Source organism: Diadema antillarum, unplaced genomic scaffold (assembly GCF_040938485.1).
Source record: "Diadema antillarum isolate AM-2024a unplaced genomic scaffold, OU_Dant_1.0 seq00000343_RagTag, whole genome shotgun sequence".
Taxonomy (NCBI): domain Eukaryota; kingdom Metazoa; phylum Echinodermata; class Echinoidea; order Diadematoida; family Diadematidae; genus Diadema; species Diadema antillarum.
Genome location: NW_027271355.1, coordinates 560,001 through 682,491, shown reverse-complemented (window position 1 = coordinate 682,491; position 122,491 = coordinate 560,001). Strand labels below are relative to the sequence as shown.

The 122,491-nt window shown below is 37.9% G+C and overlaps 5 protein-coding genes across 7 annotated transcripts; 2 read left to right on the top strand and 3 right to left on the bottom strand.

Moving 5' to 3' along the window:
• The first annotated feature begins 4,316 nt into the window (after positions 1-4,316).
• LOC139730918 (protein phosphatase 1B-like) lies at positions 4,317-35,418 on the top strand. 2 transcript variants are annotated; one of them, XM_071641798.1, is made up of 6 exons: positions 4,317-4,339; positions 11,000-12,151; positions 25,514-25,631; positions 28,856-28,961; positions 31,440-31,497; positions 34,116-35,418. In XM_071641798.1, the coding sequence occupies exons 2-6, from the start codon at positions 11,303-11,305 to the stop codon at positions 34,137-34,139; spliced, it is 1,155 nt and encodes a 384-aa protein (XP_071497899.1). In that variant the 5' UTR covers positions 4,317-4,339; positions 11,000-11,302; the 3' UTR covers positions 34,140-35,418. The 2 variants fall into 2 exon arrangements, with proteins under 2 accessions (XP_071497899.1, XP_071497900.1); XM_071641799.1 differs by lacking the exon at positions 28,856-28,961.
• A 10,965-nt stretch (positions 35,419-46,383) lies between these two features.
• Positions 46,384-55,889, bottom strand: LOC139730905 (alpha-ketoglutarate-dependent dioxygenase alkB homolog 6-like). Its single transcript, XM_071641782.1, has 7 exons — positions 55,785-55,889; positions 52,058-52,126; positions 51,145-51,205; positions 50,256-50,302; positions 49,618-49,722; positions 48,098-48,208; positions 46,384-46,841 (listed from the first exon to the last, which is right to left on the bottom strand). The coding sequence occupies exons 1-7, from the start codon at positions 55,860-55,862 to the stop codon at positions 46,551-46,553; spliced, it is 762 nt and encodes a 253-aa protein (XP_071497883.1). The 5' UTR covers positions 55,863-55,889; the 3' UTR covers positions 46,384-46,550.
• Positions 55,890-59,251: 3,362 nt separating this feature from the next.
• Positions 59,252-62,383, bottom strand: LOC139730904 (cytochrome c oxidase assembly factor 6 homolog). Its single transcript, XM_071641781.1, has 3 exons — positions 62,340-62,383; positions 61,681-61,864; positions 59,252-60,728 (listed from the first exon to the last, which is right to left on the bottom strand). Exons 2-3 carry the CDS (start codon positions 61,831-61,833, stop codon positions 60,636-60,638), a joined length of 246 nt encoding a protein of 81 aa, XP_071497882.1. The 5' UTR covers positions 61,834-61,864; positions 62,340-62,383; the 3' UTR covers positions 59,252-60,635.
• A 294-nt stretch (positions 62,384-62,677) lies between these two features.
• Positions 62,678-79,644, top strand: LOC139730902 (uncharacterized). Of its 2 annotated transcripts, none has more exons than XM_071641780.1 (5): positions 62,678-62,886; positions 65,837-66,658; positions 75,115-75,238; positions 76,486-76,541; positions 77,446-79,644. In XM_071641780.1, exons 2-5 carry the CDS (start codon positions 65,864-65,866, stop codon positions 77,581-77,583), a joined length of 1,113 nt encoding a protein of 370 aa, XP_071497881.1. In that variant the 5' UTR covers positions 62,678-62,886; positions 65,837-65,863; the 3' UTR covers positions 77,584-79,644. The 2 variants fall into 2 exon arrangements, with proteins under 2 accessions (XP_071497881.1, XP_071497880.1); XM_071641779.1 differs by having other exon boundaries at positions 65,834-66,658.
• Positions 79,645-90,326: 10,682 nt separating this feature from the next.
• LOC139730901 (N-acetylgalactosaminyltransferase 7-like) lies at positions 90,327-111,867 on the bottom strand. The gene is made up of 11 exons (XM_071641778.1): positions 111,441-111,867; positions 106,539-107,322; positions 98,677-98,993; positions 96,438-96,604; positions 95,731-95,944; positions 95,019-95,192; positions 94,079-94,196; positions 93,289-93,411; positions 92,192-92,410; positions 91,354-91,605; positions 90,327-91,112 (listed from the first exon to the last, which is right to left on the bottom strand). The coding sequence occupies exons 2-11, from the start codon at positions 106,848-106,850 to the stop codon at positions 90,975-90,977; spliced, it is 2,034 nt and encodes a 677-aa protein (XP_071497879.1). The 5' UTR covers positions 106,851-107,322; positions 111,441-111,867; the 3' UTR covers positions 90,327-90,974.
• Between the last annotated feature and the right edge of the window lie 10,624 nt (positions 111,868-122,491).

Below are 122,491 nucleotides of genomic sequence, written 5' to 3'. Positions count from 1 at the left end.
GATATTTTCCAATTTCCCAAGTCAGAAAATAGCGCGCTATTTCGAAACATCGGGCTGATGTGAAAACGCCTATTATGAATATACTGCGCTGTGGAATGCATCACATTCCGTTATGTATTGTAGTCCCCATTAAGTTTCCAGACTGACAGCGCACGCACACACGCGCACACACACATACACTTTTTTTTTGTAATATTCTTTTATTTGAGTTTCATTCAATGTGAAATCCATATTAACAATAAAATTGATACGTCCACCAACAAAAAAAAGAAAGCAGCTGTATTCTTCTTTCTTGTGCTGCTAAATCATTTTTCAAACATACAGTACAATGTATTTGATTCTTTTTACCAAATCATACCCTGTTTTTATAAGAGAAATGACATAAAAATCTGCATAATTCTCAGAAAAAGCTATTTTGATCAGCCTAATCAAGCCAATCCGAATGTGCCTTATCACTCACACACCGACTAAGAGATGTGTGCTACTCAATCACTTTTTCACTTAACTTCCTTCTTGTTTTTTTTTCTTGTTTTTTTTTGGCAGAGCACACACTATATACATAAATGTATCACATAAAGTATAACTCTTCAAAGGGAAAAAAAAATCTTGATCAACTTGATCAGATTGCTCAATATCCACTTCATTATATAAATTCTCTTACACTCTCTTGAGACTGAATACAGCAGTTCCTAAAACATATTTAAAAAATGCATTCTTTACTTAACCGAACAAAACTCATCATTTTTTTTTCTATCTAACCTATCAACCACCCCTCTCCCCCGTACAGCACAAAATAACCATATGTGTATCATCAAAACAAATCATATTCCTGCCTGACCCCTTAACCATTATTCTACCATTGCCTAACTACATCTACCTAACCCTAACCATCCCCACCTATTTCCCCGCTAACCATTACTCTACTCTAACCTAACTACATCTACCTACGACCCTAACCATCCCCACCTATTTCCCCACTAACATACCCCCCCCCCCCGTAGCCTTCCCTCAACACACACACACACCCATGCACTAGACATCAACCAAAACAACAACAACATACCCACCAATGCGCACTCACAAACACCAACATTTACACGCCAAATCATACTACATTTTGTGGTATCTTGGTTACCTGTTTCACGCACGCACGCACGCACAAGCATACACACCCTCAAAATTACTTTTCCACGAGGTGCCCCCCAATGTCTTGACCCAAGGTATACGTATACGCCACTGGGCCTATAATATTGCTTCATTTTTGCACTTCAAAACTCAGTTCCTCCGAGGGGCTCCAGGCGGTATACTTTGTTGTAGTTCAGCAGTTCCTTGGGTCAGTTCAGTTCAGTTCAGTTCAGTTCAGTTCAGTTCAGTTCAGATTATAAATTATGATTATTTTCATTGAATTGCATTTTCAATGAAAATCATATGTTTTAACGGTAAATGCATATTGAACAAAAAATGTACATAATGAATCTATGTGCTCGGTATGATAAAACAAGTCAGTTTCGGTTGAGATGGGTATCCAGGTTTGTTAGTTTTTGAGAGATAGTTAAAATCCACATAAATGTGAAATATAAAAGAGCATATGGATTCGAAGAGGAATTGCAAGTTTATTTGATGAAAATCAGTTTTAAAATGGCTGAGATATAAAAAGACAAAACGCCAAAACAAAGCTAAACAAAGTGGTCGTAATAAAGGGTGGTCATTAATACCTTAATCAGGGGCGGATCCATGCAGGAATTCTGTAAAGGGGGACGCAACTAATATTTCTGGTGCCACTTCCGGGTTTCATTTCATTGTTTTTTTTAAATGAAAAATAAAGGGGGCGTGCGCCGGTTGCGCCCCCCTCTGGATCCGCCACTGTTAATTTGTTTTACTTTGTTTCAATGGATATCTCAGCCATTTCAAACCGATTCTGCATGGAAAGATTATGGCCATGGGGTCAAAGGTCAATGGAATGTTAAAATCTCACAATTTTCCTATATTTTGAAAAAAAGAGAGGTCATAGAATTGTCATGAAAATGGATGTTTTATAGTTAGTAATATTATTTGAAGAATCCAAATTGTGATTGGTCGTACAGGTGTCAAAGGGGCAAGATCAAAAGTCAACTTAGATATCCTCGAATATCTGCTCCCTTTAAGCAATATTAACCATCCATCCAGGAACCTTATTTCGAGGTATATAATGTAAACACTCAACACATTTGTGAAAAACATGTCATTCTAGTGTTTGGCCAGTTTTTAAACTGTCGTCTCACATTGTAAGTACTCGGGGGTGAACTATGCATTTGGCGGAGGCATACCAGTCGCCATATTATAGCGACATTTCTATGACAAAAGTAAAGTTCTGGGAGGAGAGGTATATAGCTATATAGATTTTATGCGAGAGAAAATACCGGCCGTGCACAGCTATAGGGTGGGATAAACCAGGGAGGTGAGTCACCTCCCTGGATAAACTCAAGCGTGAGAGCGGAGAGTTTCAGAAAACCGACTGAAAGTGGGAGCCTAAGTTGGAGCAATTATAAGTGCCGAGCCTCTGCCAAACTAAATAGTAAACAAACAAACATGCAAATCTGGCGATATGAATAAAAGATTATTTGATATTTCAGTCTTCTAACAATCTTCCCGCCTCACTATAGAGGTTACAGTTCGTTATTCCGAAGGCTCGTTAATCCGAAAATGAATTGCCGTTATTCGTAAGTTTCGTTATTCCTATATAAGATTCGAAATTCCGAAGATGAAAAAAGGTTCGTTATTCCGCTGGTTTGTTGATCCGAAAATGAAATAAGGTAATCCGAAAATGATGTGAGGTTCATCATTTCGAAAATGAAATGAGGTTTGTGATTCCGAATATCAAAGGACAAGTCCACCTTCACTCAGTGATACATAAGGACTGAGAGAGTGCAGCAATATTATATTAGAACACATCAGTGAAAGGTTGAGGAAAATTGGACGATCCGTTCAAAAGTTACGAATATTTCAAGTATCTGCGCAGTCACTGCTGGAAGAGAAGACTACTATACAGTGTATATGATGTCACATGCGTACAAATATATAATAAGGAAAATAAAAAGATAATTTCACGAAACTTTACTTTTTGAATAAAGTGCACAGTTCTTCGACTTGCTACTGACGTATGCTAAGGGTGATATTATTCCCCCTGCCTCTGAAAGAGAGAAGTCGAGTGTTCTTTTGTTGTGCGAGAAAAATGGAAATATGTTGAATTTTCTGTATTCTTTCTTTAGATTTTTGTACTCATGTGACATCACAAGCTATAGTAGTCTTTTCATCCAGCCGTGACTGAGCAGAAACTTCAAAAATGCATAACTTTTTAACGGATTGTCCGATTTTGCTCAAACTCTCACTGGTGGATGTGTTCTACTAATATTGCGGCATTCACTCAACCCAGATGTCTATGAAGGTGAACTTGTCCTTTAAATAAACTTCATTTAGTAACAAATGCGATGTTACAAAATGGTCACGGGATAAAAGCAAGCACACTCACACGTACACACACACACACACACACACACACACACAACACACACACATACACACAGGCACACTCAGACACCCAGTGCAGACATGTAGGCCTATTTAATAAATGGAGTATATAGGTCCTACATACAAACACCGCACGATACATGTGTATCTTGATTAAATACACAGGTCTATACTTATTGATGAACTGATGGAACATAATATCGTAAGTGCATATAATTGTGTTATATGGGGGAAAATGAGAAATCCTTCTCCTCCGTATGCACCCTTCCTCCTCTTATACGTCATCATCGGATCCGATCATTCAATTTTCGGAATAACGAATGTTAGTTCATTTTCGGATTAACGAAACTTCGAAATAACGAACCTTATTTCATTTTCGGATCCACAAACCTTCGAAATAACACCACAAATGTTCGGGTTATCAAGCCTTTATAGGACTACATTAGGCATTATAAGGGAATTTGTGATCTTCGGAAAAACGGACCTTATTTCATTTTCGAATCATAGGCCTACGCAATGTAATTATAAAGTACTGTTGAAGCCAGGAGTTGAATGTTGACGATAAATGACAATGATATTTTCGAGAAATGATGCTGATTAATTTTTGGATCGCACCAAGTTTATCATTTTTTATGCTTTATCTTTGAGATAATTTTGCAAGCCTAGAAACAGCTTTGACACAGCACATCTCATGAACCCTGGACCGAAGCTGTCCCTACAACGTCTAAATATAGCGGCTATAGATGATGTAATTTATCACGTGACATGAATCGCCAATCAAATTTCAAAAGCAACGCTTATCCGGTGTAATGGCAACCTTCATCGACCAGAGGTGAGCGAGTATTTTCATTGCCGAAAATGCATGTATGTCTGATATTGCTTAGAGTATAAGGGGATGTATTATTCAAGCAGCTTCCCAATATGCTCATATAGAACATGTTTTGAAGGTCTCAGATTAGATGCCGTAAATTTGTGTGCTAGCTAGTGCAGAACGGGACTCGATTACGAACCGGGTAGTTCTGACGCTGAAGCCGACCGTGCGTAGTGCCTGTTGGGTAGACGGTAGTGTTTCGCTAATCCGCTCCTGAAATGGGTACGGTAGATCCGTAGACTCTCGTTCTGGTGCTACCATTTATTGGCATGGCATATTAGTTCTTGACGTCTGTTTGACGCGCTAAACTCATCTGTCTCTCGCACTTTTGTGCTGGGGTGGTTGAAGTCTAACTCCTACTGCTGTTGGTCACGATACCTGTTCATTCACTAGACTAATTGATGAAAGTGTGCATGTGATGCAGGGAGTGGAAAGTGAAGTGCCCAAAATATGGGCCAAATTTGGTGCGTGTGCTATGACAAATTCATCAGAGAAGTCTAGATCTAACGTTAGTCTGTCGATACTGACACGTGAGCTAGTAAAGCTAAAGTAGTAAGGTTGTGTACTGTTGGGTGTCCTATATATATGGACATCGACACCCTAATGATGCATAAAAACCTGAAATATCTCACTATTTGCCTGCGCTAGTGAGTGTACTTTTGGCTTTTGCACCTGTTTGTCAATTGACCTCCAAACATGCACAAACTCATTCTAAATATATCCAATTCCAACAACAGCCTCCCTCGAATATGTTTTGCATCTGAGTGAGATTCAAGTCCAGGAGGAATGGAATTTTCACCGTATTGACACTTCTCTACTTCTCGGAAAAATGTAGATGGCAGCTACAATTGTATATAGATCTACAGTAGTTATGCTTTATGGGTAAACTCGGCCTAGCGGGTAAAGTCAGCCGCCAGCGCGCACAGTACATAAAATTGTACTGTGCGCGCTGGCGGCCGACTTTACCCGCTAGGCCGAGTTTACCCATAACTACGGTATGTACTCGCTGTATACTCGCTCTGCGATAACTGCATTGCAGAGGAGCAGACAACGCAGCACGGTGTACAATTATACAAAACACGTTCACGGCAACACGGCAACGAGCAAAGCGATTGATCTGAATACGTAGCTATCTCATACTATATAATAGTAACCAGAGCAAGTTCTTCTATGGTGTCTTTAAAAATATAATACTTCTTACGGCTTTCTCTCAGCTCAGCTTGTATCGAGTTGCGGTAGTGATTGATTTGAGGATTGGTTGTGTGTGTTGTAGTGTGTGTGTGTGTGTGAGGGTCTTGTGTGTTTTGTTTTATATGCAAAATTCTTTTTCTCATTCGTAATATTGACAATGTGAAAATTTATGTTGTCTTGATGAAATTTATATTATTTTGCAATCAAATGATTTATATATTATTGTTTATATGAAAAAGAAAGGAAAATAAAAGATTGACAAAACAAAACGTGTGTGTGAATAAAAGAAGATTGTGAAAAATGTGATAAGACAAGGGTGAAAGAATACAAAGGGAAAGGCTAGGAAAAGGGGGAAAAGAAATGAAGAAAAGATACATTGTATTACAAAGTTATCATGGTACTAGAAAAAATGAAACAAAAGGTTTACAAAATAGAGGACACTAAAAGATGATGAACTCTGAATTCTCGCTATCGCCAATGACGTAAAAAGTACCCGGATGTTGATTAAAGCGTCATTTACGGTGCATTATGGGATAGTCCGGTAGCAAAGTCACTTCCGTTCGTACGCGCGTGATACGTGACTAATGCTATTTACACACACAACCGACTGTATTCTACGTGTACTTCCGGTTTTCTCGACTTGAATTACAGCTTTAATATGATTTGAAAATTCTCCATTCTTAAGAAATTGCTGTTAATACGACTATTGGTTGTTGCTGCGAAGCTGCCATGTGTTGTTCGCACGACAATAAATGAAAAAAATCTGCAGAAATAGGACCCTTACTGGCATGCGAGACGTGACGTGGCCGCGTGGGTGAAGTTTGCGGGTGACTCCACAGCGCAGTACATGCACGCGCGACTTACTATAGTGGTAGTATTAGTAACACTAGGTAGTAGGCCTAGTGCCTACGTACATTGTACGTACTTACTTGGAAGAAATTGCTTCGGAGCCGGGATAAGTTCGAGATCACTGTTCGTTCCCGATTGTGTTCGCGACATTTCGACAGAGAACAAATTAAAAAAAAGATGGGCATTCCATGACGATATACTGTATATCCAGGTGGGTGAATATTTTCCAGCATATTTTCAGGGCATGCAGAGATGACTGATCTGTGATGTACGCCGTACCGGTATGTGTTAGCTTATGCGCTGCGTGCAGCATCGCAGTGGTGCGTTTATGCTAATGCAAGGCCGGCTGCCGGCGGCGGGGACTACAGTGTACGAGTATGACAGGCCTGGCCACTCGCTGGCTCGGGCGGTACAACGGCCTACTGTACTAGTATCCGTGGTCGGCGTTGCGCTATAGGTAAGGTACACGTACGCGCACGCTAGCGTTGTGCAAATTATGACCCGCGCCGGAAGTGCCCTTGCTACCAAGTGCATTAAATCTTGACGAAAAAGCCACATCCGGGTACTTTTTACGTCATTGGCGATAGCGAGAATTCACTAGTGTGTAGTGAAAATGCGATTTGAGGTACATGCTCTTCTAAGATAACTGCTTCAAACGAGTGGAGAGTTATTTTCCCGCACTCTTGTGTGTCATACTTTGAAACACCCTACCCTCTATTGCCAATAAGTGTGAAGTGCTTGTAATAATACATTGTACTTTTCCAGAATGTGTTTATAATCTATGGTATCTTTGTTTCACTGTTGCTATTTATTTTCAGGTTTTTCAGTAATATTTGGATAGACCCTTCTATTTTTCGTATCCCCAGTGAAGCCACCACTGGCACTGCGCATAATCTCATGTGTGCATTTTCGTTCTTTACGCATTAATACTAAAAATAGAGGGGTGTCAGTTTCAATGTAATAAGGTCGGACCGACTTACTATTCATCTACCGCTTTTTTATTTAAATACCTTGTATCTCAGAAAATATCCCTCAGTTTCGTGGCTTCACTTTGCCATTTCATATCACTACATGACAGAAAATACCGCAGATTCAAATCCCGGGCTCAGAATGTTGACTCATACCGTAGGCGCGGAATTCTTGCCGACAAACGCGAGTGATGTTTTTTACTTTGCACAGTTGCAAGCTCATTATTTTAACCGACACAGGCACATTTTTATTACAGGAAAATTCACTGGTAATGTGATGTGACCAGGGCCCTGTTTTATCAAAAGATATCTGTAAAATCAATTTTAAATTTCCTTACCACACAGGCTGCCATAGACTTACAGTTGAAATCAACCATATGATCAATTTCAACTCTTCATAAAACAGGGCCCAGATTACATTATGGAAAAAGGATATCAATCCACCCTTATCATAGCTTGCCGTGTGTGCAAATTTATAGACATGCGCGCGATCTCCAGATAGTGCTGCTGACTATGACAAGTGTAGACTGAAAAATCTCTCTGTCTGGAGGAGTTTCATAATATTTGTTGACTTTGATTATTCTCCTCCAAGACAGACAGAAGCCTCTCATAGGCACCGCTGTGGGGGATGCTTAACCACTGTCCCTGTCGACATTTTGGGTGAGGTACCTCACTTGCCTCGATTACGTCTAATTCACAGTCGTAGATCAACAAATTTAACTTAAATAGTAAAAATTGATATCTCATACATACACTGTACTCACCAGCTGTTTGAAATAGCAAAGATTTGGGTAGAATTTTAATCAAAAAAAGACACAGCTACCGGCTTGTTGGCACGCTAATTACATGCTAACACGTGGTGATAACCAAAGAGTGTGAAAGCACCCGCACTGCGATGGCCCAAAGTGCATTGTCCTTTTTTTTCCCGTAAAGTACCCTGCAATGCCCTCTCAATATTTATCTATGTGTGGACACATGGAACAAAAAGCACGCCTTGGTCATGAGTTTTGAAAAAGCCATGAATGCCATTCATTTGACAAGCATTTGTCTCATGCTGTCAATTGGTACTAATCTTTATGAATACTTCGCATGCTTCATGGCAATTGACGTAATTGGGTGGTGCAACAGAGTATCAGAAGACTTAAAGGAAAAAAAAAACACACACACACACACAAGCCAGTTAACTTCTCTACTGCTTGAATAGAGTGCTGTAGAACCAGAAATTTTTGTGTGCATGAAATTTTCGTGAATTATGCACGGAGCCAAGATTCACAAAATTAAAATGGACATGAAAGTTCTATACTGTCTATTCTGTTCTGATGCAGTGATGCACTGAATGCCAATGGCATTTCGCGAAAGTTTCATGCTGCAAAAAAAGCTGTTGACTCCAATATGCGGAAATTTCATGTCGCTATAAATATTTCAATGAACAGTAATCGTGAAGTTTTGCAACATCCTGACATGAAAGTATGTGCTGCCACAAATGTTTTTATTAGCGGATCTGTGGGGGGGGGGGGGAGGGGGGTGTACAGGGTTTAAACCCTCCCTCCATCTTGGGCTGCCAAGTGAAAATGGGATGTGCATAGAAAAAGACCATCATGTAGTTCAGACCCAAACATTATGTTCTTTATAGCACTCAGTGTCATGCTCAGCCCAACATTGCCAACCAGAGTTGGCATAATTATGCTTTCTGCCATAATTTTTGATGCTTCAGCATGTAGCATTCTGCTAATGTACTGTAGGCATAATTTGGCCTATTTTTAAGCGTAATTACTTTTTTTTTTTTTTTTTTTGATTGTCAGTCAATTGGTCGACAGAATTGATGTTCAGAAATTGCAATCATGTATTTTTGTTGTTGTTACTTGTCAGCTGATTTGTCGCTAGCATTGGCAGCAAAAAATGTGAAGCCTTTTTTTATTTTTATTTTTTCACAGCTTATCAGCCAAATTGGTGAGAGAATTATCATTGGGTCAACCCCCATGAGCAAAAAGCTAGATCTGCCTGTGATTTTCAGCTAATATCTGATTAGGGTATGTGACACAAAGGTAACACATTGATACATCTATGTACAACTGTATAGGTGTACACACATGAAGCTCAATACTATTGTTTGTCATCAGCAATATATTGGTAACCGCCCCTTGCGAAGTGCTTCCAGTCTGATGATAATATCACGGTGTAGGAGTGATTGCGCATGTACAGGCATGTATTTAGACACTTGCTGTACCACACAGGATGTGAGAAATTTTCAGTAATTTTTGCATTATATTGAATTTGTGAATGAGAAGGAACTGGGAAATTTGCAAAAGTGAACTCCTTGCCAAAATGACAGCTTATTATTAAGTCATTATTTTGGACAATTACTCCTCTCCCCCCCCCCCCCCCCCCCCCCCCTCCCGGAAAAAAAAAAAAAAGGTGGGGGAGCAATCATGTCTTTACTCATAAAAAAGAAGGCTCTTTTCATATTACTTGTGATGATCTACTCGGAAGATGAAAAAATCCTAGCAATTTGATAAGTGTTTTTTTAATATTTGTTAGAAAGTGAGTTTGTGGACTGATTTTTTTTCTTTTATTGTATTGAGGAAAAGAAATACTTGTTTTTAATGGCAGCAGCCATCAAGCTGTTGGGTTCTAGTTCAGAATTGACTTCACTGTCATTTTAAGTATACCACTCATCTTATAGGACACTTCAATATGATGCATGATTCCAGTGCGTCATGAAGCTGATATTTAATTTTGTAGATCTTTACCTGACTCACAATTTAAAAATATCATGAGCAAGCAATCAAAAAATGAATAGAACACTTTTCATTTGTCACAGCTAAACAAAATGGTAGTTTTCATTGTAAGTGGAAATATGCTATTCCAACATCAAATGCCATTTTTTAGTAGAACTTTAAGTTTGTTCAGAGGCATGGTACATCTAAGGACTGATCAAATATTGCGAGTAATGGCTGCAACAGTTGCAATGTATTCAATAATGAATTCATAGCTGTTCAGGAGAAATAAAAGGTATGGAACTGCCGTACCTCAGATGCATTTGTCTTGAAAGCTATTGAGTAAAGGAGCATTTCCTCTGTATGTTAGAGATCAATCACCAGTAGTCAACATGTGCAGAAGGAAACGATGGATGGCCCAGGATTTCTGCAAGGTTCAATTGAATGGGGAGGAACCCAAGCTACTTAGCTCACAGGATCATGTGTAATTGGACGTGTACGGGTGTGGCGAGATCTGGAGTATGCGTTTTGTTTTTAAGATAAAGTACGCATGGCAGTCTAAGCTCAGTTCAGATTTAGGTGTGGCATGCATGCAGGAGATTAACCATGGATATGTTCGTTTTGCCATCTCTGTAATACAGAGCTGATATGATGGCTGGATGGCAGTTCTGTTGTGTCTATATCACTGGGGACATAGACGTCTGGTATCCTGGCATGCTTGCATGGAATTACGCTTGTGGCATAGTTTGGAATTAAAGTATTTAGACTGAATCCTCTATGCAGTACATAAATCTCTGCCTTGTGTTATGTATTGTGCAAAAACCCAGGAAGCTATACCAATTATTCCTAATGATCATAATCTTGTATACCCTATCTCTCTTTATTGAACTACTTAGGTATTGCATAGCTACAATGGTGGGCTGAACTGCAAGTGATCTCATCACTGTATTGTTGTGATTCGTGCATCGTGTGGGCTAAGCTGCTACGTGCCTTGTGGAATGAGTAATGGATATGTATGTCAGAAGTACAGCCCTATGATGACCACAGGAAATGCATCCCAGTGATGACTACTACAGAAACACCAGGATATGTGCAACAGATGTAGAACTGTTCTTTTCTCTGATAAGGTAACTGCCATCATTATTACACTTAAGGAAATTTTATACAACGGTTGGAACCACAAGCATTGAGTTTCAATCATGGGGGCTTTTTTGGAGAAACCCAATACAGAAAAGGAAAACGAACATGGCTCTGGTAACGGACTCCGCTATGGTCTCAGCAGTATGCAGGGTTGGCGAGTGGAAATGGAAGATGCGCACTCGGCAGTCATAGGCCTGCCTCAGACTGGTCTGAAAGACTGGTCTTTCTTTGCTGTGTTTGATGGGCATGCAGGCTCCAAGGTGGCAAAACACTGTGCAGTCCACTTGCTACCTGAAATTTCTTCCAGTCCAGATTTCCTCAATAGTTGTAAATCAAATGGGAAGGATGCATCTGAATGTATAAAAGAGAGCATAAGGACTGGATTCCTATCAATAGACTCAAAGATGAGAACTGATTTTGCACGGACAGATGGATCAGATAAAAGTGGTTCCACCGCTGTGGCAGTTCTCATTTCCCCAACCCAGATGTTCTTTGCCAACTGTGGAGATTCACGAGCTGTGCTATCAAGGAGTGGCCGAGAGAAGCCAGCCTTTAGTACAGAGGATCACAAGCCAGGAAAGCCAAATGAGATGAAGAGGATAGAAGGAGCAGGAGGGAGCGTGATGATCGAGCGTGTAAACGGTTCGCTAGCTGTGTCAAGAGCACTTGGGGATTACGATTACAAGAACAATCGCGACAAGCTCCCAACAGAGCAGCTTGTGTCACCAGAGCCCGAGGTGACAATCATAGATAGAACAGACGAAGACGAGTTCATTATATTGGCCTGCGATGGAGTATGGGATGTCATGACAAACGAGGAACTTTGCCAGTTTGTTCGCTCTCGGTTAGCTCTCACTGATAATCTGGAGGAGATCTGCAATCAGGTTGTGGAAACCTGCCTTCAAAAGGTAAGTAACGTTTTATATTAATTGATTTATTCATTTATTCTGGTTTCTTTCAGTGGGGTAGCCCTTCCAGCTCACTCGGAACTGCTCTACCGAGGGGCCCTGCATTACATACAAAATACAATTTGAGTAAAAAACACGAATGTACTGACATGGTAACAAAGAGGAGACACGAACACAAAATTATACAATACGAAAACTGTACTATGAGAATGAAACTTTTTTTAATATCTTTTCAGCGTACATGAGAAAAAAGTGTTTTTGCAGCATAGGTTTGCACAAGATTTTCCTAATACTTTTAGAGATGTTTGCTTTACTAAGACTGCGTAATAAACTACAGTGTAAATGAACATGAAAATGAATTGGTCTCATTCAGAAATTGGCACAGGTACAGTAGGCTACAGCTTAAAAGCAAGCAAATCTACACTTGCTTGTCAAGAGAATTACAATTTGTACATGTATCATGCAAGTTGACTTTTGGAGTAGAAATGCTGTCTATTTGAAAACTGTAGCGCCCAGAACCAAAAGTGTGTTGATGTTGATGTTCGTTTGTCATAGCAGCTTTCTACTGTGCCATGGCACTTGAAAAATGCTTGCCAACGTATCATAAGCCAGCTACTGAAGTATTTACTTATGTTAGCTTCTTCTTTTTTTTTTCTTCTTAATCTGGGTGCTGAACCAGTTGTTGGCCTTCAATGTATAATCCATTGTATGTTGATATCTTGCCAGGCAGACTTGATGCTTGCTTTCATGAAGCCATCACGATGAAAGTGCGGGAGAAGCTACAATTGTAATTTTGTTTTACCCTTTGAGGTAATTTTCAATTGTGAAACAGACAGGAAAGTTACTTTAAGAAATGATCTTGCAAGTTAAAGTCTGTACTGATGAACAATGACAATATGAAAGAAAATGATGTGTTTCCATTGTGACATACATATGTGTACATGTACATTGTACATGTTAATATGCCCCTACAAAACATTTGAGTCATGTAATTCAACTTATGCAACACACTGGGACTTTGCTTAGTGCTATACATTTCCTCATACAGTAGATTCATGCTTGTCCAGACTCCAATATCACCTAATCACAGTTTTTCCAGACATCCTGTGACTAATAGGCAGTACAGTCACACCTGCATATCGCATGTAACACAATATATTCTCTTCTGTAAAAATCCTGAACAAACACTAACATTACTAATATGGTGCAGAGACAAGATTTTTGGCTATTCCTTGTGTGTGCAAACAAATTTACAAATGTATGCAATGTTAGGGTCATTAGCTGAATAGATTTCCACTGGTATAACCCCCCCCCCCCCTCGTTTTCAAAAAAAAAAGAAAAGAAGAAAAAGATTAATTGTTGCTGCCGAAGCTCAAGAAATGGTAAAATTCAATTAACATTTTGTAGACGTGTCAGTTGTTGCCATTGATACAGTGTACATGCACAATTAGAATTTCATACACATTCATGAGCTTTCTAAACTGTTGGTTTGCGTGTACACTGTACACATGTAAGTAGGATGTTGAACTAGATATATTTTTCTCCAAGAAGAGTAACAGATTTACACAGCTGAGGTAACAAACCCATTCATCTCTTGGTGATCTTGCTGTTCGTATGTATTAGCTATTGTTGGAAACCTAAATATTGAGTGATTATCTGCCATTTACAGTTTTCACCCTTCATTTTTAGGAACTATTAGGTACATGTACATGTCTCTTCCCTCTATGTTTTTTGTGACATATTTACAACTTTTTACCCTTTCTTTGAAGTGATTACATGTGTATTCATACATGATTCTTGTGTTATTGTGAAGGTTGCTTTCAAATTCATTATGCTTTTTTTTCTTCAATTTCTATATTTAAAGAAGCATTGATGAAATTATCACTAACATACACTTTGTACATGTAGCACAGGGATAAGTTTTGATACAGTAAGGCCATTGCATGCATAATGTGTCAGTAGATCTAGTTAAACTCATGGATCAAAGACAATTTAAAAAAAAAAAAGATTTGCTATACGAGAAATATGTGACATACTATGTACAAAAGATTTAGTGCAATCAATTGATATCTATGTACAACAATAGTTGTGTGGAAGATCTGGTGCTGCTATGATCCCACACAAAATGTGCAGTGAAACATCAATTTAACTCTACAGATATGAAATAGAAACACTGGTAAAGCAGGTCATTGTTATCTAAGAAAAAAAAAAATCTGAACACTAACTCAGTATTTAGTTTTGGAAATTTATATGGATACTACATTGTACTAGAAGTTAAACAGTGGAAGGAAGTTGACTCAGGGCAAGAAATTATCACTTTTGTGTATCTGAACTGGCAGAAATTATTACAGCTGTAGGTCCAAGTAGACCATTTACGTAGTCAAACTTCATTTCCCACAAAGAGAAAATAGAACACGGACATGTCACACAGACCAGAATGAGTGCATTAAAGGGAAGAAGCATCCTGCTTCCACAAAATTCACTTCAATGTAAATTTATTAACACAATGATGATAACTCTTGCTACATGTACTTTTCCGTAGAACATCATCTTACAACATATTTAACTACTGTACATAATTGGCATTCCCACTGTCTGAATTTAGCTCATACATTCATGTGATCTTGACAGGAAACAGTGGTATAAAAGTAGCAGGTGGGTGAAAGTCTCAACCGAAATATAGACAAGTGATACATATTGTACCAAGCCTACAATTTAAAGTCAGTAAATCATGTGACCCTGTAAAGCCAAATCAAAGAGCTGTCTTGGTCACATGACTGTTGACAACCTGTTAGTTGTACTTTTAATTTACTTTATAGAAAAAGAGACCAGAATTTTGATGTTGGTCTTACTTTCCACTAAAGTAGTACAATCTGTACTTTCAAGTTCTATCTGTGAATGTATGACAAACTATGCAGTACATGTACATGTGTCTAGAACAGTCACAGAGAAAGTGTTCTGCAGAGGAAAAGTAAAATACATACAAATGGAGTTACTTGTAAGATTTCAAATTTATATTTAAAAAAAAAGTATTCTTTGTCTTTAAGAGCTGATAATTTCGCTGTGATTTTTTTCCCTGCAAATTTGCCTTAAAAATAATGATGCATGAAAATATGGTTTCTGGAAGAAAAACAAAATCATACCATATCACCCTGGATCATTTGCAACTACACATACATCTGTACAGTATACAAAAATGTACATGTAGTTTTGTAACTACTGTAGCTCTACAGCTGTACAGCATTCTGCATGGGCCATGAGATGTATCTGGGGCATAACAACATTGTAGTACAGTACTGTAAATGCAGAACACACTGCACTATTGTTTATGTTCATGGAATCAAAGAGAAAAAAAATTCAGTACCAGTATTGTCGTATACTGTGTTACTCGCTCTTCTTTTTGTGTGTGTGAAGGATATCCATATTTTTGAACTTGATGCTGTCATGTCATATTCTTAAGCAACCCCCCCCCCAAAAAAAAAAAAAAAAAATGCTTACTCTTCAGATTTTTATATGTACAGTAGCTTAGATTTTACAATGAGCATCAACACATTTTACTGGTATGAAGTATATACTGTATTTTACTATTCAATTCCAGTCATCAACCAGAAATGCAGTCTTGATACAGAACCAAGTCTTCATTCTGACTGTGTGTGTGTGTGTGTGTGTGTGTGTGTGTGTTTGTGTGTAGAATCAGAGTTCATTATAAAAATCCACTTATGACATGGCTGTCATGACAGATCACATTGTACCTTCCGAATTTGTTTCAAGGGCTTTCGCACATTCTGATATTGCATGCAGTGTAGGGTGAGGGAAGTGGGGGGGGGGGGGGGAGGGAGAAAAAGAGAGATACAAAGCATTGCTACAGTAGACAGATACACAGGGAAAGGAAATCTACATTTCAACAGGATATTGTAGGGACTGAAGTGATGGCTATATTGCATCATAAACAGCTTAAGATTAATGGAACTTACAGTGACTGTTCGTATTCCGCACAATAAATAGCTGAGATTCATCATGGGTTTGATCGTTAGGCATTCAGCTAGCAAAAGAAAATTTCTGCAAACTTATCAGTACTGAAACTGATGATTTACCTTTTGTTCATCCTTGTAAAGTGTCACAATACAGGATCCCCACCCATAGAGTACAACAAACCTGCCGGGATGCTTGCCTACAAATGTACGTAGGGCAACTAAAACTCAATTTTGGGCAAGTAAATGTAATTGCAACTTTTCTGATTAAAGTACCTACTGTGTGTTTTCTGTGCCTAAATGGTATAACAATTTTACTGACAATTTTAGCAAGATTTGGGAATGCAGACCACTTCTGAACATGCTCGTGACACTACATGTACCTTACCATAGATGTGCATATTAACATACAATTGTGGGCATACAGTTGTACAGTGTACATGTACATAATAGGTTGTTAGAACTTTTTTTGAGTCAATGGAGCTTTTCCTGCCTTAGCAATCAACCAGTCAGAGGCCATTATGCTGACAGTAAGGTTTGCTGTACATCGTACGTTGATGTGCTGTGCAGAACCAGAAGGGTGCACTTACGTTCACAGATTTCAGCATAAATAAAAACTTAGCAATTTTATGAAATCAAAATTTATTTAATGAGAAGTGGGTGGATTTATAAGTATTTTACCAAATATGGGGTAAAATAGCACCCATGTGTAATTTGTGTAATTTTGACATTTTACTAAAAATGCCCTCCTGGTTCTCAGACAATATGACGTTATCATGGGCTCCAGTGCACCTTCATGCAGTTGAGATGAGCTGATGTACGTGCAAAGCTGACAACGTTCGATCGGACCGCATGCACTTCGTCCTACTGTGTTAACGGCAAATGTTTAGGCTTTGCAATCAGCGTTTATAATCTATCTGGAATTGGTTACAAAATCATCTTGGTAAGAAATGGAATCCCTGTGATTATTTCTAAGGATTTACTTATTATTTTGAGACATTAATCATTAAAATTTCTTATTCATTTCATATACAGAAATAACAAAACTCTCATATTTCAGCTGTTTATAAATATAAAACTTATCTTAAAGGGTGTGATCTTAAAGGGTGTGTACAGTTCTGGTCGAGGTGAAGATTTAGCTTTTAACGTTTTGTGAGATATTCAGAAACCGCTCTATAAGATGTCAAAGAGCATGCAGTTCTGAGGGGGTATCAAAAGTTTATTCGATGAAAATCGGTTTTGAAATGGCTGAGATATCCAAAAACAAGGTGAAACAAAGAGATCCTAATAAAGTTGTGCCATGTCGCCTTTTATCATTAGCACTTTTTTTATTATCTCAGCCATTTGAAAACCAATTTTCATCAAATGAATGTTTAATCCTTCTTAAGATTACATGCTCTTTCGTATTTCATAAGAGGCTTTTCATTATCTCACTTAGGGATGTTCAAAACATGAATCCCTACCTCAACCAGTACTGTACAGTCCCTTTAAAACCACGCAAAATAAAAAGAACATACATTGTATGTTAACTCTGATATAAAATTGGTATAGGAACATGCTTTTTTCCAAATTTCATATGACATTCATGAAAAATTGTGAGGGTATGACATTATCAACTCACTCATTTGAATATTCATAAGGATTGGTCAAGAAATGTTTTCTGAAAAAAATTTGAAATTTCAAAATCTCTGTCATATCTTCCCTATTTCTTATCAGATTTTGTCTATTTAGTATCATTCTGTAAGGAATATTTTTCTCTTTTGAAGTTTAGTAGTTTTGGGGGGTGTATTTCTTTTTTAAATGGGGTTCTTTCCGAAGCGGTTTCCAATTAATGGGTGAGCACTGTACTTCAAACGAAATGTTGCATTAATTTCAATTACAGCATCATAAAAAATGTTCCAGCAAATATTTCTAGCACTTTGACCCATAATTTTTCAGCTAGACCCCCAAAGCATGGTTAGTATTGTAGTGATGCTATGGTTTATAATGTTACAGTGTAGTAACATTACCTTTGTCCAGAGTACAATGTATAGATCCACAGGTCATTTCACCCCTGTGTAATTGATTAGATATCACATGACCTTCAGAATGCTTAGTTGTGTATATTCTTCCATCTTTTACAAGCAAAATGTGTAGGGAAGAACATTAGATGAATCTACTATAACATGCATTAAAGTGAATTCAATTGTCTCCAGTCCCACATGTATACATATTGTACAATTGTACATATTGTACAAGTGTATGTTTTGAGATCTCATTGAAATCAATGAAAAGGAAAAAAAATTGTACTAAATTTGAAAGACCGTCATGATTTTTGAACATCCATGGCAATTTGGTGATTCCTAAATCAAAGATAAACATAAAAAGGGACATTTGTATTATTGATGTCACCAGGCTTCCTAATTATGGAATTGCCCTGAAGCTCCCTAGTAAAAATCTACACAATAGACAGGTCCATTTTTCAATGGCCATGCCTGAGAGAGAGAGAGAGGGTGTGTGCAGACATACAATGTACCATGTATAGAGTATGTGCATTGTGTATATTTGGTGGGTTCTGGCTCAAGAGTGTGCATGGTGATTTGTCAACATTGGCTGCTTATAGCCATAGCACTATAGGTATTATACTGGAATTTCCCTAAGTAATATTAAGTTGCTCCACTAAGTGTCGGGAGACACTTTGCTGGATCAAGGAGGCCTCTATGCGCCTTTAGTGATGTGCCTGAGTTGCTGACATCCCTGCACCTTCGCCAAGGCTTATGCTGCTAAAGTGCGGCTTGACTTGGCTCGTTTCTCCTGCCCAGCTCTCCTGCTTTCCCTCCCTCCCTGTCTCACAGGCTCAGCCGGCAGATGGCTATGTGAGCATATTAAAACCGATTGGCATAATGGTTAGGGTGAGTCATGGTTTATAAATAGGACAGTGGGCTGTCAAGCAAACACTGGCCTCAACATCTCCTTGGAGAGAGGCAAAACATGGGCTATCATGTACAGGGTCCTCACATTAACCTTTGGGGAATTTGTGGTGTTAAAGGCATGTGTTAAAATTTTATTTGGTCACTGTTTACAACCCAACAAATGGATCATATCAGTTATATGTAGTACACTTCATTCATCGCATACCAAAAAAAAAATGTTCTCCCCACTGATTCAGTAAGAATTAGTTTTTCTTGTGGTGATTATAGTATGATTAGGAGATGTACTTTTAATCATTTGTACACTTCATAGTGATTTAAAGTAATTGTTGATGAGCCAACTTAACTTTTGTTTGCAACTGGGCAAGTCCAAGATAAGGTCCCCTCAGAAGGCAAAATTTCATCTTTGCTCAATATTGACATGTTTGGTATCATTTAAAAGCTTATGAGTTGAAGTTTTGATTTCCATGGAGGAAAAAATTATATTACGTAAATTTATGCAAATTTCAAGGGCTTCATTTGCATAAATGTGAAACACAGCGTTACGTATGGGACATTTATAAAAATTCATATTAATTCAAAGGAAAGCAAATGATATTTGATTGATATGTGGACATAAGAAGTTCATCAAATAGTTTAACTTGGTATGAAAATTTAGGGATTATGCAAATGATTATGCAAATTAGCTCGTGTCCTATCATGAGATGTCCCATACGTAACAAAATGAGGTCATTTTTTTAGGTTTTTTCTGAAATTGCTAAGGTTATATTAATGCCCTTTTGGAAAGTTCTAATTTATTGTTTAGAGAAATTAAATACCACAGAAAAAAGAAAAAACAGTAAAAGGAATATTTTTTATAAGGCATTGAAATAATGTTACGTATGGGACAAATGCGTTACGTATGGGACATCCTCATACATAATGCATGTGAATGCATGTAGCTAGCTGGGAAGGTCTCTCAGTACACAAACGGTCAATCATCCTGAAGAAAGCATCCCAACATTGTCGCTACTTTTTGAGTTATAGACACTTTAAACAATACATGTACGTACTTGACTGAACAATTTTCAGAAAGGGGGAGGGGAAAATGGCAAAATACACAATGAAAAAACAGCATTAAAGGGATGGTATAGTTTTTTGTAGAAATGGGGATTCAGTTTTCAACATTTAATGAGATGATTGGAAATCAATTATATGAATTACTAAAGAGCATACAATCCTAAGACTAGAGGAATTCAAAGTTTAGTGATGGAGATCCAATTTGAAATGGTTGTGATATAAATATTTAAAAAGAATATAAAGTAAAATGATTTTTTTTTTATTGCAAGTGATACACAAATTGTCCTTATTCAGGTTTCAATAATAGCCACGACAAAATTCATGGGTATACATACTGAGGTGTGACTCGAATCAATGACCTGACTGCTAGACAGACATCATATATCTACTCGATCACTGGGGTTCCACGCAGCAGGTATTGCTTATTTATAAAAATTAATATTTCTTGTGTCAAGGTATTTTTTATTGAAACGAAATGGCAAACTGCCCTTCATCAATGGAAGTAAACACTTTAAACTATTCAATTTTTCAGTAGTAACTATCCTGATAAAAATAGGGCATACCCCATACTCAGGTTGGTCATGAAAATATAGAATATAAATGTGATTATGATGGTAAATATTTGGGGAATATTGTTCCCTTGTCAATCTGGATCAGTATTTGAGTAGTTTCAACTGATTCCATTTCAATAATTATGCAAAAATTTGTTTATGGGTATTTTACAAAATTATTTTGCAAAATACCCATAAATGTGTCTCTCCACACACTAAACGAATGGGGGACAAAGGGCATGCATACTCAGGTTGGTCATAAAAATATAAAGATATGATTGAATATGATTAGGATGGTGAATATTTGGGGAATATTGTTTCCTTGACAATCTGGATCAGTATGTGAGTAGTTTCAACTGATTTTACTTCAATAATTATGCAAAATACCCATAAACATGGTTCTTCACACACTAAATGAATGGGGGACAAACTGTCCCATACGTAACTGTCCCATACGTAACACGTCATGTCTGTCTTTAATTAGAACCTGTAATTAGAGCTTTTTACCTAATGACACGAAACTTACCTATGATAATCTTGAGTGTTGTGACTTTCATCACAGTGAGTTACAAGTTGTAGAATGAAATACTTTCAGAGAGTTTTGAGGTTGAAAAAAATGTTCAAAAAAACAAAATTTTTCTGGTCCCATACGTAACGGCACATATTTTCTCTTCTAGAATATAATTGTGAAGGTCATTTTTCTCCATTTTTTGCATGATTATACTTCTCCTAGATATCAATCACCATGATAAAGTTTGATATGATCAAAAGCCATTAACACTATTTTTCAGGTCATAAAAGTCTCTGAATGTCCCATACGTAACGCGCGTGTTATCTTGGACTTGCCCAACTAGAAAAAATTGGGCATTTGGGCATTAGGCCTACACATCAATTTTTATGCCGCCTTCCTAAAGAGTGCCTGAGGCATTCGAAAAGAGTTCACCACATTTGGTCAATGTAAATGTATGTTTACAAGTGAGATAGTGCATATTACCATCCAAGCTATCAAAGGAAGCAACTGAAAGCCAGGAATATGTACACGTACAAATACAGTGTATATTGTGTGTGCAAATGAGGCATTTGTAATATGAGTGTAACAATATACAATAATGTACATGTAGATATGCTAGTCAATAGTTTAAGTAGCAATTGAAGCCTCTAAAATTGCCTTACGCGATCAAGCCATGCTAATATGTTTGTAATATTACAGTATACAATGTACATGTACAATTGTACAGTACTACAAAGAGGAGTGATGATTCTCCAGGTGTACATGTTCAGTCTCCCAGATAAGATTTGGGTGTCAATTAATGGCATTTTTTGAAATATTTTTCCCCCTCATAGAATTCCACAAACTACATGTAGGACTACAATATGTATGAGCCTTGCGCCAAGATGTAAAAAATGAATTGAGGGCTATACTGTACATGTAGTGACTGATTGTACCCTCCGGCCAATACAATGCAGTGCACTCTGCAATCCTGGATGTGGCTGTACAATTGTGCGGTACAAACATAATACATGTATGTACAGTGCACTCTGTTTGTGCGTTAACTTGTGTGTGGGGGTGCATTTCTGTGTGTGAGAATATACGCTTGGCTGTTGAGACACAATGCTAGAATTTTAAACTGTGTACCGGTATTTTAAATAAATGAAATGTATAGTAGGAAACAAAATAAGATTTGCATGCTTTTAAGTTTTTACACTGATCAGTAGGGCCTATCATATGGTGCAAAAGGAATTCATTTTTTTTTTTTTAGTGCTATTCTTCTTTAGGAGGAGTATCTAAAAGTGCAACATTGAAATCTCCAGAAGGCCAAGCTGAAGATCTATGTAATGGACCCTATCGCATGTAAATGTATACATTTCATCACTAGCGATTACACATGTAGGTCCGTGCATTGGCTGTACGCTACGATGTACGTGCAAATGAATGAGGTGATCTTACGCGCCCATGTGCAATATGAGGAGGTCAAACAGGGTCACATTTTTTAGCAAGTTACTTGTGCATTTGCAGTAATGTGAAGTTACACAGTACAGCAGACATGTGCAAAACATCCATGCATGCATGATGCATGATAGTGATTAGTTTTTCCCTAATGATATTCTGTCTTCCACTTTTCTACCAAATTTCATCATGACTTTGGTTTCAGCAAATTATAATTTGGCTAGTTGTTGCAGTAGAAAGTCTAAACCTCTTAAACTCCTTGGCCCGAATTCACGAAGGTGGTACAAATGAAACCATGGTTTAAACCATGGACAAAAACCATGGAACGCCAAGTGTCGCACGGAATATTTCGTTACGAAACCAGTCATTTCGTCGGTAACATGATTATTTTGAAACAAAATTACAAAATGACCAATTTCGTAACGAAATATTGCGTGCGACACTTGGTGCTCCATGGTTTTTGTCCATGGTTTAAACCATGGTTTCATTTGTACCACCTTCGTGAATTCGGGCCCTTAGGTGCAGGCAGCTATAATGTACAACGTTATGATAGAGTCGTGCAACTATGCTGAGCAGAGTCTCCGCAAAAGGCGTCAAGTAATTGCATCTAATTTTTCCCTTTCATCATGACTAAGTTTCAATTTCAATTCATTCTTAAACTTTTTTGTGTGAATTTGGACATTCCTTTTTTTTTTTTCATGTCTAACACATAAAACATAACACAAAAATATCACAAATCACAAGCTATTCATCATGAATACAATTTTGACATACACTGTACAACATACATCAGATTTGTTCAAAATCCAGCCTCTACAGAAACCAACAATCTGACACTTCATTGAACTATTGATTTGAATAATTGCACTTGTCAGAACACAATTAAACATCACTACAAATGTACAACTCATCATGATTAATCAAACAAAACAAAATTGTTAAACAATTTGTGAAATACATCAATGTAGAATATCACATGTGCATAAATATGGGATACATGAGGCTGGCACCACCGAAAATTTCCATACAATGTAGCCAAACTTCAAATGATACACTTCCTTAACCAATTGAATTTAAAATCAGATAAAGATATCGGTCAATAAGCCTAGCCTATAGGCCAAGCACAAGAAATCAACAAAATCTAAAATATCCAAGTGTCATCTGTTACATGTACATGAACTGGCAATGCATCTACTTGTATGATTACAATTGCATACTACATTGTACATATTCCATTTATTACATTGTATGCAAACATTAACATACATGTAACATATTAGCTACAAAAAGCGTGTACCTTTACCGTGTCAAAGGCTGAACATTGATGGCAGAATCACTAAAAAATTATGAGAATTCAAATTTAATTATGATGATGATAAACTTCTGTCAAAAAAGAGAATAATTGTCACTTCATAATGATAGAGCTTACAGTCAATATTTCTTTTCCCAGCACATCACAATTGCTGAGAAAATCTACAAAACTACGGTATGGTATTTTGAAGATCAAGATACGCATAGTGCTCAATGTATTTCATGTATGTATATAAAGCACATGCTGTGTGCCAGCTCAGCGTTGTCAACACATTATGGAAATTAAGTAGCGCTGCGGCTGTTGTAGTGTTTGCATTACCTGCAATAGGGAGAATTCCTGCACAATCTAGAATTGTGCAGTTGTTCTTCATGTGCAATTACGTTTTGAACACAAGTTTTTATTTAACTCTGTGTTCTTTTAAGGGGGAAAGAGGAATTTAGATCTATGGCAATCCAGATTTTACCAGATCCACATTTTTAATTTGATGTGTATACACTAGATGGACTGTGTTAAATCTCTTGTTTTGTGATAGTTTTCCCACGCAAATGTCACAAAGTTTTGCACGGTTGATGAATAATGTCTCACAACATCATGTATAAAATCCTATGACAATACACCTCAAAGTTGTTGGGGGTTTTTTTAAATTGAAATTGAAAACACACCCCATGTCACTCAAGAATATGCACCCCCTTTATACCGAGAATAACAGTGTTGGAAATCTTTCATGGTTGGAATAAATTCACTAGAAATCTAAAGTATTGTATTTAATGAGCAAGATATTTTCACAGCTTGAAATTGTTGTGATTGGACCCAGCAGTCTTTTACGCAGCATGAAATTTTCGCGAAATTCAATGCATATATTGTAGAAAAATGTTGGCATGCATTTTATTTTGGCAAATTTCAGATTAATTTCGTTAAATTCAAATTAAATACACTCTTTTTTTTAACGCTCTTGTTTCCCTCTCCATCATAAAGAAGGTTCCAGTTTCATTATTCTGAGGTCTGAATTATGTGTAATCTCTATGATATGCAGATTGTACAGTTGGCTTATGAAAGGAATCTTAGTTTAAGGGTTGCAAAAAGGCACACCCACTTTAAATTTAGTACACAACAAGCCCATAACTTTGGGGTGTCAGCAGTTTTCTCTCCCTTTCAAACAGTGCAATACTGTAAAAGACAATATATTCGCAGCATCAAATTTTAGCAAATTTGAGCCAGTGGCCTTTTTCGCAGCATGACATTTTTGCAAATTGCCTCTGGCATTCATTGCATACTTTTGTATGGTGTAGACAAGAACTTTCCCTTGCATTTTGATTTTTTAAATTTTGGCTCTCAAGAAATTTGCGATATTAAAATGCACACAAACATTCCTCTTTTTACAGTAGGTAAAAAAAGAAATTGAGCCTTCTTTGAAAGGTTCTTGTGACCATGAAAGGGAGTCATTTGAACACTGTTCAGTGTGTTGCTACAATGTATGAAACATAATATACACATGATAAATATTTTGTAAACATGTTGCTTTTTTGTTTTCATGAAAATCTTTTTGATTGCAACTTGTAATTGCAACCTTCATGACTGTTTGTTTGTACATTTCTCTTTCTCATGTACTCAGGGAAGCCGAGATAATATGAGCATCGTGATAGTCACCTTTCAGAATGCACCAGAGATATCGCAGGACGCACTCACTAAAGAGAAGGAATTGGACATTCTCCTGGAGGAGAAGATAAAAGGTACTCCGCACGTTCACGCCACCAGAGCACACCCTCTCCAGTGCTCAGAAACATGGTTTGAAGTGCTTTAGTTTTGATGCAATGCTTAGAAACTACCATGTGCACAGTGAGTACATGTAGGACTATGCATAGAGTTGTCGTTGGACAAGCAGACCTGTGTGCCAGTGGACATAACCAAATGAGTGAAGAGCAAACTTAGCACGTCAGTAATGTGAGGCTAGCTTTGACTCCCTGCCTCTAATGCACTCCCCACTTTCTGTCATACTGCAAGTCGTAGAACATCTGTGTATATGATTGAGGGAGCTTTCTCCAAACAGTTTTGGTTTCAAAGAGAAGTTGAGTGCATCCAGATGTGCGCTAAGTGTTGCATGTGCATTCCAAGCATGTAAATTTGTATATAATTATCAATGAATGTCCTGTCATGTGTTTGTTTGGGTATGCACCTTTGTAGCACAAGGCATGCACATTGTGATTGGATTATCACATCTTTACCATCTTTTTTTTTCTTGCACAAGGTGAAAGCCTTTTATCTCTCTCTCTATGAATTCATTTGCCCTTTGATGTGACACTGTACTTACATGTATATTGATGATATTGCACAAAAATGCCTACACACTGTGTGTTGTTTTTCACTTACAGCATTTGTAACTATTCCATACAGTTATTTCTCTACAATATCATTAACAGAACAAGAAGCGTTACTTATCTTTTTCACACATTTCAATTTGAACAAGGTAGTAAGAAACCAGAATGATGTTGTCTTTTCACACGATCATGACATTCGTCATTCCTTTCAAGGCAAAATGCAAATGCCTACAAGTATATGGTATTTTACGCAGGGAAAGGGGGCTTGTGGCAACCAAATGTCCTTGACTTTATTTTAATGTGTATTGCGGTAACATCTGCAGCCCAAGTACAGTTGCCACTGCTTAATCGGAATTGCCCAGGAGTATAATCTGTATCCCAATTGAGGGATGATCCCAACTGGAAGAAGTTTATTATAGAAGTTTAATTATAAATGCACTACACATAATTCTAAACATCAGCCTACTTACACATCCCACTTTAACATACACACTTTTGAATATTGCTAATAAGATCAGACAACATGTACTTGTACTGTATGCATTCCTCTATTAGTACCAAGATGAAGTTTTTGCATCTGTTTTGACAACAAAGTTTGGCTTACAATAAATTAAACACGATTACCTTTCGCAAATGTGAATAGCATCATACTGGTATTTCATTAACCAAAGTTAGGACTAGGCTTGGGTCAGCATGCCAATGGAGTTTGTGATGCATTGTTCGGCAATAAATCCCAAGCCACTCAAATTATCCTTCATACACGTTTAGCTTCAGTGACTGGTAGATTTGTCTTTTTATACCTATGGCCACATTTTATCATGCAGTTAATTAATGAATGTTCTTCATTAAATAGGAATGCTATTTTTTGACATACTGTATTTTATTGAATTTTCTTCTGTGTTAAGTGAGAACACTTCATATAAAGTTTGTATTTGTAATTGATACCTGATGAGGGGGAAAAAACCCTGTTACCCAATGTCCTATCCCATTTAGAATGCAGTCCAAACGAAGTGCTTTAGAAACTTTGCTGTGATACCCCTTGAAATCAGTATTCCTGTTTATATGAATTTCAATTAAATGGTGGCGACTGTATCTCTCAATCAAATGAGAGACCTTTTAGTGGGGGGAATGTGCTAGAAGCCAGAGTGCAATACATAAATCAGAATTGTTCCATTCCATCTCATGGACAGTTTTCCTACCAATCGTGCTGATGAGAATATTCATGATAGATATGAAAAAGTACATTGTTCTAAGTCTTTCGAAATGTTAACAGTCTCATCTTTAAATCTATTTGAGAGGTTTAGCAAATGCATGTATATGTACATGTACTAAAATTTATGCTGGTCTTCATCTATGCCGTTATGAACCTTTTCGGCATTTCGATGCGGATTAATAAACTTTTATGATTGTACAATATACAGTCACAGTTGTCAGTGCAAAGTGCAGCTGTACTCCCTTGATCCCTCCAGTACTCTGAAAAAAAAGGGCTCCTTAACTTTGCCAATAAGCAAAAATGAGTAAAGCTATTATTTATTTTTTAGCCAGAAAATCAAAATAGCAGAACAGTTGTATTATTCATGAAGAGATTTTGTGATGGTGTAAGGTATTTGTTGTATTTAAATGTAAAAGGAATCTTTTTAAACCTAAAAGAAAAATATGACAATGAATAGATCATGCCAGAAATATAAGGTAATCAAGAGCTCTATGAGTTTGGTGGATGATGCGGTCACTGGTCAGAACTCATGATCCAGATAATATGTATGAGGGTTGAAGTTATTTTTTAAAGGTTTATCGGAGAAGAAAGGAGAGAGATACAAAATAATTTATTGATTTGATTTAAGGCTTGATCCCAAACACACCAGGGAGAATAATTAAGTTTGAGCATTAATTTGGCAGAAACTCACTGCCAAGTTAAGAATATGGAACACATACAGGATGGAATGAGCTGATTGTAATATAGAGAGACTGATGGAAACATCATTTAGTTATTGATAAATGAGTGGGCTTGAACATGGGGGCGGAAAGCTTGGGATGGCATGGTAGGGTGCCATTACAAGGCAAACAATTTTTCTCTGGATTTTTTTTTTTAATACAAATGTTGCAGGATAAAAGCATCTGGATCTCTTTAGTTCTTGCCTTTATAATTTGTTCATATTCTCACTTTTTTTCCTTCCCCTCATGTCTGCATATGTTTCACTTGGCTGTTGGCATCAGTTGTCCATTATGTGTGCTCACAAGCAATAGCATTGTCATTACTGTACCCACCTATCGTCAGGCAGGTATATGTTAGACAGTAAAAAAAGTCCCTCTCCTAGCCATTTTCAACAATTTAGTGCAAAAGCATATTTGCATTCACACTTTCCAGCATTCTACATGGTGCTGTGTCCATGTTTCTTGCATTCTCTCATACATTCTTTCTCTCTATACACATGTTTAAATTCCACTTTTCGTGGCCCAAATCTCTCTGTGTGTGGAGTGTGTTCATCATGTACTTCATATCTCTCAACAGATTTGTGTGCAGTGATTGTTTGTCTTTTTTTCTTTCATTTCTCTTCTATTTCACCCTTGTGTGAACTCTGTCTGTTCATTTGCATAGTCATGATAATGCAATACCTCATTCCCTGGGTCTCTTTCTGCAGAGGTAATGGAAAACTTTGGTGACCAGACCCAGCTGGATCTAGTGATGCATGTCCTTAGAATGGCAGATATACCAGGTCTCCCTCCCGGAGGAGGCATCTCAGCCAAGTGAGTTCAGGTTCAGGGTCGAATCCTCCATTATACAGCCCCACCTGCAATGTACCTCAGGCTGTAGACCTATTCCAGGCCCAACCAACCCAATGCAAGGCCCTGCCCCTCTGTCCTTCCCCCATCCTGCCCCCCCCCCCCCACATCCCCCATCTCGTTGAAGCCCTGACCCATTTATTTGGCGAATTAGGGGGAAGATAAACATTGTGGGAGAAATATGACTGGAATGAAGGAAAACATGATAGCACATGCCCTCATTTTCTCATGCACAAACATAATACACACTCAACAATTCAATTCCAGAGGACATACATTCTCTCATACACATACATGATTTACATAATGACTTTTTTAAAGGATAATCATTGTTCATCGACCTCAGATGTCTCATAACTGAGGGGGGGAAAAACCTCCTGGGAGTCCCGAGATAATAGACAGAACTCATTCATTTCAGCGTCAGTTGTCCCCAGACTTTAGTATCAGTCCACTTGAAAATTTGCTCATGAACAGATACATTTTGCGCAAGCTGTTCCCCTTCAAACAAAACAAAAAAAGAAAATAGGAGGATGATCTACCCTAATTGTGAATGTACAAGAAAAGTGAAAAGATGGAAAATAACACCCAACCTTCAGAGATGTAAACAGAATGTCATGATGGCAAGAGGATATTAACGACTCTGATAAAGAGCAATTCTCATGTGAACACCTGGGCCTTGCTGATTTCTCACTCTTGTTTTTATTTTGAAATGTTTAGTCTGGTCCAACATCAGACACCAATGGCTTTGGTGCCAAAGGGTGTCATCTGTTAATGTCTCCTTGTATCAGCTGCCTCTGATCTGCCGTTTTTATTTCTTGTTTAGTTCTGTTTGTCTATTGTTTTGGCCTCACAGTATCTCTCTTTACTATCTATGTGCTGTTGTAGAGTCCACACCCGATACCTGCCTCCCCAAACTCCCCCTCTTTGATTGTCATTGCTGCTCGTTCTTGTCAGAGACTCACAAATGTAACTTAGCTTTCACTGCCTAATTTTAACGATGTTTCAGTAGTGTTTTTATTTACCCTGATATATATTGTTTTTTCCCTGTCTGTCAGCACTGCAGTCAAATTACAAGTATCCTTCTTGTGATATAACACTCACTAATCTGATAGCTGCTAGGCTTGCATTAGTCACTGCCTTTGCAGCTAAAATGTACATGTAGCTGCGGATTTTCCAGCTGTGAACCGGTATCTAGGGAGAGGTTGTCATAGGTATGATGTAGGACAACTGACTTGGCATTGACAACAACTTGTGGTGAAATGACTCATTAGGCAGCAGACACTGTAGTGAAAGTGAGTAAACAAACAGTGGAGACGATGCACTACACATCTTTGGACGTAAATAATGCAGACATCTGTACCTCTGTATTCTGCAGTGTCATACCTGAATGTGTGAAAAACTGTTGTTGTTTGTTTGTTTTTTTTTTTTTTGGGGGGGGGGTTGTGGTAGGGATCAGAGTGTCTAGGGGTAGTCGTTCTATGTTACATACTTCCATTAGTCCCAAAATACGAGAAAAAATTACTGTTCTAAAGGGAACAAGTTAAGATAGCTCTTCATTCAACAGGTCACTGCCAGCAATCTATTTATTCATCATATCTTTAATGCAAACTGCACATCATATGAATTATAAAGTTGTGCCATTTACCAGATCTCAAGCAAACATCACTTCATACAGTCATGTATCGGGCAGTTTGGTTCAGTAGCCTCTCTTTTGTCTCTAATCTTTATCAAGTCCAACCTAATCCATACTTCATTATTTTATGTCTTTCCCAGAGCACTGTATCATTCAAATCAACTGTACATTATATCTGAAATTCATGTGTTTACACACCATCCACAAATCATTTGCAGTAGGATTTTACAGTTGGCAATGAGCATGAATGCATTAAACATGAAGCATGAAAGTTGCAAGCAGACTACCATGATAAATAGTATTATTTGGGAAAATGGAACATTCCCATGAAACTCTCTGCAGCATGCCCATCTAAGTGAATGACTTTTTAGAATTAACAATTTGATAGTCTGTAGCTCTTTTTATGATCTTAACAAGATGTATGGTCATATGATTTCATCAAGTCTTTGATCATACTTGCAACTGTACTTTCGTGAGTGTGTGAACAGAGAAAAGAAGAAGAATCTATTCTGCCCTGCATTTTTGCAGCTAATTGCATGTTATTGTCTACTCTTTCAGTGTTCCTGGTGATGCTCATCTCTGAGCGAAGTTAGAAGTTGTTGACTGACAAGATATCACTCGCTGCCAGAAAATGAGCATGCAGATGAAATTCTTTAGTACTAATTTATTAACTTCTTATTTTCTAGGTAATAGATTTGTGTGGTTTAATTCTCATGTCATAGTCCCTTGTGGATATATTCTGTATGCAGTGTGATGTATAAAGTCATCATTTGTTTTTGTCTTTTTGTTTTAACAATTGCACCACACAGGAAAGGAACCATTGAAGAAATTCTGAATAGACTCAATCCGAACAGACCGAAGGACAAGGTAAAGCATGCAGAGGACTCACAAAGCCAGAGCAGTAGTAATACTGTGTACCATAGTAATGCATTTGATTGCCTCTCAGATGAAGCAGAAGGGATTTGAATACACAGAACATTCTTAAAGCTCATATATCCTGTGTGTGTTTTGGTCATGAGAAATATTTGTATTAGCGCTACTAGTCTCTTGTAGTCTAACTTGCATTCAGTGAGATCTGTTTACCAGGAGAACAAAGAAAAAACTTTTTAATTTGCATTGTTGTGTTCACTCGAGCATCATTGAAGACTGCAGTTTGGAATTCATAAAACCTAACTTAGCCAAGTAGCCAAAAATTACAAAATAAGTTAATAACTTACCCAAACTTGTGGCTTTTTCAAAGTCGACTTCATTGGTCACAGTTTCCATTGGTTGAGGAATATGTTTGATCTTTAAAAACAATAACTGAACATGTAATTACAAATTTTGAACAAAACCCATTTTGTTCATTTTGAGTAAAACCTGTTTTGTCAAGAGATTCTGCCTGTCCCTTCCCCACTAAAATATGTTCCATGGCCCCTGTATTTTATGGCTACATGAAAAAAATGCATTATTTTCATATTTTCCCAAATGGTATGCACCCAGACATAGAGATAAGTATTCAAGGAGAACAATTTTACTGGTATGGAAACTTAGATTGTGATAGCCTAAGGTGCAGGCAAAATGAAGTGTATTGGATGTTATACAAACCTTTTTTAAATTCTTGTCACTTTCTCACTGAAAGAAATGATCGGGAAAGAGGTGGTGGAAACTACGGTACACAATTTCAAGATGTTAATCTGTAGATATCAAGTGTATGGCCTCCTCCATTCACGTTTCCGCTCTTAACCCGTTGAGGACTTTTTGATTTTGCTACAACACGCACTTCCCATAGACCCTTGCCCGAGTATACTCGGGACTCGTCCTCAATGGGTTAATGTGCCAAAAGTGTTTTTTGTTGTTTTTTTCTTAGTAGGGGATTGTGCTAGGAACTGTTAATTTAAAAGTGTGTAGAAGATGCAGTCATACTGTGGTCAGTTCACAGCAATTGTCCTCCAATTCCAATTTTAGATTTCTTAGAACCGAACTTCACTTGGAAGGGAATGAAATCTGGGTACTGTAAAAGTGGTTTCTTTCGCGTACAGATACTTTCGCGGTTTCCATCGGTGCCAACTTTTTCGCGTGTGTTTAAATTCGCGGTCGGCAAGATCTGTGAATTCACAGTCGACCAAATCTTTTATTTTGCACATGAAAACCCAAATTATAATCCAATTATTCTTTTATTTATCAAATAGAAATCAAAATTCAATGCAGGCTTACCTTAAATCCCATCTCTCGAGTACTTTATAACATGCTTGTAAAGTTGTGATATCCATGTACTAGTATCGCTGTGTGTGTGTGTGTTGACCATCAATACACTCAATGCGCAGAATCTTCGTGTGTGCATGTGCGCAATAGCGTTGTAACAAGCAGCGAGTTCAAAACATTTCCTTGCGTGGTTAATTTCGCGCGACTTTTCAAATCATTTTCGCGTGATGTTAAATTCGCGGTTCAACCTCAAAGCTCGGAAAGCGCGAAAATAAAACCACCGCGAAAGAAACCACTTTTACAGTAACCCGTAGAAATCAGATGTGAGATATTTCTCACAAATGTTAGCAGAAATTTATACACTGGGGAAGGATTGCAAATCAAACCTACCATATACAGAAAGTGATGAGTAAATTATCATATCACAAATTATATTTCCCAATGGTGACATGAAGTGATATTTTATCACAAGAGTACAATGTAGCTTCTCTTCCATGAAGTTTTTACAGATTTAGTCAGAAAAACTCAATTGGTATTGCCAAATAGATGTCTGCTGATTCTCTTTGACCAAACAAGTAGATACACCTGTACAGATTGGCCATGTTATTCCATATTGACTGTATCTGAGCATATTGAAAACTAGAAATTTGAAAGACGTACAAAATGAGATTGTGACCTGGTACAATTTAGGAAAAGACAGAAATAATAGGTACTGTGAATATCCAGTACTTGTTGCATTCACAGTAGTCTACATGTGGGGTTTGTGCAGAAAATTCATCACAAAAATATGTTGTGCAAGCAATTTAAAAGCAGTGCTTTGCTTGTAAGTGTATGCACTAGTACTTGGAAGTTTGTGTTTTCTTTCACTTAATGCAGAATTACCTTATGCATAGTATTTTCACAAGTGCTAGAATAGAAGTTATCTCTCTTAATCATGAATTTTGCTGCGTGTGTATTTTCTGTTATCTGTACTGTAGGCATGAGTAAACGTGAGTTGGCATTATTGTGTAGATTAGTACAAGTAAATGGGATCATCCAAAATTAAATCAGTCACTGTGAGTAACATCCATGCATTTTTTCTTTTTGTTTTCTCCCCCTTCCTCTGACATGTGTGGTAATTGTTACTAATCCATGCAGTAGTCACAGTGTCTGTTGATGGTATTTGTCTCTACTATCCTGTCATGACCATGAATGAGCCCCTGGTGCTGTGCATGGTCGATGTCTGTGTTGAATTCTTTCATACATCCGTGTCCCTCTCTATCTCTGCACTACCCTTCTCTTCTTTTGCACTGTCCCACTAGGACTCGGAAGACGACAAGTGGTAGCTGCTGACAGGGCACCGGTGTTGTTGGCATGTGTTCCTCCTTCGTTAGACGACTTTTGTTGCAGTGCTGTGGTAGATAGTACTGCTACATGTGGCAGTGCTTTGCAGGTATCATGCGTTAACGTGAATAGGTGTAAAGGAGAATTGACGAATCAGCAACCATTGTGTTTTTATGCTGGTCATGAAAAAAAAAAATTATATAGTGACTGATAGGAACATATTTATGTAGTCTTTGGAAAGAGGAGAGCTGAATGAGCACTATTCAGACATACAGGAAAAAGAAAAGTGGACAATTTGACATTGCCAGACAAGATGGCATCAAATGCAGCGATTTGTGGTGAGATTTAGCAACGAAAATACCCCAGACTGTTAGTGCGACTCAATTTGCATGGAATGCCAAGCAGTGCCAGTGTAAAGCCATTTCAAGTAGGCTGGCACGTCGGGACCTTGCTTGCTACTGGCAGGCAGCAATATTGAAGCATATGTGGCGTACCTAGATGGAAAGATGGCTCCCAGCATCCAGGGAGGAATGATGGACCTCAATGGCACACTGAAACGGAGCCACCTGTGATGACATTCCGTGATGTATGCGCTGAGATAAGATTGGCATGTTGTTAGAGGTCAGTTGTGCCAGTGGGGAGCCCGCAGAGAATGCGCTGGACGAGACTTGAGAGCCAGCCCAATGAGAAGATGGCTGTTGATTGATGCAGGATAGTTATAGTGAGTGGAAGTTTGTTGTGAGACCTGTAATGCAGTCTCAATTTGTGCTTCTTTCCAAAGAGATCAGATTGCAACACTCTTCGCCATCTCTGATTGAAATGGGGTTTTAAATTTGCTGAAATTTGGTAGATATCTTTAAATGCCAAGAGCATCTTGACCTTTATAATGATGTGATGGATTACATAGCAATGCATTATATATTATGTATAAATATATATTCAGTAATTTGAGTATATAAATGTTTGTGTATAGTCAACATGCTACTAATTGCATTGTAATGTATGGGGATGATTTGTCCATACACTTGTGTTTTTCCTGAATACTAAGCAATACGTTCAGCATTGGACTGTCGTTGAGGGTAATGGCTTTTAAAGTACATTTTTGAACAGAAGTATATTCATGTATGTGCTGCTGTCAAGGCTTGGAATGTATTGACCACATGGCAGTTGAGACTGTAATCTCACACCATTGGCCTAACTTATTGCCAATTTAGGGGAGTGGAGTACATAATTATGGAGTAGCATATGCATATTGATGTCGGCGAATGCATGGGAGGTTTGATAGATCATTCTTATTTCCTGTATTGTCAAAAGGTAATACGGGGTAAATGATATGAATTATCTTCTTTGATGCATTCAGTCTATTCAGATTAAAGTTATAGGTGTTATCTTATCTTGAAGATGTAATGTAAACTCTAACACTTTTTATGTAGTGAAAGTTTGAAATAAAGATGAAGATAAGTTGTCAGTGTGTAATATATGTATTTAAGAACAGTGCATGACTTCATAGGACAAGACCTGTCATTTCACTGCTATGCCTCCCCATCTTTTGTGAGGAAAAAATTTGAAAGCCCTGTAGAAAGTCTTTTTAGAGCATTATATCTCATAGTTAAACATGTGAGTCATGGTAGTTTTCAGCATGTTTTAAGGAAGCAGTCTTAATGTCAGGGGGCTCATGGAGAGCTTCATGTGAAATCACTTGTTCAAAATTGTTTTGTATTTCCAAGGTAACATTTTCTGTATGGAGTTAAGCAGTAAGGCTGTTTTCCCTATTTTTTGTATAACTTTATGGTGTAGGAAGAAATATATGACCCACAATCCATCTTTCAAAGAATTGTGTTGAGAGTGTATGGTTTCAAGAAATTCTGTAAATGCTTCTCAAATATGGCATTTACTTTCATCACAGTTACCACCTTAATATCATGAATGTTTTGAAGTTCAGTGAAATAAAGGTAAAACTCAAATTTCTGGAAATTATGTGGTATAGGGACATTGATATACATCTGTAGCACTGCACTTAACCATACATTGCTATAGAGTAAGAGAAAACTTGCAAAATGAACACAACAAGCTTTTTGGACTCACCTATGAGTGCAACTGGTTGTGTAGATCTTAACTTAAAGAAGTATGGATCACATAACCAAGATGAAATAGATGCAGATAACTATACATCACAGATTGATTAAATATTTTGTTTGTTTATTTCATGTGTAAATGGAAGGTAAAATATGTAGAATTTGGATGTATCCCCATGATGTACAAATCCTACAAAGTATGTGTTATCAGTTTGCACCTAAGACTGTAGGACTTGGGACTCACTTTCAGATGTGTACAAATGTATGCTTCTTTGCAGTGAGCATATTGATAATTTGTGTTATGCAAGTGATTGCATATTATTTGTCCATGTAGAACTATAACCATTTTAAATGATTGTATGGTTTATGAACTCCACCAGATCACCTTTTTGAGGTGTGTTTAGATGCGGTTGATGCCATTATCAATAGATTCATTAGACTTTTGCAGGATTTACTCTAAATGTCTGTTATTATATTCTAAGTGTTGAGGTAGAACTTGATAATATTTGTTGGATCATATACATGGTATTTAACATGTATGCATGCAATTATTTATTTCAGAAATGTAAAGACTCAGGCATTTTATGTGTAGTATATGGTATCATTTCTCCCACAAATGTCTCCATATTTAATCTTAATTTCTAATTGAACTCTTACCCGGAACCTGAAGTGATGAATTTCTAATATGACTGTAATTTTGATGACATTATTGTACATAATTTTGAGAGTGTTAAGCTTTAACATTTTGCCATACTTCATTGAAGATGAACTAGTCTAGACTTTATTGTTTATGATGTATATTGATGAATGACATATTTTGAATCTGAGTCTGATGAATGTATGGTGTATTCTAGCTGGTTACATTAGGTAATCCATTAGTGAGATTTTTTGTAACTTTTTTTTTCCCCTCTTGGTTTACCCTTATGAATAAAATGTACAAAGTTAGTGTATAGCTGTGAATGTATTTTGTTTCAGTGTTTTGTGTCTCACGTTCACGGAAAGTTATTTTTATACAGTGTCTACAAAGCAATGTCTCACAGAGGATGAATTATTGAATTTAAATACTCTGCCTCATGCATATGACATGTGTATTCATGATATTTCGCTCTGTACAAGACAGCTGTGTTTATAGTTGAAACAGAAATGGAATGCATGCTATGAAATATCCTTTAGTGATTGCTCTGCTGTGAAATTTATCCTTGATGGTTCATCGTATTGCAATCAAGTTTCTCTCCTACTCCCCTCTTGTTTCCCCAAGTATGAAACAAAACTAAAAACAAGGTTTGGTAATATGTAGAGTGGATCGTGAATGATCCCTTATTCCTCTTGCCTGAACTCATTTCTTCTTTCTAGTGCTGAATCCTCTCAGAGTGGCATACTATCTGAAATGAAGGGTGTGATTTTTCTGCCAGAAAATGAACGAAGAAAGTAATGAGTTTGTGTATACCATACGCTGTGGTTTGGTTATAAGTGGCGAGGGGAGAGGGAACATTGACACAGCACAAGACTCAGAGCAGGTTACCCACCAGTAAAATTCTGTAGCTTTCGTCACTGTGTATGTGGTGCAAAACATGTTCACCAGACCAGCCACTTTAACCGGCTTCTGCCTTTGTAACTTTTGCATCATTATAATATATGTACTTCCTTTCCAGTCAGACAACTTGTGCACTGTTTTGCAGTGGTTTCAAAAGGCAGTTGAGACATTAAAAGTGGAAATGATTAGACAGATGACTCTTTGTAGACAGATGATTCTTAAAGGGATTAAAAGAAAAAGAAAATGTATGCTGTTTGTCTCTGCAATACTAACTGTGTAAGTTCACTGTGTTTAATGTGGAGTGGAATGTTGCGAGTCAGCAGATAATGTCTATTGCCTGTCTGTACACTATTAGGTTTTTATTTTGTCAATTGGTTCAAATATCTCAATGTCTGGGCATTGCATGCTGATCAGGTATGTAGACAGCAGTGTCAAACTTCTTGTAAAAGGCACAGGAAATAACAGCAATGCGTTGTATTCAAAAATACAAGCTAAAACTCACTGAAGATCAGTTTTCTTTTTCTATAATAAGATTGTAGATTGCTGTATTAATGGGTGTACATCAAGAGCAGTGCAATGAAAAAAAAAAAATCTTATAAACTTGTAAGTGGATTAGGTGTAGTGTCAGTATATGCACTAGAAGAAAAGCTTTTACAAACCTTAGGAGATCATTCTATTTATTGTGTGGTACTTAGGAGAAGAGTTATTGCGTGGGTTTTTGACAGGATTTAGGTTGAATAAACCCAATCCACTTTCATAGGGAATGCCTCATCAGCAGATTAGCAAGTATGGTGTACTTCTACTAAAAGAGTTGCTTATGACATAATATTAAATAAAACATGTCCACTCTGTTCATTCCATAACCTTGCTATACCATCTTCATTTATATAACATTTGCATTTTTTAGTCCAGCCTGCTGCTAAATGTGGGACCACCTACGTGGGTATTTCTACTATTCAATAGTGAAACTGAAAGTCCGATGTGTCAAAGTACACTTCCTGTCACTGGTTGTGATATATTTCTGTTAAACACGAAGAGTACAACCTTTTAAAGAGCAGAATGGCAAGTAGACAAAGGAAAAAGATGTGTGAGTTCTGCTGTTGGGGACTAAATAAGTTGAGGTTTTGTGAAGAGTGTTCTGGGCTTCCAGTCTACCCATAGTTGACACTTGCAAGTAATATTGGCGGAAGAAAGATGATGTGATATGAGTGAGAGTCTTGATTTGGACATGAACTGGTGTGCTGTTCATTTGGTAGTCTTTCAGTGTGTGAGCTCAAATGTCATCTTTTTGATATTTCTTTTCTTCTTTTTTTTTCTTTTTTTTTTGAAGTACTGTAGTAGGTATACAACCTTCAGCTATGAATTAGTTAGCATAAGCATCTTTCAGCCCAGACTGACTGAAGCCTTGTTTTCTTTCTTCATGTAGATTGCTGCTTACATCTGGTCCAGGAGGATATCGCAAGTTTGGTTGTTGTTTTTTGTGTCTTTGTGTCCCCCTAAGCTATTTGCCTCACATCCCTAAAAAGAAAGAGATCACTTGTGTCGATGCTATGAGGGACCGTAACATTTGACGCCTGACACCCGCACCGCATTATCCACATTAGCATATTTAATGTTCTGTCTTCTCGAATCTTTGTGTTTCTTACTACAGTGTACCAAACACCTTGAAGGTAGTAGTGACCCAGTATCACTTGTGCTATGTCACATGTGGAAGCCACTTACCCTACCAATCAAACTACCGTACCAATATGAAGCTCAAGTTGCTCTTTGGTATTTGGGTGTCATACCATACTGAGGTATCAAAGCATTTCCTACTATTTCAAATTCCTTTTCATTTTAATAATCCTCTGGACATCTTCCTACTGTTCATAGTGGAGAGTTCACATTAGAAAGTGAGAGACAGAGAGAAAAGAAAAAGAGGTTGCATTTCTAAACTGAAGATTTCACTTCGTGAACCTTATGAACATGAATTCATATGATTGGATTGGTGGGATATGATCTAAGGAATATCTCAAGCTGCAGTCATTTGGTTTTGGTTCATAAACACTGATACCCCCATTGCTCCGAGTGATAGCTACAGCATTCACATACAGATGAAAGTAAAGACATGTTTTAGAAAATACTTCTACATATACATGACAACGATATTAGACTCTGCCAGCATTTGTCCGTCTACTCAGAGCAGTAGGGTGGCCACTTAATACATTACTGCGCTGTTGGCGTTGAAAATCATCAGAATTCAAATGAAACTTGATGTACTCTTAGGGTGCATTTATGCTCAATTTGCGAAGGTAGAACCAGCATTTTGAAATGCCAATCCAAAATGCCGTTCACACAAGGAAAAACTATATGCTAATTTTTTTCAAGCTCGAGATAGAGCCGATTTCGCAAACATGCACTGCACATTGTTGAAAAACTAATAACCCCTACTTCAGTGATCTGTTCAACATATGTGAGAATCGCCGATGGTAAATGTGATTAGAAAGAATTGCCAAGCATAGATGCATCACTTTGAGCGTTTTGAGTGGGCATTTATATCAAAGTGAGATGAGACTCGACCATGTTATGAACTAATCGTCTTTCAAAATGCAAATTGTGGCCCCCAAAAAGTCGAGCATAAATGCACCCTTACTCTGACATGCAAAACATGATGAGACTTACTGGAGTGTTATGCAGAAAAAGTTTTTCTTTGTGTAGTTAAAAATAGCTTCATCCCCCAATGCACAAGAGGAATGTGTACCAAATTACTTTGTAGATTTCCAAACAGTCCACAAGGCTATGTTTGATCACTGATGTTGTTGTAAAAGTGATAGGATCATTCTACTTTTCTGTAACCTGTGAAGAGAAGGAAACAAAAGTTTCTCAAAGTTGTCTTTATGCAGAGGTGAACAGAACATGTGAAAGGATTTAATTTAATATTTCTTGTCAGTGCTAGACGATTGGTAACATCCAATTTGACAGAGTCTGCAAGCAAGGGGGCATTCCTGGGTGTGAAGTAACGTCGGATGGGCAGATGCATTTAACGTGAAATGATTTGTCGGAACATTTGGTTGTGTGGCTGATTCATGCAACACGCCCCTGCTGCATATCTTGTGTGTGTGTGTGTGTGTGGTCCAGAAGTGTGACAAAGTTCTGATTGCTTCAGATCTTTGTAATGTGTTTTGACCTCAGGTGTACCACCTAAACTCCCATATGGTTTTCTGGAATTTGCTACACCATACTTTCAGTTTTCTATTTTTCATCTAAACATGGGGAGTGTGTGTATGAAAAATACACAGTATACCATACTCAAAAGGATGTTCAGGTTCTTATAAAGCAGACAGGTGGTGTAAGGAGTTGGCAAAGTGACAATGCATTATGATGCAAATTGCAAGCAAAATACGTACATAAGCAAAATTACTGTAATTTTTTTTTTTTTTTTTTTTTTTTTTTTGCCTGGAGGAAGAAGGATGCAAAATTAGTCTCTTCAATTTCATCTTGTGGTGTTTCTAGTGTGAGTTTGGAGTATCAGTGTTGGAATTGTATGATTGAGATTATGAAATATGACTGGAACACAATAGTCTAAAATGTGTATGAAAAATCCTCTCTGCATTAGCTGTACCCAATGGACATGACGTACTGTACATGAAACATCAATTAGGATTTTCCCATTTGTGGTACACTCTGGAAAATTTTAAAATCTGAGACATTTTAGCAAGCTCCATTTCAGGTTAATTTTTGACATGGGGCATTCACAATGGATGGTCCTTTGTACAGCTGTATAAAATACATGTATTTTGTTCTATACTATGTCTGTATAAAAGACATAACAAAGACACACACTGCCCCCCTTTAGAAATTTTCCAAATGACTATCCCAACAAGGCAATGAATAGTACAGCTAGCTTTTTAATTGATGATGGTTCATTTCTGTTGTAAAAGACATCCCGGTAGGAGGTAGGAAGCCAACCTGTAATATGTAAAGGAAATACTGTGTTTTGCTTGTGGATACTGTACAAGTGGAAATTTTGGCGGAGTTGAAATTTTTGCGCATTTCGCGCAACCACAAACTAGTGCAAAAATAAAAGCAAGCAAATATTTTGCTTGCCATATGCTCCTGTGTGGGATGTCTTGATTCCGTGGAATTAAGAACACGCGAAACTCTTCTTCCCGACAAGGCGCGAAAATATCCACTTCTACAGTAACCAAGAGATACATCTACAAGATCCAATACTAGTGAGTGACAGTAAAGTGGCTTCTTTGACCTCTTCTCATACTTCTAGCTAAGAAATCTCCCTAGATAATTTGGGCATTATCTGCTTTTTCTTTAGTCCTTTAAACATTCATCTCTATGTGGCAAATACATGTAATTAAAAAGTGTGAAGTCTAAAATGGCCAATCATTTGCTTGCCAGTATTTTCTTTTTTGCAAGAGTGTTTGTGGATGGACAGGATTTTGAGACCTTTCAGTGTATGCATTCAATGATCCGTGTTTATGAGCATTTTATTTATTTATTTTTAAATGCTTGTCCTTTGACTTTCCTCTGACATTTGTAAAGCATCACAGATGGAGTGGTCACTTTACTCCGCATTTGTGCCTTTCATAGTACACGTTGGGCTTCTCTGCAAGCAAGATAATTTGAGTTGCTGTGGTATTTAGATATACATGTATAACCCATGAAGCATGATTTATGCAATGTGTGATTCAAATGTACTTAACAGTTTGGGGTTTTTTGTTTTTTGTTTTTTGTTTTGTTTTTTATTTGGGAGGGAGGATCTTGTCAATTACAGTGTACTCCAGGTGTTGGGTACATTGCTGTGGCATGTGTTTAATTAAGCTGAGTGAGGGGCAATGTATATATAGATTTGTTAATGTATAATCTGAGTAAAGTTTGCATGGTGTAAAGTATGATTGGATGCTATCAGAATTGAAGATGTTAAAAAAAAAATAGGATGATGTATCTGTTATGGTATTGGAGTCAATTTAGAAGTCTGAGTGTGTATAACTGACATTTGTATAAAATCCTAGCATAAATTTAAAAAAAAAAAAGGAGGAAAAAAAAAGACCTTTAATAGATTACAGCTGTTTGTCGAAAATCAACAAGAAGACGCCAAAAGGTTTGCAGAGTTCAAGGTGATGGAAAAAAAATATGAGCTCGTTAAGTAATGTGATGAAAGTATTCATGGTTCATGTCTTAATGTTTGCTGATGTAGACCCTCTCCTGATGTATAAAGGATTACAAGATATCCCAAGCAAACCACATATGCTTAGTGAAAATATGAAAAGTTATACATGCATTCTTTTGATATTTTCTGCAAACTAATATCCAGTTAATTGTGCAGAAGAATTGGCATATTCTAGTGTGTATGTTTCCGTGAATGATTGTAATAGCTTATGAATAAAGACACATGAAGACTTCTGTGGACTCAATGACTTTCTTGTCTTTCGTTCATTTTCCTATTTTTTACTGACTTGGTGAAATATTGTAAAATGTTACTTGATAAGGTCATAATAACACTAAAAACAATCAATAATGCTGCTTTCTCCAAATTACTTACGGGCATTTGCCCCAGAGATTAGCTGCCAACCTCAGAAGACTTGCATAAGTCTGAAGTACAAAAAAGTTCCAACTGAAACATCTCCCCGAAATTATGCAATTTGAATCATAGGGAGTCGCACATATAACAGTTACAGAGAAAATACAGTGAACTCCCGTTATAAGAAACACCATTATAATGGAACTCTACCTACAACAAAGTAAAAATTCAAGTCCCCTAATTTTTATTGTATCTACATGTATATAGCTTCACATGTTCAGCCATGACAGAATTTTGATATAATGAAAGAAAACTGCCAGTTCTAAGAATTCCATTATAACAGGGTTGCCTTCACACTTGATACATGACATGGTCACTTCATTGTCAGAAAGCAATGAACAGAAATAGAAGACCAAATTTTGCCACCACAATGAGATACACATTTAATGCAGTAGAATTAAAATTCAGTGACAAAACATTGTACGATGACAGAAACACACAATCAGTTTTAGGGCAGCATCCTAAGAAAGTGCTCTACAGGGAAGACGATTTATGGTCATGTCAAACAAAAAACAAAAATTCTTCGGACAAGTTCAGGGCACGCAGCATACACAGTCATTACTATTGGCACATAAGTGACCATGTCAAGGGCATTCAAGGCATATACAATGCCAAATAAGGGACTGCTGTTGTTTCCTCTTTGCTCACTTTGAAAAAAAGAAAAGAGCAAAGATGAGCTCACAACGCTGAACAGTGGCACTCGTCCGACGGTCCATGACCAGTAAAAATCACGTTAGTCCAGAAACTTTTCCAGGAATGGACAAGTACAAAATGGGTGCCAACTGGTCCAACAGACAGGTCTGACCAGTAGGAAAAATGGGTTACTGTGCAGCCCTGCATTTATACACTGTACCGGTATACTAATTGTATATACCCCTCGATTCAAAGCCATCTATTTCTGCATCATAAGTCAACATTTTGATATACAATGTACATGTATTCTGATTTTTTAACTTTCATGACACTGATATTCATTCAGCAAAAGTATGTTGGCAAGACATTAGTACAGTGTAACAAAGAAGCTTTATTTAGTTTGTAAAATCATCTCAATTGCACTTTGTTGTTTACACACAAAGGTAGACATTTCAGTTTATGAGAGAGTTGCTCATGAGATCAATGCAAAAGGTTCAAATCAACTCTAGATGATTTTAACACGTTAAGAACCTCCTCTCTGAAAACCTAACAGCAATGTATCTACAGTATTGCAAGCCCGAAAGCACTCAAAACTGTAAGAGACCAATGCAAGGTCAACATATTTGTGTCATTTGCTGCAGGATGAATATTTAGCAAATAATCATCGACTGCGAGGGTGATGGTACAATCTAACATTGCCCAGATGATCAGCGAGGTGTGTGTCAGGCCGAGCCGAAGGCGAGGGCTGATAGCACCTCAAGGATCACCGAGGCAATGTTACAATTGTATCCATTGCTCGAGAAATAAGAGATGATTATTTGCTTTATATCCCACATCGATTAACAAACTTCAGATTCAATAAAAATGTATTCCATCAACAAAGCAGATTTTCAGGCTGAATGTTACAACACAGGTGGTTGTACTGTGCAACCATGGTCCGCGGCACGGCGGTAGTCAAATGAACGAGACTGACGTTAGATCTGAGACAGTAACAAGCAATAATAATGTATCGATAATTGTGCAATGTGCACGGATGCATACCACTAGAACTTACTTGCTACTCGCATGACCGATAGATGTGAGCAATACCTCTATCGATTCCCATCGAGGGTATGTAAAAAGTGCTAATAACGAAAAAGACCATCACATATGTGAAAGTACCACAACATCCAATAGTACCACAACATGGATGTTGGGAGAAAAACATCTCTCAGTCACGTGTTACAAATTCAAGTAATCCTATTGGTCAAGCATACCTATGTGGGATATAATCCTTCATATCACTAACATCACTGTATTATTCACTCCAGAAACATTGTACAGTGGACTCCCCTTCTAACAAAGTCCTCGGGATCGGCAGTTTTCTTTTATTATATCGAAATTTCGTTTCAACCGAACAAATAAACAATAAAAGACATAGAACCGAGGAATGTTGCGGCCTGAATTTTTATTTCTCTGTAGCTGAAATTTCGTTATAACCGTGTTCACTGTAATGGGAGTGCACTGTACAGTGTATCACTGATTGTGAGTAGAGCTCAAGAAGAATATTCCTTCTAGAAGCTCTTAGTGACCAGCATGTCCATCAGTACACAACTCACTGTACACTCTATTAGAGTGAAACACAATAGCCAAGCACTGACAGAAAAGTAAGAACATGCCTCAAGTCTTCAATCCTACTTTACTGCTGAGCCATAACTAGGTAATCTGAAAATATATTACACTGGATTTGCTGATAAGGAAGTCTGCAGTACAAGCATTTTACGTACACCTATTAACTGTAACGAGAGAAATCTTTTGCCATGAAATTCTGAGTTGATACTCATGATAGCCTAAAAGAGTTGTGGTAATACTGACATCAACTGACACTATAAGGCCAATTATGTATCAGACAAACTTGGAATCAATTGCAAATCTCCATAATATACAGTGGACTCCCGCCATAATGAAGCCCTTGGGACCGGCATTTTTCTTTCGTTATATCGTAATTTTGTAGTTATAACTGAAAAAAATAAACAATAAAAAACAGAGAGCGGGTAATGTTGCAGCCTGGATTCTTACTTCCTTGTATTAAACCGGAATTTTGTAATAACCATGTTCGTTATAACGGGAGTGCACTGAACAGCCCTGGTATCAACATGTATTAAAGAGAAGAAAATCTCACACCTTTGGCACAAGAAGATAGCCAGCATTGACACATACAAAAAAGAAAGAGAGAAAGATGCATCTGTGATACAGTTTCAAACAGATCAACCACTATTTTGTATTTTCACTCTTATGCTATTCAATCATTGATCCATTTTTTTTCTTATAAGGAGAACCAGTGTTTCTTTTCTCATGGCTTTCTGAAAAGAGAACAAGTCTCTTCACACATATTGTGTAAAAATCCTCCATACAATGTGAGCTTGCTGCACCTTCATTCCACTCTTTGTTTATGGACTGAGCATCCAATCATGTATGACATTGATGGCCAGTGATCACCTGTCTTTTATCTTCCTACCCAGGGATAGAAACTGTGCTGATTATCTTTCTCCAGTCCAGGCAGAGATACTGCCACCATCTCTTGTTCGTGTCTGGCAGTGTCCTTTATCCACATCCGTCATCTCTTCCCAAACAGTAACTTCATCTTGAGCGTCCTTGGAACGAATCTGATGGTGAGAGAGACGCGACAGGTTCTCATCAGCTCTTCACCCATGCCATGCCTAGTCGCGCTCAGGTTGGCCACTCTGTCTGTTATGCTGTCTGTCGCCCTCTCTGTGATGCCGTGGAGATGGGAGGTGTACATGGATCCCTGGAGCACAAGGAGGCTCCTTGGCTCCAGCAGGAGTGACATGAATGGCTCCGTGTCTGGTGGAGGGTCACTGCCACTAGAGGCATCCCTGTCTCCTTCCTGTAAAAATATGACGTAGGTCAATAGCTTGCACTTATCATCATCAGTGAGTAACAGGAGTTTCTGAAGTCATTTCACAACACAAAGCATTTTTCAGCAGTTCTTGACATTTGGCCTTTAAAAGAAGCTGTTGAAACTCCACACTAGATTGTATGAACCATGTCATCTTCTGTCTGAGCTGTTGAAGTTTTTATGAATAACAGATCCCGTTAGGATAAAAGCAAACAAATATACAGGATTATTCAGTCCTTGGAGTGAAGGGGGTCCATTTGATACAATTACAACTTTGTGCATGCATCATCATCATCATCACCATCATCATCATCATCACATCTTACAGAGCTACTAAAGGCCACCACACACTACACGATCAGACTGGTCTTAAAGTCTTAAGCAAAGCTGGGTCTTAAGACCAGTCGTACGACTGGACATCGCACACTATACGACCCGACTGCAAAGCGCGCGCAGTGCGCACTGCGTGCGCTTGCATTTTACTGCATTGTGAATGGCTGAAAGCCTACGACCAGTCGTAGAAATTCAACATGTCAAAACTCTACGACTGGCGCTAAGACCCAGTCGTACGACCAGAAAAGGGCAAGACTGTGACGTCACACTTCTAGTCTTAAGGTCTTAAGACCGATGAATCGGGGCAAAATCGTGTAGTGTGCGGCGGGCTTAAGTCTCCCTGACTCTGATGGACACTTCCTGAAATCTTAAATACTTGTCATGTCCAGATCACAGAATATAAAAATCTTCCTGATTCAGAACTTATTTCAGCCCATCGAGATGCATGTAACAGACAGGTTTCTCCCTGATTGCTATTTGGAATTTCCCTCATTTTGATGGACGAGTGTTGGCAGCCCCACATCTTAATTAATGTTAACTTGACTGTCTCAAGCAATTAATACTCATTAACAAAGCCCTATCAATGCATTAGCTGCCTCTGTAAATTGTTTAACTCAAAGAGATGGCTACAATATGAAGAACTCATAAAGATGGGTAAATGATAGTTATCAAAAGGTAACATGGCTCTTATTCAAATGACTGGCTGAGAGCTATCACATGACCAGTCTTTTACTTTGCCTACAAACCCAACTGTACTTTTCACCGGGCATTGGTGCAATGACTAACTTGTGACTCTGTCCAGTAATTAGCAAAACATGTGAAAGCCCATGTAGAACAAAAAAGGCATTGCATAATATGGACAACACAATTCCTGTTGCAGGGAAACGGGTATCAAGGTATCCACAGCTTACCCCATTGTGCTCACGGCTCTCATTTCTCCTGTGGTAGAAATCCAAGAAGGTGTGGGAGCCGAGACTAATAGTTGTCACTGTTGGGTAGAACAGTGGCCCATCTTCATGAGGCTGTGAGCGAGTGAAGATGAAAGAAAGAGGGAGGGAGAGTGGGTGGGGGGGGGGGGGGAGACAGTTGATTATAGTGCAGCATTATTACAGGCATGTACATCATGTACTATAATATATACTATACATTTGAGGGTGATTTTATTTTTATGAATTTCAGAAGTCAACTGATATTCCTTTCCTGGGTACCAAAATACTGCCCTCATAACACATATTTCCATCAGGTATACCAGAATGTGACATGTCGATCTCTCCATATTTAATGTCTCATCATGTTTAACAAGTCTAAGCAACTAGAATTACCAGGTACACATGGCATTTCCCCCCTTTTTTGATCAACACAGGATGTGTTGTGGCTATTCCACTGCAATTATGACATCATCTTGGAAGTTGAGCTCCATGTAATGCTTCCTGCAAGGTTGAGCAGGAATTTCACTAGGTTAAACACTTTACCATGACCCCATCTGCTACTGCACCCCTTAGACCATGGGACTTCCCCTCAACTTCCACTTGTGTTCCACATTATCAATGCTAGGTGGCATTGTGCTACATTATTATGGTAATTGTGGGAGAAAGATTTAAAGATACTGATAAGCAGACTGTGAAAGGGATTTTCACAACAGACTGCCCTATGCAGTCCATCCACACCAGACACTCCGAAGCAAATTTGAATGCATGTTTTAGCTTGTGTTCTTCTTCGTCATTAGGGTAAAAGAATTCGGAGACAGCTGCAACAGCTGCAGCAGCTGTGGAAATAAGCCAGATCAGAGTTCTACTTTCCTCATAGGCAGAAAAATTCATTTGTACCAACAGGCATGTTGGTTTCTAAATTCACTGAGATAAGCATCACAAAGATTATGAATGAAACTACAAACTGGCTTATTAGCATCCACACAAAGTTTTTGGGAAGGGAGTAGAGGCAGATGAGTTTTGATGCTCCTTCCGAATGCCTGAGAAATATGTTTCTAAACCTTCCTGCATTACATCCTTACACCAGGGAGGTGAGAAGAGATCTCTTCCTACTTCCTTGCTTATACCTAGACTTTCAGTTACAGTGTGTCTGTAGCTTAACAGAAGGAACACATTGTGGGACAATGAGAAACCTATGGTTATTTTATCTACATCAAGTACATGACTGTATTTTATCAACTGAGCAATGTAAGTGCTTTCTCTTCACATTACAAATCAGAGGCCACAGAATGTTTTCTTTTTAGTGTGCATGGGTGATGTCAGGGTGTGAGAGGGGTGTCCGCTGCCCCTGCACTTTAAAGAAAGCATGAAGATATATTTGCTCTAGTATATCCACAAATTCTTTAAATTACAGGATTATATTTTAATATCAAACTTCACAAACAAATGAAATATACAGTACTCTCAATTTTGAAGCTTTCGACTAATAAAGTACAACATACCATGATCCCTTGTCCTGGTTGATACTCATTGACGAGAACATGATTGGGTACATGATCTTCAAATACCCCCAAACTGGCAACTTTCTGGGTGTACAGCTCAAGCCACTGTTAAATGAGAAGCACGAAACAAAGACACACTGAATATGTAACAGGGCGAGTATTACACTGTAATTTTAAAAAAGTTCTTTAAGTTTAAGTTCAGTACAGATAGGCCAGGCACATGAGTCATTCTAATGTTTCAGCTGTGAAATTTATCTGACCATTTCAATGATTGTAGAAAATATAAGCAGACTTAGTTACTTATGGTTGTCTGAAGTGTCTCACACACCATACACATAATTTGTCATAGCTTCTAAGGCACTAAAATCATCAACTAATAAAGGTGAGTGGATGGAAATGATTATCATTCATATTGGAAGATCAGCTTCTTTAAAGCTGTCTGGCGCCAATGTACTTTCGTATCCATGTCAATATCTCAAAACATGCAAACCCAACAAGCACGAAAATCACAGGATATACTTACTCGCCTCGCTTATATATGATCAGATACCTGTACTTCAAAAAACATGATACCAGTAGGTCCTACCCTTCATAAGTCTATGACCTTAGACTACACAGGAGATCATCACACACCATACCTTTGGTAATCCTTCTGCAATCATCCCTTTTGGATGAGGCAGGCCTCCTGTAACAAGAAATGAGAATTCATAACATTACAATAAATACTTGTCCGCACATAACAGTCAAGGAATTCAAGGGAACCATGCAATTACATTAAGTTTTCCTTATTAGGTTGCATGGTATTGTTTGTCAGAAAACATGTAAAAATATAATTGTGTGTGCCAGACAGCCTTCAGAGAAGGCATCTTAACACTTTATATGTTCTTTTAAAGAAGAGATTGCATGCTACATGATGTAGACCATACAAACAAGAATCTCCTGTGGTTTAAGGGTGTGTACAGTTCTGGTTGAGGTGAGGATTTAGCTTTTAACATTTTGCGAGATATTCAGAAACCACTCAATGAGATGTCAAAGAGCATGCAATTCTAAGGGGTATCAAAAGTTTATTTGATGAAAATCGGTTTTGAAATGGCTGAGATATCCAAAAATAAGGTGAAACATAGAGATCATAATAAAGTTGTGGCCTGTCGCCTTTTATTATTTTCACTTTTTTTTGGATATCTCAGCCATTTGAAAACCAATTTTCATAAAACAAACGTTGAATCCTTCTTAAAATTACATGCTCTTTCATATTTTCATAAGAGGTTTCTCATTATCTCACTTAAGAATGTTCAAAACATGAATCCCCACCTCAACCAGTACTGTACAGTCCCTTTAAGCTGTATTAGCAGGACATGGAGTGAGAAAAATAAGGTAGACAAGGAGTGAGAAAAAAAAGTTAATTATTATTTTTTTCTTACTCAGGGTACAAGATCATAAGATTGATGTCCTTGAAATCTTGTTTCTTGGAATAAGAGATCAGTCTTAATTCAGATTTGTTTTCTCCTGAAACATAATGAAACATACCCCAGTTCTGAAGGCGTCTGTGTGACAGCTGTTTCCATTTTGGTTTTGGTGCTGCATAAACCTAAGAAAAAATAAAAAAAGAAGAAGAAAAAATAAATATAAACATTATGTCCTGAATTCAAGAAGGTGGTACAAATGAAACTATGGTTTAAACCATGGACAAAAACCATGGAGCGCCAAGTGTCACATGGAATATTTCGTTACGAAATCAGTCATTTTGTCGACAAAATGACAGATTCGTTAACAAAATTATAATTTTGTGGACGAATGTCCATTTAGTTACAAAATGCTGTAATTTTGTTACAAAATAATCATTTCATCAACGAAATGACTGATTTCGTAACGAAATATTCCATGCGACACTTGGCGCTCCATGGTTTTTGTCCATGGTTTCATTTGTACCACCTTCGTGAATTCGGGCCAAAATGTCAACATATCCAACTACTGAATTCCAATGCCACTTCATGCTGAAGTTGACTTGAATAAGCAACAAATCAAACAAACAGAATTATAGTATATTAACTGAAATCAAAAAATGACAAGACAATTATACAACATCTAAAAGTTTTCAAAATTTCATGGAACAGGTGATGAGGTGATGTCATTCCCTCACAAGTCTCCCATTGACCTGCATACAAATCTTCAGTAAATAGTCCTAGAATGTCCCAATTACTGTTCTCAGTCTGTATCATGGTATAGATCAAGTGAGCCAATCATCATATAATTTCAACTACTGAGATATGAGGATTGCCGGAATGGATCTTGAGAGAATAACAGTACGTTTTGCATCAGCCATGAGGCCAACTAGACAGACATCACACATACAGAATAGGACAAAATACCCTCCAGAGTACAACAAAGTGTGTCATAGAATAATCAGAAATAATTAGAGGGCAGTGTGGTGTTTACATACCTGACTCAGGAGATATTTTTCTTCCTCTTCTGAAATGAAATTTGGAATGTAATATACAACATCTGGAACCTGCAGAGGGAAAAAAATGTAATTACAAAAAAAAAACAATGAAATAGATGTTAGTTACTTCGGTGGGTCCATTTGATAGGCATTGAAGCATCACTATCATTGGCACACATGACTTTTTTAAAGTAAAATTCAATAAATTTGTGGATTGCTCAGGATGATAACTTAGTATCTGCTTTCAATATGGAAATAAGGCTGGACACATGAAATGTTGTGCACCTAAAGAGGATATATATTCACCTGACATGGGACAAATGATCAATTCTGAGGTAGCCTCTGGTCTATAAGTGCCCAAAACTATAAATCCCAACTGTGCCAGAAAAAGCATGAAGCAATTTATGTTCAACGCATGATATTAACTAGAAGTGTCACTATGGCGACAGGTATGCCTCTGCCATAATGCATGATTCTCTTAATAGGTCTATATTACATGTGGACAATGTGTGATTACATTTTCACAAAATTGGCAAAATATTAAAACGACATGTTTGTCACAAATGTGTTGAATGTTCACTTTCCTTGACCTAGGTTTTGGATGAATAGGAGAGCATGTATTTGGAGATTTAAGGACTTTTACTTGACTTTGACCCCTTCATAAGTTTATGCATTGAGTAATTTTCAAGGTATGGAGAAAAAGTGCAATTTCTGTATTAAATAGAGAATTGTTACCATTTTCATCTGGCCTTTGACCCTAAAATTCATAAGAGAATCACTGGCAGGCAGAACATGAATAAATATGTACTAAGTTTCAAGATAACTTGAGCCACTTCCGAGATATGGAGGACAAAGTAAGTTCAGCACTTTCACTTGATCTTTTGACCTTTGACCTTTTTGGCAAAAAACTAAAACAAACTTCCCACAGAATCTCTATTGGGTTATACATGCATACACCAAGTTTAAAAAAAAATAATCCTGCTGGCATTGCATAAATATGAGGGAAAAAGTAAAATTTTGAAGTGTTGCCCTTGACCTCTGACCCCGGATCTTTGACCCAATGAACCCCAAATTCCCTAGATAATCACTGCCAGTCAGTACATGCATATACACTGTATACTATGTTCCATGAAGATACCTACAACAATTTCCAAGATATGGAGAAAAAAGTGTTAAATTTTAACATTTTACTTGACCTTTTGACCTTTGATCTCATGACCCCAAACTTTACCAGAGAATCTTAATTGGGTAATACGTGTATATACTAAGTTTCAAGATAATATCTTCAGGCATTGCATAGATATGGGGGAAATAGTGAAATTTTAAGCATTTGACCTTGACCTTTTGACCTTTGACCTCGAGCATGAGCACCCGAGAGTTGATAAGCATAACTTCACTCCCTAATACACATACGTGCCAAGTCTCATTAGGATACCTCAAAAGGTTTTATAGTTACGCTGTCCACAAAATTCATTACGGACGGACGGAAGGACGGACAACCCGAAAACATGCCTCCGGCACCACTTCGTGGCGGAGGCATAAAAAACACAAAACAAAACAATAAAAACAAAAATTATGAAACTCTACACACCTTATCTAGTGTCTGTATCTACTTGTAAAATGTAGCATCTCAATCTTATGCTGTTTCTCTCTTTATCTTTATCTGTGTCTCTCTACACCTGTATCACTTTCTCCTTGATCAACACTCACAGTTTTGTTATGTTCGCAAACTCTCTGAAAGTCTGATTTGCGAGCCTCTGATTGTTGGGGAGTGTCTGGTATAAGATTCTAACTCTATGTGCACTCATCTTTCATCGTCGGTTACCTTCACTCAACTATGCATAGCACCAACAAACTAGCTGGTGATGCAGCTTTCTCCTCTACTGCACCCAGGCTGTGAAATAGCCTCCCTCCTCTTCTAAATCATCACCAACACTGGATCACTTCAAACAAAATTTGAAGACCTGCAATCCCTATGTATGCATTGGACTTGTACTGTCACTGCCTGGTAATTTGTATATGTTATCTCCTATGGTGGGCATCTGGAAAGATGATAGTCTTTTAATGCCCTCCCAATTAAATTAAAAAAAAAAAACTTCCACTGTATGTCAACTTAGATACCTTTGACTTACTTTATTGCAGTAATTGACTGCTGCTGTTTGAGAAAACTAGAGTATGTGAATCTGTTGTACTTCTTTGACAGGAATACATCAAGCTTCCACTGCTGACTTTGGGAGATACTACCCCGTGGGTGAAATTATTTTTCCAGATGTTCAATCGTGCATTTTGCTTCTGGATCTTGAGATTGTGACCACGAAGATAAACTCTCTCATCTTTTGTCTTGAAAAGCTTGGAACAGTTGGTGTCAGTAAAGCCATTCATAATTTTGAAGACTTGAATCATGTCACCTCAATTGTCATAATAGTGCTTAATTTGTATCCAGTGGAAAAGGCGCTCTAAAAACTATCAACTATCATTATTGTGAATATATCTGCTCAAGGTTTAAAGGGAATCTCTCCCCTAAAATCTAAATTTGAGAGGTGTGAGAGAATGTCCAAAGAAATCTAGAGAAAATTCTATCCCATCACAAAAAATGCCCCAAACTGTGAAATATTAATTTTGATAAATCAGCACGCACTAGTGCGCGCAGCAATAGTAGCCAGATCTGAAAATAGTAGCCACGCGTAGATCATCGGTGTGTGCACGTTTCCTTCGTTCGCCTCCGTCTGCACACAGCTATATCGAATACTGTCTATCGGTATCGGCTCATCGAGCCATATATGCATCCGCATGATCAATGAGTAGATGCTGCCACGGCTGCCTGCTCAGTGGCCCGGCGCGGCCAGTGTGGCAGCACCAACCTAGCTGCATACGTGGACATTTGCGTGCGTTTGCGTGTTTTAAGAGTATCGTAGTAGTATAGTACACTGATCGTACAGAAAATTATCGAAGTACGCGATTGAATGCAGTCGATAACGCCAGACGACTACTCTTAGATCAAGGCACATGTAATTTTTGGCATTTTAGAGATTGCTCATAGATGTCTCTTTATATATTGCTATATCTCTGTATGTGAGTAACGTTGCACTCTTAAATTTCATAGGGATATTGCCAGTACAATAGCCTACAATGTCAGAAAACTAAATTTCTGTGTACAGATATCAGATACACTTTAAGCCATTCTTGGTATTCAAAATAACTTGAGACAAACGGAAAAGACAGTGCCTCTCACTAATTTACTTTGGGTTGTCGAATGTCATCTCTTCTCCGCTTAACTTTTGTATGATTGATGGCATTGATGCTACCACAAACCTGATTCATCATGTTCATAAACAGCCACTGTGCATTGAAGCAAAGGAGTGAAATTAATTGCACTTGCAGTGCCAGTGGTTTAACCATGGAGCTACTTCTGTTACTGTTAGTACTAGTAGCTCCGACCATGGTTTAACTTTGAGTCTTAGTAATTTGCCCCCTTTTCGACTGACAAGAACACTCCTTTCTCGAATCAAGTGCATCTCTGTAAGTCTGCCAGATCTAAATAAGGCTAATGAGTTTGCCTCACCTCTGGTGCACAACAGCATTAGAGCCATTATTACCCATCAACACAACAAAAGTCAAAACATCGCTCAAAACTGTGTATGTGGGGGACACGAAAATAAATGAATGGGACTTATAAATGCACGGCTAACATTGAAAGCGGGTTTGTTTTTGTTTTTTTCAATCTTACGTTTTTAACTTGGAAGTCTGCAATACGAATGTCGTTATCACCCTGTGACTTTGTCGTTCCTTGCGACACTTGTTCCATCCTCTTCGACTTTTGACACCACTGAAACACAGTCGGTCGAGTTTTATACCTAGATCCAGTCGATCGGAGACGAGCCGGTAAAGGAAGAAGAAAATCTGTCTGCTACGGCACATACTACAGCTCGCGGCGCCGGGGCCGGCCGGCCGCGGAGCCCGCCACGTACTAGTATGCGTAGCGGTAGCAGAGTTCGGACTGCACGAGTCGCCATCTGTTGTTCAACTACCAGGTACGGATTCATTACCACCAAAAACAAACAAACAAATAAATAAAACAAAACAAAACATAGCAAAAACAAAAACAAACAAAATAAAATCAAAATAAAAAACAACTACAAATAAACAAACAAACAAAAAGGGGGTGTGGCCATTCACCTTCTTGTCAACTTCTCTAAACCAATTATAGTAACCCATTTTGTCCCTTCCTCTCTCCCTCTTCCTCCCTCCTGCTCACTATCTGTCTGCCTATCTATTTGTATGTTTGTCAGATATACATGTATAGGCCTACTGACTGTTGTTGGTCTACTCCTAATTAGTATTTAGAAGTATCTGTAATGGGAATGTTTCACAAAGGCTAATTTTGATTAAGTTTGGCTTGGTTTAAGGGTGGCCATTCGTGTCCCTTTGCTTGACCTGTGTACCACTCACCAATGGTACCACTCATAATTATTTAAGGCATTTGTTTGTTTTTTTCAATTCAATGTGGGCAGTGATATAAGTTAACTTATATTAAAGTACATCCTTGTGAAACACCCCTAAGGTCCTTCTTGTAAGTTTGGAGACAGATCGAGCAAAGAAATGACAGGTGTTGAAAGGTATCGGCATTTATCAGGTTCTTAGTTGCATTTCATCTCAGTAATTTCCTTTTACACAGTTGCGCAATGTGCAAAAGATCACAAGAAAAAACACTCAAATGGAAGATAGTGCTTATCTTTTTTTAAAATCAAATGACAATGTTTGTTTTTTCAACCCAACATTGACACCTACTTTTATGTGCACTAGTGTGGAGAAACAGCGAAAATAAAGTATATAGACAAATTAAAGGTCAAGTTCACCTTCATAAACATAAGGATTGAGAGAATGTACCAATATTAGTAGAACACATCATTGAAAGTTTGAGGAAAATCAGACGATCCGTTCAAAAGTTATGAATTTTTGAAGTTTTTGTGCAGTACCCGCTGGATGAGAAGACTACTGCAGTGTATGAATAACTTAGATGTCACATGCGTACAACAATATAAGGAAAATATAAAGAGAATTTCACAAAATTCCATCTTTTGAAAAAAGTACACATTCCCCTGACTCGTTACCGACAAATGTTATGGGTAATATTATTCCCCCTGCCTTTAGAAAGAGGCAAGTCAAGTGCTCTTTTATTATGCGAAAAAAGTGAAAATATGTTGAATTTTCTTTTACGTTTTCTTTATACTGTTGTACGCATATGACTCACAAGCTGCAGTAGTCTCCTAATCCAGCGGCTCCAACACAAAAATTAAAAAAGTTCATAACTTTTGCATCGATTGTCCAATTTTCCTCAAACTTTCACTGATGTGTTCTACTAATATTGTTGCATTTTCTCAATCCTTATGTTTATGAAGGTGAACTTGTCCTTTAAAGAAAACTTTGACAGTCAACCCCTTAGGGAATATAAAAAAGAAAGCAAACATACATAAAAGTAGGGAAATAATGACATCACTGGTCATTACAAATCATTCAGAATGGAAGTTCAAGAGAAAATGATTAACAACCAACAATGAAAGATACTTTGTACAATTGTCATGAGCTCATATACAGATTGCCATCAAGAGTCAGATAAGGAAAATGAATGAACAAACAAAAACAGACAAAGATACAGAGGATTGGGGAAAGAGTAATACAGGGACAAAGCAGGAAAGAGACAGTAGCAAAGGACAGAAGCTACATCAGAAAACAGTTCACATTGTAGTTGAGACCTTAAAACAAAGGTAAGTGAACCTAAACAAGAGATTTGTTTTCTTTTTAATCATTATGATAACAAGTTTAGATAGGAGAATCAGTTTATTTGAATTCTTACAATAGGGTGGTTGTTTTTTGTTTTATTTTGTTTTTGGTTAAATAACTTCCATTAATGACAACCAATCAGACTAAATTAGATGCTTATTATTTGTTTCAGGAGTAAATCCACCCAAAAACTAAATTCTAAAAGAAAGAAAAAAAGATTCCCTACCGAATGTTCCAAAAATGACAAAAATCTTATAAGATATAAGGAAGACATGAGAATTAGATGTTTCATATCATTGGAAAACATTTCTTGACCAACCCTTATGAATATTTGATAAGCAAGTTGATGATGTCATGCCCTCACACTTTTTCATGTATGCTACATATGAAATTTGGAAAAATTGTTATATTTAGCTAATTCAGGTAAAAGCATATTCTTGTACCAAAATAAATCAGAGTTAACATTTGCTACTTTTTTTGTGTTATTTTGGGTGATTTTCAGGTAAGTTTTATATCTAAACAGCTGAAATATGGGATTTTTGTCATTTCTGTATATGAAACAAATAAGAAGTTATGAGAGCATGACATCATCAACTTGCTGTCTTAAATATTCATATTGACTGGTCAAGAAGTGTTTTGCGACAAATTTGGAAATTTCAAATTGTCATAACTTTCTTATTCATTATCTGATTTTGGTCATTTTTGCATTGTTCTGCAGTGAATTTTTCTCTTTTTGTTATGAATTGATACAACTTTGGAGTGGATTTCTTCTTTAAGGTATGGTGTAAGTGGTACATGCTATAAGAGGTTGTTTGTTCGTTCGTTTGTTTGTTTGTTTGTTCTTTGATTGTTTGTTTGTTCTTTGATTGTTTGTTTGTTTTTGTTTTTTTGCTGTTGCTGATTGAAGTTGTTCAAGTGGTACTTGCCTATACTCATGTCTCTAGAAGGCTCTGCATATTGGCAATTTAGGGAAAGAGAATACCACATTTCTTGCAAAATACACAATTTGTTGGCTTCATGAACATTTGTAGGTGACATATTTCTGAAGTTGTGTTTACCACCTATGCATAGGCTATTGGACTCCCAAGTTGACCAAGCACGGCACATCATCAATAATAATGCCACTCAAACGGACATTAAAAGCACATAGATAAATGCATCATTTCCAAAAACCCCAACCTTGCAAGTTGCAATAATTGATAATTACTTTTTACAACATAGTGTCACACCACAAAAGACATAGCAAGCTAAAATTAAATATCAGCAATCTGTCTCTCCCTGTAGACATCACACATTTGACTGGTGTATAATAAAAGTTACACTTGACCAAAAGATATTGATTCACAGTCATATTCACAGTCTTTATTTTCAATTTCATCGTGATAATAGCAATCAGGTGAAAAGTTGGTACTCAATAGTGCAAGCTTTTGTGACTCTACAAAAATAATGTTCAATGATGCATACAGCACATATACACATACATATTGGCTGCAAAGAAATTTTGCAGTATGACCTGTAAGCATGACAAGGGAAACAACAAATGTTTCCTCATCATATGTATATGACTTGGTCACTATGAATTCTGTATATCAAAGGAAGTATAATGACCATTGTGCACATATCAAAGTAATGCTGTATTCTGAATATGCAATTGTCTTATCTGAAATGTTGTAGCTGTTTCTTTAGACGGTAATGTTTAAATGACAGAGTCAACCAAATACCAGGGATACTTGATAATATGAATTTCTTTATCATCAATGTCTCTCTTACACAATTAAGTAATGCACCTGCTCAATTTTCATATCATGGTTGGATACAAACAGACAATTTTCATTAACCACACACCCAAACAAGCTCAATTCTCAGCTGTCAACTATACTTTTGCTTGCATATTGTTACTGTAGCATAGACAAACTGTAGACAAACAATGTGCGGCAAACCTTTCTGGGTGGTTTAAATCCTTGATCAACATCACTGCCATGACTTTTGACTTTGTCATAAATATTGTATGTAAATTTAAATGGTGGATGAATATCCTATGCCAAATTCATGGTCTACATTCAAAATTGTAATCAATGCTGTACCTTTCTACAGTGCACTCCCGTTATAACGAAAACGGTTATAATGAAATTCCGGTTATAACAAAGTAAACATTCGGGCTGGAACATTATCCAGTCGATGTACAAATTGTACTTTTATTGTTTATTTGTTCGGTTGTATCGAAATTTCGATATAACTAAAGAAAACTGCCGGTCCCGAGGACTTCGTTAGTCCACTGTACTGTACCTTGAATTACCCACTAAAATTTTGAAGAAAACAAACAAACAAATAAACTAATGAACATTTGGGGTGACTTCAATTATTTGCATTTCACTGACTCAAGTGCTGAAATTTCATTACTCAATGCTCACAGTATCCTGGGGTATACAAAAAGCAGTATTTTTTCATACCCCTGACTGGCCTGCACAATAGAATAAAAGACAAGGGTCTGAAACCAAAACTACTTATAGGTGTATGTTATGTGCAATATTATCACATTTCAGTTCACATTGAGTAAAGTCCAGATCAATTTATGGGGTATTCATCCTCACAGAAAAACAAGTGTTTCATACCCGTCATTTTATTTCAATGATTCTATTCATATACATGTACAATAAAATCTAACAAACTCCTACACTACATCCACATGGCAGACCTACTTTCTGAATGCAAAGTCAGGCACTGATAATAAATGAAATAATGTCCATCTCCATGATTTTCTGATACTTCTTGTACTCATTTCAGCAATATCTTTGTGCTAGGAGTCCTCATTTTCTGTTGGTATGAAGCCTCCTGCTGCTAGTTCATCTTGATACTTTAGGTACCGACGTCTCCGTAGAAAATATTTTGCCTGCCACAAGAAAGAAGAAAGTAACATCAGATTCAGATTTGCATGAAAAATACAGTGTATTACTAAAAAATTCTCTAACAGTACTTAAAATATATACAAGAGACAATTTTAGACAATCTTAAACACGGTCACCTGGATTTTGATGTATGCTCCTCCTCCCCCCCCCCCCCCCCAAAAAAAATGTACATTTCCTCCTTTAGTATTTTGAGCACATACTATGTATAATTTACAACACAATAAATCTTGCATAAGTTGGCACCACTTACGACAACAAATCACACCAGTCGGTGAAATAAAAGAGTCCTCGATTTTTCTTTTTAAAAATGTTATTAATTTGATGTCTTCCCCTTAAGTCAACATTTGCATAGTCAACAGATTTTTCTCCAGTCCCGTGTGTGTCAACTATACACGTGTAGACCCTATGGGTTTTTAGCAATGAACACATCATACTATAGGCTTATGAAAAAAGAAGAAGAATAGATCTGATCCTTAAGGCAGAGCTCAACATTAAGGGCAGCCTGGTGGCCTGGGGCCACTAAAAATTGGTATCAGGTCACCTATCTTTTGGTGGCCTGAGTAATCAGGCAACTAAGACTGAAAATGGATCATTCAGTTTCTGTTTATTTTGAGCCACTACTTTTTTTTTATTTTGGCCACCAAATTTCAGATTTAAAGATTTTACTTTGTGGCCTGAACAGGCCCGCAGAGAAAAATAGTTTAATGTCGAGCCTAGACAGAAAGATCTGTCTGTCCGGAGGAGTCTTTTATTTATTTTTGTTTTTTGACGTTATCGCTCTCCTCCATCGACATTGTACATTGTATAGGAGGGGATCTGTGACGCCAGACACAGTATATACATATCCCTGACGACCAGATACAGACCGATCTTTCGGTCAATGTCGAGCCCTGCTTTAGTAGACTCTACATGGTTTATTTTCGCCAGTACACTCACCCAGGCTTTAGAGCAGTTGGCTTCAAATGCTTCTTTGAATTCCTGACATTTGCTTTCATCATCATTCTTCGCTGTGAGGCATTCAAAGTAAGAATCCCTGGCTGCCCAGCAGCGCTTCCTGGAATTGGCATCTGGAAATGACGGTTTTGACATGCTGCTAGCTGCTGTCTCAGTTAGGTTTAATCTGTAATAAAGCAGCGAAAAGAGAAGTACATTGTAGTTTAACCGACAGCGCGCCTTGCTCAAATGGGAAGACTTGGGTTGGGCAAGACTTGCATAGGAATCTAGTACTAGTAATTAAGCCCTACTTGTTCGGTGTTTTGCTTTATCCCTGTCCCCATCCCTATGACTCAGTAGAATTCTACAGACAGCTGTAAAACCCGGGGCGCTCCGTAACACAGTTATACTTCGCATTCGGCCTCGGGCTGGTCGCAGTTATATAGTTGTAGACACTACACTACCACTGCACTGGACACAACAACTTTCGCAACGTGTTGGACTACATGCATAGACAACCTATGTCTACCTATTTCGTGTTGTTCATTTCTTAGACTTTCTGAACTTGATAATTAAATACAAAATACATTTTCTGTAATATTCAACTAAGAAACACAATCAATTGCAGACCGCGTACACTCTAGTCTCCTAATTTGTATTACCTTGAGTGCCTTGGATACGATTTCGTAACTGAACAGCAGACGAAATTCAGAGGAACATAGCGAATGATGGGAAAATGTTTTCGCTTGTACCCATACTTTCGAACGATGGATGAAATGACTTATGGAGACTGGGATTCAGCAAACTTATACCATGCGAAGGTTTCTAGATAGTATAGCACAGCAGCGTACGTAAGTTGTAACTCATTTACGTTGTATTTGATCATTCTTGCGGGTGCAAATGAGAGGGGACCATCTCTCGTCAATCTCCACGGCAGATTTACATGTACGGTGTAGTACCTCAACCAACCTCAACTTCACATAAGCTTCCGACCCTTCTCTGTTCTCTGCGAGGTGGTGGTGGCAGCTAGCGCAATGTAATGGACTCCGTATGTACACGCATAAATCGCACTGAATTCTTTTTACGTACGATTGAATGCAAATCTCGGAGCAGAGGAGAGTCGGCACATTTGGAGCTGAGCTGTACTGCCGTTTTAGAAAGATCAAGTCGAGTGTCAAGATTGTGCAGTTTCTGTTAAAATGAAGATTGGTAAGGAGTAGCGTAGCTACGTAGCTTTGCCTATATTAAAAGCTGTTGATCACCAAAGATATTGATCATTATTAGCCCAATCGGTCGACAACCCGCGTACCCAAGTCAATCAAGTCAAGTCGCATCGCATCGATGAGGCTAGTCTATGTAAATTTAATCTCAAGATCTGGCGAAATGGAAAATTTTCTTGTCTTATAACAATGTAGATTTGGCAATTGTAAACACGTCTGGCAGAAGTGCGGTTAAGGGTACAATCTAGTAATGAAAATGAGAGTGTTGCATTTTAATCAAGAATACAAAAGATATTAGATAAATTTTGCAGTTTCTAATTCTGTGTCATAAATTTACAGACATATTATTACTTGTTTAACTTAGACTCTATATTAGACCGATGGTATCTGTCTCTTCATACACGTAATCACGGTGAGCTTCCATCTGACGTTTGGACATGTATGGTCAGCCTTCAGAGTGCTTCTTATCTGACGTTGGGACATGCATGGTCAGCCCTCCACGTCAGATAAGAAGCCCACCGTGAGCTGTGAAGAGACAGATACCATCGCATCGGTCTAAATGATGTGACTGTATAGTGTGAGAGTAGACCAGTCTATCCATAGGGCCAGCATAGTATTGAGTATTTAAATCTATAGAATCTACTAATAAACCGCCTACTCTAATTCTTGGTATCGCCAATGCGCACGGTGGAGAGCCCTGTCACAGATGAACTGTGGGATTCCTTGGTGCCATTGTCGCTTCCGCTCCGGTTGTCTCGCGCACGTCCCAGTTCCATATGATTCAATGGAGTTATGTCTGGTTTTCTGGTTTTACGTTGTTGCGCCTTGTAGCTATAATTCAGCTTTAGAAGAGTTGAAAGTTTCTAAATTTTACTGATTTGCGGTCACTAGAGTCATGGTTCACAACTGCAAGGTTTCAATGTGCTGGTCACATGATGGAAAGCAAAGAAATCTTACAACAAAAAATACCCCTGGATAAAGAAAGAATTGTGATGCGAGTGCATATATGCAGCCAAAACTGAAGCAAGTTTGTCCCCTGAGCTATCCCATATTAATGCATCTAAAATGCGGGTAAGAACAGTTTCACATGTTTTTAATTCTGTGGAATCAAGACATCAACTACTTGAACAAATGGCAAGCAAAAATATTTGTGTGCTTTTATTTTCACATTAGTTTCTGGTTGCACAAAATGCGCAAAAGTTTCAACACCATGAAAATTTCCACTTTATAGTAGTTGTCCAACCAAGACCAGTCCCAAGATACTCAGGACAGAGGTAGAGGTAATGTTTTGAAAGGTGTACCAAAACAACATTGATAAAAGTGTATTTTAAAATTCAATCATATTAGAACAATATTCATGTTGATTGATGGCCAGATTTACAAGTATGAAACTTTGTGCACTCTGTAATCTGCAACAGTGCAAGCAAGATGGATGGTGATAAGTATCATCTCATGTTTTATCCTTTGCCTTCAAGATACTGAAATGTCTCTTCACAACTACCTGAAATGGGATATGCTTCTGTTTGAAGAGACAACAATAGATACTATACCTTGATATGTCTTGGAATGTGGACTTTTTGATATTTGATTACTGTATAAGCTGTTATTTTCGTGATGGTTTAATTTTCGCAAATTTTGCGAATCACAGTTGGATCGCGAAACAACACACGAAAATGCCGTGATGCACTGGGGTTATAGTGCATTTACGTTCGCGTCAGCATCAATGCACAAAAACAACACCTCACGAAAATGTCAATGACCTCTTCATTCGCAAAAATTATCTGCACACGAAAATAACAGCGTATACATACAGTAATCTAGGAGCAGTTCCTGCTACTGTAAAAGCGGATATTTTCGCGCAACTAATTTTTCGCGCTCTGCCTGTTAAGAAGAGTTTCCCATGTTTTTAATTCCGCGGAATCAAGATATCAACTACTAGAACATATGGCAAGCAAAAATATTTGCGTGCTTTTATTTTCGCACTAGTTTCTGGTTGCGCGAAATGCATGAAAATTTCCACTTTTACAGTAATATGATATGAAATGTGTCTAGGAAAGCACTCTGAGAGTGCAGACCTCCACCAAGCAGCTCATTTCCACCACTGATCTTGTTCTTCCATAGAGATCAGTGATTTCCACTCATACATGCATGCTCAAAATCACCCAATTTCCCAATTTGAAGCCTATTGTTTACATCATCTCCTTCCAGCTGCGCGGTGCCTCACCTGAGCAGAGCACGCACTTTAGTGCACGGTTGCACACCTCAAATACATGCAGCTTGAACTCCCAAGTTCATTGACCCTATCTGTCCAAAGATTTTTTTAAAATCCTTCAAAAATTCATTAGAATTCCCAGATCACTACCAAAATTTAATAATCTGTTCCTTGTGTCATTATCAACCTTTCGTGTAAGTTTCATCCAAACTGTTCACAACCTTTTGAGTTATTTTGCATGCAGACAGACAAACAAGACCAAAAACATAACCTCTTTGGTGGAGGTAATTATAAACCTTGTTCAGATGTATACAATCTTTAGATATACTTGATATTCAGAATCAATATCATCCTTACTTTTGCATTACTGTGCATTGTACCTTGTTTATTTCTTGTACCAAATCTCTTTTAGTACAGTACTTTGAATGCAGACTCTGCCTCTGTCTTTGCAATATCTATGCCGTGCATTGCAACGTTCCATTTCAAATTGATGATTTTGCTCTTCGTGTCTATTTTTGTAAATTTGTTGTATTTTGTTTCACATTTGGTGATCAAAGAACCTGCTTCATTTCATATTTTTATACACATGTGCTTAATGCTAAGATACATTAAGAAACAATTCACCAAAATCCCAGTACAAGAGGAGAGTTTTGTGAGTTTTTTGTTTTAAAATTAGATGTTTGAATAATGCAAAATCTGATTAAATTTGTTTTCTTCTTTACAGCAGCAGGTGTTTAAGCACAACTGGTCGAACATGGCAGCCGCTGCTGAGCCTGGGTTAACATGTGTGGAAGCAACAGTGAAGTCACCTCACATAGCAAACCATGGACCCAATGGAGTGGCATGTGACTCCAGAAAGAACCATATACAGGACAAGGAGTTTGATGCAAGCAGTCAAACGTCCACAAAGAAAAAAGGAAAGAAAAGACAGGGACGTCGAAAAGACAAATCAAGTAGTAATGGCATTCACACAAGCAACCTTCATCAAGAAGGTAATGATCAAAAGCAGGGAGGCATCAGTATTGCAGCTGACAAAGATTCACGAAGGACTGCTACTGATGTGATTCACAAAGATACTGATGGCCACATGAACAATCAGGTGGAAAACCATGTGTCTGAACCACTGGCAGCACTGACACAAATGGTGGCAAACTTTGGCGTGGAGGATGAAAGCCCCCGCTCCCAGCTCGAGTCTCCCAATGGGGATCTAGATGTGCCTTTGGATCCGTCAAGTCGCGACGGGGGCATTGAGGAGTCGCTAGCCATTGCCAAGTGTAACTCGGAGGATGAGGATGAACTGCCATCCTCGCTCTCAGACTTTGTGCTTGGTTACCATGACGAATGCCATTATGCTGCAACCAAGCTACCACCGAATGACGATGACATTGATACCATTGCATTTGATGACTCTGAGGTCAGACTAGTACCTTATGAATCAGAACTGCAGATGCCCGACATCATAAGACTAATAACAAAAGATCTTTCTGAGCCATACTCCATCTACACCTATAGATACTTCATCCACAATTGGCCGAATCTTTGCTTTGTGGTAAGTGGTTATATCAAAAGTAATACATGCTGTAGCTGTTTGAATACATTATAATTATCTGCTTGTAAATCATTTGTCAAATTTGACACTTTAGTTGTAACAATGGTTTTAAAAGGATGAGCTCTGTGCAGCCACCCAAGCAACTGCAGATAAAGAAAGAGCTATAAATTCATTCAGACAATTCACTATACATGTATACTGGACTCTCCATGCAGTATTATTCTCTTCTTTTTTTTTTTGGGGGGGGGGGGGTGTTTGTGTTTGCTCCACATACAGTCATTTGTACTAAAGTCATTACTAAAATCCCCCTTTTTCATAAATGTACAGTACATATGGCAAACAGTTTACCACACAATTGTATGTGTTGAAGATACAATCAAGGAGCTTCATAAGCTCCTTTGTACAATAGACTTATTCTGTACAAGGGAATTAAGTGCCAAAGAAGACCTTTGCTGTAATGAAGGTAATGAAGCAGTCATAACAAATAGCTTTACAAAAAGATTAAAAATAAGCAAATGTTGAGAAGAGAATGAATTCAAGTCTACAAATGACCTGATATGACACCCTGTGGATATATTGATAGAACTGTAAAGCGTGAAATGCATGAAAATTTCCACTTTTATAGTACAGTAGTCATCATTTTCATTCATAAAATAGTAGGTATATGCCACTTCCATTATTTTCATTTTTTCTTCTTTTTTTTCATTTTTATGGCTATATGACTAAATTGCATATTGCAGACATTGCGCTCCTGCTCATTCCTACAGCAAGGAATCCCCAATACATTAAGAAAGTCAGATTTCCATTTTTATTGTGAATGATGCCAAACATGGTACAAGTATTACAATCATGTGAGTGACTGGGTTGTTTAATGCAGTGTTGTGCAGTAGTGTTATGATTCCATATTCAAGGAGAATATTGATATTCAAATGGTAAGAGCTTTCTTATTTGTCATTTCTGTTCAAATTTCCTTTGATCTGTTGCCTTCCATCCATTGTGTCCTTTTCTATATTATGTAGTAAATAATACTTTCTTCGATAGGTGTTTTTTTTTTTTTGGTCTTGGTGCCTGCCTTGCCGTTTCAATTTCAAGACACTGATGTTAAAATGCAATGAAGAAATCATAAGACATAAGTGGTGTGCAGTGCTATATGATATCCAAACATCTTGACAGCTTGGCATGTGACTGAAGATAAAACTATGAAAGCTTTCCATTAAAAAAAAAAAAAATCACTTATCATATGTTATTGTTAGTTCAGTATATAAGTAAGTGGCATTTTACACGAAAGTACAGTAGGACTGAATGATACTAAGCCCAGTGAACTACTTCTTTCAAGTGATGGGTTTATATTTGCATGTCTAGATTTAGTCCTTAACCCTTCATGTGCCCAAGCACGTAGTACATTCATTAATCTATCCAAACTTTACTTAGTTGTAGATTAGTTAACCCACTCAGGTGTAACAATGTGCCTCAGTTGAGCAGGAAAGCCATGCTGTCACAGTAGAGATTAGGGGGATTAGGTAATCTCTATTCTTTGACAATTAACCAATTTATAAGTTAGTTTCCAGAAGTCTGTGCCTCAATCGGGGAAGAAAGCACTCCAGCACAATGTGTGCTAATCAGTAAACATATCAAGGGTTAAAGTGAACCAACGTAAATCATGTACTGACTGTACAGATACATATTATAGCATTATATCAGACTAACAAAACTCTCCTTTTTTTTTCTGAAACCTCACTTTGATTATAAAGAATGCAAAATATGTGAGAATGTTTTGCCATGTAAATTTTAGGCATATTGATTTTAAGCTTATAAATTCAAATTTAAAAACTGTATGTGCAATAATAAAAAGCAACACAGAATGTATACACATTGATCATGTATGTGAAGTTTCCCATGAGGTGTTCTGCAATCAATCATGTACAGGCACACTTGAGGTCCCTTTGTGATACATTTGTATTCTTGTGGCAGCCTTCATTGATGGCAACCTTGAATACAGTGCACCACATAATCCATATTGCAATGTTAGTGACTGTACAGCTACACGTACATGTATATGGCCTAGGCCAATATCGACATGGTGTAGATCACATAAAAACAGTTTCAGTACCTCATGCAGGAAGACAAAAAAGCTGAGTGCAATAAATTCAGTTACAGTGTATGTATACCCAAAATGGTATCATAGAAAACTTGTGGTAACAGGCACAGGAAGAATGTTTCACTTTTGACATATTATCAAATCAGTATCTCCATAAAATCAAACAAACAAAAAAATTAGTAAAACATACTATAGGTGGGGATTTTTTTGCTTCCTTTTCAAAAGCAAATCCTTGTGACTCCATTAAGTTAAAGATTTTGGGCAGAGTTGACATCTCTTCCCCCCCCCCCCCCTCAACCTCATATTGTACATAGGATTATGTTGGTGGTATTACTGAGTGTCTGTTGTCATTAGTAGTGTTAGCTGGTATCTGTCTGTGAATGCTATTGAGGAAGTAACCTCCAAAGTCAAGGATTAAGTGACCATGACACAATTACAGGGTGCTACATAAGCACTTGCCCGATTGCCCGGGGCAAGTGAAAATCAAATTCGGGCAAGTGTTTTTGAACGATGAGAACAAATACTTGCCCGAGTTGGGCAAGCAAAAAAGTTTTGAAGACACCGTTTTTTCACTATTACCCCCAACAAACCCACAAAGTCAACCATACAGAAGCCCAACAGGGCTCGACACTAACTTTTATTTTTGGTGGCCCGAAAGTAATATCAGGTGGCCCCAAAAAAGAAATCAAGAAAAACATTTTTAAAAAAAACTAAATCGGTCCTACTATATAAGCGTAGAAACATAAATATTAAGCATTAATGAAGTAATACAGGTACCCATGTCCAAAATAAGTGCATAGAAAATTCAATCATCTTACCGTTATTCTGAGTTCAAAGATTTAGCAAATAGGCTTATAGATTATATTGAAATTTTATGCTATTTTCGTGGTCAAAACTTCCGTTTGAAATGAGAAAGTGGGAGCATTTACAGACACTTGTAAACATCCGACATTTGTTTTAGCATTGTAAAGAGCCGAAAGTTACCGTTATTCATTTCTGATTGTAAAAGCAATCATCCAACATTTACTAGTATTTTAGCACCTTATGGAGCCGACTGTTACCGTTTATCATTTTCAAATGTAAAAGCAAATAACCGACATTTATTTTAGCATCTTACGGAGCTGAATGCTATCCCTATTCATTTCCGAAAGTAAAATCAAATATCTGATATTAATTTTAGCACCATACAGAGCTGAATGTTACTGTTATTCATTTCGAAAAGTGTAAGCAAACATCCTACATTTATTTTAGTATCATACGGAGTCGAATATTACCGTTATTCATTTCTAAAATAAAAAGCAAACATTGACATTTATTTTAGCATCTTCACGGAGCCAATTATTATCGCCGTTCATTTCCAAAATTAAAGGCAAACATCCGACTTTTTTTGGTGGCCCAATCGGGCCACCAAAATCTTCATTTCTGATATTTTGGTGGCCCGACGTGCGTTTTTGGTGGCCCCGGGCCACCGTTAGTGTCGAGCCCTGCCCAACAATAATGGCTGTTTAGTGATGCAACACATCATTTCAGCAACTTTCCAACACTTACGTGAAGAAGCCCCAATGCATTTCAACGGCAACACTTGATCAGACTATGTTTGTTGTGCTGTTTATTCAAGTGATAGTGTTTTATTAAGCCCTTGACTTACACATGATTTTCTATATTATTTCCTTATATTTTTGACTTTCTTTTCAGGCAAGTAAAATTATTATTCGGGCAAGTGTTTCACAGCAAATTGGAAAATCTGCTTGCCCGACCGGGCAAGTGGTAAAATAAAGTTATGTAGCACCCTGAATTATGCATAATTTGGAGAGTATAGTATAAGAACATGTTTTGTGGTGATTGACAGTAGATGGTACATGTACAATGTAAGATCCAAATGCTGTTGAGTAACATGATCTTTGGTGCACAAATTGAGGTGTCATATGAGATATTCTTGCAAGAAATCCAGAAAGAATGCAAATGAAATCATAATACATAACTAGATGTTTTACAAGCAAACTACACAAGTCGTTCACAGCAATGTCCTGGTTTAGCATGCAAAGGGGTACCAAGTTAGTATTGGTGGTCAAAGGCATTATTTACCATTTACAAAACAAAATCATTTACAAAACTATTTACAAAACAAAATTTTGTTTCATAAATACCATTTACAAAACAAAATCCAGCTTTGCACTTCAAAATAGTTCTAAAATGTGAGTTAGGGTTAGAAACAACCAATATAAAAATGTTAATCAGGATAATCAATGTAAAGTATTGTTAAATATTCACAATGTGAATAATAGATACAATAAGATTGTTTCTAGACTAAACCGTCTACAGTTATGGTTTATTGAGAAAAATAGTGATATCCCCTCTTTTAGGTTTTATTGCATGATTTTTATATGGTAGGATGTTTTGTGACACAGCTGAACTACACATTTGAATCAAATGTGATAACTTGAACATTTTTGAAATCACTGCTCCCAGTGATAAGCTGTAGCTTTAAATTTTAGAATCATTTTGTCAGGCAGGAGATAAAAAGTTGATGAATTGTACAGGTGTTGGTTCTTGGTAGTTCCAGGAGTGGCCCCACTAGGTCTCCCTGGAAAAATTAATCCCAAAATTAACACTTTCATTCATTGTCATTTGTCTTCAAAAAACTCAATCAGGTTTAGTAGGGAATACTGTACAAACATGCAAGGGTGTATTGTCATTAAAAAGGTACAGAGGGTCCCCATTGTTAACTAGGGGCCAAGCTCAAGAGGGCCAAAACACTGAATTCAAGCATCATCTCAATAATCCAGTAGTATGCCTTGAGATTACATTGTACATCGTGTTTAAACCTTAATCAGGATGAAGAAGTGTGATTGTAGTGCCCCTGAAGAAGTTATCCCAGTTTTGTTTCATGACATGTATGCAATTTGATAGGGACACCAAAGAAGATTTGGTTGTATCAAGGTAATATCTATCCTGAAACTCAGCTGAAGTTGAAATGCCCAGGCTTATGTATTTTTGAAGGGACAATTTAAAGAGATTTGAATGAATATTATGTTTAATGCTTCATACAAAGATTGTATATTGTCATGTGTGCCATTTGGAGTTTGGGCATTTTACGAGACATAATGTAAAGGGGAAAATAAGAGAAAGACAGAAAAGAGGTCAACCTGTCATCAGCTTACACAATTTTTGGCGACAGATATTATGGCAGGAAATTCACTCATGAGAACCCTGCTTGGCATGAATTTGTGCATTTCAAGAGTGTATCCAGATGTGTGCATAAATTTGAATGCAAATGAACATATAAGCCATGGGCTGCTGCCAGAGTGGTGTCTGATGTCCCATTAGATGATTTGAAATATATCTTACTGTGTGCCAGGGAATGACAGTCGTTGCTTCTTTTGAAAATGATCCCATGAGATGCTTAAAGGAAAATGTCTCCCAATCAAGGAATTGTTTTCAATGAAAATAATGAAAGAGAAGCAATAATTGATTTTAAAGTAAGCAAAATAATGTATGTGATGAGGTGTTCTAAAGGAAGACATGACATTCAGTAATTTGACTAAGATTACCGTCCAACAAGCATCTGAACAAAAAAGCGACACATCCGTTGTATTAAACGATTTCATGTGTCACTTGCATGGCATTCCTTCAGTGCTTTGTCTGAGATAAATCACGAATTTCACTTTTTACTCATAAGAAAGATTTAAATACTCCATGACTCTAATCAAGACTTTGGACACTATCTTCTTGCATTTCTCACACAACAGAGGAAGTCAGAACTTCCAAGCAAATTAAAAGAAAATGCTATTTAGCTGGTCATATTCAATTCATTATGACAAAACTGTGTAACACAAAGGATCAGAAACACCATAGTCAGATGACTAGTAGAACAAAACCCAGATTGCTTGATATTCCTCCAATTTTCACCAGCCTGCTGTCATCTATGAGTATATTTATGTACATTTGTACTTTAGATTAGATGTCATAGCCTCACAAGTCTACTCCTGACCTAAATACAAATCTTTGCTCAATTTTCATTTTGATTGTTTCTTTATATTTTCTCCTGGGTTTGCACACTTGCCAACATCCACATTGCCTTGGAATTCATTTCCTGATTCCAGTTTAGTCTATAGATTTTTACAGGATACCTGACAGCACAATGATCTAAATGCCTTTCTATTATCTGTGTCATTTGCTCAGTACATTTGGGACTATTTTAATCCTGCCATCATTCCAGGTCAGCTAGCAAGGAATTGATTATGCTGTAGGTCATACTCCAGCTGAACATTATTACCACAGGATACATTTGAATAGAAGTAATCATAAACACATGGAAGAAATACATCTTGTTCTCCACCCACAGCATGTTGAATACTAATGCCAAAATGAGGCAAGGAACAGCCTATGTAGATGCTGTAGATGTGAAGCATGGTCCCTAGCAATGCAGTAAACTGTTACAACTGCTTTTATGTTGTTGTGCCTTCCCTCCCCAAAACATCTCCCTCCCTTCCCATGCCCTCCCGATCCATGTTACAGTATTTCTTTTTGGATGCAAAATGACAGAGAAAAGCTGGACCATAGAGTTTCCTTATTATCTTAAAAGTGCTGCAGTATTGCTATTCTGTTGTTATTATTATCATTATTATTATTATTATTATCATTATTATTATTATTATCATTACCAGTATTATCACTACTGCTACTACTACTACTACTCCTACCACTACTATTACTATTGTTGTTACTGTTATCGTTACTTTATAAGCATTATCATTTTATAGAAAGTGTTGCACAATTTGCTGTGTTATGTCATGTAGGAACTCAGAATGCTACGGGTTGTACTGTAGAACCTCTGTGCAGTAGAAAATTTGATTGATGGGATGCATTGACAGTCAAATCTTGTATGCGCATAATTCTACATCACATTTCCTCCATGTCATATCTTTCTCTCTCTGTCCTGATGGTGTATTACAAAAAGTGTAATTGATTAGAGTAGACTTCTAAGAGTAAGTATATTTAATGGGAAAAAAGTGTATTACTGGACTTAGAAGGCCCCTTTTTTTTTAAGGCAAGTGTGGTCCCGATACTTATTGAAGGCTGGGTTATGCCTTCAGATGAGGGATTATTTCATTTGTATGGGAGATGTGCAAGAAACCATATCTAGCACCTTTGATGGTATGAAGATTCAATTACAAGATGACTAATCCATGCCTCAAAGAGAGTCTCCATCATTCCCATTTTTTCACACACTGTGTCAGGTCTTTTGGGAGAACCTTCGAAGTAGTTAGTATTCAAACGAATGTCATGTAAGGCCAGTAGGGATATGAATAAAAAATTGAGGTGACCATTGTTCAATTTTACTGTGGTCATGATAAGGTCCAGCTTTATGTTGCTATATCTAGTATTTTATGAACTGTGCAGAAAGTATTCTCATTTATCATTATGAATTTGGCTGCCCTTGTCAAGGGGTGTGTGTATTTGGGATTCCTTGAATCATTTATTAAATTATTCTGTGTTGTTTCATTTTGTGTCATTTGTAATCTTTTCCATTTAGAGGCGTTTTTTACCTGTAGGAAAAATGTGGTACTGGATCATGAAATTGGTCTAATGCATACTACATATGAGAATGAAAAGAGGACAGTCTTCATTCCAGATTACTAGTATGTCTTACTGAAGCAGTATATTGCAGAAACATGCTATTGGTTTTAGGTTTATTCATATTGCTATAAGCAGGGCTCCACACTAACTTTTATTTTTAGTATCATACAGAGTCGAATATTACCGTTATTCATTTCCAAAATTAAAAGCAAACATCTTACATTTATTTTAGCATCTTACGGAGCTGATTGTTACCGACAAACATCCGACTCTTTTGGGTGGCCCTACATGCATTTTTGGTGGCCGCGGGCCACTGTTAGTGTCGAGCCCTGCTATAAGTCTTATGGGTAGTGATTGATATCATTATTATCAACCTGACAAATCATGACAACATTACTGAACATTACTGGTCTTCTGTCTTCATGTTGTTGTTGTTTTTTCCTATATTTAAATAGGAAAGAATTTGAACTCCAGTCTTTGTGTGTAGGCTGTTCTGAAGACTGAGGATGGAATATGATTTCAGTAAAAACACCATGTTTAGTATTAGACATTTTTTACAACACCTGTCGATCCTTTCCAAAGCAAAAATAGCAAAACAGACTCGTAGCCAAAGAGCACTAATGATTTCCACGTAGGCCTCTGTCTCATGAAGAATACATGTAGCAATATATAATGAACAAGTGGTATCAGTCATAACTCAATGAGACATGGTGTGCTAGGAAGATGGCAGAGGTCATCAGTCAAACTGATGTGTGATGTCTTGCTTCTTTCCACAAAGGCCATGCATGGATCGCAGTGTGTAGGAGCCATCGTCTGCAAGCTGGACGTACACAAAAAGATGGTCAGGAGAGGGTACATTGCCATGCTGGCCGTTGATGAGGACTTCAGGAAAAAGAAATTAGGTGAGGAGAAACAATTTGCTCTTTTTTTTCCGACGCATACTCTGATAAATTTTCACCACAGTAGAATTTTCTTGTAAGCTCATAAAAGTTTAATAAACATACAGCATTTGCCTACATTGTACATGAGTTCATGTCTTCAGTTTGTAGACTGCAGTACAAGTATGTCTAAGTAGGATGATTGTGTGAGTTGACTCGCAGACTCTGGTGAATTTGTGCATGAATAACTCGAGTCATTTTGTATGCATCCATCATGTTGAATTTCATAATTACACATTTTCATGTTTTCTTTGGTCATAAAGAATCTCTTACTTACTTTGACCCCGTTTACAGTGCGAGGCTCGGCCGAGCCCACCTTCATTTCAGTGTAAACGCGCAAAAGGCCAAATGCGAGGCCAAAATTGGCCGCGCATTTGGCCTCGCTCTGGAGGTGGTCTCGGCCTTGGCCGAGCCGCGGCCGAGCCTGGCCTTTTCTCAATGTAAACGCAAGCTGGGCCAAATACGCGGCCAGTTTTAGTCTGGCTTCCAAACCCTCTGCCTGTACTATTTCGCTATTCAGGATATTAACCCCCTCAACGTCGAAAACCAGTATAGTTTAAAGTGGTTTTGTCCTGCAAAGGATTTTTCCTTCGGCAACGGCCTTTGCCCGGCCGCGGAATCCAGTTGGCAAAGGGTCTGAAAACCAGACTATGCCAAATTGCATTTGTTTGCAAGCAGAGCGCCACTATGACAAAATATTGAAAGGTTTGAATTAAAAGCGCGGCCGAGCCCGGCAATGTAAACGGACAAAATTGCGGGGCTCGGCCCCGCAATTGAGGCTGGGCTCGGCCGCGGCTCGGCCCAGTCCCGCACTGTAAACGGGGTCTAAGTTGGGTATCTTTCAATTCTCTTGCCAGGATTAGTTTTACCTAACTTTGTTGCCTTATTTGAACCATTGAGACTTTAAGTGGGCTATTTGAGGAGATAGATTGAACTTTAAGTGTTGAGTCTTTAATAGTCAAAGCATGTCTGGAGAGCAGGAAATGAGATGTTTCAATGAGCACATGGCAATGGATGATTTTAGTCATGAATGGATTGCCTGCTTTGTCAGAAGACATAGGCTTTTTGCAGGGTGCAACCGTGGAATAGTTTAGCAGAGGGTAAGGTTGATCAAACTTGAGTGCCTTGATGTGTCCATGCATGATGTTGGTGAGTCAAGAATTTCAATGGCATTGCTCTGATGTAAACTGTTTCCATGGTTACACTGTCAGGTTCAAGTCTGGTCAAGAAGGCGATTCGTGCAATGGTGCGAGGAGAGTGTGACGAGGTGAGTCTGAAGGTCGATATTGCAAAGCATTCATAGCAGTTGCATCACCACAGAATGCCACGCAGTTCAAATGTGTATATGTAGCAGAAGTTGCTGTTACAGGATGGGTAAATTGTATTACCGAAACTTAATTCATCTATTTTGTCAAATAATGGCATAGTTCTCGAAATTTGTGATATGAACATTTTTTTTTTAAAATACAAATGTATGCACCTGCAAAATGTTCATGTAGCATTAAAGCAATTGTGTAATACTCAGACAAATAAACAACTTAAATTTTAATTAAATGGAAATTAAGTGGCATCATGACATGCCAGTATTTCTACCCTCCCCCTTTTCCTCTATATTTTAGTCATTAAATTGATATAAAGCACTTGCCTTATGTTTCATTGCAACATTTCTTTTGCATATTCACGGCATAAATACTTTCGTATCTGTGAAAAGTTGTAACTAATAGGATTGAGGTTTGCAAGCTTGAAGGGATCGTATAGTTTTGGTAAAGACGTAACTTCACACCTTTCTAACATTTTTGTTGAGATAACAAGAAACCTCTAATGAAATATGAAAAAGCATGTAATTCCAAGAGGAATTCACCATTTAATTGGTGAAAATTTGTTTTGAAATGGCTGAGATATCCAAAACAGAGCGATCTTGATAAAAGGTGGGACGACCTGTTGTTATGATTGCTTTGTTTTACTTTGTTTTTAGATGTCTCAGCCATTCTAAAATCCGATTTTCAGCTAATAAACTTTGAATACCTCTTAGAATGGTGTGCTTTGTACTATTTCATAAGTGATTTCTTGGTATCTCGCAAAAAAGTTGAAAGCTCAGTCCTCATCTCCACCAATACTATACCATCCCTTTAAAGTGCAATCTTGTTTAACTTCTGTGTTGCGTGATACAGGTTGTCCTGGAGACGGAGATCACCAACAAACCTGCCTTGCGTCTCTATGAGAATCTGGGCTTTGTTCGGGACAAGCGTCTCTTCCGCTATTACCTGAATGGTGTTGATGCCCTTCGTCTCAAGCTATGGCTGCGATGAAACTGACCAGGCTGTGAGAGGGTCAGGCCCTCAAGAACACTTACAATGCAATTTGCTGCCTTAAAATAAGGTTCTTCAAAAAATAGCAACATAACAAATGTTTGTGTTCAGTCATGTCAGTATTGTGTCAAAGCAAGCCTTTCATCGAATACAACTGTACTTACATTTTTCAATGAGTTTGCACTTGCAAAATACCTACAGAGGACTAGAGCATTGTGGAACATGCATCCGGAATGTGATGAAAACTTTCTTGGCAAGAATAGATGAAATGACTACAGTGAACCTGAGTTAATTTCACAAATGCACAGTCTGACAAGACTAAAAATATGTTTACCTGTATACGCTAAGGTGCATGAAAAGAGTGAAGTACTGTTCCCTCCTCCGTTTGCAAAGAAAGCCATAATTGATATCATACATTTCAAAGGTTAAAATCCAGCATTTTGGAAATTTGTTTGATGATGTTTGATTTCATCTGTAACTATCAGAGCAACAGAGCCCTGCACTGTTCTGTGTACATGTTCGATTGCTATGCAAAAATTATACATGACTTGAGATTGATGGCATGAATGCCACAGAGTTCCCTCTTCAACAAGTGAAGACCAAGTGTGCATATCAGAATCATAGCTGGTCTTGAATTGGATTTGTTTGATTCTTGGTATGGTGTATTCAGCTTTTAACTCCTTTGTGATGAGGATCATCACGACGGAGTTGATGACAGTGCCAATGCCTGGTCGGTTGTTCCTGCCCCCTAGCTACAGGCTTGTGTGACACAGCAAGAGTTGATAGATGCCATCTGCATTGCACTTATAGAAATGTACCAGTAGATGATAGCATTTCGGTTGGAGGAAAGCATCCATGAATTTTGAATACACTTAGAAGCATGCTCACCGCAGCAATCTAGATGCAAAGAATTGGGGTTTTCTTACGGCAAAAGAAAAACAAACAAGCAAGCAAACAAGAACGCAAATGTTTTTAAAAACCACATGCTCACACACACATGCAGGGATACTTCATTTTCAATAAAGGAAGCAAAGTCTAAACTAAATGCAACAGGGCTCAGAGTCTATTAAGTATGATTTTACATTTAAGAGGCAAGTAAAATTGAAAAGGGGAGTTCTTGATGTGACATAGCATCAATGTCCTCCTCTCGTTTTAAACCAGCTTCACACAAATGACTTTCATAAAGTATTCTCCAGAGAGAGAGAGATTAAAAAAAAGGAAAATATGGTGGCTTGTATGATGTAACATTGATTTTAGAGTCCTGAAAGTTAATATTTTTTTCATGTGATTTCAACTTGTGAGATAAGAGATAGCTAGATGATTTCTATGATTGTATTTGCACTTTTCATTGCCCTTTGTATTTAAACAATCTTTTTTATACCAATGTCTTGGGAATGCACCCAAAGATGATACCATCATTTTGATTTTGAGATGTTCATAGCACTTGTGAAGGTCATGATATAGGACTTGTTTGGATGTTGTGTACAGCAGGCATGTCATTTCTTGATTAAAAAAAAAAAGTTTTCTTGGTAAGTAGAAGGTACTGCTATCTGTGTGATCAACATGCAAGTTGAATGGCAGAAGCAGAAGCAACAGTGCAGCATGGGAGATTTCAAACAGTCAAGTAGTAATCTGTAGGATCGCAAGATGGGGATTCACATGGAGTGTTAAAAGATTTGCCCTATTGGTTTCAATGTCACATGTTGTCATTATGTGCATGTGGAAGTATTCTCTTGTTATACAGCTGCTGTGAAGTGCCAGCATAGAAGAAGAAAAATGAGATAGTAGGGAATATCAAATCTCCCTGGCAATACAGTAACAGCACCTCTACCTTTTGGCATGCTTTAGTGTGATTTTGAATTTCATTTGCATTGGATGACTTTTGAAATGTAACCTTCAAAGGAAAGCTTTTTATAAAATAAGGAAGTAATTTGAAATGTTAAACCAACCTGTGCATTGGTTGTTGCCAACAATTGAAAGAGTGAAAGGTTTCAGGCTTTTGTTTTTATGCCAAACTATGGACTTGTTTAAATGCTACAGACATTTGTAGACTGGGATATGTTTTAGGTGATGCATTTTCAATACAATTTTGTTTGATTGAAAATGTTTCATTCGTAGAAATTTTAAGGTAAATTTTGCTGCATTTGAGCAATGTTGACAGATCCTTTGAACTCTTGGTGCTAGGCAGGTTTAGTGCCTCACTGCATAAATTAGTAAGAGAAGTGTGTTTGTTGTTTTTTTTTGCCATGAGTCTGCCTTTTGATGTCACCCAACTTAGCCTCAACATACAGGTAATCAGAAACACATTTGAGAGAGACACATAGAGACAGAAATATAAAAAAAGAACTATTCACCTTGCAAGGGTATTGAATTTTTTCATACACTTCAAATGTTAGGGTAAATTCTCCCTGGTTATACAGTAGTTGATCATGAATATATTTGTCAAAGGAATTTCAAAGCAGCAGTGATCAAACTTTCTTCCAGTCATGGCAATTTTGATAGTGTATATCTAGCCACCTTATGCAACGTGAAATACCAATAAGCAAAGGTATGATCACAGACTGAGGTGTTGACAGCATGTATGTGTGAGCTCCAAGAGAGGCTTTTATAATCATTGTTTTAAAGTTTGTTTGTTTTTCCCTTCGAAGACAGAAAAGCTCAGGTAGGATGAAAGTGTGCAGGTGGTATGAATGAGAGACAGAGACAGTATGTTTGCAATATAAATAGCCTATGAAGCATGTGTGTCTAAAGGTCAGAGTTCCCCTAGCATTTCATACATGATGTATGTTCACACCAGCAAACATACCTACCTTCCTACTTACCCACACATACATACATACGTACACACATACATACAACATGTGTTTACAGATACAGACAGACAGAGATTTGTTCATGAAAAGGTTTGTGAAAACCTTAATATTTTTTTAAAGAGTTACTGTTGATATTCCAACTCTTATAATATGTGCAAGCCTTAAAGAAGATACTTCAGTCAAATTCACTCTCACTCATGCAATGTTATACAAATGATGCACAGGATAGAGTGCGTTAGTAGTCCACCAGCACCACGAAATAATCCTGTGCATCATTTGTTTTATAAAATGGGTCGAAAATTCGAAAACTAACAGCATTTTTCACGTACCTTTGTGGGTCAAGATGTCCGAAGATGTTCGTCCCAAACATTTACGCACGTCGCACTCGGAAATCCCGCACATAAGTATGATGGGGGGTTGGGTTTCCGGACACTTAAGTTCCCGCATGAAAACTTACTTATTTTACATAGAATATGCACCCTTTACCTTAAAGACTTGATATAGACTCCTCATATAGGCCTACTAGACAGCATACTCTGAAAACGGCGTGAGAATTAACCTGCTAAATCGTTGGATTTGCCCTTCAAAGTGACTTCATGTACGCGTCCGGTCCCACAACGCTTGGTCTACTGTACGTATAAGAGTATACGTGCGCCACACATGTTATGCACAAGGGAAGAAAGGCCGGCCGGCCGGCAGCCCGAACTAGAAGTTGTTTACAGGATTGACAGCGCATATGCATGCAATTCAAAGGAGCCGCCGCGCGCACAGACGATCGGCAATAGGATTTAACACGCAGTGCAATGGGACTAAAATAACTAAAGCACACGTGACTCATTTCAGCGCTTCTTATAGGCTACATTCTTGAACCCATTTTATAAACAGTAATTGCCCTTTCATCCAAAGTTGGGGTGTCTAAACTATGTCTACAGCATCACAGAAAGTGTTGCAGTTGGAATATGAACCGTCTTGTATTTGTAAACTGCAGTCATTTGCCGATCGTCGTGTATGTTCTTTGATAGTGCCATTTTTGTGCAATGTTGTAAAGACAAAGTAGTTTAATGTCACTTACCTCCTTTCCATGGTTGAATTCAAAGTCTTATCAATTCATCAGTCAAAATATAGTGTGTTTGGTGTGGCTTGCTCCTTGAAACACATTTATCTATATGTGTGCACTCCAAGTCCATGCCATGGACAATGTATTTAAGAAATTTATTACCATGTGGTTATTTCTTATTATTTCAGCAAGTAACAAAGTTCACATTTGAACTCTTCTTTTCTTCAGAAATGAATGCATGCACCAGATGGCAACTTTTTTTTTCTCTCTCTCATTTAATGTTTGAAGAGGTTAATGTGGAATATCACTTGGTATTATTCATGCAAGGATATTTGTTTTTTATATCAAATGTTTCACAAAAAAACAACACTGTGTTGATTTTAAAAAGCAATCCTGCATTTTATTAGGACTGTCTTGATACAGTGTATAAAGTTTTGAAAGTCCAAATATAGTTCTTTATAAAAATCTTGATGGTTAACATTATTTTTCTTTCACTTGGGAGAAAGTGTTTATTACCCAACATTTGTGCATATGGATTTTTGGAGAAGAAGAAGTGACTTAAAAAGTCACAGGAAGTATACTCCATTGTACATTTCATTGACAACAGAGAGGAAAGGAAAAAGGGTGTCATGTACACTGTATATCCTGCATGGCCATATATATAAGCTATGTTGGTACATTTTGTAGTGTGCACAATTATGCACACTTTGCTAATCTGTGTCTTCAGCTTGTCTGTCCACATAAAGAGGAATATATGTAATGAAACTTGTCACCACATAATTACCGGTAGTCAGTTTCTCTTGAATTGGATTGGGGGGGGGGGGGGGGGGATGCACAACCAAAAATGCACCAAAGCTAGGTGTTGGCAAAGTCAGTTCATTTGAAGAGAGTACTGGTAATTGTTTCACTAGTATTAATCTGTTGCGTGGAAGATGAACTGCAGCATGTCATATTTTCTGGATTTGAGCCAAGTATGCAGACCCTATGTGTGTAGGCATGTCATGAGTTACACATACATTTATACCCTTGACTGATCAAGTCCACACTGGAACAATAATGATTATTTGCTGTCTTTTACTTGGTGGCACTTAGTTACCTTTCATGAAATTTGTCTTTTCTGTAACGACAAGGGCAAGATTACAGATAACACTGAATAGCAAAGATAAAGTGCAAGGAATTTTTATGGCCATGCTGGGGTGTGTTTGTCATTGTTTATTAGGTTGATGCGCCCTTTAGGGACCCCATTATAAAAACCTAGATTTGTCAAAACTTTATTCAAAAAAGATAGGGTGCCTGGTTACATCTGGTATCAATCATGTCACCTATAAGCTGGTTATTGCTAAAGATATTTCAGGCACTTGGCCAAAAGGCATTCAGGCAAGTGCCCAGTTATATGACATGCCTCACCGTGAGCTTTAGTGGGCCTTGCCATGCGGATAAGTGAGTCCTCTGTATCCTGCAATTTTGGGTCTGAATAATACTTTGTTCTTGCTGCATATGGCTCTTAAATGCTTTACCCAGCTTGTTTAACACTAAAGAACAGATTTCTGAAATTTGGGCTTCCAAAATGGGGAACATTAATGATCTTTGTCTTCTGTTTAAGATTTTTAATGCTTGAATAACACATTTCAGAAATATGCTTATCCTTATGATCCCCTGAATTTTAAGAGAGTTATATTTTCTGGTCTTAAACTGGACAGGCTGGATGCATACACCCCTTGTCTGCCAAAATGTGTCATGTTAAAAATCTATTTTGTTCCACGTCCCATCCCAGCCAAGGTAGCAACCCTCTAGGCAAGTACTGTGCTGTGGGTGTCATTCGGAAGCAAATTCAACATGACTTCCTGTGAGGCAAAAACAGCACAACATTAGAGTGCATGGTCACATTGTACGAAAGTCCTTGATGCATCACACCCTATATGTCAAGATTCATTCTCACTATTAATACTGAAACCTTGCATACTTTGAGCTGCACTCATCACGAGACAACCAGCACCAAGTGGACGTGTATTGATAATCAGCAAGGCTGCCAGAGATGGCACAGCTTTTTCATAGCTGGGAGTGTTTAATATTGGCCTTTTTGAGGAAGGAAAGCAGATGTTTGTATGCTTGTGGCTGTACCAGCAAACTTTGTGTGCATGTCCCTTATAATGCCCACCTAGCTGGCAAGGCCTTAGTGCTTCTGGTATAACAGACTTGGGACACTGGTCTTTGTGTAGGCAATGAACTGCTAGCATCCGGTACCCGTGACATAAATGCATTGATGCTGGTATTGTAGCATTCTAAAAATCATTTACTTTCCCTCTCTCCTATGCCATGTCACATATTGCACTATTCACCATCAGTGTCAAGATAATGTATCAACTAATACGTCTTTCTTTTGTGCACAAGTTTGTCAACATTTTTGAGCTGAGTAAATACGATATTTCCTTCTATTACAATGAAGGTATCCAGAGAGTAGCAGGATGGATAAGTACTGAAGAGTATGAACTGAATGCCATTCAGTCACTGAAAGCAACAAGTGTGTACATATTTTTAATATTTTTGATCTGTTACTTGGCATGAATGCTAATTTTGATACTGTGCAAACATTGCTGGTCAAACATGACATTTATGCCGAGGTATATGATAAATAACAAACGAGAACAGTAAATATCTGAGCAATCTCTTCAGATATTCATTTAGTTTACTCTGCCTTTGTGTTTGTTGGTGCATTATTATTATTTTTGTTATCATTGTTATCATTATTATTATTATTATTATTATTATAATCATTATTATTATCATTATTATCTCATTGATGTCATTGATATTAAAGTTTAATTTCTGTCCATTTGGGGGATTTATTCATTGTCATATGGAGGATTTTTTTTTTTTTTTTTTGGGGGGGGGGGTCAAAAGAGTGTGACAGACACATGCAGTATGTGGCAGAAGCTTTGATATAAATGTCATCCACAAAATATAATGCTGATATAGACTATGCATGCCTGAAGGACATACCAAGGTTATCAATTCTAGCAAATACCTTGGTAGCCTCAGGCATGATATTCTGTAGATTTAAATCTGATTTCAGTTTTGTTTTTCTCAAGTCTTTACACATTTTGCTTTTTCCATGTATCAAAATCACCTAAACATTTTGATTTCCGATTTTTTTTCAACAAACTCCAATATCATCCCTGTAGCCGGTGTGAATTCTTGGGTAAATTGACCAGAACATGCAATGACAACATACAGTGATCCAAACATCGCTGTCATTTTTTATGTCTAATTAAAACAGGATTCACATAGGGTTATGTTCCCACCAGTAAATGGAAAGCTGATGAATTCAATGTGATAATAAGTGACCCCTTTCATATCTTGTTGATTACTTTTTGTCTTTTGTTTTGGGTCAGGTGTGTGATTTTTTTTTTCCAGAAGATGTTCTCATGTAAACCATTACTACTTGCGTGGACATCTTTAATATATTGTATACCCACATTAATGTGGTTGTTTAATGTGCTACAACCATGCTCCATGCATTAACCCTCTTCATATCAAGGAGTTTACTTGGCAAGAGACATATTGGTGATATTGACTGTATAATCATAATACAGATCAAACTGACTGCTCATGCTGTATGGTTTGCTCATCTGGTTAGCAGTTTTTTCCCTCTTGTAATGTATGATAAATTCTCATGATTTTTTTGTTTGTTTGTGGTTTTGTTTTTGTTTTTTTTTTTGTTTTTTTGGTTTTGTTTTTTGCCAGAAAATGCCCACAATTTTTTGCCAATGACATCCAGGACTGGCATCTTGACTGGTATAGTTTTGTGTCTATGTCAAGGTAGGATCACCATGCCCGACCTCCATGGTAATCTATACCTCTGTAAATTTACAGCTCTGTGGTATATGTACATTTGATCTCAGATCAGGGTCATCATCAGGGCTTGTAGTAATGATTTTCATTCTTTAATGTGAACGTGTGCAAGACAATCACATGACAGAAAATATGAAAAAAAAAAATTATGGAGGGGTGTTATTGTTGGGTGTTTTTTTCTTTCCATCACTGGGCCCTGGAATCCACAGGCATATATCACTGTCAGTGTTGCATCTAGATTCATTGTACGTATACCATGGTGTTGCAGCTTTATTGTTGGTGCAGTAGTCCAAAGATATAATTGCTTCCAGTCCACATGGCAGTCACAAACAGCATGTATGCGCAAGTTTCGAGTTCAATGAGAATTGTAAGGTTGTTCACATACATTAGATTATATCCGGTACATGAATTCTCTGTTTTGTGCCAGAGGAGAAAAAGAGTCTGAGAATATATATGACAATATTTTCTGCCAGGTTAGGCAGGGTGTGTACAAAGATGACAGTGTGATTATCAAGAAGAGCTATGGTGTAAATTGTACAGAATCAATTTTACCTTGATTGAGGCATTTGATGACGATTTCAATAAATGTTAGCAATCGGCATGGAATATTCCCGTGTGTAACTTTACAGTAATTGTCTATTTTGTTTTATTGTCGAGTAGATGTAAGACTGGTCTGTTAGCTGGCAAGGTTCGCAATTTACTTGGAGATGGGGCAGGGGTGAGTTAATTGACATGAAATGTGCAAGTTCTTAAATAGCAATGTTAACATACATTTTCATCAAATGACGGTATTGGTTCTGACCAATTAATTATGTGCATTAATTGTGACAATGATTTTTGTGAACTCACATCTACCCTATTGGTTTATGCACAAAAATGTACATTCATGTCATTGATGGGTAATTTAGCAACTAAGATTCTTATTTTTAAAATTATCAATGGTAGGCTTTTGAAACAACAGTTGATTCCCAGGATACAAGTTCTTGTTTATTTCATTTTTTTTTAAAGAAGAGATTTATGGTGAATCAGTTGGAAACTTTAATGACCACAACAACATCACCACATCTTATTTGAATATTGTTACTAAAAATCACTTTATCATGAAAACATTTAAAAGTCCATAGCTCTTTTTTCAAAGCATATTTGTGATTGTAATGAAATTCCTATTCTTTGGTATTACTCTGTTTATTAAAGGGATCATATAGTTTTGGTTGAGACCTAACAAGGGGTTTCAAACATTTTTTGATGAGATGATGAGAAACTGCTTTTAGAATCTGAAAGAGCATGTAATTCCAAGAGGAATTCAACGTTTATTTGATGAAAATTGGTTTTGAAATGACTGAAATATCCAAAACAGAGCAATCCTAATAAAAAGTGGGACCCACCTTTTATTGCCATCGCTTTGTTTTACTTTATTATTGGATGTCTCAGCCATTCCAAAACAGATTTTCATTGAATAAACTATGAATTCCTCTTTGAATGGTATGCTCTGTACTATTTCATAAGTGGTTTCTTGGTATCTTACAAAAAGTTAAAAGCCCAATCCTCACCTCAACCAATACTATACCAGTTTTAATTTATTGCGGAGTTACACTTTGGTATGAAGGGCTAATGATAAAAGATAGTAGCATTGTTCCATCAGATCATCTATTTTTCCTTTTAACATGTATTCCATGCATTTATGGTTCAAGCTTTTGCATCAAAGGGAGAAATTAAAATGATTTGTGCAACAGTCCATTGCAGTAAACAACATATGTAATCCAGTACTAAAATAGTCATATGGTAGCTTTACAGGACAAATCCTAGGGAAGACATTACACCATTGTACTAATATAAGATTGCAATTGTAGACCTAGATTAGATTTTTTTATTTGAGAGATAAGTGGGAAAACCCCAAAGCATTTAAAGATAGTAAAATGATATTGTGAAAAATTTCTCCATGTTCCAGACAATGTTCAGCGATATAGATAAATCGTAGTGTACAATGATTAGCCATCATCAGGAAAAATTTTTTTAACTTGATGAGTTAATAGGATATGTTTTTATGTTTGTATTTCGGCACATGTGTACATAATATGTATATGTATGTATATATATATATATATATATATATATATATATATATATATATATATTCTTTACCTTGATTTGTATTATGTACACACATATGGTAAAAGTTTGAATCGTCAGCTTTGTTTTGATTCTTAAAGAGACATCAATAAGATAAGAGTAGAAATATATTGTGTACACACACACACACTCACAAAGTCACAAAGTCACACACAGAGGGATGAATACGTAATCATGTTCATGTTCTTTGTTTTAATGAAGTAGTAAAATACATTTTTAGAAACAATGAACATTCACCTGAAAAAGTATAAATTGGTGACTGATACTACATAGATGCAAGCTGCATGTACACGTAGGCGTAATACTGTCATCAGTTTTATGAGGCTAACAGTGCTGATACTTACATCGACTAATTATGTGCCTTGGATAGTTATTCCTTTTACCTCAGTCATAGAAAATTAACTCGATGGAATTTAAAATCACCATGTAAACAAAAATTTCAAATAGCCTTTCCTAAACAGCAAAGCTGCTGTAACCTGTAAGAAATGAAACCAATAGGGAAACAAATATGTGAGAAGATGTCCATACAGTTACCAATATGAAATGAACATGGCCATTACATCCTTCACGTGAATTAGTTTACACATTTCAGTTTAGCTCTAGCTAACAGCGTACCAGTCAATGAGTACAGAAAGGAAGAATTTTATATCTTGGCACCAGATATGACTGAGATAAAGCTGATGTACGGGTGGATGACTGTAATCTGTGTCTACATTTCTTACTAAATTATTATGTAAACACTGAAATATCATGTAAAGGAATACAATGTACTATGTCACATGTATTTCATCTATTCTCAACAATTATAAAAATAGTACGTACTCACTTTCTTTGGTTAAACATAGCATACATAAATCCTATAAAACTATTGCACCTCGATATACATACATGCTGGAATAATCCAACGCATTTGTTAAAAAAGGCTACAAAAGCATTAATCAAAAGTCTAGACTCAAGAAGACAGGCCAGGAGCAAGTGACAATTATCCTGTATAGTTTCTATTATGAAGGTATGGCCACATGAAAATGGAGAACACTTTATAAACAACCAGTTTAGTCCTGGTTTTAGGCTGCTGATGACAATGTTGAATTGAATGTCTGGTACATCATTATTGTACTTTTAATTCAGCAATAATTTTTCAGTACCACAGAAAAAAAGTAAAATGATCGACATCTGATTTGCTAATGAAGGTTCTTTGAGGATGGTTGCCCTCAGTCTAAAAGTGGGTTTGTTTTGGTTTTTTTTTTTTTCAAACAGGTATTGTGCACACTGCTACTGAAAATGGAAACTCACAGGGTCATAATACAGTATTACATTCATCCACATAAATTGAGGAATATTGAAGTGAGACATTGACACTCTTCCCCTCAGGCAATGAGATGCCCAAAATTTGAATTTGAATTTGATAAGCAGAAACATCTTTTGATTTAATATTTATTCAAAATTTAACTCACATTGTTTTGATGCGGGTCAATGTCTTGGATTTGAATTCTATGGAAACTTGGAAGGCATGCAATAGAGACATACCACCTCAAAACACGGTGCTCTCATCTCATAACTCTTTTAGTACAAATAACCCAATTAGTATTAGGGCAGCATGAATCAATGTTTAGCTCAATTCTTGTGGGTTTTAGCACGAAGTTATCAAATCCTTTCTTGAGTTTAATTGCAGTTTCTTGGGATTCCTGGGAGCATCAACCTTTCCACTTCAAGATTTTGTTTGCAATAAGATTATCTATATGAAACACTTTTCAGCATTTCTATAGCAGCTTCTATTTGGGACTTTAATTAGCTTGTTGTTGTTATGGAAACTCCCATTTGTCATCTTCCCTGCCCTATCACCATCTCCGTGATGATGATATTCTGAGGTCAGATGTATGACCAGAGTTATTACTTGTCTGATGATATGGTGACAAATAACTTACTGAGCAAAAGGTGAGCTTTTTAATCATGTCCACTGTATTACCATAGTCATTGTTATAAACTACTGGGGATACAAAGTGGTCAACTACAGCGCAGTTCTGAAAAGGAGCTGAATCTGTGTGTGAAGGTACGTTAAATGATAAAATGAAACAAGGAGTCATCATTACACCGAAATCTTCTACTGTGAAATTATGAATCTGAATCGTCTGTACCAGTCTGTGCATTCAGTATCTACAAGGGTGAAAGATTATCTTGAAGTCATACTTTGGTGTTTTTTTTTAAATTGTGACTGTTGGAATAAATTTGTAGATAGACTTGTTTTGAAAGTTCTGCTCAGGGTTATCAAGTAAACTTCATGTGGATGGTGATGGTAATAAGTAATAATGCTTGCTACTCCAAATACTGAAAAGAACAGAATGATTTTGTAAAGTGTATATATTTCAAAAGAGAAGAAGAAGCAACAAAAAGAAGGCAAACCACATGTGTTATAAAGCATTTCTGGGCCCATTTCATTAAAAAGAAAAAAAATTCAAGTTTTTTTCCAGTGGCCATGGCAGCAGCCAAGCAAAGATGAGTCAGCTATGAATATTCCAGGTGTTGCTGCAGTACTGCAATTTATGATCATTCAATCTTTATGAAACCAGCCCCAAATGGACAAATTTGACTAAAGTCATCATCAGCATCTTCCAGAACTCCATTTCACAAACAAAATATCCACAACCAGTTACAAGGAAGATAATACCATTCATGAAATGATAGTCTATTGTGGATGCTTTGGCGATCAGTCCAAGGGAGGGGTCTTCCACTAGACAAGTTTCAATTTACCCGACCTCCCACAAATTCCCCATATCATCCAACCAGCCTCCCCTCAGTTTGACTGCAGCCTCTTGATAGATCATCATGTCGGCCAATGAAAAAAAAAAATCTTACATCATATTTCATTCATAGTCATTATGATCTCTCCTATTTCAAGTTATTAACCTGTATGCTGAGATAACAGTATAATATCTATTTCATGCAACAATATATTAGGATCTACAAGGGTGGAGTACAACAGCTATTTCAGATGGGAGGAGAAGTCAGACTGTTTTCCAATTTAGCCTAACCATCATTCTACTGCAGTGAACACTCATCGAATCAAACACAGTTGTAGTGAGGTACTGTGACCAGTCACTCGATCTGTTTGATTGTCATCATGTTATGCTATTAAGTTCCAGTGGTGTTTTTGACAACTACTTGACCCACTCCATTTGCTACTGATCGATCATTACGCATGGCACATTGTCTTGATCATTCAAACTGCTAACTCTCCTGGGTTCGTTGGCATGCCTCTCACGTGACTCCCATCTTCACTTTCAGAATGTCCACCACGTCTACAAGGGCACTTCAGCAGTTAAATGTATCATCTGTAGTAGTACTCCAATGTATCTGTGAAGCATTCTGTGGTTAATGAGTTCAGTGAAACCATTCATAACAAAACCACTCTACGTTTGAGAGAAGGTTGCCAAAAGGACTGTCCTGAAGCCGCTCAGGCTGCTCATATTTATGAAGTCACATCTAAAAAGGCAGAATCGAAGCACTTCTTCACTTAGAGTGATGCATGCACAGAGTGTCCATCACCGCATGGTGTCCTTGTAGAATTTGAATTCCTGAGAGAGCTTGCCTTTCTCACATGGGGCAACGAAAACTCTGTTGGTCACCTGATCATGATCCAGACATCGACGTCGATGCCCTAAATGAATTATCTTCTCTTCCTGTGGAATTGAAAAGAAGAGGAAGGAGGAAAGAAGATAATGAAAGGAGAGAAAGAAGAAGATCAAATAGAATGACTATCAAAACGTAGTCTATACAGTCTGTGATGTTTTGGAAGGCTGTACATGATGGCAAATATTCATTCTACGCCCTTTGGGATTCTTCATCATTCAAACTGAAAAAAAAAAACATACATGCAAAACATAGAGAGATCAAAAGATTAAAGAATGATAAATAAAGTACCAGGTCATAGTCCCATTCTGTATCATCTGTTGTTGGGAATTTCTCAGCAGCACAGCGAACAAACATAATCTTGGTGGAATCTGCCTTGGCAAAGAGGCAGTAGCCATCCTCCACAGCCATCTGGCCCCTGGTGTTGATGCGGAAGAGCTGGTTGCCACCCATCCCATGACAACCTGCCATTGCCATCGCTGCCTTTGGGTTGGACTGGGCCCCATTAGTGTCCAGACACAGCTCAGAGTCAACCGACCTGACCTACAGAAGAGCAACAACAAAAATCATTATAAAAAAAGAAAATCAACAAGTGTTTGTTGCTGAATATTATGATGAACTCAAAGACTGATGGAACTAGATATGTGCATGTCCAAAATTACAATTTAGTTGGTAAATTCATTATTACAATCTTAGCTGAGCTTTCCCTATTAAACAGAAGCTGATAGAATGAATGCGTCTTTTTCTTGAGCTGTAGTAAACTTAATAAAAAGTTCTGCTGGCCATGATCAAGAGTATAACAATTCAAGTGGGCTCCCAAAGCTAACAAACATTTATACATGTATATCTCCTAGCCCCTTGGTGAAAGTTCTGAAAATAATTCACTTGCTGGTTTTTCAAACAAATTTGCAAAACAAACTAATGATCAAACCCTTATGGCAGCTGTAACAAAACATGAACTTGAAAGCAGGAGTTTGTTATCATCATTATCATCATCACTTTCAATATCAAAAATATATATTCATTCCTTTCTTTGGTATGAGACAAACATCAGTAATACAATTAATGATGCTTCACCCTCCACTTGACCTGCAATGTGAATTACTGCCAGTCAGTTACCCCAACGTACCTCGCCCCAGATCTTGTTTTTGGCTGGTGGTGGGTATTCCTCCAGGGTGTCAAAGGCAACTTCTTCCATGAACCAGGAGAAAGACCTCTGGCAGTGGTCCCGTCGAAACGCCACCTGCTCGCTGAGATTGCCACATAACTTTCCCTCCAGCTGTGGCTTGGTGGCGTAGAAGAAGTCCTTATACTCGTCTAGCCACACCTCTGCCACACGCATATAATTCTGCAATTTACCAAATTTGTTCATGGATAGGCCTATCATTCAGGGTTTTTTTATTTACTTTTTATTTGAATATGTATATATATATGTCTATATATATATATATATTCAATGTACATTTATTATCATTTTTTTTTGGGGGGGTCAGTCATCAGGAATAATTAATGTAATTATTTACTTTATTCATATTGTGTGTGTGTGTGTGTGTGCGCGCGCGCGCGCGCGCACACGCACGCACGCACTTTAAAATACTGGGATGTAATGAAATTATAAATTCAAACAAATAAAGTAAAGAAACATACATCTACTAATAGCTTTATTTTGCCATTCAGGTGCTCTTTTTTAACAATGCACATGAGTGAACTATCTGCAATACTTGTGTAAATCATGTACTTTTGTTATTGGCAGATAATGGGAATATCTCTATTAATTTTTTCTTGGTCCGACGGCTGAAAAGTATGAGTTTGATGGTCTTTTTTTTTTCTTCCCCCACAACCATACTTTATCGACTAATAGTTTACTTCCAATGTGGGGTTCCATGTTGATGGATTTCATTCATCCACTTTCTGTTTGATTTATGAAATACATCTCCTTTATTTTAATTCCTTTCATTGATAACTATAATTTGGTGCACATATTTGTGATATACTGTATCCAATCAGTTCAGATGGTGCAAATAGTCCTGATATAGTTCTGAATAGAAAATGCATTGTAATGTATACGACGTTGATGGCGCCAGACTGCGCAAGTGTAGAAAACTGTACAGCAAGCTGTGATCTGAAACACTAGATTATAAATACGTCTACATGTCAAACACACTGATCTCTAAAGATCAGTTTGTGAAACCCTAGATTTAGTGAAACCTAATCTTGAACGCTCACCAAGTCTACAACTGATACTCCCTCGACGCCAGAGTGTGGGTAAGTGTAAGGCACCTGCTTGCGGTAGATGTGACCGACTCGAGAACACGGCACAAACTTCAGACTCCCTCCACACATCCATGTCTAAAAAACGAGATAATCATACAAGGTTCTAGTATCAGTTCTAGCGGCAAAATGTAGGAGAGTTACGAGTACTTTGAGTGTAAAGCCACTTGTTCAAGTTGACTTTGGGAAATACAGCTATATCAAACAAAACGGAATGGAAGAATTTGTATAAAAATCGGACACGTGTATAACAACGTTGAAAACTCTCATTGCTATTGTGAGTTCAAAGAAGCATGTTTTCTTAAATCAGTAATGTATCACAATACATTTACAAAATATATGACTAAATGATGATGATAGCATTGTCTCATAGGTCTTGCTTTGATATGCATAAAAGAAAAAAAAATATTCTTTTTATACTAATACACCGTGTACTATCTAAAATGTATTCCGTATCGATTACTGTCTTTTAGAGTGATAAGAGCTACGCATGGTATCTCTTATGGGGAATGTGCTGTAGATGTAACTACAAAAGATCACAATCGTTTTATACACAATATCATATATAAATGTTTTTATTTTTAATGGAATAGAAGAGTTGCCACCGTTGAATTGAACGCATTTTACCAATCTCCCTTTTATTCTTATTCTGCGTCAAAACGTGACAGAGCAAACAAGCCATTGTCAGAAAGGATTATGTCATTTTTTAATGGAATTATTCTTGAATAATACATAATGTTCTCACTTTAAACGAAATTTCGAAGTTCTCTCCGCCCCAAATCTGTAATCCCGGATCATATCCACCGAGCTCAAAGAAGAAGGAGCGATCCAATGCGAAGAGTCCCCCGGCCATGACAGGAGAGCTGGTTTGTGGATCCAGGAAGGATTTCCACGCAACGTAAGGGAAATGCGAGAAGAAAAACAAACCAAATATATAAAAACGATACAATTGATATTTTCTTATAATTCAAAACGATAAAATTAAGAAATTTCGACCAGAGCTTTTAGTTTGTATAAGGAGGACAATTTTTCCCCACCGAAAGCTGCCCGATGAAGCCATCAGTCCGTCTGATAACCGTAACATCGGCGCTTACGATTGTGCTGACATTGAGATCTAGATGGTTGTTATGAGCGCTAAGTAGATACTCTCCTATCATTATCTTATACATTATATTAACATCACAAACACTATCCCAGCTAATAAGATGAAATCGGTAATTCAGTAATTCGCAATTAATGTGAACAATCTTGGAAAAGGAGAAGAGTGTGCAAGTCAAAGTAAGATGAGACATACAATGGCGAGAGATGAGTGGGATCAAAATTTCCTAAGCGCAAATTCCAATGGATCCAAGTTAAAATCGCTATTAGAATAACTTGTTAAACTGCTCTTGATATTACAATCTTCCATGTAGCAGTAGATATCACAAAATACGAAACATTCCAGATCTCAGAGTCAATATCATAATCTATGTTAGTAAATTTCCTGTGCGCATACATCAAAATAGAATGGAATACATGTATAAGCATCATGGATTGAACATGAACGTATGGTTACTTTTGCGTTTTCCATTTTATTTCATAGCCATGTTTTCAAAACGTATCATTCCCGTCATAATATATTCTTCCAATCTCTTCCTTTTCCCCAGAACTGACTGCAGAGAGTACTAAAGACATAAAATGCTTACGGGTAGGGCTGACTGGAGTGTTTCAGGCCCAGCCTATGTCTGGATTTCCTCACGGGAATTCGTTTGTACCAGAAGTCCCAGTCGAACGCGCCGCGGCACAGCCCGTCACCCTGAGAGCCGTAGGCAAAATTGTCGGCACTGATTGCATCCACGGTCGGACATACCACGGTGGTTCTGTCAAATCATGAGACAATAATTTCATTTGGAAGGGTTTATTTATTATCTAGCTATTGATGGGTATACGGATCTAAATTTGCGAAGAATAGAATAGTAAACAAACAAAACAATAGTAACACAAATTCTGGCTTCCATGTTTAACTCACTTAACTGAATTCGAACATGATTTACGATTTGTTTAGAAACAACGAATTCTTGTAAGTAAGCAACCACGGTATTACGGACAGCTTGAATTCTACACTGAAGGACTATATAGGGAATGAGAAAAGTTTGCATAGCCTTTGCTGTAAAGGCGACTCGAACCAGTGACCCCATGATTGAAAGTCGGTAGTCGAAACGGCCGAGTCATAACATTGGACATAATACTTAAGGAAACATGCCCCAAACCGCATTACATAGCTCTTCAAGTTTTTATCGTATTCTGATAGTAGATGAAACTTGTCTATCAACTTGTTTAACCTGTAATCTACAGGGTCTTTACTTCCAAGGTTAGTTACAGGTTTGATTGTCTATGCAAAAATATCTCGCCATTCACCTGTTCAATGCTATCTCAGCGAGCAGAGGCGGTAACCAATTGGGGGCGCACTCACAATGAGCGTCTAGGAAAACCAGCACCTGGCCTACCGCTGCCCTCGCCCCGATGGTCCTGGATCGGATGAGGCCCTCCCGACGAGTATTTCGCACGATGCGGGCCTTCCCTGAGAAGCGAGGCTGGCGAAGGTATTCTTCCAACTTCGTCTTCAGGTGAGCTGTATCAAGATGAGGAGGCAGAAGTAAAAATGATAATCTTGTCACTCTTCTCATACCTCATTTTGGCTAAAGGTCAGACTGATGCGTTCCATCTGTCATATCTTTATAAGTTGTTTTCACTGCGATATTTTGCTGCCATTTTCACGCATTTCTTCAAGAAAAAGTCGGGTTAAGAGGTTAAACAAAAGAAAAAACTGACATCATTGCTTCAGGAAAAACATATCCCATTTTATTTCTTTCGATAACATTTGCATATCAACGGCAAATCTTGGGGAGAGTAAAGTGTCTCAGTATGGATTCATGTGTCTTCCCATTGACAACCTCCTCTTCCTCTTAAAATGATAAAGGATGATTACTAAACAACGTAGACAAACACCCTATATCAAAACCCTGATACAAGAACACAGTATAATGCAACATAACAAGAACACACTGGCAAAAATGGTGTTGTCACAAGAGCGTGAGAACGTCGTCTGCCCACCCTTAACCCACCCTTGTCACTGTAGTCGTCGACAAGAAGGACTTCGGCCAGGAACTGAGGTGGTGACGTGTTGAAGATGCTGTGGATGGTCCGTATCAGGGTAGACCAACCTTCGTTGTGAAAGATGATCACCACACTGGCATTGGGCAGGTTGGTCGAGTAGTGCCAATGTCTGCATCTTTGATGAGAAAAATCGCACGGAAATTTTAACAAATTTTCATACAGGCATGGATGATGTTTTGTTTGCATGGACTTGCGTTGAGAGGTCATCACGGACGTACTTTAATGCTTATGAGCAAGCTACCACGACACCGACGGCCTAAGGTCAGTCTGCAGGACTAGGCAGTGTGTTGTGGTCAGAAGACCAAGGATCCCATGACTGTGAATCCATGAACTTATCCACTGAACCAATATGTCTCGTGATGAAAGCGATGATTACGATGACAGTAATAATGATAATGAAAAATTAAAATCATTATGATAATGATTTCAATAACAGTGAAGACTATGGAGGAGAAAAATGAGAAATATGATAACAATGAAGACGAACAATCGTAGATAAAAGAATGTCCAAAAATGATATCAATGACACGTTGAGCAAATTAATTCAGGGTGATGTCGATACCAATTCAGCGATACCGAGTATTGCATGGTACTCAGCAATAGGAATGATATTATCTTATTTAAAGTTGAAGACTATTTTGTGACAAGGATGACTACGTCAAACATTAGACCGTATTTAGAAACGCAGGAAACCCTATGAAGTTTGTATTTATATAGTCAGGCGACCAACATACAGTAGGCAAAATGCTACGCAATATTTTGCAGTCTCTTCGTATTGGTCACAATGACAACGAAATAAAAGGACAAAAAGGACCTGTAGTCATGTTGGGTTGTTGTTGTTGTTGTTGTTGTTGTTGTTGTTGTTGTTGTTGTTGTTGTTGTTGTTGTTGTTGTTAATGTTGTTGCTTTTTTGTAACCACGCAACAATGAAAGAATCTAGATTTGTTTGTTTTTTTGTTTTTGTTTTTTGCAGCTTAGTTATAAAATCAGCGTATCGTCCTACCTTTTCATTGAAAATATTTCCAAATATTCCACCTAAAATGTGCACCCGATCGCCGATCGTTGAATTTCAGTTCTAAAAAATGCAAAAGTTCCCTCATGTAGGAGGGAGATTCCCTCCTAAGCCCTCTTTCTGCTCAGTCGCTTGCGTCCCCCCCCCCCCCCCCCCCCCCCCCCACTCCCGGGGCCATGCTTCTCCGAGACCCTATCCTGATCGGTCGCTTAACTCCCTATATAATTATGAAAGGTGGACATTATTTCAAAAGTCGAACATCCATCCCCTAAAAATGCTATTTACAGGTCTGGTATCCCATTTCCTTTTTCAATGCAGGCCTATAAACAGAACTGTTACTTTCATGTGCACCGGATGTGACTCTGCAAAAGTTGTTTGTCACAATGCGCTAATCATAGTAAAAACATCATCTTATGCATCATAATACCGGTTGATGAGGAACACGTAAGTATTATTAATGAAACTTTGTGTCAGAAGTGATGGCGAAGAAATGAAGAAAAAAAATGGCAAAGGGACCGAGAGACGCACATCAGAATGAGCGCTGCATTCTGAGCCCGGGGAGCTCGATTTTCGCAATGATTCAAGAAACAAAGGTAGCGGCATTTCATCAGATATTCCATTTCCCTCTGGATTCATCACATCGTCCATCACTGGCGGTTAGAAATCGACAGCGGTTCACACTTTGATCACCGCGACACGGAGATCGAGTTCGTGAATCATTCAAGAGCATTTCTACGGTGTCAGAATATTCATCGCATCGAAGGGTTGCGATATGAACGATTACTATACGTAGCATACAATTTATGCAAATCACATAAATTCACCTTGGTTTCAACTCTGATTCTTTATTCATATCTCTGCATGTTAGCTTATACGAGCGCGTCTGTGCGTAGGTGCATTTGCGTAAATGTTTGTGTATACTAAGTGCGTGCATAAATTAATGTGTGTAAGATCATTCCACATGACGGGGTATTGTATAATTGTTATTTGCGCACAGTGTGCATATATACAAGAACATACACATAATAAATGTGTGGGTGTGTGTGCGTGTGTAGGTGTGAGTTGAATATGAACATGCTTGATATACGATGTTTGAACATAAAATATGGCTTCTATCCCTTAGGAACAAGTTTTACAATATCTATTATCTTGATCCTTCCATCATTGGTACTCACTCCCTGTCGCGGAGATCCGCCACGGCTCGGTCCAGAGATATCCGGTCACTGATGACCATGTTGAAGCCGTACTCCTCAATCGCTCTGTCGTACAACGGCTGTTCGGATCTCGGTAGGTGGACCCCCAGGCCGTATTCACCCAGTCCGTTTCTCACGGGCTGGTCACGTGGTTCGAAATTGCCCAATGACTTGCGGAGCACTGGCCGAGAGACCCCGTTCGACTGCCTCGAAGTTTGTGATTGGTCAGAAGTTTGTTGACGTGCATGGTCTACTGATAGCTCTTCGTGCTGAAGTTGACGATTCTGGCCTTGTACGCCCTGACAGTAAAACGCGGTGAAATGTAATTTGCACGAATATGATTAAAGGGGAGTCCGCTTTACAAATGGGCTTGTTTATAAAGATCCAGACACACAATGAGTGGAAGAGGATGTACACACTGTATGTTTTACTGTCTTGAAAATAAAAAGAAATGACTGTTTTTTTATTTGTAATATATGTTCAATGCAGAAAATTCCCAATAATTTCATTTGAATTGAAAAACAAAACACACACAAGTACAGAAAAAAACCACAAGTGCTGCTAAACATCTATGGTCAATATCTGTTTCCTGTTTCCATGATTGCAGTATACAGCCAACCTATAATCGCGTCTGATATGCCGTTGTGTTGTCATACCGTTCTTATGATCCGATGCAGACATGTAGACGAAAAATAGAATACAACAAAGAGGTATAGACCGACTCTGCCAGCGTGCCTATTTCATTTCATTCTCATTTTCAAACAACATATTACACAGGAAATGAAACAAACTTTGGGTCTTTTTTGTAGTTGTTGTTTTTTTCTCTAAACATATATTTTCTACATCACGGAGAGAACTAACATAATTTATCATCACACGATACGGTAATCTCCTTAAAATGGATACGAGCAATGCATTATTGATAGCCGTCGAAATAATGATATCTACATGTGCGCATGCGCCATTTGAATGATATTCACGAACGTACACGCAAACAGATAAAAGCAAGAAAAGGACAAAAACCACAAACGTGAGTTGGAGACAGTTAAGGAAAGGCGTTATTCAAAACTATCGTTCCCATCTACTTTTTTTTGCTTCGTTTCGTTTTGTTTTGATTTTTTCCTGGCTGCAGTGAGACAACGCAAATCCGAATTGAAATTACTCCTCTTTTAAGGAGAACTCTCTAATGTTGTTGTTACAGTGATATTGTTTGGTTTCAGTGAATAGACTACATGAGATATAATCTCTGGCAGCCAAATCAATGCAACACTCCTCCAGGTTCCAAGTGACTTTAACGTAAGAAAGAAGATCGAACGGAATGGTTTATAGGCCCTTCATTAATGTCTAACGTAAACTGAGATAATCATGCAATTGTTAATTTATATGAGTTGATGCTGTCATCAACTGACTGAATCTTCTATTTATACTACTAGTAAAAAAAAAGAAAGTATCCCATCACAGTTTCTCTTTTTCATTTTGTTTCATGCATAAACGGGAATATTCAATGTCTATATACGTATACCGTATGTTCCAAAAATTACAACGGGACCCTCCGCAACGATAACTTTAAAAATAGTGAATCAATCCAAATACAATTTCAGGGTATAACTTATTACCCACATCTTACAGAAAACCCTATCCGATTTGCTTCGTTGGTCAAAGAGAAATGAGGAGTTTTGTAGAGCATGTCAGGAATTCCTTCCCTCCAAGTTCTGTCAATTGTGTTCACACATTAATATGCAGTTCCAAGAGCATCCATGTGCTAAACTTGGAAGAATGATGCCCATGACATGCTTTACAACGATCCATATTTCTCTGTGACCACTTAACCAAATTGAATGGGGTTTTCTAAAGCTAGGATGTTATATTTTAAGACCCTGAAATAGCATTTAGACAATCTAATCATATGTGAAAATCTGATTGTGTGTTGTTGTTGTTGTTGTTGTTGTTGTTTTTTTTTTTTGGGGGGGGGGGCATACTGTACAGGGCCAAGGGAGACCGAGACACCATCAATCATTCTCTGATTTGCCAATGATATTAATCTTATTGTTAACTGATATCACTGTGTCATGAAACCACGTATTTATAAAGAAACTTTCAATGTTTTATTCCACAAGTTTCCTGTTAAAGGGGATGGCTAGTAACTGATCAGTGGGAATCAGTGGGAATGCTGGAGGATGATTGTTCCAATCATTGTGGGATTCATTTAAGAGTACATTATATATTGATTGTTGTGTGAAAATTATTTGCTTCAGAATGGTCTCATATTCAAGCAATGTGCAGTTTAATGTTTCCAGGTTAGCGTGCCTGGTCAGTGACGGGGCATTAATCTGCACATTACTTGAATATGAGACCGTTCTGAAGCAAATAATTTTCACACAACAGTAGATATATAATGTACTCTTAAATGAATCCAACAAGGATTGGAACAATCATCCCTCAACATTCCCACTGATCGGTTACTAGCCATCCCCTTTAAGGTCCGTGTATGATGAAACCTCTGCAATATTGTGTTTGATTTTACTCTATTTATCCAGGCTAATTCAAATAAATGGTGTATAGACACGCACTTTTGATAAATCAATTGAATTGCTATAAGATATTTCAGTTCCAGCTAGTTATTTGTGGTTGGTGAGATTATTCCTCTACAAAACCCATCCCACACGGAATCTGAACACTCTGTCCTTCATCCCGACTACACTTTTTTTTTTTAAACTAGTATTTGAAATATCTTTTTTTCCTTTTTATATTGTTGACACAAGTCACCATGGGAAATTCCTTACAGGAGGGAGACCTACAACCCAGTCTGCCACTAAGAACACAACCATTAGTTTTGCAATCAATGACCCGAAGGATTTCCATGCACGTATCTTGGATATTCGGGACGTGAATAAATCTAGCTCACTTAACGCTGGGCACGAACGTGATGTGAAAAGCAAAGAGGAAGGTGGCTAGAGAGTGCGGTGTCGAAGTAAGTTTATGTGCACTAAAGGGAGGTGGTGGAGAAGTAGGATGGGAGAGAGAGAGAGAATATGTATGTATATATATATATTCGTGTATATACAATACCACAATAAAATGATTTAAAATTATAGTCCTTTGTAGCGAATGAGAAAGCAAAAAGAAAATAACAAGTACTGGAGGTTGATTTTCATTTCTCGTACGCTGGATAGTAAATGAGCGCAGGAAATTCGTGCTCCGCAGTCCCATTCATACAAATGACGTCTCTGAAATGAGGGGTAAAGGTACTAGTATTGATGTGGTGTTGTAATATGAGGGTGATGATCGTATTCTTGATGAATTTTTATAAGACTCATGAATACAAGGGTTGTAATTCATGTCTAATGCGAGGGAATACTGATGGGTTTGACGGGATGAAAATTAATAAAGATTATCTGCTAATTCTTGTCCGTATTCCTCATCATTCGTTTATATTCGCATCACACATTAGAATTACTTAAGCAAAATACTGACAGATATTTTACAACTCCACGATGAAACCGATTCAGTGATGGAATTAGTTTGATTCCGAGTAAAGACTTTAAGAATTTGAAAATGATTCGAGACTTTCGACCTTGACTTATCACAAAGTTGTAATATATTCTTATAAACCTTTAGGGCATTTTGCTCATGGATAGGCTCGCAGGCATGAAATCAGATTATTTCTACCCCTGCGAGTTTTTAAGATGTATCACTATGAATATTTACGCGCTAAATTTGATTTGAATTTAAAATCTGAATTAAAAGAACATAAACTTAATATAATCTCAAAGTCAAAATAAAGGACAAACAAACAAACAAACCCGACCCTTATCAAAATGCAGCATGCGGCCGTGGAATGACAGGGCAGACTAAAGTAAATTTCTGGCGCGACTCGGTTATTATAGCCTACAAGGGAATATCCCTGAATCATGCTGGAGTTGTTGTTGTTGTTGTTGTTGTTGTTACTGCTCCTGCAAACGATATAATTCATTTCGTCTTATCCGATCAGTTATACTTGAACTTTCCCAATGTGGTGTTTCCTAGCTGCATGCCCAGTGGTAATAAGACGAGCTATATCGCTGACATGTAACCCGGTTTGAGGAGCGGGAAAGTAGGCTCTTGAGGCGTATCATTTACGAGACTCGACAGAGAAATATGAATCACATCTTGCAGTTCAATGTTCTCTTTTTCCTATTTTGCACCATCCGGTAGCAGAGCATCACTGAAATCTAAAGTACAGCGTTCTCTATACCTTTTCTCTTCTCTCAACCCCCAGAAATATATATAGGATGTCTAAATTGAAGATTTCATGGCGTAAATCCTGAGATGTTGCCTTGACCTTTTTTAAGACTGATGAAACGAGTAACTTTCTTGGCGTGGTTGTTTCTGTTATATATACGAAGCTTATGCAGGAAATCTCACTTCTCGCCCCTTCCTGAATCTCGTAATAATTGGGTTGCCGATACAGAGCAATGTCTTCGAACATTCCGTTAACTTGCAATTCCTGGATGTAGCATTGATTTGATACTCCTTATGTATAGACCAAACATTCAACACCAAAGTTTGCCAGATCACAGGAGTCTTACCAGAGAAATCGTATTGCACATAAGTATACATGGAAGCAACGCTTCGAGCAAAGTCTGGAATTGTGAATACTAAGTACTAAACATCTTAAACTATTGTAATTATCAATATCACTCACATTGCTTTGGTAATCATCTAAATCTTCAGGCAAACTTTTAAAGTACAATGGCATTTTAAGCTATATTCAATTCCGGATCTGTATATCACAACTATTTCTCGGATTTCTGCGTACTACATACTCTTCCCGTTAAAAACAAGCAACAACGAAACGACGAAAACAATCACAATATTACTTTCTTTCGAATATTGAATTCGTTATCAGAAATAAAATCGGGATTTAACCTGTGAGATGCGTAGCGATACTGGCCTATTGATATCATGCACGCGTTGTTGGTGCAGCACTTCCAATATCTAATAATAACCGAGCTCTTCGTGTTAATTGTTCTTTGGAAATAAACGGAGAAAACATTATAGATAATCATTTCAGCAATGTTGTCAAAGTGAAAACGTGACTTTTCAAACTTTTTTTTTTAAAGCAAGCTACTAGTAATGGGCATCGTACTGTATTGTAAATTGAATTCAGTGGAATTCAAAGTTTGCAAGCTGATAGACAGGTATAAGAGGGATCTATTGCTTTTGTAATAGGACTTCACCTACAAAAGAAAGCAATCCTATTAATTCTTAAAACACATCCTGAACGGTGTCTGTCGTGAAGCTTCTAAGGATTACACTAAGGAATAAAGGAGAAAGACAAAACCTACCAAAAAAGACAAGAAGAGGAAGCGATTTACATTATCGGGTGCCGACGCCTTCTCATTTTCGGTCTACTCGCCGTATAATATTACAAAGTTTGCATGATTTTGAATTTTTACTGCCCACAGCGCGTGACAAACCGCGTCTAGTTTCCACACGCTGTGAGATATCGGCTTTGAGTTACAACCATTGCCCAGATTCCACCAGTCTGCCGTACGAGGTATTGCCTCGGAGGGGTGACTGGATCCGATGACGTCCTCAGGATACTTGAAATAGAGAACCCGACAACGGTTCACTGCAAGGATCGCTTTAACCTGAATTCTTCAGGCCTTCCGGTGAAGGCAACACAAGAAAGTAACATCGATAGATGCAAATATATGAATATATATCTATATCTATATAATATTCATGATTGACGGAGGAATGGCTGCTGGCAGACGTTGCAGTATGTTCACTTTGCCTCTCTCTCTCTCTCTCTCTCTCTCTCTCTCTCTCTCTCTCTCTATATATATATATATATATATATATATGTTGGCACCTAGGGAGACATATTGGGGGGAAGTGTCTTCATTAGGGAGACAACTGGTCATTAAGGAGACAATTTTCGTGTCTCCATTGCGTAAATTGCCATTGAACATGTATTTTAAAATTTGCATATAAAACAAATGGAAATGTCTTCCAAATGACCCATCTAGGAGTATATATATATATATATATATATATATATATATACATACATATATACGTAAGTAGAGTGTGAACTGCAATATGGCTGATAGTGCTCAACTATATAGTAGCCCATGTATAGTACAATATACAGTAGGATGGAAGGCGTTGCTTTATTAGTGACTTAGCTGGACAGTCTGTTTCGGCCGATGCTTCGTCAATCGTCAGCAACTAAATCAGCAACTAATGTATATATATATATATATAATATACATCCTTCGCGCGCATGTGTGTTATTGTGTAATAGACAGAAGAGAGAGACACAAATTTATGCTCGTGTCTGTCTATAGCAGGTATGTTTGTAAGTACATTGTATAATGTATGTACTAACAAACATACCTGCTATACAGACATTTTGTATTTTTTGACACGCTCATGTATATACACTTGTATATTATGACAAGTGTATATACACGATTGTAAATAGGCCTACATATATTAGCAGCTATATCGGTACGGCATGTGAACGTAAGAAAGGAGAAGTCATAAACAGAGACCTGTGTACATTCTTTTATGCTCCAAGGCGCGTCATAACAGGAAACCAAAGATTATGGACACGCGAATATGCAGCCAGGTCGGTAGTAAAGTAAACAAGGATACTGAAAGTGTCAACAAATCGAGTCTTTTTACACTTCATATCTTATATGGTTAACACATGTGATATCATTAAAGCACGGTGCGCGAGGATCCACAGTGACAATCTGGTTTTACTACAAATTTTAATGAATATAAGGGATTTGCCCGTTTTATGCAGACAGCTACAACTCTTCGTGCTATGGGTACATTCACATACACTATAATTATATGTCACAACACAAACACATCAGACTTGTGACTTCCTGCACGGAAGTGCTACAGACGAGGGGATCTCTTCTACTGTCGGAACTCCAGATCCTGCCCGATGTTAGAGTTCAGGAAATATTAGCTGCCCAAATTTAGTATTTGATGATGTATTTTGTAGAAAATGTCAGTGTTCATAAGTTTATAGCCTACAATGAGGATCCCACGAATTTCATATATCCACGCCTATACCTTTACTCCGCACAATTCTCGCTCAGAATTTTGTTTATACATGGCAGAACCGAGCTTTTGGAATCATCCAAGCAATGATCTAAAAATGCACTAAGTCTTGCTGTAATAAAAAATAAAAGTACTGACAGTCTTGTTTAGTTTTAGGTAATATTTGAATTACGTTTTTTTTTTTTCTTCCATCTCATCTTCATAATTTCTTTGATGTCAGCTATACCATGCTCATGCCAATGGATAGTGTTTGGCAATAGCTCTGTATGTGCTGCGTACCCCTTCTTCCTCTCAGAGAGTTCTTCCTTCCTATTTCCTTCCTTTCCTTCCTTCTCCCTCTGACATGTAAAATGTCTCTTGTTATTCTGTCCTGTCTATGTCTTTGTTTTCCCCGACCGTCTCTGGCTTTGTGTGTGTACTTCCGTTTCTTTCCTTTTTTTTTCTACTGTAAGTCTTTTTTTTTTTTTCGAGTGGCCCACATCTCTACAAGCTCGTCTCTTAAGTGGGCCGCTCTTTTCCAATAACACAATTATTTTGAACAAATAGTTTTATATAATATACATGTATCATTCAGGGGTAACAAGGTTAGCAGTAAAAACTTTGCTATTAGTAAGGTATCATTTGACCTTACACATTCTCCTTAGAAAGTGGTCCTTTTTTGTTTTGTTTTGTTTTCCGTCCATCAAAATGAAGAGATCATTGCGGAAATACGACAACTGTGAGTGTATCAATACCATCTTTTGTAATCATGACAAAAAGCGGCAACAATCACAGCTCACCTTTGCGTGTTCACCTCCCTCCTTGCCACCATGACTGCCGCCATAGGAACCTCTGTGCGTCAGACTGACTGCATTCCCCCACGGCTTTCCTTCCTCGTCCTTCACCCATCCTTCGACCAGCCGGGCGTCGTGTCCCCTCGAAAGCGACGATGCTGCCGTAGACGAGTCCGAACTTACTATTATCAAGATGGGCACGGAGCCGACGAGGAGAATGACACCGAGAACGAACTGGAGTCCTCGTCTCGGTCTCGAAGGCGCCGAGAGTCTAACTAACCCGACACCACCAGTTCCACCAAAGAATGATAGGGCCATGTTAATGCCCGTAATGTCACTGGGCTACGGCTAGGTTCGAGGTCCTCACGTTTGAATAGAACGGCGTTTATCAATGCCAAGGCGGAATTTCGTGGGTACTGACCAACGGAGATCACATCTCCATTATCTCGTTTGATGGCATCCGCAGCATTACGAATTACGTAATAAGTGATTATTCATCCTGTCATGGCTTGCGGTGTTCATTAATTTGCATCGCATAATCCCAATCTATCTCGTCATAACATATCAAGCTCACTGCTGCCTTCCAAGAGCGGGGCGTGCACTCACTACCTCAAGGGCGTGGACGGGAGCGAAAGTGATGTGAATCCTAGTAGGGCAAAGATAAGTAAGCTTCTGTCCGTGTGTGGTGGAAGTCGCCATTCCGTCGACCACGACGCATCTTCACACGTCTCCCTTCTCGGTGTATCTCCCCAACCGCAGGGAGTAAAATGACGTGTCAATGCGTATGAACCTGCATAAGACAAAGACGGAATGAGAGGAGGTGAGAGTCGCAGGGGAAGAGAGAGAGAGGGAAGGAGAGAGGAAGCCAAGTTCACAACTGGTTCGAAACCGTGTCGTAGTGTCATATCTCATTGAGATGAAAGACGACGCCTCCAAGCGACAATTTATAGCATGATGTAATTACACGGAGGAAGTGTTCTGCTTGTACGGCGATGCTCAAGTTCCATGTTGATTTGATGGACTTTTCCTGCCATTAATAATAGGATCGAGCGACGGCTGGTGTGCCGCGTATACCCTCAACAAATTATTGCACAATCATGGTTTAGGTTGATTAGGAAATTGTATCACTCACTAACGATTCGTGGATTGTTTCTTGTTTCTTGTTTCTTGTTTCTTGTTTCTTGTTTCTTGTTATATTAGTTCTGTGACATGCTGGTATTTCTGAAAATATACAATACCGTCTGATCTTGCGCGTTTTCCAAGTTCTCATTCAAACCTACATGTGTCAGACGCCAAGGTTGTCTCTTGTTGCAGTAATCTTAACTATGAATGCACCGATGAACACATTTAGAAACATCTCTCTCTCTCTTCTTCTTCTTCTTCTTCTTTTTCCTCTTCTTCTTCTCTTCCTTGTTGTTACTGTTTGTTTTTTGTCTCTACACAGATTTGAACGCGTTAATACATTTCAATCTTCGGTAGATTACTTGTCATAATCTGGGATGAACAATTAATATGGAAGTATCATAATTTTATGATAGAATGAAGAATCAATTTTAGATAGTTGGAGTTACGTGCATTCAGTCCACCCTAGGTGGCATTTTTATGACAGTGTATCGAAACACAAGAGATTGAACTCAATGAGTAAATGGCGAAGTGAACCCTGTGTTATGTGAAGTCATAAGCTGGATTAAAGGGACACATAAAATAATTATTCTCAAAGCCCTGGAAGTAGACTGTGGTGACGCAGAACATACTTAGTCACATTAAGGGGGAGGAATTACCTCAGAGAGGTAGTTTGAACCATTTCGTTACTTAGAAGGACCAAATCAGTGCAAATCTCGATGAATATGAAATTGATTTAGTCGAAAACATACGAGCGGCCAAGGTAAGAAAAGGCAACGAAATGACGTCAAAGAATTAGGTACATGTATATTACATTCGTCAACTGACTCCTTCTTCGACAGCCGAATGAACATACGAGGTCATCCCATATTGTACAAAAAGGAAAATACACGCGACAGTGGCTTACGGGTATACCATGTAAGGGGTACATGAGGAAATGTAAAAATGTATCAGTTTTGCGTGCATGACTCAAGCCTGACTAGGTCAGTGACGAGCAAAGGTGTGATGCTTCCGTTGTGGGAAAAGGGAACATCGGAGGGAACATTGACATCCATGACGACACATCACATCCAATACACCCCTGGAGGGCAAGGCAGCTCTGTTTGACCATGGACCCTACCACAAGGGTCCATGGTTTGACTCTTGATTGTTGTGTCAATGTAAATCTTAACGTTTATATTGATGTAGACCCTCAAATTTGATTTTTTTTGTTGTTGCTTGTTTGTATAAAAGCGTATAAATATTCTGTTGTTTTGTCTACCGCATGCATGAGGTAAGGACTTGTTATCTGTATGGACCAGGCGTTCATAGTAATAACCCTTTGCGAGGGTGGTCAATATAATATGTCGCTTACAATGGCAATGATCGATCATCAAGCACGGCTCGAATGAAAATAAAAAAGAACAAACATCAGTTTCATGACGACCTGTATTTGCACTAAGCAGGTGTCTGGGATTTGCGTTTGCAGACGAGGTGGCTTTCCATCGAAACTCGTCAAAAGAAATAGAATCCCACCCCACCCCAATAAAAACACACGAAAGAACGAACAAGTATATCACAGTTATATATCAGATGCTACGTAGGCATAATGTTCTGGTGTGCAGTCCAGCAAAATAGAAAATACACACACACACATACACACACACAGACACACACACACACACACACACACACACACACACACAGAGTGCAAAGCATTATCCTTTTATCTCTTATTACACACAAACGCCTGCGTGTTACCATCCCGTATGAAATATTTTGAAATCCAAAGGCTGAATCATATTAATAAGCCAAGTCAATTTGCGGGCATGATATTATTTTGCATGACTGTCGCAATGTTCTGCACACCATGCAAAAGTCTCATTTATCCTTGTTTAGAAATCTGCGCAGGAAGGCCGCAAAGAAATGATTAATACTATTCTTTTACGGCTAACGACTACACAGAGTAACTTCAATAATTATACACGGTATAGTACAGCATATCGATTGGAATCCAAGAGAAGAGCAAAATGGTGAAAAACAGGCTTACCTGTGAAGCACACACTTTGCTCGCCTACCTCGCTGTACTAAAGTTCAATAGCTTTGTAACAGGCTGGACTCTATACTCCGTTAGTTGGTATAACAGACGAAATGAAATCCGTTATTCTCATAACGAGTCACTGGCAGCTGGTGAATGATGGCAGATATTTCACAATCCTGGTCCCTGAGAGGGCAGAACATTTCCGCCAGATCACACGTAACATATATGGCACCGACCCGGCCTATTTTTACACCAGTCTTGATAACTGTGTATAAATTCAATTCCTGGATCTCATGCCCCAGCGGAAGAGGCGACACAAGTTTATCAAATTGGCTTCCATTTGTATGGGCTGACATAATATAGGTATCTTTAGTTGCTCTATGTATTCACACTCTGAGTCGACCGTTCAATCAAACTTCTGTCAACCAAAACAAACAATATGGTCAAAATATCCTGAATATGGTAACGCTGTGTTTAATGTTCAACACAGTTGATTAATCATCGACTGATCTGTTTGCCTTCATCCCTTAATTGCCATCACACCTGCAACCTGTTAAGAAGACGTGATCACACTCTTTTCTGTACACTGAATCTAGCTATAGGCGTATGAAAGGGTATTACACAGTGGTAACCTGTGATAAGTCAATCATTAATTTACTGTCCCAGGTACATTACCTCTTCCCCGAAGGTCATCGAGGGTTTTCGTCATGGTACGGTCATATTATTGTTTGTGGCCAACTGTTGTCCACTTGAATCTAGTTTTTGTTTACCTCTTCAGTTGGTCAATTAAACACAAACATATCAATACAAAAGCGTGAGTCAGCATTCAGATTAAAGTTAAAGAAAAAAAAAGAAATGCTCGAAAAAAAAAGTCACAGACACTGTAAGTGACAACGAAAATGACATTATTGTTAATCTAGTTACCCAAAACGAGATAGCCTAGTTGTGGCAATCTCAGTATGTGTTCTTCACAAGTTTCATTATTGTCTTCTTAAGTTTGTTTGTTCGTTTGTTTGTTTATTTTTTTCTAGTCATCACTATTTGAAGTGTGCGGGAAGCTTTGTATAAAATTGTATTCCCTAGTCCACGTTTCATTTCTATCTTTTAATACCATAAATGTTAAGATTATAATTGTATTACCTTTCCACTTCTCGATTCGACGCAACTCATTCAAAACACCGATTGTTTCACCTCAAATGAATGATGTCATCAGAACTGTACTACGTTTTCCAAGTTTGTTTTGGGTCAGCTCTCCTCTGTAATTATTCAGCTCTTTATTCTCAACGTCTATGGCGCGCCGACTGACATGGCTGCAGGCAAGCTCGGGGGACAGGAGAATGCCGTGAGTGGGATCGTCTCTTGCTAGTCTGTATTTAAACTTTTCTTTCCTTCTTCTATTGCTGATACAACTTAATCTTCACAGCATTTTCATGCATAATTCCCTCATTACTGATTAAGACCAATGTTTTAAAGAATCACGGTCATTTATATCATTCAAAGAAAGAGAAACGAAAACAGCGACGTTCTTGTAAGAGAGTAAGTTTTGTGTGAGAGAGCATGACCAATGGACCTTCATTACCTGACATAGCGTCGAGATACAGACAAGGAGCACCACAGGCATCACGTGACAGCTAGTGAAACAACGTACCAAACGAAGTTTCTCCCTGATTTAAGATCTACAGCATTTCTCCACTAGCATTTTATCCGCGCTACAAACCTAGTATATTTTATAGATGAAAGGGATAAATCCTCTATTTTCCCTTTACCTTGTCTGTTCCCCCTTTTCCACTCCTGTAATTTTCACACTCTCGCGTCTCATCAACACCCATGCACCGGGTGGCTGTATCAATCATTCATGGTCTCGAGCCATAAATACGGCGAAATATTCATTGCCACGCAACACGTTCTGGCAAACTGTAGACAGTTAAAAGAGCTCCGGTTTTGCGAAACATCTCGACGCGGAAGAATTGTCGACGTTTATGTGTCGCTGAACAGCAGGGGGCGGGTCCCCGGAGTATCAAGGATCTGCCAGGCCTACTGGAGGATTCCCGTACTGACACCTCTTCTGATCTCTTGACTCCTCCTGTCTCCCCTCAGCCGTAGTCGAAAAGCTGGCTGATGACAACAGAGCTGCTTGTGATAAACGAGGACATTCACATTGATAAAGAGTGGGAACTGGCCCCATACCACAATGGAAAGACACCTCTTTCCACAATGTGGTGTCCAATGACGGCAATGCGTAACATAAGTTGGAGACTTCAGAAAAGACTATGGAGCAAGTTTTTGACAGGTAGTGACGAGGCACATTATCCAGGCCGAGTCACGACAACATAAAACATGTAAAATTTAAAAGCGGGTTCATGAAATAGCAGTGGCTGTATGAAGTCATCCACAACGCTAACCTCAACGTTACGAAAAGAAAAAATCCCCGGTTGTTTTGATGGATCAGAGAATGACAGGTAAACCACAAACTAACTCACGTGTGAAAGTTTAAAAAAAAAAGAAGGAACGCGAATTAAAGAATACCTACAAACGTAGCTTGTAAACTACTGTAACATTCGCCTTAAAGGGGAAGCTTCCCTAAACTTAAATCTAGGATAAGCGAATGCAGAGCGATTAGTGAACTCCCAGTGAAAGTTTGAGAAAAATCATATGGACAAAACCTTGTTCAAGAGTTATAAATACACTTACTTAGAATTATATTGATTTTCTTTATGCCAGCATAACAAGTGGAATTACAGTAGTTTATCTTGCCCTTTGGTGATAATGTTCTACTGGGAAACGGTAGATACAGTTTTGAGGTCGAAAAGTTGATACTCTTCGCGAGTCCTATCTGGATTGACAGGATGGCACCACGCCACTCATGAAGGGAAAGCCAAGTGTTAATGAGTCAACACCATTCAGTTTAAGAATAAAGCTTCCTACCCTGAAAGCACGCATGATTTCGCATGATACCGTCCCGATTATACATCCTATTCTAAATTCGTAGTTTTTATAGTATATACTGTTGACAATTTGCTTTTATCATGACAGTTAACATACTTATATTCAACGTAGATACATTTTGGATAGGTTTTTATGCATATTGTTTACTGAGGGATCTACGTCTACAAGCTTTGCTTTTCAGTGGATCACTCTTTTTTCTTTCCTCTTTTATACTTCTTGATTTCATTTCTGCAAAGTATGCATTGTTTGTTTAATACTATTATACATTTATTTTATTCCCACATACACTTATAAACTTTATAGTGTGCATATTTCTTTACTTTTAACAATCAACGTCATGTATTGTACGCCCCTTTTGTTCAATCGGAATAAAGAAAGAAATTGAATTGAATTGAATTGAATACGTAAAATTCATATCGAGTGTGACGAATCAAATTTTCACGTGAATGATAGTAGAAAAGGCGAAGCCAAATATACTTTTAAAGAATACATATTTGGGAAAAGAAAAATTTAAAGATGGTCATCGACAATAACTAAGAAACCAAGAACCTATAGGGCAATGAAGCCTTGTTTTTGGTATCAATGTGCAATGACTAAAACTCAACAAAAATATTATTAATAATCAACTTCATTCACATATTTGAGATGAAACTTGTCAACTCGTGCATTGTCAATGCCAAAAACTAAAATTAACATTCACCAGGACAAAAAAAAAAAATCACATTCATTATAAGAATTTAAAGACCGGTATGAAACTTCTGGGGCATTGTAACAATATTATAAACTTAATCTCAAAATAACTACTAATTTTCAGCATATTCAAGACCGCTATGAAACTTCTGAGGGCATTGTAACAATATTATAAACTTAATCTCAAAATAACTACTAATTTTCAGCATATCCTTCTTTAGGGGGTAGAGAAGGACGCCCACCTCCGCAAGCCCTGAAACAAGCCAAAAATACACGGCTCTATACGCGAATACCTCCACATCACTCCGTTCAGGAATTACAATTTCGTGTCTGCACACTATAGTCAAGCAGTGCTTTAACAGTTTTCTCATTATTTTTGCCAAAGTCGTCCATGCTGAAGTGACGTCACGTCGGCTGAAATGAGCTATATCACATATCAGCACGATCTACCTTATGCGGTCTATAATGAATCTCGAAAATACATTTTGGAAAACACCATCACCCATGGCCAATTTCATATCAATTTCTTCCACATCAAATCATGCTTATACAAGAAGACATCACATAAAATCAGCGGCGTGATGTTTTTTTTAGACGAGATATTTTAGATGAGAATTTGCGCAATCGAATCACAAACATGGGAAGTCAAAAACAATGCTGGTGGTGGTTATATCAATAGTCATCTATTAATACTAGTATCCAAAATACATCGATGATGATTGTCTATTGTACAGAAAGGTTTTCATCTGGGTTTAATCGTATTTTATTTCGCTCATCTATTATTATACATGGGTGGTAGCTTGTCATTCCTCACTATGAATAACATTATTGATTCCTACATTTTACAGATAATCAGGAGTGCTGAGAGGTCAAAAGTTGAGATCATGCTCATATTCATTCTTCTGTTGTTATAGTCATGTACGTATCATCCAACCTTTACTGAAATCATCATTTCTAGCAGCGGTTTTTATATGCTAGCAGACGACCTATAAGAATTCGAAAAGGAAGCCAATTTCAACCTTACCTTTATTTCAATCATACTGGCCTTCAAGATGTGAATATTCCACTGCTTGTAGTAAGTCTCTACCTTTAAACTCTGTGCCCAGAATATTATGGAACCTAGCAGAAATTACACCATCGTTTTCCTCTCCGTAATCCAAAAGCCAGCCTCGGTAAATCTCGCCATCAGCCACGCGACGCGGAGTAAAAACCAAACTTCCTGTCTCACATGCTGAGTAATGAATAAGACGCAAGTGATGAAGTAAGAGTAAAGACGCAAAGTCAAACTCGAGGCAGCATACTGTCCGCGCCAGAGTTTTACGATAAACAAAATCACTACTCTTTGCAAAGGGACTATACAAACTGAATTTACAGCATCACCAGTGCAGGCACTAATTCAATTACAACTATAATAGTATAACTGTTCAGCATGTATACTTCAGATGATATATCAATGGGGGTCTCGGAAATCGAAGTCAGCGATATCAGATGTCCTTCAAAATGATATGACAGCAAATGGAAAGCATATTCTTATTAGTGCCAAACGCCAGCCTGCCTGCATCATGCAGACAACGGTGAAAATATGCTATCCTCGGTCATTACCACAGATATCAAGCCATCGTTCCTTAGTGCGGCGAAAACACCGAGCACAGAGTAAGTCCTGTAATGAACAGGTCAACGAGATCACCCATGCTCGTTAGACTTGTGTTTATGGCTGCACGTGTTTCGCATTTCAGCGGCTCCCGAGAGCTCGCTCTGCCCGTGACCTCGATGAGAGATGATCGTTCCCCCTGACCGTCGAGAAAACTCTCGAGGTCGTCCCCAGTTGGGACCCTGTGCTCTCCACTCCGTGTACGCTCTTCCAGTCCGCACTCCCTCACAACATCAACCGATATGGACGTAATGAAAGACACAATCTCATTGCAACGTAATCATCTTTTCGGGGTTTCAAAGATTAAAAAGAAATTGGTAAGAACTGCTCCTGACAGATTCCCCTTATCTCGAAAGAAAGACAGAAATTGAAAGCAAGTTTGGACTTTACATTAAATCACTGATAATGACAATCGAAGTTCATGTGAAAATGGTGATGGCGATTGATTTAAATTGTCATGTGAGCGCTTTTCAGCACTTGATCATCAAATCTTTTCAACCCTAAGTACCGTAAATGAATGAAAACGCATAATTATGTGACAGAGCTACAACAAAGATAGCCCATAATGAATACAAGACGCAGGTGTCAGTCAGCTTTTGCGCCTGCAAAATACACACAAGTATGCCTATATTTCATTTATATATTAACCTCATCTTTATTCTCGCCACTGCTCCTAATGACGCAATGGAGAGAATAAGATAAACAATATCAGTTGATGACAGTATCACCATGTTGTTATCACAAGAAAACTTACCGCTTCAGCAACGAAAATCAAACCAGATAATCCTGAGAGGCGCGCATTTCAGTCGTTATACACCATTCCTCGAACTTGAAAACCAACGTGCTGCTGTCTCCCAACACCGAGAGTTCGCTAGGTGGAGTACAGTGGAGAGAGTGCACCAAGATTGAGGAACAGAAATTTCCACATAATCTATACCTGTCTCTTATCTGTAGCGCGAGTCGCAGATTGACACATCTACAATCATCCGCCATATCACTGCCAACTAAAGAGTATAGGGGTGGGGCTGTGCGACTCTTCCTCTATCGGCAGACTCCAGGCTTCGTATTCCATCCTCCACGGCCCAATAGGGGGCTCCCCCTCATGTCACGACCCTAGTTTGGCTACACCGAGACAGCCGTTTCACTGAGGCATGAAAGACGGTGTAGGCACGGTTTCGTCACGTCTGCTATTGAAAAAATAAAGTAGATGGCTGCTTCCCGCCATTTCTTCTCAAATGTTCCTTCCCACGTGAAGGAAGATTACATTACTTCCCACGATGTTATATTCTGGGCGAATTTCTCTGGTACAGGAACGTGATTAATTCGATGACATGAACGACAGTCCAGCGTGTTTTCTATCTAAATGAAGATTGGTACCGCATTTTCGTAACAATAATCTCTATCAAATCGAACGTCTTTTTCAATCCACAGCGGCACTACTGTCTTGAGAAACAAAATTTCAGGGATGGTAAAAACAATTGAAACGTAACCTAGGTAATTTCAAACACCTTCGTTACTAAATCAATACACCCATGAAAAACTGGGTACGAGGTAATAAGAAAAGCGGGGTTTTAAACGTCGGAAACAATATACACGTATGAAGCCCCTCACCACCACAATCTTATATTGCCATTGACAACGTAGTGATACAGGTTGCCCATACGTGAACATGAATAATCATGCTATATTGGATATCGCGTGAGAGCGGTTTGAGAGAGGTGAAGAGAATGGGAAGGAAAAAAAAAGGAGAGAAGGAAGAACCTGATGTGCGTATATATTATTTCCATTCTATTTTTTTCTAATACAATAAAGATCTTGCAATAATTTCCATTGCTATAGCGTCTGTTTAAGGCAAGGATAAAATGTTCGATTGTATATCACCTACAGTATCATCGCTGGTGTATTTTTGTTTTTATTTGCATGCTTGCTCTTTCAGAGAGCCCGGGTGGGGGGGGGGGGGGGGGGAGAAGGGGCAGAAGGGGGTTATAGATGAGGGGGCATGCAGGATTTAAATCGTCACAAATCTACCAGTGACAGAAAATGCATGATTATGGAACACCTAATGCCGTTAAGATTACTTTTTTGCTGATGTGTGGCACCAGCATGAACTGTCTACATAGGTAATGGAAAATGTAATTAAATGCAGCAGGGTTGCTGGCAGAGATAAGCGCTATCGGTTCCAGACATGTTTTTTTTTTTCTCTCAGAGATACGGAAAGGCAAATATGAAAAAATAATAAATCGCTCAATTATGAATGACACACGGGCTTTATGATCTCTCTGCCTGAAATACTGTTAATAAATAATCGATCTTTTTCAGAAATCATTGTCGATTTTTTTTCTTCATTTTCTACGTAGACCCTTATGCTGACGTCATAATTTACATTCGCAATGCAGAGTAATCGTATGTTACCACTATGAAAAATTTGTATTTCGGATGTAAGTGGTATATCTACATTAATACGATTCAGAAGGGAACTGATGATGATGAGGGAGTATGTATGTGTGTGTATGTGTGTGTACGTGTGTGCGTGTGTGTGTGCGTGTGTGTGTGTTCGCATACCAAAATATATTGTAGGCCTAATTATATTACAGAGAAATTGAAGAATATCGAGCCGGAAGAATTCATCGCCAGTTTGGCGACTGCAGTCTTAGTCTGACGTTGGAGAAAAAACCCCCAAACAACAGCAATGATTTATATCTTCTCATTTTGTTTTCAAAGCAGTTTCTTTCCTCGACTTTGTTGTGACGTTTATTTCGAGTAGTTGACGATTGGAGAGGATGCTCGGTGATAAGGTGCTAAGTCACTAATATCGATATGTGAAAGGTGTATATACGGGTTATAGGGCACATCCTGGAAAAAGATGTTGCATCTACTTAAACTACAGACTTAGCTCGGCTTTACATACTTATTTTGGCATGTTACTACCGTGGGTACATTATTGAGACGCCCATGCGATCAGTAATACTTAAGGCCAAGGAAACGTCGACCGACTTAGAGCTTATAGCTTCATCGCGCGTTTCTTCATCACTCAAGTGTAATGAGGGACCACGATTGATGAAAATGTAATCTGAATTAGGCCCAGAGGATTACGTCTAGATGGCTCCATTCATCAGTGTGGCCAACATTCACACCGCCCGTGTATTAAATGGTGATATAAAAGACATGCAGATAGCTTCACGATTTATGCTACTGGGTAAGGCATTTATTATACACAAAGTTCATGTTTTGTTGAGACGTGTTCGTTTCGTGAAATTAACATGGACACAACAAATCCGTTAAATGGGACCTAATATTCCAGGGAAACAACTACAAAAACTTGATATATTTGTATCTCAGTACTGTCTTTTATTTCCTGTGTTGCTATGGCAAGTATATTCTTACACTACGCATGGATTCAAACTGCACTTGAAATCCATGCGTATGTGTGTGTGTGTGTGTTCTTTTTTTTTTATACGAGGGGACTGCACTCTACAAGCTCTGCTTTTTAGCAGTCCCCTCCATTTCCAGCAATATTGTGTATGCATTTACCACAGCGATACGAGTTATTTTTTGTATCTATGTTGGAAAGTTACCTGTATCTGTGTTACAATGTTATTTCTGTTGATCGCATTGTGGTACTGATTTTCTGACATCTGTTTATACGAATGTTTCATTGTACTTCCAATTATTTTGTTTGTTGGAAATGAAAATAAATGAACTTGAACTTGAACTTGAAATATAATTGAAATCACTAATGCACACATCTTACACTGGTTTCCATGACAACCAAGTGCTTGTCTGCGGTGTCTCCAACTTTAGGTTTGCCCGCGACGTATAGTATATCAACATATGCAAAATGCTTTATACATGTCACATAAATCGGTTTTGTGGGGGAGGGGGGATGAAACGCATTCATCAAATTAAGAATATACAAAATAAATCGAAGGAAAATCATAACAAATTAGGTTTGCACTAAGAAATGACGCGTGTAAGGTGACGGAGCATTCACAAGTAAAATGACACATCATCGTTGTTGTTTCTATTTTTCTCATGAACTATCACCATCATCATCATCATCATCACCATTATCTTTATCATTGTTGTTGTTACTGCTGCGAATAATGATGAAGATTTCAGTACCCTATCATCATTACAGCGTTATTATTCTACGTTGGAAGATATCCATATACCCTGGTGATAATGAGGGCATATAGACCATCGTCAGGCAGGCAGGAGTCAAGCTCAGAGAGTCTCATAAAGGTGTCGGAGCAAGTATCCTCAACATTCTTATCTATGCACAGCGCTCCTACAACTTGATGATATTTGATATATAATATTGCTATTATATTCTGTAGCTGCACGGGATTCATCCTTGTCCCATTATTGGATTCAGCTGACACCTAAAATATAAGGGCGTAGCTTTGAATATCGATATTAATTGAACAATCGTGAAAGATTATGGTCCTTCGCTTTTGCCCTTTATTTCATGATATAATGGGTAAAAAAAATATGATGATAGATGACACATCACTCATCCTCAATGAACATTTCCGGCACTTGGGGTAAAGACGGCATAATAAGAAAGACTTTCATAGGGATTTCATAGGGATATTTCTACTCAAACTAGAACTTACCTTAAATACGAGACAAAGCAGCCACTGAAATGATAGGTCTTGCAAGGTATATTAACGGGACCAGCTTTTCCAAGACGGGAACAAGATTGAAGTCGAGAGTGGTGATTTTGCGAGAGCACCGATCCCGATGCGCGGGGTGGGAAGCAGATGGTGCCGGATCGACTTCGAATACCTTTTCTCGATGTCAGCGCGTTGGCTTCGTGAACTGATTTCGCCTAAAACACCACATATCGATATTCGGTAAATATGTTACGAGTCACGCTACAGGTCATGGTAAATGTCACGGATAGACTTTGAGAGAGATCGCGAGTATGGTGCCGTGGTTCTTCGTTCCCTGGTTCCAATTCAGCATGTACATCAGCTCTCACAAGTATCGCAGGAAACATCTGTCAGCTCTCGCGCCCTGCCTAGGAAAGTTCCCCAACTCTCTCTCCCTTTATCCTCTCCCATGCACTCCATGCCACTCTAGCCGCTTGCAATGGCCTAGATGAACTACACGAAAATGTAAGCCATTCATCAATCTTACTCTATCTTCCTGTCAATCCATTAGTTTAACCAGGGAGGTGTTGTCTCACCTCCCTTGTTTAACCTGTTTTGTTGCTTCTCTCCTGCCCCTTACTCTTCATATACCCTACCCCCCACACGCTCTATACCTCTCCCTTTCTCTCTCCCTCTCTTTCCCAATATATTTCTATCTCTCCACGAACTATCCACTATCCCTCACTCCTTTCGCACATATGTGTACTTGTTAATTCGTATTTCCTTACTTCCGAACTTTACAACTGTTATTAGTGCTCTGATCAGAGTCTGATGTTCATCAACGAATCTGTCATCACCTCCGGCAGGCCCACACCAAGATCCACATCACAGCTTTAAAATCATAAGGGTGTGGCATGTCCTTTTGTTCAGTTTTGCTTCTTGGTACAGTTCTTTTGTTTGTTTTTTATTATTCTTTCAAAAAGCCTTCCATGAAAGTTCGATGCAGTCTGTATGCAAATTGTTATGCTTAGACATGATCTCTTGTCAAATCTCGGCTCAAAAACGATCTGGAGAAATCGTCCAAATCCGTCGGCCCTTGACTTAGGTCAGAATCCAATACCTCCCTTGTCCCCCAGTGGGCGTGTTTTTGTTTGCTTTTTTGTGACGTCGGCTGAAACGAGGCAGCCTGCTTCGGTCAAATGCTGATCATGAACAGAGCGGGGTCTTCAGATCATTTGGAGGAATGTATTACAGTCAAAGACATATACAGCACCTTTTCGTCTTTCATTCGTCACCGCTTCACCCAGTGATTCTTCCTCCACATCGGGTGCTGACGTGGGTTAGTATTTGTGCTCTTATAATAGGCAAGGTATATCACCAAGGAGGCGGCACCTCTCTGATATCACCTAGGAAGTGCTGGTCCAAGCAGGGAGGTGGGAAGAGATCCTCCCTGGTCCAAGGGTTGCTTGCTTACAAGCATTCATTGCTTCTTTTACAGCAACGTGAAAGAAATCATAACGCTATGCATTATCAATCTATCTTTATTATTATCATTATTTTTATAATAATAATGATAATAATAATGATAATAGTGATAATAATAATAATAATAATAATAACTATTATTATTATCATTATTATTATTATTATTATTATTATTGTGGTTGTTGTTATTACTATCATTTTTATTAATATTATTATTCTTCGAGAACTGTATTTTTATCGAACAAAAGGCGATACATAATACAAAGTGAAACAAAGAAGCACAAGCTACAAAGCATATTATTTAGATACAAAATGTATAATGTGCGAATGAATGTATATAATAGTATGAGATAAACAATGCATTTAAATACTTTGAAGAAATGACATTAAGATGTAAATAAAGCAATGTGTATATACAGTGGATATATATATATGTACATATATATATATATATATATATATATATATATATATATATATACCTCCCAGATGATATCCTGATTATACATCAATTTTCTGGCACTCATCCGAGGGGAACTCTCAATCACTGGTGTGGTAATGATTGTGTCTTTGATTAATGGTCGGTAGCGGCTCAAGGGCTGCTTCTTGGGCGCCTTGGGTTAGAACTTCATCCATCATCAACAGTTAGTGTCATTTTGCGCTTTTTTCATAATCATCTTTATGCAATATGTTAAGTGTATAGAATTAATGATTTATATCTTTTTTATTCTTCAGGCATAACAAGCATCTATTTCCTTTAAGGGCATAAAATTATTTTCTGGGTCAATTTTCCGCAAGTGTTTCAAGTTGATAATACGAATCATATAACTTCATAGATTGATACCCAGATTTTTACAACTTACATTTACATGCTACCTTCTGATAAGAATTGGGACACCCAACGATCATGTACCTGTTCCGACATGTATATTCTTTTTCACCGAAAATACAAACACGCTCCTTGTTTTCTTCATTTTTTTTTTCATAACGTCATGATCTTCCCATGTCACTTTACTTTGATGTCGGGTCACCATCTCTTCATCATTCATGTTTGCAACACAAAATCGGGGGAATTAAATCCAACGGGAATCGTTTGATGTACTTAAAGCTAGCACGCTCACGAGTGACAGACATGCATGCTATATATCACTTTTGATGATGAAAATTGAATAAAAATATGTAGCGCTCATAATGATGACCATGATGATGATGATGATGATGACGTACAGAAGATCACGATACCGTTATTGCTGGTGATGAGTCTATGGATGACAGTTACAATGATTTGCAAATGATGTATATAGCGTATAACTTGTTTTGGGTTGTTTTTTGTCATATCATAATGCAAATATAACATATCTGCACGTTAACTTTTGAAATCAAAGCACGTGCCAAGTACCACATTTGGCTAATCTTGTCCATCGCTGTCACAGTTTTCGCTCGGCATGAA

Bases quoted from the DNA above. Each gene is read 5' to 3' on its own strand.
- LOC139730918 (XM_071641798.1), top strand. From the start codon at position 11,303: ATGGGGGCTTTTTTGGAGAAACCCAATACAGAAAAGGAAAACGAACAT. The intron at 12,152-25,513 runs GTAAGTAACGTT...TCATGTACTCAG, and splicing joins TGGAAACCTGCCTTCAAAAG to GGAAGCCGAGATAATATGAG. The intron at 28,962-31,439 runs GTGAGTTCAGGT...TGCACCACACAG, and splicing joins GGAGGAGGCATCTCAGCCAA to GAAAGGAACCATTGAAGAAA.
- LOC139730905 (XM_071641782.1), bottom strand. From the start codon at position 55,862: ATGGAACAAGTGTCGCAAGGAACGACAAAGTCACAGGGTGATAACGAC. The intron at 50,303-51,144 runs GTATGTTTCATT...TTCTTGTTACAG, and splicing joins CAGACGCCTTCAGAACTGGG to GAGGCCTGCCTCATCCAAAA. The intron at 48,209-49,617 runs GTATGTTGTACT...ACTCGCTCACAG, and splicing joins AACCAGGACAAGGGATCATG to CCTCATGAAGATGGGCCACT.
- LOC139730904 (XM_071641781.1), bottom strand. From the start codon at position 61,833: ATGTCAAAACCGTCATTTCCAGATGCCAATTCCAGGAAGCGCTGCTGG. The intron at 60,729-61,680 runs GTGAGTGTACTG...TTCTTGTGGCAG, and splicing joins CCAACTGCTCTAAAGCCTGG to GCAAAATATTTTCTACGGAG.
- LOC139730902 (XM_071641780.1), top strand. From the start codon at position 65,864: ATGGCAGCCGCTGCTGAGCCTGGGTTAACATGTGTGGAAGCAACAGTG. The intron at 66,659-75,114 runs GTAAGTGGTTAT...CTTTCCACAAAG, and splicing joins GGCCGAATCTTTGCTTTGTG to GCCATGCATGGATCGCAGTG. The intron at 76,542-77,445 runs GTGAGTCTGAAG...TGCGTGATACAG, and splicing joins TGCGAGGAGAGTGTGACGAG to GTTGTCCTGGAGACGGAGAT.
- LOC139730901 (XM_071641778.1), bottom strand. From the start codon at position 106,850: ATGGCCCTATCATTCTTTGGTGGAACTGGTGGTGTCGGGTTAGTTAGA. The intron at 96,605-98,676 runs GTGAGTACCAAT...TTCTCATCAAAG, and splicing joins GCGGATCTCCGCGACAGGGA to ATGCAGACATTGGCACTACT. The intron at 95,193-95,730 runs GTGAATGGCGAG...ATGATTTGACAG, and splicing joins GCTGAGATAGCATTGAACAG to AACCACCGTGGTATGTCCGA.